This window comes from Cajanus cajan, chromosome 11, assembly GCF_000230855.2.
Source record: "Cajanus cajan strain Asha chromosome 11, NIPB_CcT2T_4, whole genome shotgun sequence".
Lineage (NCBI taxonomy): Eukaryota > Viridiplantae > Streptophyta > Magnoliopsida > Fabales > Fabaceae > Cajanus > Cajanus cajan.
Genome location: NC_138527.1, coordinates 32,204,146 through 32,348,324, shown reverse-complemented (window position 1 = coordinate 32,348,324; position 144,179 = coordinate 32,204,146). Strand labels below are relative to the sequence as shown.

The 144,179-nt window shown below is 31.4% G+C and overlaps 11 protein-coding genes and 1 pseudogene across 18 annotated transcripts; 7 read left to right on the top strand and 5 right to left on the bottom strand.

Moving 5' to 3' along the window:
- The first annotated feature begins 29,407 nt into the window (after positions 1-29,407).
- Positions 29,408-34,412, top strand: LOC109801275 (U-box domain-containing protein kinase family protein). 2 transcript variants are annotated; one of them, XM_020362302.3, is made up of 8 exons: positions 29,411-29,771; positions 29,862-29,974; positions 30,098-30,222; positions 30,320-30,740; positions 31,242-31,382; positions 31,890-32,420; positions 33,066-33,770; positions 34,097-34,412. In XM_020362302.3, exons 1-8 carry the CDS (start codon positions 29,606-29,608, stop codon positions 34,295-34,297), a joined length of 2,403 nt encoding a protein of 800 aa, XP_020217891.1. In that variant the 5' UTR covers positions 29,411-29,605; the 3' UTR covers positions 34,298-34,412. The 2 variants fall into 2 exon arrangements, with proteins under 2 accessions (XP_082922274.1, XP_020217891.1); XM_083066148.1 differs by lacking the exon at positions 31,242-31,382 and having other exon boundaries at positions 29,408-29,771.
- A 78-nt stretch (positions 34,413-34,490) lies between these two features.
- LOC109801276 (nucleobase-ascorbate transporter 11) lies at positions 34,491-44,908 on the bottom strand. Its single transcript, XM_020362304.3, has 10 exons — positions 43,891-44,908; positions 39,312-39,409; positions 39,037-39,207; positions 38,559-38,659; positions 38,288-38,423; positions 38,032-38,082; positions 37,592-37,879; positions 35,960-36,194; positions 35,213-35,493; positions 34,491-34,997 (listed from the first exon to the last, which is right to left on the bottom strand). The coding sequence occupies exons 1-10, from the start codon at positions 44,459-44,461 to the stop codon at positions 34,776-34,778; spliced, it is 2,154 nt and encodes a 717-aa protein (XP_020217893.1). The 5' UTR covers positions 44,462-44,908; the 3' UTR covers positions 34,491-34,775.
- Positions 44,909-45,267: 359 nt separating this feature from the next.
- LOC109801371 (suppressor-like protein) lies at positions 45,268-50,747 on the top strand. 3 transcript variants are annotated; one of them, XR_003804294.2, is made up of 5 exons: positions 45,268-46,481; positions 47,102-47,443; positions 48,017-48,141; positions 48,492-48,621; positions 48,744-48,883. XR_003804294.2 is itself a non-coding variant. In XM_020362426.3 (5 exons), the coding sequence occupies exons 1-5, from the start codon at positions 45,367-45,369 to the stop codon at positions 50,356-50,358; spliced, it is 1,929 nt and encodes a 642-aa protein (XP_020218015.2). In that variant the 5' UTR covers positions 45,278-45,366; the 3' UTR covers positions 50,359-50,747. The 3 variants fall into 3 exon arrangements, 1 of the variants encoding a protein (XP_020218015.2); XR_014430491.1 differs by having other exon boundaries at positions 48,492-48,671; XM_020362426.3 differs by lacking the exon at positions 48,492-48,621 and adding an exon at positions 50,176-50,747 and having other exon boundaries at positions 45,278-46,481; positions 48,744-48,907.
- Positions 50,748-50,935: 188 nt separating this feature from the next.
- LOC109799798 (protein NETWORKED 2D) lies at positions 50,936-55,475 on the bottom strand. Its single transcript, XM_020360430.3, has 2 exons — positions 54,870-55,475; positions 50,936-54,130 (listed from the first exon to the last, which is right to left on the bottom strand). The coding sequence occupies exons 1-2, from the start codon at positions 54,961-54,963 to the stop codon at positions 51,117-51,119; spliced, it is 3,108 nt and encodes a 1,035-aa protein (XP_020216019.1). The 5' UTR covers positions 54,964-55,475; the 3' UTR covers positions 50,936-51,116.
- Positions 55,476-63,634: 8,159 nt separating this feature from the next.
- LOC109801307 (uncharacterized) lies at positions 63,635-65,727 on the bottom strand. Of its 2 annotated transcripts, XM_083066519.1 has the most exons (3): positions 65,271-65,727; positions 65,121-65,202; positions 63,635-63,856 (listed from the first exon to the last, which is right to left on the bottom strand). In XM_083066519.1, the coding sequence occupies exons 1-2, from the start codon at positions 65,725-65,727 to the stop codon at positions 65,165-65,167; spliced, it is 495 nt and encodes a 164-aa protein (XP_082922645.1). In that variant the 3' UTR covers positions 63,635-63,856; positions 65,121-65,164. The 2 variants fall into 2 exon arrangements, with proteins under 2 accessions (XP_082922645.1, XP_020217935.1); XM_020362346.3 differs by lacking the exon at positions 65,121-65,202.
- LOC145953041 (uncharacterized) lies at positions 65,700-66,585 on the top strand (annotated as a pseudogene).
- A 12,269-nt stretch (positions 66,586-78,854) lies between these two features.
- Positions 78,855-83,096, top strand: LOC109800423 (uncharacterized protein At4g38062). The gene is made up of 2 exons (XM_020361207.3): positions 78,855-79,271; positions 79,939-83,096. The coding sequence occupies exon 2, from the start codon at positions 79,989-79,991 to the stop codon at positions 82,275-82,277; it is 2,289 nt and encodes a 762-aa protein (XP_020216796.1). The 5' UTR covers positions 78,855-79,271; positions 79,939-79,988; the 3' UTR covers positions 82,278-83,096.
- Positions 83,097-84,510: 1,414 nt separating this feature from the next.
- Positions 84,511-93,558, top strand: LOC109800136 (mechanosensitive ion channel protein 2, chloroplastic). 2 transcript variants are annotated; one of them, XM_020360849.3, is made up of 14 exons: positions 84,511-84,676; positions 85,318-85,433; positions 85,525-85,584; positions 86,727-86,890; positions 88,385-88,508; positions 88,598-88,695; positions 88,795-88,908; positions 89,200-89,260; positions 89,790-89,939; positions 90,041-90,151; positions 90,321-90,488; positions 90,593-90,706; positions 91,479-91,535; positions 92,493-93,558. In XM_020360849.3, exons 2-14 carry the CDS (start codon positions 85,359-85,361, stop codon positions 93,351-93,353), a joined length of 2,157 nt encoding a protein of 718 aa, XP_020216438.1. In that variant the 5' UTR covers positions 84,511-84,676; positions 85,318-85,358; the 3' UTR covers positions 93,354-93,558. The 2 variants fall into 2 exon arrangements, with proteins under 2 accessions (XP_020216438.1, XP_020216437.1); XM_020360848.3 differs by having other exon boundaries at positions 85,212-85,433.
- A 1,757-nt stretch (positions 93,559-95,315) lies between these two features.
- Positions 95,316-100,205, bottom strand: LOC109800169 (O-fucosyltransferase family protein). 2 transcript variants are annotated; one of them, XM_020360899.3, is made up of 10 exons: positions 99,859-100,205; positions 98,722-98,784; positions 98,540-98,615; positions 98,346-98,419; positions 98,160-98,248; positions 97,872-98,075; positions 97,373-97,643; positions 96,666-96,893; positions 96,352-96,549; positions 95,316-95,800 (listed from the first exon to the last, which is right to left on the bottom strand). In XM_020360899.3, exons 1-10 carry the CDS (start codon positions 99,964-99,966, stop codon positions 95,591-95,593), a joined length of 1,521 nt encoding a protein of 506 aa, XP_020216488.1. In that variant the 5' UTR covers positions 99,967-100,205; the 3' UTR covers positions 95,316-95,590. The 2 variants fall into 2 exon arrangements, with proteins under 2 accessions (XP_020216488.1, XP_020216489.1); XM_020360900.3 differs by having other exon boundaries at positions 98,346-98,416; positions 99,859-100,203.
- A 23,642-nt stretch (positions 100,206-123,847) lies between these two features.
- Positions 123,848-125,470, top strand: LOC145953512 (uncharacterized). Its single transcript, XM_083067481.1, has 3 exons — positions 123,848-124,465; positions 124,737-124,826; positions 125,318-125,470. The coding sequence occupies exons 1-3, from the start codon at positions 123,848-123,850 to the stop codon at positions 125,468-125,470; spliced, it is 861 nt and encodes a 286-aa protein (XP_082923607.1).
- Positions 125,471-126,181: 711 nt separating this feature from the next.
- LOC109801425 (very-long-chain (3R)-3-hydroxyacyl-CoA dehydratase PASTICCINO 2A) lies at positions 126,182-130,500 on the top strand. The gene is made up of 10 exons (XM_020362487.3): positions 126,182-126,461; positions 126,557-126,668; positions 126,829-126,847; positions 127,178-127,266; positions 127,377-127,430; positions 129,016-129,086; positions 129,187-129,268; positions 129,646-129,742; positions 129,838-129,955; positions 130,151-130,500. Exons 1-9 carry the CDS (start codon positions 126,391-126,393, stop codon positions 129,906-129,908), a joined length of 666 nt encoding a protein of 221 aa, XP_020218076.1. The 5' UTR covers positions 126,182-126,390; the 3' UTR covers positions 129,909-129,955; positions 130,151-130,500.
- Positions 130,501-133,539: 3,039 nt separating this feature from the next.
- SVP (K-box region and MADS-box transcription factor family protein) lies at positions 133,540-141,726 on the bottom strand. Of its 2 annotated transcripts, none has more exons than XM_029271689.2 (9): positions 141,272-141,726; positions 140,951-141,155; positions 137,317-137,395; positions 136,343-136,407; positions 136,159-136,258; positions 136,032-136,073; positions 135,897-135,938; positions 135,622-135,710; positions 133,540-133,731 (listed from the first exon to the last, which is right to left on the bottom strand). In XM_029271689.2, exons 2-9 carry the CDS (start codon positions 141,130-141,132, stop codon positions 133,713-133,715), a joined length of 618 nt encoding a protein of 205 aa, XP_029127522.1. In that variant the 5' UTR covers positions 141,133-141,155; positions 141,272-141,726; the 3' UTR covers positions 133,540-133,712. The 2 variants fall into 2 exon arrangements, with proteins under 2 accessions (XP_029127522.1, XP_020218071.1); XM_020362482.3 differs by having other exon boundaries at positions 135,622-135,782; positions 141,272-141,715.
- Between the last annotated feature and the right edge of the window lie 2,453 nt (positions 141,727-144,179).

The window sequence follows — 144,179 nt, the reverse complement described above, 5'->3', positions numbered from 1 at the left end:
ATCTCGACAGGCGGACATACGCGAAGGGTCACTTCCCCCTGGCGAGCTCAGTCTTAACTCCTCGACCTACGATCTTCGGAGCTCGGGGGGCTAGTGTACTGACCGTACCGCGAAGCCGAGCTCCAAGCTCGGCATCACAGTGCAAGATGATCCCGGGCACGCGTCGTGCGATGTCAGCTCGGCATTCAGGTGAATCGCAACTGATTCCCGAGGATCTCGCCCATACGAGATCCATTATCTAATAACTGATTACCGAGGATCTCGCCCCAGACGAGATCCGCTATCATATCTTATCTCAGGCCCAGAGCCCAAAGCAAACCTAATTCACTCCAAGGTACGTGCATTACTTATACGAGACTATTACTCTTACAAACCCTAACTTTGGCATCGGAGTCTTTTTTGCAGGTACCTCCCCCATCTTGGAGCACCAATACATCAAGCAAAGGAGGCTCACCGATCTTACTGGACGGATCACCCCTACGGTCAAATTCCGGTAAGAACAAAAGGTATAAAAGAAATTTAATCTTGAGTATTTTAAAAATTAATGATTGTTATTCGTAGTTAAGACAAAAAAAAAATCAATTTGTTATTTATATTCGGGACTAGAGATGATATATATTGTCTATAAACTCTTTAAAAAAATACATGGACTCTAATTCTGTCTCTTCATATAATGTGCTTTTAGAAACTACAAGAAGTATTAATTAGGAGTGAGATGTAGTATATGATAGTTTGAAGTTTTTTTTTATATATATAAAAATATGGTAATTTCTTATATATATATATATAGGAGGGTTATAATAATGTCGGTGTAACTTTTATTAAGTATTACACTACTCAATAGTTTTATGTTAAATGTGAATTTTGTAAATCCAACCGTTAGATTGAAAATTCATATCACTTTATATGTTTATATCAAATCTTGCTAAAATTGAATAACAACTTGAAGATAATCAAAATGTTCATATTTTAATATATTTTGAAATGTATATATTACGTCAATTTTGTTTTATAAAAATAAAATATTAAATTATCTTGATTAATATAAAATTTTGTATATATGATCTAAAAGTAAAGAATTTTCAATCTAACGGTTAGATTTATAAAATTGACATTTAATATAAAATTATTGAGTGATATAATATTTAGTAAAAGTTACACCGATATTATTATAAATCTCCTTTTATATATATATATATATATCTTTAGTAAATTAGGTGATTGAATTTTGTGTAAGGCATGTAGAAGTGTATTATTATATTTTTTTATTGGTGAGTCTCGTACTCTCTTTGGATTGTATTTTTATTTGTTAATTTATTTTATATTTTTGAATTTTTTATTTTAAAATGTTTGATATTTTGCATATTTCAAGGATTATTATGTAATTATATATATATATATATATATATATATATTTAACACTATCTCTATTCGGCTATTCCAATATAAGTATCATCTTAAATTATTTTGTGTTGACTAAGTAAAACAGATAAATAGATAAATAATAATAATAATAGTGATTTAACAAAATAAACTTTATAATTAATAATTGATAAAGGCTGATAAACTGGAAAGAAAAAAGCGTAGTAGGAATTGTAGGGTTGGCGGAGAGATTAATTTACACATACAGATTTTACAGAGTGATACGTCTCTTGGTGATTTGTTTGCGAGTTAAGATTGAGGTTTGGCACACAAGAAAAGATAATTACCGTTAAAACTTAAAAGCCTGAACTCCATTGTTAAAATTAAGGTTTATGCCATCACCACTCTCTCCGCTTTTGACCAAGAACCTAAGAAACACTCTTTTCAAGGAAATACTAGCTGTGACCGTACGTAATCGTCACCTACAAAATCATTAACGTCACCGCCACTATCATTTATCAACCACCGCTTCTTCTCCCTTCGATGATCCTGGGTTGTGTTACATGCAATGCAGCACTACTATTCTTTCTTTTATATATAAGGTAAATCACTATTCCATGACTTCTAAAATATATAAAATATCATTAATTTAATCATTATTTTTTTTTATTTTTTATTTTATATCTTGGGTCTATTACTCTACACATTTATATATGATTTTAAACCTGTGCGATAGTTAAAAGTTATTTTGCGCGATCGTAACTTGGTATAATTTGTAAACATTTAGTGACTTTAAAAATTAAGAATCTCAGTTTATGTCGCATATATAACAAGAACTTCAGGTTTATGCTTTTGTGTTTGCATTTTTCAAATTTTGAAACTATACATTTTATTGAAATAACTAAGTTTGAACTGGTTCCATGAGTTGTCGTAAATTTATAGTATCAAATTTATTTTCGACAGATAAAATAATAACTAATTTTGAAGGATAATTTATTGCTTTTCGGCGATAATGCCATATTTTTTAAAAATAAAATAAATCTATTATATAACGTATCATGGGATCGATTATATGTATTTAGTTTTAGTACTATAACAGAGTGGCTCGTCCTTATCAATTATAAGGTTTTAAAATAATGTACAGTAACACATTGAAATTTATATATAAGAAAAATATATATAATGTACAAGGCACAACTTACATCCACATCAACAATGTACCCTGTCGTTGGGGTAAAATATCAGTGTCGGGGTTATGGGATTCATAAATTGTCAAAATTAAACATGTATACATAAATTACGATATGTTGTGTTTTGGAAACAATCTATAGTCACTTTTTTAAGTGGAAAAATAATAATTCGTACCTTCTTAATTAACTTTAAGTAATTACATAATCATTCTTAGCAATGTTTATCCAAGTTGGAGATGCATGAGAGCATATTTCTGTTCAACGAAAGATACTTGACGTACCTTATCGCATAGAATATTTAGCATCATTACATTCAACTGAACTTATTGCAAATATGATGATGACCCCCAATCAATCAAACAAAAGCCAAAAATTCCAAACAGGAAACCTACATATCATATCATAGATCTTAAAAGCCACTAAAGCTTTTCCTTCCTTCTAATTTATTGTAATGATGAATCACGAGCATAATTAATTGATTTAAGATGTTTCCGACTTTAATAAAAAAATAAAGGTTAACTTACATATTTTTTTCTCCAATAACTTTCGATTTGTAATTTCGTCTTTCTTAATTACGTAATTTTGATATTAAATTATGAATTTTAATGAATTTTAACACAATATTAATGTTAGCATGAATTGATGATGTATCGTTTAATAGACATAACAATTAATATAAATTAATAATATAATATTCTAATAGTGATGTGATGTTGACAAAAAAAATTTAAAATTTATTTAAAAAGTAATAAAAAAAATAACCTAATAAAAATTAAAACTCATGACTTTCAATATAAAAATCACCATTTTATTAAAATCATCATTTGTATCGCTAATTACTTCACTTTTATAATTATATATAGCTTGAATGATATATAAAATATAACACTAATTCTCAAATTAATTATTATTTTTTAAATTTCTTACCTAATATTAATATGGTTTAAAATTAATAAAAATAAATTTATTTAATATAAAAATACCTTTGTAGTTGATTATTAAATATGTTTTTATATAATATTGTACCGTCCCGGTCAGAATCCGATCTGACCCCTGAATAGGTATTTTTCCGATTCTATGGCTAGTTGAGCCCCTACGCCTTACAGGCTCGGGGCTGGAAGGCAAGTGTATCTTCCTGGTCAGAATCCGATCTGACCCCTCTACATGGGTACACTCGGTCAGAATCCGACTTGTCTCCTCTACAGGGATAACTCAGCCAAAATCCGATCTGACCCTCCCACATAGACACTGATCCGATATTAAGGATAAAATCTCATCTTTAATAACAAAATATTTTCCAAATATTAACGTTTCCAAATATTAACGGAAATGAAAATCTCTGCGCTCACAGGGCCCATGAGGCCATGAACAAGAAAGTATAAGACCTAATTAAAATGCTAGAGCTAAGCGAACAAATTATACTCTTGAATGCTCTAGCTTGGAAAGTTTGACCTAGGAGAAGAACCCTAGACGTCCCCTTGACCAAACAAATATAAACAAGTTGTAACAGAAAAATATAATATTAGTGTATATTATTTGATATATTAATTTATTTTATATTGTATGTTTATATTTATTATATAAAAATATATTAAATAATAAATTATGTATATCCTTTCAATTTGTGTTTTTACTACACTTTTATCTAACAAATATAAATTTTATTCTTTAATATTTTTTACTATATATTTATATTTATTGTATAAAAAATATCAAAATAACAAATTATATAATTAACTTACTATAATAAATATTAATTTTTTGAGTAAATTTATTATTTATTAATTTTAAACTAGATTAATATTTGATAAAAAAACTAGATTAATATTGGATAAAAAAATTAACTTGAGTAGTAATGTTATACATAATATGTTATTCATGTTTAAATTATAAAAAGTTAGGTGGTTCAATAGTTTAAATTGTAAGTTGTAAGATGAAGGTCATAAATTCTAATTCTTATAAGCTAATTTTTTTTTATTATCATTTTTTAAGTAAATTTTAATTTTCTTGTTATGTCAATCTCATGTTACTAATTTGTATTATCACTAAAATGTAACATCATTAGTCTATGTGAGTAATCACATCACCACCAAAATGACACATTATCATATTCCATGTAAAAATAAATGTCATATTACGGTTTAATTGACAATGAGACTAAAATTGAAGAACTAAATTTACATGATTAAAAAGGAGAGACCAAAATTACAAATTAATAATTATAGAAGTACCGAAAATGCATTTTAGTAAAAAATAAGTAATCATATTCTTATTGTGTGTTTTTAATCATTATAAATTAAATTAGGTACCAATGAGTTACAACAACTTACACAACTACTAAGCTAACTGAGTTAAATGTGCTTAATATATCACGTGCCTTTAAATAATAGCTTAAAAGACATTTTTTTTTGACGATTTCATGCAATTAGTACTACGAAAGTTTGAAGGGGAAGGAAGGAAGAACTCAAATTCACAGCATTCACTATAGTATTATAACATTAATAAAGACTTAAAATACTTGTCTTGAAAATATATATCCAAAGACGTCTAAGTTATTTAATGATTACATAATCACTTAAAGAAGTCATAACATTGTGATTTAATATTAACTTTTATAATTTTATCTTATAACTAGGAGTCATTATTCTAACCACTCTCTCGTAATAAATATTCTCTTATTTTATGATAATAATCAAATATCCTTGAGACAACAAATATTGTTGTTATTGTTGTTTTTTCTTTTTTATTTCTTTTACAAATATATAAAATCTTGCAAATATTGGATGGAGTTCGAGTATTGAATCATAAGAAAGTATAACACAATATCCTATTACATGATTGTGTTTATCCATTAACCCTATTATAGTATAAAATGACTGGTTTGTATTGCGTAAATTAAATATAAATAAATAAAAACATATAAAGTAAAGTTTGATTTTTTAGCAAATGTATGGTGAACATATGTGATTGGCATTAGTACAAAAGGCATCAGGGTTAAATTTCACTAAATCATTACCTCATGCAATTAGCTAATTATTAATCTAAACCAAACGGACTTTATCATTATCCGTAGTTAATACCTTCCTTGAGTGAATTTGACCTATCCTATAATCAAATTCATCATTTAGGTATTATTTTCCAATTCTAAGTTTAACAATAATTATCGATATCTATTAATTTTCTAGAAATCAATTAGTAGAAGGTGATCAGTTTATACAAGCATAAGCATAGAAGAACAAAATAATATATGCTAGCAGAATAAATTTTAGATTCATTAGTACAAAAATTAGATTTAAAATCGGAATTTTAAGATCGGTTAAAAGGTGACCAATTTTAAAAGTGACGCGGGGATAATTTTGTAAATAATGTGAACACTTTTAAGATCGGTTAAATTTTAACCGATCCTAAAAGTACTTTTAAGATCGATTATTTTATGACTAATCTTAAATTTGTTACAAAAGAACCGATTTTAAAAGTTGTATTAGACATAACTTTTAAGATCAGTCATAAAATAACCGATCTTAAAAGTACTTTTAAGATCGGTTATTTTATGACCGATTTTAAAAGTGCTACTTTTAAAATCAGTTATTTCATAACTGATTTTGTATGTAGTATACAAAATCGGTTCTTAAATAACCGATTTTAAAAGTATCGTAAGAAACCTTTATCTTTTTCTCCATTCTCATTCTCTTTGATTTTTCCCTCCATTCATTTTTTTACTCTCTCGCGCTCTCATCTAAAGTCTCCAGCTTCTCATTCTCAAGGTAACATTCTCATGCTCTTCCCGTACGTGTCTTTAGTGTCGTTGTTGGTTTATTCTACAAGGAGAACAGGCTGTGCTGCAAGGAGAATGAGCCGTGCTACAAGGAGAACAGGTCGTGCTGCAAGCAGAACGGGTCGTGCTGCAGGGAGAACGGGCCGTTCTACAAGGAGAACGGGCCGTTCTGCAAGGAGAACGGGCCGTTCTGCAAGGAGAACGGCCTGTTCTAAACGACACTTTTAGGCTCAATTTTAATTTTTGCAAAGCCAAGACTTTTAAGATCGGTTATAAAACAACCAATCTTAAAAGTTAACTTTTAAAATCGGTTAAATAACCGATTTTAAAAGTCTAACTTTTAAAATCGACTCTTTTAAAATCAGTTAGAGAACCAATTTTAAAAGTTAAAAATAACCGATCTTAAAAGTTTTTTTTTTTCACTAGTGATTAAAAACTAAAAAGTTACATGAGTTAGGTCTAGCAACATTCAACCCTAACCGAAGGGGAGTAACCACTCATGGCTATGTAGAAAAATGGGATGAATTTCGAGGTCCATCTATGATAAGTGTTTTTACCTGTATCTTCCCCTCTAAAAATCGGAATTCTATTCCATACTAGCGTACCATAAAATTCTTCCTTAGCCCTTTTATATAGCTTCCATTTGTGGTCTGAATTGATTTCTTGTTTAAGCAGTTAGCTAGATGACTTGATTAACCGAGCCTTCGAAAAATCAATTTGGTTCTCTCCGAGTTGAGACTTCTCGAGGGTAGTTCTTTGTTGCCTCTTACTTGAGTGAGGCTTCTTCACTAAGAGACAAAAATTAAGTTTTCAAGAAAACTTGACTTGTTAGCTTCAACCAACATTTTTCTCAGACTCTTCCACTTATTGTAATTTCAAAAGAAAACATATATTAACATTGAAATCCTAAGAAACTAATCAATCAAAACCTAAATTTATTTATTGGAAATTAGCCACTACTTGTGATAAACAAAACTTCAAAACATAAAAAATGTTTAATAATTGTTTCATATGCATGTATGTATGGTGATTATAAATTATTTAAGATTTAGGGTTTATCTTGTATTATAATCTTGTTGTTATGAAACTCATGCATTGTTGCAATTCAACTAACTATTTTAATCTTTCTCAGTATTACGTCTGACAAAACACCTCTATATTTAACTTAGTTAAGTAATGAATTTTCTATAACTCTTAATTATGATTGTTTTTGTCATGGAGACCACTAATCTTTGAAACTAGCATTTTAACTATTTTAATAATCACATTGCAACACTAACAAATACTTGAAAACTTGTCTCAAAATATAATTCTAAACATAAATTCAAGGGTAATTAAGTTATTTAATGATTATTTAAAATAAAAAAAAAAACTCACAACTTCGTGTTTTAATTTTAACTTCTATAATTTAATCTTATGATTAAAATTCACTTCTTTCACCCTCTCATAATACACACTGTACAGGTAGGGGGGTTCGGCCACCACCCATCGGCCGCCGAATGGCGGAACCAGGAAGCTGAATGCCAATCGGCTACCAGGATCGGCCTACCATCATTTGGTAATCTTAATCAAAGATTAGAGGTTAATTAGTCGATTAAGGTGTATTACCTAATACGGTAAATATGTCGCAGGGCCCATGGGGTCCAGGGCCCATAAATGTCAGTATAAATAGCTCAGGACAAAAGGTAACGTCACTGTTCATTAATTATCCTAGATATTCGAGCTTGTCCTGACTTGAGTGTTGGAGTGCCTTTTGCAGGTACCAACCCCTTCACCAGCGCATTGGATCGGAGCTCTCGTTCGGCCTTTGGACTACTAGAAGACTTAGTGTGCCCATCAGACAGGTACATTTTGGCGCCCACCGTGGGGCCGAACTGAGACGCTTGTGAAGATTAATTGAGTAAGACAATGGCGATAACCATGAGAACAAACACGATAGATCAACAACCCGAGGAGGAACATGTCGACGTGGTGGACGAAACCGACCTTTCTGAAACCGTTCGTCTATTAAAACAAGAGATGGAGGCTATGAAACAGCAGCGAGAAAAAGATGTTAGGGAGCTTTCAGCCTTAAGAGCTGAGAATGAGGCGTTAAAGAATCAAGATACCTCGTGAAAACCTACTCAGGGCACCAATACACAAACTCAAGGGACGCACCAGTCCCATACGGTCCATACCTCGGTCCCTCACGCCTCGGCAGTAGCACCTGGAAAGCACCCTTCAGCCTTACCCACTGTCGGTCGGCCCGCAGATTTGACAACCGTTGGCTCGCACCGACAACCTTTTACTCCCTCCATAATGCAGCTTCCTCTGATGGACAATTGGAAATCTTTACCTATTGATAAGTATGATGGTACCACTGATCCTGATGAACATCTTGACGTTTTTCTTACGCAGGTAACCCTGAGTACTACGGATGATGCTGCATTGTGTCGCATCTTCCCTACATCCCTCAAGGGCAGGGCGTTGAGCTGGTTCACTCGGCTACCCCCTAATTCGATCGAATCATTCAATACACTGTCGTCTCAATTCATAGTTCAGTTTGCAACGAGTCGTCCCCATAGCCTGACATCTTTATCACTGATTAGTCTTCGGCAAAATAAAAAGGAGACGCTTCGAGCTTTCATGGATCGATTCAACAAGGCAGCCTTGGAAATCTGAGATCTCAACCCGCTGTAGCGCTTCATCATCTGACAACAGCTTTAAAACCAGGGCCATTCGTCAATAGCCTATGCAAGAAACCTCCTTCAGATATGAATGACCTACGCAAGAGAGCCGACAAGTACATGCAAATGGAAGAGCTAGCTGATTTCCGCAACCAAGCTCGAGCTGAAACTATTGGAGAGACAGAGAAGCTGATGTATGTTTGGAATGATGTATACACAAAGGTGCACTCTTTTCCTTGATCGGTCATTTCTACCCTTATAAATATGTGAAAAGGGATTTTGGCCGACAAGGTTTTTAACGAGACACCAATCAATGAAGTACAATTCACTCTCATTCAAGACTTTCTTCTTAACTGTTTGCTCGAATATTAACTTAGAAGACTTCCCTCCCGAGTCGTCACTCGGCCAAAGACGTGCCTTCTAATTTCTCTCACAAGGCTTCCCTCTCGAGTGACCCACTCGGCCAAGGACGTGCCTTCGAATTTCGCTCACAAGGTTTCCCTCCCGAGTTGTCACTCGACCAAGGATGTACCTTCGATTTTCCTGATAAGGTTTCCCTCCCGAGTCGTCACTCGGCCAAGGATGTACCTTTGGATTTCTTCAAAAGGTTTCCTTCCCGAGTCGTCACTCGGCCAAGGATGTACCTTCGGTTTTCCTGAAAAGGTTTCCCTCCCGAGTTGTCACTCGGCCAAGGATGTACCTTTGGATTTCTTCAAAAGGTTTCCCTCCCGAGTCGTCACTCGGCCAAGGATGTACCTTCGGTTTTCCTGAAAAGGTTTCCCTCCCGAGTTGTCACTCGGCCAAGGATGTACCTTTGGATTTCTTCAAAAGGTTTCCCTCCCGAGTCGTCACTCGGCCAAGGATGTACCTTCGATTTTTCTGATAAGGTTTCCCTCCCGAGTCGTCACTCGGCCAAGGATGTACCTTCGGCTTTCCTGAAAAGGTTTCCCTCCCGAGTCGTCACTCGGCCAAGGATGTACCTTCGATTTTCCTGATAAGGTTTCCCTCCCGAGTCGTCACTCGGCCAAGGATGTACCTTCGATTTTCCTGAAAAAGTTTCCCTCCCGAGTTGTCACTCGGCCAAGGATGTACCTTTAGATTTCTTCAAAAGGTTTCCCTCCCGAGTCGTCACTCGGCCAAGGATGTACCTTATAAAGTTTAAAAGGTTTCCCTCCCGAGTTAATCAACTCGGCTAAGGATGTACCTTATAAAGTATAAAAGGTTTCCCTCCCGAGTTAATCAACTCGGCTAAGGATGTACCTTATAAAGTATAAAAGGTTTCCCTCTCGAGTTGATCAACTCGGCCAAGGATGTACCTTATAAATCGTAAAGGTTTCCCTCCCGAGTTGATAAACTCGACCTTATAAATCATAAAGGTTTCCCTCTCGAGGTAATCAGCTCGGCCAATTCTCTATCGAATTGCTCAACTCGGCCAACGAGGAAATCAAAGCATTTCCGAGTAACCTCCACTCGATTTTGCTAAGAAATCAAGCATTTCCGAGTAACCTACACTCGGTTTTGCTAGAATGCCAAGCATTCCCGAGTGACCCCCACTCGGTTTTGCTACGAAATCAAGCATTTCCGAGTAACTTACACTCGGTTTTGCTAGAATGTCATGCATTCCCGAGTAACCCCCTCTCGGTCTTGCTAGGAAATCAAGCATTTCTGAGTAACCTCCACTCGGTTTTGCTAGAATGCCAAGCATTCCCGAATGACATCCACTCGGTTTTGCTAGGAAATCAAGATATTTCCGAACGGCATCCACTCGGTTTTGCTAGGAAATCAAGACATTTCCAAATGACATCCACTCGGCTTTGCTAGGAAATCAAGACATTTCAGAACGACGTCCACTCGGCTTTGCTAGGAAATCAAGACATTTCCGAATAACATCCACTCCGCTTTGCTAGGAAATCAAGACATTTTCGAACGACGTCCACTCGGCTTTGCTAGGAAATCAAGATATTTCCGAACGGCATCCACTCGGTTTTGCTAGGAAATCAAGACATTTCCGAATGACATCCACTCCGCTTTGCTAGGAAATCAAGACATTTCCAAACGACGTCCACTCGGCTTTGCTAGGAAATCAAGATATTTCCGAACGACATCCACTCGGTTTTGGTAGGAAATCAAGACATTTCCGAATGACATCCACTCGGCTTTGCTAGGAAATCAAGACATTTCCGAACGACGTCCACTCGGCTTTGCTAGGAAATCAAGACATTTCCGAATAACATCCATTCCGCTTTGCTAGGAAATCAAGACATTTCCGAACGACGTCCACTCCGCTTTGCTAGTCAAGACATTTCCGAACGACGTCCACTCGACCTTGCTAGGAAATCAAGACATTTCCGAACGACATCCACTCGGCGTTGCTAGGAAATCAAGATATTTTCGAACGACATCCGCTCGATTTTGCTAGGAAATCAAGACATTTTCGAATGACATCCACTCGGTTTTGCTAGGAAATCAAAGCATTTCCGAGTGACGTCCACTCGGTTTTCGGCCAACGAAGAAATCAAGGCATTTTCGAGTAACCTCCACTCGGTTTTCGACAACTCTTTCGGAATAGTTTATATAAAACATTCTTGGAATAAATTTGTTAAGTTTTTAAGTTAAGAGAGACGATCCGAATTAGCATTGATTCAAAAATACACCACATGATTCAATAGAAAGTGCCATTTCATTCAAAAGTGGAGGCTTTATCGGCCCCCTAGCTACAAAAATTAAAAAAATGGAGGCTCTATCGGCTCCCCTTGTTACAAAAAACCTTGTAAAATATCAACACTACTCCTCCGAATTTCTGACCGTGTCATCCTGAGCATGAGTCTCAGTTTCCCCTTCTGGCTCGGGATTGGCATGTTCTTCATCTTCCTCTTCACCAGACGAAGCGTCAGCATCTCCTTCTGGCTGGGGGGCAGCTCCCGGCTCCGAGTCATCAGGGTTCGCCCCCTCGGGCATCTCAGCAAAGGACATAAATAACCCTTGATAAAAATCCTGGGTCATGTCGAATTCAAAGTCCTTCGGGAATTGGCCAAAGTGTTTTGCCTGCCGAACAGCATGTTTAAATCCAGCCTCGTGCTGAGCGACGATCTTCTCCTTAGCCTGCTCTTTCAGGTGGTTGTATTCAGCTTGGGCGATCTCTGCTCGGCGGCGCTCTTCATTGATTGCCTTTTGTAGATCCAGGCGAAGAGTGTCATTCTCCCGCCTAACAGAATCCAACGAACGCGCTTGCATCTCGCAGAAAAGTCTCCACTTGGTTCTCGTCTCCAGGCCGGCCAAGAACTCCTGCCCGAACGACAAAACTGCATCGGATCGATTCAGGGTATCGGCCGATACATCATCACTCAGAAAAGCCCGAGACATTAGTTGGGGCGGCACCACAATCACAGTCCGATTGGGTGATGCCTCGGGCACCGATTTAGCCTTCTTCGGATTCCCTGATTGTTCCTCAGAACCCTTCCTCTTCGTTCGCTCTCGATCAACCTCTTTCACCTTCCTCCCCTTCTTCTTTTTCCGTTCGGGCGAAGGAAGCTCTCGGTTATCTTGCTCACGTTGGGGAGTGCGCGCAACAGTCGAAGTACCAACACCCCCGACTTGCTTAACCTGCTTCACTCGAGCGGCTAACAAGTTGCGGATGTTAAGTTCGTCAGCTCCACTGGACACCATAATTCCTGCAAAAAGATAAAGTAAACATCAATAGGAATTTATCCAATAGCCGAAATAGGAAGGATAACGTACCTATCAGGTTGTTCTTCCATAGGGGAGATTCAACCAAGTTAATTAGAGATCGGGTCGGCAAGCGCCGAGGAAGGCGGAGTAACAATTTTAAATCTTTCCGTTCTTCGGTCGAAAGAAGACTCTTCGGTACTACATCGTACGGCCGAGGGGCCCGTGTCCAGTATAGAGGAAACAAGCTTCTGTTATCCTCACCGAAAAAGAAACGTCTCCCATTCGGACGAATGGTGACTCGAAAAAATCCCGCCTTGAAATTCTTATAGGAAGATGTAAAGCTATCCAACAATTGTCGTTCCCCTACTCGGCTCAATGACAACCACTTGGCCAATATGGAGGGTCTGGACGAGTAGAAATAAAGAAAGAGTAGTGGGGAAGGCCTAATGAGAATACATCGGCACAAGTGCTTGAAACCCTGCAGTTGAGCCCAGCTGTTCGGATGTAATTGGGTTGGGGCAACATTGAGAACCCTCAACACTCCCATAGTAAACTCATCAAAAGGTAGTTTTACTTTGAGATCCCAAAGGAGACAATCATATATGTAGAACGATTCCATTTTCGCCCCACTTTGATCAAGACAAATGGTATCAGGGTTCGGAAAGGCATTGTTTCGGCACGACCGAATACCGATCGGGTACGGATTCTCCTTAGCATTAAAAGTTAAGCACTTTGTATAATCTAGAAGGTTGGTGATCATGCTTGTGTCTTGGTACCGTGAATAGTAGGAGGTCACCTCCCCGTTCACCCACTCGTAGCCAGGCACCTCGGACGGACCATACCGTTGCCGATTCGACACGCGTTTCGACTTCCCCTGTACCTCGGCAACCCCGCTAGTAGAAGTTTCCTCCAAAGTATTCTCATTCGGCCTTTCGGCATGATCTAAAGACCGAACCACACTAGAAAAGCTCGAACTACCGGACGAGGCCCCCTCAGACGACGATGACCGAGAGCTACTGGCCGAAGAACTTCCAGAAGTATTAACCATGGCGATAAAAACTTACCAATTTCTTCACAGAACCACAATCGTTAGTCGGATTGGCTTCAGACCTTCTGCTACCACAATTCGGTTCAGAGCAATACATGTGAATGGCCCTACCAACCAGCTATTTATAAGCTCAAAAAACGGGCGGGAAAAAATTTAAGTTTTGAAAAAATGTAACCGTTCGATCCCCGAAATCCAACGGTTAGAGGCATGCAACCGTTCACCTTACCCTAGAAACTGTCTCCATTTTACCCTTGAAGAAAGCTTCACCTTTCCTCAAGGCTGGGGGGCAGTGTACAGGTAGGGGGGTTCGGCCACCACCCCATCGGCCGCCGAATGGCGGAACCAGGAAGCCGAATGCCAATCGGCTACCAGGATCGGCCTACCATCATTTGGTACTTTTAATCAAAGATTAGAGGTTAATTAGTCGATTAAGGTGTATTACCTAATACGGTAAATATGTCGCAGGGCCCATGGGGTCCAGGGCCCATAAATGTCAATATAAATAGCTCAGGACAAAAGGTAACGTCACTGTTCATTAATTATCCTAGATATTCGAGCTTGTCCTGACTTGAGCGTCGGAGTGCCTTTTACAGGTACCAACCCCTTCACCAGCGCATTGGATCGGAGCTCTCGTTCGGCCTTTGGACTACTAGAAGACTTAGTGTGCCCATCAGACAGGTACACACACATTATAGTCTTAAGAAAAAATTATATTTTATTTTATTGCTTTTTTATTTTCAAACATTCTCATTCTATTCTTGATATTAAATTTTAATAAATGATGTTATGAGAAGATATTAACTAATTTTCTTAACCGATACTGATCTATACCTATATAAAAGTAAAAATGTTTATATTTTTTGGATTAAAATATAAGTAAACTTTAATCAATTGTCAATGTTATTTAATATTTTTGAAAAAAAATATCTCTATGATAATAATAAATGAGAGTATTATTTATTATATGGATAAGAATAGGTCATACAAGAATTTGAATATATATATAGATTGGATCTTTTATATAAAATTAAAGTTTAAATCTAAACTATTATCTTATCTATCATAAACTTTTTTTAAAGTTTGATAAGATTTTTTAAAAGTTTGATCTGAACTATTAGTCTATTTAAAAGTTTATTTTATATTAATAATATTAATTAGGCCAATAAACTTAATTTTTTAAAAGTCAACAAATTTATCTTTAAATATATATGTCATTGATAATTATTTTTAGGGATAATTTATGTATATGTATGTTGACGTACGCTCATGTATAAAATATAAGCCTATAAATCTATAATGAAAAAGGATAATCGTATATACTTTTTAAAAATATTTCCTATATTTAATTTGGTATATTTAATTCGGTATATTCTAACAAAATAAAAGTCTAAAATAGTTATGATAATAATTTACAAATTAAAAAAATATTTATTGTACATGAGGTAATCTCAAGTACTAAGTACATATACAATGTCACAAAGAAAGAATAAATACAATTATTTTCTATTAAAGGGACAATATATACATCTATGTACACTCACACATAAACTATGATGAAAAAGGCTAATCTTATTTGAATAATATAAGTATATTAATTTTTTTATTATATTATATAGATAAATAAGATAGTCTATCAAAGTTATTAGGCCTAGCATTTTTTTATAAGTCTAAGTACGTTTAGGTTTTTTTTTTTTAATAAAAATAAATTGATTTTTTTAAAAGTTTAAACCTCATATTTTTATTAAATAGGTCATATACGTACCAGACTTTAAAGAGAATAGGTTACATACTCCTATTAAAGGTTTGACCTATTTTCATTTCTATCTATTATAGGTGTAATTAAAGACATTTTAGTAAATATAATTTATATTTTATGTAAAATCATAAAAATTAAATGCATTTAGTTAACTTTCTTAATTTATGTAAAATTAGTCTTTTTTGCTTATATCTAAAGGTGTCAAATGGGTTGCGCATACCAAGTTCATCCTAATCTACACGAGCTAAATGTTATTTTAGGTTAGATTGGTTTGACTTATATATTTTTTTTGGATTTCTTTTTTTTTATCCAACTTAATCCATGTTAGACCATCGGGTCAAATTGAGCTTTTCAAAAAATTAAATATATATTTTTTACAATAAAAAAAATTATAATATGATCAATTGATATCTCACACACAAGTTATTTTTGTGTAGTCTGAAACACTTGATCACCACAAATTAATTACAAATGTTATACTAGCAATAATATTTGCATATAAATTATGTTGATTTCATTTTTCATTCTTTTTCTTTAAGGTGAAAGCTCAACCTAATTTTTTTTAAACCATATTGTAATGTGCACAATTTAATGCTAAAAAAAAACACGATAGTCCTTGACTCTAAACCTTATTTTAGACCATTTTAATCATTAGTTTAATAAGTCAGTTCGTAAATATGTAGGTTAGTCTAACTTGATTCTATTTAATCGGTAGAATTTAATAAATTACATCAAAATGACTTTGATTTTGTTTAAATCATTTTTTTAAAATTTAACTTAATCTTATTTGCGGGATGATTATATTAGACTCAAATTAATAATTTTACTTATATATTAGTATATGTAGGTTTAAAGGTAATATAATTAATTTCTTTATTTATATTTAAGATTGAAATAATAATATATCAACCTTTGTTAGTCAAACTTGAAGGTCATTAGTGGAGTAACCAATGAGATGAGGGGCAATACATTGCTCCCTTGGCACAACATCAAGCTCCCTTTCCGGGATAAATAATTAATAATTCAATAAGGTTACTCTCAAGTGACAAGACTTGATTACCAATGAGTCAATAATAATGTTGTTAATTCATTGTAACGACAGATGTAATTATTCATATGATATATTGGACTATTATTGTCAAAAACTAAAACAACTTTCTCCCTTTTTGGCTGGTGGTTCCTAAGAAATGGCAACATCAAGTTAGTGTGGACAAATGAAAAGGCAAAGTGGAAGGCAGAAGACGAGACCAGTGACCGAGAAAACGGGAAGCATGAGCAGTGAATTGATTGATTCATGAGCCTATAAGAGGAAGTATATATACGAATGTGTCACTTTTAAGATAAAAATGAATGGACTCGGTCCGGGAAACATGAGTGCATAAAGCAGTGCCGACGAATACGCATCATCCTCTGCCTTCTACCACATCTAGACCGGCAGCACCTACGCTTCCTCTTCCAAGCATCCAATGTTATTTACACTTTCTCTCTCTTCATACCCTTAATTACTTTATCATGCATAATGTAAAATACAATATCACAAGACATGTTCTTGCATATTTATAAATCTAAGATATACATCATACTCACACTCATCACAGATATCAGGAATGTTTATTCACTCCCAGTCATGAAGTGAGGTCCAACCTAGATTCATTGCACTTTTTGTCTCTTTAGTAGCTACCCATTTTTTTTCTTCCTACTCCTATAACTAACAATCATAATTCCATTGCTAATTTAAGAAAAAATTTGACTTCATATTTTTAAATAAAGATAAAATTTCATCTTTAATTAAGGAACTTAAATATGGAACTTCTTATATTAACAATTTTTTTGGTATGTTATCTTTTTTTTTTTTTTTTTTAATGTGATGCTTTTATTTTTTCAGCTAATTAATTATTTGATTGCATGTTAATTGTTATATTATTAGCAAACCATTTAACCAAATTGTTACTCGCTTCATCCTAAATAATTACAATTTATGTATTTAATTTTATCAAAATAATTAATGTTTTTAATTTTTAACATGATATTAATTTTTTCTTCTTCCAATTTTTCTTCCTATAAAAAGGATACATTTATTGATAAAGGGGTTGTATTTGCGATGGGTAAAAATAATTCAGAGATAATGAAGCGTACTACTTTAATAAAATTTATTAAAAAAATGATATATTTATTATTATTATATGTAAAAATCTTAAATAAACAGAAAGAGTGTTAAGATATCATTGTTTATGATTATTAACATAGTTAATTAAATCATTGAAACAATATGAATCAATTAATGATTTGATCTTATATGGTATAAATAAACTTTACACTTGTAATAGATTAAAAATGAACTTCAAGCGAAAATAAATTAGGTAAATTATGGATACTTGGAACTGGAAACCGTTTTTTTTTTTTTTTTTTTTAAAGATTATTAGATGATATTTTTAGGATACATTTATGTGTTGCTACACATGAGTAAATTAACTTTACTAGGGTTGATATAATTATCAATAAATTCAACCGCCCCCCTACTTTTTACGACCAGATCCATGCATACAGTCAACAAATTTATGTTATCGATGGCAGTGAATATATATTAAGCGTATGAATCGGTTCATTATAATATATAATTAACTGCTAGCATGGCTGTGTGCTTGATTAGAATATTAAAAAAGAATAATTATTGGTGTCATTGAGACTTGAGAGCTGTGATGCGTTCAAAACTCAAACCGGAAGTTTAGTTTCGTTTTTCTTTTTTTATTAATAAGGAAAAAAATGTGATTTAAAAGCGTGCATAAGTGCATAACTAATGGCACACGATGAATGTTTGAGAATTTTAAATTAGTATATATATTTTTTTATAAAAAGTTCTTTTTATTAACATACTCGTATATATTACTTCATTTACTTGTACTCAATGACGAAGCCAATTCAGTTAAATATAAAATGATGGATTTTTAATGAGTATCACAAGAGTATTGGTCAAGAAACAATATGTACTTTTTCTTAAATATTTTAATCATTTCAAAAGTATGAAGAAAAAAAAATATTTTCCAGGAAAAATTTCTTTTCCTTATCAAATAAGTACTTTTTTTTTGTTTTTTTTTTCTCATTCAACGTCATAGAATTAGTAGCTCATCTTTTTATGATTCATGAGAATCAAACTTGATAATGAGAGATCTATAATAGTCCAAAAGATATATCTCATTCAAATAATTGAACTAAATTCTATAGATCGAATTATTATTGTACCTAAAATGATAAATAGTTAACTATTGTTATTTGAATTAGAAAAATAATGATTTAAAGTGTTAAAGTCTTTTATGTTGGGATATAAATAAAATTTCACATAAAAAAAAGAAACAAAAGATTATAAAATATACATATATTCTATTAATTAGAAATCTTTTAGATGATAATTAAAAATAAAATCATGATGAATTAATTTCAAAATGAACAATATCTTACTATTTTGGAGTTGTGTATGCAAATATTTGATAAAAAAAATAAGATATAACCCCCCTCTTATAAATATATCTTCTCAAACAAGTACAAATAATCATAACGGTATCAAACTTGCACCGATTGATTTGGTGATAATTATTAAAAAAAATGATATAATGATAAACAAGAATATGATTATAGTGATATAATGGTAGGATACAAATAAAGTCTTATCGAGATTAATCTAAAAATAGATAAAATCATATCATTATAAAGTTGTGTTTGCGAATACTCTAATTAAAAAAACCAATAAGATATAACGCTCCCAGTTTCTCTTTTTAATTTCATGTAGTTCTCCAAGGTGGTTAATTGTAAAAAAAAAATTAAAAAATTTCATTTCTTGATATTTGATTAAAAATTGATTCCATGCATCAACAAGGAAAAGTACTCAATATGTTTAATAAGTGTTTAAATCATTTTTGTTTAATTACATATATATATATATATATATATATATATATATACACGATTTTCTGCTACAGTATTTTATACTTGACAGCATCAGTTGTTTTAAATTTTGTATATACCAACGGCACTAAAGAGGGAGGGGTAGACAGATACAATAGCAACCTAGTTCTATCAAAGGTGTGTGCATGTGAAACAAAACCAGTCGTAGTCAGAAACTTCAACTCCATCTATATACCAGCATTAATTAACATGCTTTTGCTTTTGAGCAATATTATTTATACATTATTTTTTTTATATAAAGCAATCACAATAGAAAAATAGAAAAAATTATAATAACATATAATAAAAAGTGTAATAAATATATAAATTGTTACAAAATATGTTGTATAAATAATAAATAATGTTGTGATCTTTAATTATTCATTGAACTTGCATGTCTTGGATATATCTTGTTGTTTTTTTCACGCAGAACTTGCCATCGAAATAAACCAGACCTATATGTCTGTTGCACTCTCTCTGTGGATTCTTTGAGGAAGCAATGCATGGGCACACGTAGTTCGATGAAGGGTGAAGAGATAGATATGCACGTATTAGTGGCTGATTTGTTGGGTCTTCGGTGCATCACCAACACAAGCAAAGTAGTTTTATTCTTTATTGTATACATGATGTGTTTGTATTGATACGCGATACTGCTAGTAGCTGCGTGAGACGTGGCCTCTTGTTTTTTTTGTTTGATGGAGACACCTGGTAGGCACAGTTTAATCTCCTACGCCACCTTCTCTTTGTGTTTTCTTCTTCCAATCAACTAGCTACTTGTCTGCATGCTACCTATGAACTTTTCGTGTTGGTCGTGTCTTTCATTTCCATGCCTAAGTAGTACGTAATAGTAATGGTAAGCTTCTAATTAGCATAATTGAAGTCCATGCTCATGTTCTTACCTGTTATCTCCTCTTCAATCATCATACGAACCGTGAATAACATTTTGTTTGAGTTAGTTCTGTATATGTACTCCAATGATGAAATTCATCCACAATAAAACATTTAGCCATCTAATGAAAAAATATTTTTAAACCCTTATAGAAAAAATAATTGGTTTTTTTTTTATTTTTTTTATTTTATGTCATATACGTTTAAAAATATTTTTTCAAATAAAAATCAGATTCATCAATTATAAATAGAGTGGGATAATCTTTACCTTCTTTTTCTTATATGAAAATAAAGAGGCTCGACGGAAATAAAATAACAAGAAAAGATATCAGATAAAAATGTTATTTTCAATAATTTTTTTAAGATAAAAAATAAATAAAAAAATATTTTTTTGTCTATGAGATCCTCCAGAGAAAATTCTCTTCTAAATATAATGAAATGGGAGGAAAAATTAATTTATATTTTTCATTTTATTTTTTAAATTAATTAAATTATTTGTATATATAAAAAAGATCATGTTAAGAAAAATAAAATTAAAGGATTGAAATTTTTTTTAAGACATAAATATACTCTTTTATCAAGATAGAAAGACGACATAGATCTACTCAAAGACTTAAGCGTGCATTTTCTTTCACCCGAAAGTTTTGGAGTGGTGATGAAATGTGATGGAGATGTAGCATATCTATTTGGACTTGTGGTATCAAGCCTCAAGGGTAGGAGAAGGCTCCAAGGACGAAATCGATTTGATGCTGACAAAGAGTAACAAAGCAATGTTGCAGTGAAAGATGCCTTAAAGTGTAACGGTTGGAGCGCCATACAACCGTTCATCAAGTTATATTGATCGATCAACATCAATCCTGAAATTTGTATAAAATATTCCATTTAACTTATGTTACATATATATCCTACGCAAGAGTGTTGGTTTGATTTTATCGGCAAGAATCAAAGACCAAACAAAATATTGTATGAAAAAAAATGTAGGTTTTTTTTAAAACATTTTTTTGAGATAATTTAAATGGTTTGAATATTTTTTATTTTTTAAAACTATCATTATTCTCTACATTCAACAATCTTAATTGAACCAATTAATAGACATATCTCTCTTTTTACATATTTAATATAATTATATATACCTAATAAGATCATTGATTAAATTGAAATAACTTATATCAATTGATTCATTTATAATTGATAAATGACTTGATTTAGTTTTGAACACTTAATATACATTTACAAGGAGAGTTAAAATGATACTAGTGTAATTTTTATCTACTATTATATTATTCAATAATTTTATATTAAATATGAATTTTTAAAATTTACTGCTAGATTGAAAATTTCTTACTCTAAAAACACACACACACACATATATATATATATATATACATATATATATATATATATATATATAATTTCATATTAGTTTAAGATAATTTGATATCTCATTCTTATAAATCAAAATTAATATAATATATTCATTTCAAAATATACAAAAATATAAATATTTTGATTATCTTCAAACTGTTATTCAATTTTAACAAAATTTAAAATAAATCTACAAAGTGATGATATGAAGTTATAATTCTATGGTTAAATTGACAAAATTCATATTTAATATAAAGTTATTGAGTTATGTAATAGTTAGTAAAAGTTATATTTATTTGAATCCTCCTCCTCCTCTCTCTCTTTCTCTCTCTATATATATTTGGGATGACATGCACAAAAACGCACCATCAAGAATGAAAATTGAATAGAGAATTTTTTTTTATTTTCACACTTGTGTATAATATATGATTACTCACCCTCTTATTAATGAACAATAATACAAAGACATGTTTATAGAATATATCAACAGATGAATACAAACATATAACACTAACGGACAAAGATATACATATGATGATACCTACAAACTATATTATCAAACGATCATCAGATTATACCATATGATACCATCATACTATATCATATTAGACGGTACATATATAGATTAGACCTTCAATATAATATATATATATATATATATATATATATATATATATTATTGTAAAATAGTATTTTTTAACAAAAATAAATTATGTGAGTTCATAAAATCAGCATATAATTATTTTAGTTATAGCAATGTAAGTACATGAAGGTAAATTTTGCCACATTTTTCATAGATTGAAGAACAAAATTCATGGAAATTTTTTTAAGGACAAATTTCACAAGATTATGTAATTTTGAGAAAAATTACAATTAAACTTATAATAAAATATAATTAAATTTTGACATAATTATTTAAAATTTATTTTAAATAATTCTTAATTAAAGAATAGTGTGAAAAAATTTATAATTATGAAAATTATTCTTATAGTTAAATTGTTTAAAATGATTATCATTTTGTAAGCATAAACTTACGATATTTATATTAATAATTTAATTTATGTTAAGGTTAAGCGAATACCAACAATAGTCTAATTATTAAAATGTTAAAATTGTTTAACGATGAAAGGTTCTAGAAATACATTGAAATAAATAAATAACTATTACTTTAACTGATTCAAGAAAAGAGATTTTTGTGTGTAGCTTAATTTAAACAAAACAACCGATAATTTGGAATTATATCAAGGCAAGAGCTGTCTATATGCCAGCTCAAAAACAAAAATGTTATAATTATACAAATGGACCTTGACTAAAACTTTGTCGTGTAGTGTATTAATTAATAATGCAAATGAGCGTCAATTATGCTTGTCATATTGCTGCCACACGAATGTAAACTTTTCATTCAACTACTGATAAAAAAAACTTTTCATTCAACTGGTAATAACAATTATTATTTCCTATTTTAAAAGAAAAAGAAAAAGAAAAACTAACTGAAAATAAAACAATTACATTTTGAAATATAAATTTATATCTATTAATTTCTTAAAATTACTTCTAAAATATAAAAGATTATATTCAAACCGTGGAACCAAATTTACTATATATATGATGATGCAAAACTTACTTCAGGTTTTAATTTTCGTTTCATCTAAGCAACAACGAAGTTGAAAGAGTCAAGTGGACTAGAAATTTTTTATGTCGCATGTTATATGAAACATTTTGAAAAAAATAAAATAGAATCTACCGTGTGAATATTGCTAGTTCACGTGATGATTTTTTAAAATTTAATATAACTCAAATTAAAAAAAAAAACTTTAAATAAAATACAGTGTATATTTGAGGAAGATTAGGAGACATGTGTTTCGACCCTCATGATTAATTTTTGAGATCAATTAAGTTGGTCGATTAGGAGATTAAAGATAATCATACTTGAGACAATAATACTAAAATACCGATGACCATAACTCTTAATATTTGATTTTCAAAGAATACTTCAACACTTTCGATCATCAAAAGTATTGAAATTAACATATAAAATCACATGAATAATGAATATTATTTTGGTAGCCTCGGCCAACGAATATGTTAAAGATACCTCTATCAAATCGCATAAATGTGGACAATGGTTTGATATCTTTGGTCGCCAAAGAAGCTAAAATTACCAAAAAGTCCTTAGGACATGTGACTAATAAAGGGAGTAAGATGAGATTAAAGTGCTACCTTATAATCAACAATTGTATTACCTAATCAATAATTAAGGAATAATGTTCATCAAACCCAAATTTAATATGGTCAGTATAAATAGTTACATAAATTGAGGTAAATTTATTGTTCATTATTATTCACCTGGATCTTTATGTAGTGATTTAAGCGTTTGAGTGTTTTAAGAGATATCTCACCCATAAATATTTTCAGTCGAATGAGAACTCAGTTTGGATTCAGATTCACTTGTGTATCCTTCAAACACGTATATTATATATATATATATATATATATATATATATATATATATATATATATATATATATATATATATATATATATATATATGCTTGTTCAACAAACCTAGCAAACTTTGTTACAATTTGTTGCTAAATCTACCTTGTTTGCATTTGTTGTTAGAGTAATCATTCATCTAATGAAGAATATCAGAACAACTTGCATACGAATTAACATGGTGTAAACTTATTTTGTTCGTCCCATTTAGAAGACAATACTCTTATATTAGAAGATACCTATGGTCTTAAACCAAAATAACTACAAATCATGATAAAAATTTATTGAACAATAATTAGACACAAATTTTTATAACCTTATAAATTTCAGTTGATAATAAAAATACAATAAAAAGTGTCATCTAACATATACCCATTTGTTTACATAGGAGAATATAAAGTTTGATTGAGCTGGGGTACCACTTGTGTACGTCCACAAATGAGAACCCATTTTGTAGCTTTGAGTAATGTCTAGCTAGCTTGATTCTCTTGACGCAGCAAGCAGCAAGTTGCAAATGAGGTCACTGTTACCTTTGCTTGTTCTTGTCTATCCCTTTCAAAACGCCATGTGATATCACACGTGGGAGCACCTAGACAACAAGAATGTGCAAACTGCCTCTCTGCTCTACAATTTGGACATCTTGCTCTCAATATTAAAATCAAAACGTGCATGCTTCTGTGTTTTACAACATCATATATATCGAATGCGATTTCTTCATATTTCACATCAATATCTTCTCTACATCATGTTCAATGTTTTTTATTTGAAGTAGAAGGATCAAATTTTCAAAGGACAGCCAAAGTTCCGGTTTTGTTTTAAACTTTAGAAGCATGCTTTTTTAACTTACAAGTACAAGTCTTTAAGCCAAACCAAATATAATATGCAAGGTTGCCTAACTATATAGTGCAACTTCAACTTCAACTTCGACCTTAGCTACTTACACGTTGGCAAACAAAAAGAACAAAACTTTAACATAAAAATGTAATGAACTAATTATTTAGAATCTTACAATTCATTAAAATTAAAATTATCTTTGACAAATGTTTGGTATATTAATCCCCGATATCGATGATCCTTCCCTTGGAACTTTTCATTATTAAAAGTGGTTATCATAATAGGGGTGTGATTAAAGTGATTGAACGGTGATGATGAGGAAGAAGATTTGTGATGAGGTAAGAGTGGGAGCAAGGGATCCTAATCTAATCATCGTTCTCATCTTCTTTCTGTAAAGATTAAGGGTTGGCTTTTGACCATTGACTGAGAGGCACGTGCAGCGCATCCTTCTTTTCGTTCAAAACGCAGAAACGATGATTTCGGCGACGCACGTGCACTCCCTTGTCCCGACATGTACTAACATAATCATGCCTTAACTCTCACCTTTCTATTATTTATTACTTTGAATATATCCCTTTACCCCTTAAATTAATCCCACGGTTAATTTTAATGCAAAGTCACGTTAATGATATCATATAAATTATAAATTGAAGTGGTACCCACCATGCACGTGACATGCCTAAACTCTAACTTCAATTTAAAGTTTTTTTTAACCTTAATGCCAGAACCAACTAGTACTTAGTTTATTATGACAACACAGTTGTTGCTTACTCGACACCGCCATTTAACACGCACCAATTAAAAAAACATAAACTATGGTTTTGGACTGCTCCATCAAGGTTTCATTTTACTCATTTTACATTCATTTTTTAAAAAAATTACTTGTTTTAGGCGTGTGCTTGTATTAATGTCTCCATTTGTATATAAAATTTATTTTGATATTAGTTTTTATAACGTGAGAATTAAATTGCTATTACGTGTTTCTAAAATTCAAAAATATTTCAACTTAATTATTTAAAGATTGAAATATATTTTATTTTTTGAAAAAATAATGCATATCAGGAAACAAAAACATGGGAAAAAACCAGCGTGAGTGCATATTAATGTATAGGTCACGTTTTAAATGGGAGAAGAAAGAGTGAGATATATGAAACTATTATTATTTATCTCATGATAAATATTTTTTATGAGCCTTATGATGTAGTCATTTTTAAAAAAGTTATTACAATTAGTATTTCCTTAATTTATTGTTTAGCAATGTCAATGGACTATGCAAGTATAATTAGGGGTGGGCAAAAAAAACTAAACTAAACTGAACTGAACTGAACTTGTGGTGAACTGTACTATAAAAAATTGAACTGTTTGTAAAAAAAACTGAACTGAACTGTTTAAAAAAAACTGAACTGAACTGAACTGTTGTAAAGTTGAACTATACTGAACTATAAAAACTGAACTGAATTATAAAAATTGAACTATTTTTATAAAAGAATAAAAATTAAATGTGTTTAACATGTTATGTCTTAATAGATTAGTTCGATAGTTTAATAACCAAAATTTTAGAAAAAAAGTGATTTGAAAAAAAATTGTATCAATTTTGTTGAACTTAACGGATCAATTGAGCTATGTTGAACTACTTATTTTTAGGCGTAAAATTCACTGAGTTTGTTTGACTTAATTTTATATTTTTTTCCTTTGAAAAATTTAAATAAAATGGAAAATAAAGTAAAGTTGACAAATGTGTCCTATTTTGATAGATCAATGAGTCAAAATTGTTCAATTCAAAATATCATAACAGTTTAGTGCAATTTAAATTGCAGTTCAATTCAAGTTTTTATAGTATAGTTCAGTTCAGTTCAATGACACAAAAGAATAGTTCAGTTCAGTTCGTCTGAACTAATATTTAGTTTAGTTCAGTTCATATGAACTACTTTTAAGTTCAGTATAGTTTTTATAAGTTCAGTTCAGTTCAGTTCGTTTTGCCCACCCCTAAGTATAATGCTACTTTAAAACAAATATAAAATCCACAAACACTAAAAGTATTCGACCATGTGAAAGTAAAACAGGTATGAAGTTAAGAATGGTAGGAAATTTCAAAAACGGCCCAAATAAAAAAAGAGAAAATGCAAAAGGAAAAAGGCTTTTGAAATTGTGATGCAGCATTGGTCCACTTCATTTGGACTTTAACAAATAGCCCTCTAATCGTAGGCCCAGTACCTCTCTCTGAAGTAACTGACATTTGTTGGACTCTTATGTTTTGGGTTATAGGCAAAGTCTATAGATGCCACATGCCTTGTTATAAAACGACACGAGTCTCTGATTTTCAGAGTATCTGTACTCCCACTCGACTACAAAAAAAATAAAAAAAAATCTAATTGTTTAAAATAAATATTAAGGTTTAAGTACATATTAAGGCTTGATTACTTATTAAAAAATGGTTGTATTTTTAAAACTTTTTCAGATTTTTTTTTATAATTGAATTTAATTACAAAATAATTGTTTTAATACTAGACCTAAAAACTAATGATGGGCTTAGATGAACTATTATTTGGAAAGTATAATTGTATAAGTAATGCCAAAAAGAAAAAAGACTACACTTCAATACATGTTTGGTTTTAATATCTCTAATACGTCATCTGTTTGAAAAATATGAACCAAACATTTAAATTTTTGAAAGTGTTCTAATTACATATTATCATGTGTGTGCGCATATTTCTAAAAGCAGATTGGAACAAGTTTTAGAGTATAGAGTGGTGTTTACTTTTTTAATCTGAATTTTAAATTTGTAACACAGAATGAATTGAAAAATAAAAAATTAAGCGATCTTATGCATTAAAATGTTGATGGTTTTGGTTTATTTTCAGAATTGAAGGTGTAAAAAGAAATGTTTCAAACATAAATTAATACCTTATAAAAATATTAAAAAAATTATCAAAAGACTATTTCTTTTCCAAATTAATGTATTACTTATTAAATTTATAGTATATTTTTATAATAACTATAATTATTGTCACTAATAAAATAAATTTTTTAATTAAAATTACTTAAATTATATTTGAAGCCAACTATTTTATAATATAAATTGAAAATTTTAACCATATTAACTTTTAAGAGTTGAAAAATAAAATTACTTCATTATAAAATTTTGATCAATAATTTTATAGAGAAAAATGATGAGATATATTAAGTTAGACACCTGTATAAATTCTTTACTCTTATTAAAAAAACAAAAATAAAAAGGGCACCGGTATAGTTGGCAACACTTTCAAATTTCTAAACATGACGCAGATGAAAGCTACTTGTAAAAATGAATACCTCACCGTGTTGAATAATTTATGCAAGTAAGAAATATGAGGTTACTTGATAAAACATGAAAATGGAGTATCTAGGACCGATAGTATTGACTAATCTCCTTGCTGGCCCCAAGATTAAACGCGGTAGTATACATAAGGCAAAATTTGAACTCCTGGCCTTGTTTAAGCGTGGATCAACCCTTACTGCTGAATCATACACTTGAGGTTTTTATAGAAATAAGTTAGTTTATAATTATGTACTTTTTTTATTTATTATTTTTATGTTCATTAATTTATTTGAAATTTATATTGTAGCTCAAATAATTAAATATATTTTTATGTCATTTTATATTCATTAGCTAATTTATTAGTTTTACTAAATATTTTTAACTCAATCAATTACAATTTTTAATTTTTCGATTCTTAATTTATAAATTATAAGTTTGAACAAGCTTAAACGCTAATACTACCGAACACAACTTATGTATTGTTTTAAATTAACAAATAACTTAAAAACAATAGAGATGCAAAAGAAGAGTTATTTGAATCTTACTAGTATATTGTACTAGACAATCACAATTATTTATGAAGATAATAATTTCAGTGGTTTATTATTGTAGTCTAGAAAAGAACAAAAGTACCAACAACGATGGATCAAGTTGTTAAGAATCAAATACAAGAGTGTGGATTTGAATGTTGATTGGTGAATAATATGTAATTAATTTTACAAGTGTTTTGTGAATTTTGATGTTAGTCCTAATCCTGATGAGCGTAGAGACTCAACTCTCAATTATTTTATGCCAAAATAGGAGAGAAAAACAAAAGTGAATTCTAGGTAAAGGTTGTTGAAATTACGGTTGAAATGAAAATGAAAAATAAGATGACATATACACGGAGATTGTGGGTGTATTTGAGCACCAATTAATTTAACTACAATTAAAAAAAATTATACTTACAAATTTATATATATTTTTTTATTAAAATATGAATTTTTTGCTGAACATAATTTTAGATTAGGATTAAACATGTACCTAAACCCAACACCATTTGATAATCATGACACGCCACACACAAAAGTCCAAACTTTGGAAATCCCGATTAAAGCACTAATACAATACCCTTTAAATCAAACACTTACGAAAACCACAAGAAAACTTTGAAAATTATCATACACAAACCTTTATTTTTTTCTTTTACGGTGTTAAAGTCTCTGTCAACACAATTCACCTATGTGTACTCTCATATGAGTTTCCCCGGAATTCGTCTTGCTTCCTCTTGTTCATTCTGAATCACCGGATAGATAACTTTTGTCGCTTGGAACACCCAAATGGATGCAATCCAAAGGCAGAAAATCTATGTTGCTGTTGGTAATGATGTGCAGGATGGATTCAAGACTTTGAATTGGGCTCTCAAGAAATGGAATTCTCATCCAATTTCCATTGTTATTCTCCATGTGACACATAATAGTCCAAATGATTATGTCCAAACACCATGTAAGTTGGACTTGTGTGTCACCCTTAATTTGTTCTTTCTTTGCAATCAAGTTCAATTGGGTTTTGCTTAGTTTTGTGATTCTCTTGTAGTTGGGAAACTTCCAGCAAGATCTGTGAGTGAAGAGAAGCTACAAATTCTAAGGAAAGATGAGCAAGAGAAAATCAACAAGCTGCTTTCTAAGTATGTTGCTTTCTGTGGCAAGGTTTGTACATTTTTTTACTTCAATAACAGTGTTCAATTACTTGGGTCATGTGAAATGAAATGAAGTTCTAGTGGTTATTGGTTAATTTACTCCAACTCTAGCTATACTCTATTTTCTTCTCAGGTGTCAGCAGAGATTGTTGAAGTTGAGAAATTTGATGAACCTATGCAAAAGCACATCATAGACTTGATCTTTGGTCTAGGAATAACAAAATTGGTCATGGGATTTTCATTCATGAAGCCCTCCATGTATTCTTTCATTTCATTCCTTGCTCTTTTCTTCAACAATTATTTTTTCAATCTATGCTAAATAGTAAATTTTCTTAATATTATGCTTCTGGGTTAGGAAATCAAAAGGTGCCATTAGTGGATTGTTCTATGTTCATCAGCACAAGCCTGGCTTCTGTGAATTGTTCATTATTTGTGGAGGGAAGCAAGTTTTCCTTAGAGGAAAAAATGATGAGAAAATCATGGAGGATGATCATGGGGTGATGGTTGGCAGAATGAGAGATAAGGTAACTTTCAAAGATTGGCTAGACAAATGGTTCAATGACAAAACCAACGATAGTAGAAGTGCATCACTTTCCTCATCCAATTTGGAGTCCCCTGTGAACGAAAACCAATGGGAATTTTACCTTCAGGAAATTGAAAATTATTATCAAGAATTGTTGTCTTCTAAGACAGAGGAAGGAAGCTGCGTGCTAGATAATGACGACTCACAGACTGGTCCAATTGAACCACATGTCACCGAAAACAACAATTCTAAGGTGGTAACTATAACAATGACAGATATTTTTCTCAAATATATGTGGTCTTCATTAATGCTTATATTTATCTTCTTTGTTCCCTTTCGTTTTGTTTCTTCTAGGGAGTAGTTAGATGATTGGTTTCACTTTTTTTTTTTTTAATGTACACATAATATAATTTGTTTTGATTGTCACAATTGAAAAAGGAGCCTGTTTGTGAAAGTCTAAAGTAGCCATCATTCTTAAATAACTCAATTTGACTCTTGTAAGCATTTGATGTGTGAAGTAATATAAATTGATGATGGGGTCCATTTCACAAGATATGGAAGCAATTTTCAAATCATGATCTTGCCCTAAAGCCGTGATTAGCTTTCTATGTTTACTTTCGGACCCGAAAAATTCTTCAATAGTAAACTTTTGAAAATATACTTGCATATTTTATTTTATATGTCTCTGTTTCCTTTTGTTATTTCACGCGGCAGTGATTTGTGAAAATATTGACCAAGTGATTCTCCTACTCAGAGTGCTGCGGAAAAAATTGAAATTCTGAAAAATAAGGTGAATGAAGCTCATGAGATAATCCAATTAAAGAAGAAAGAGGCCAAGGAAAGCATAGAGAGGCAGACAAAAGCTGAATGGGCAATTTGTTTATGCAACTGTAGGGTAATATTCTAAATTAGTTCATTTGGAGACACGTCAAAACCTATCCTCTATCTGCTTTACAAAAATTAGTTAAATTAACACATCAAAGATACAACATTGGCCACATAAATGATAAAAATTACATTTATGCTCTCTAAATAAGTAAATATGTACTTTGTCATGAACTCAAATGCTTATTTATTCATCAAACTAGTTCTTCAAATTAGTAACATAATACTAACTAAATGAAAAATGTTAATTAGTGCCTGACAATCTGACATTGGTTAAAGAATAAGAAATAAATCTTTTTTATTGTAACAATGAAAATTTTCTACTTATTAACTATTTAATCAATATCTTAAGAACTCTGTTTAGCAAGATCATAACTAATTTAATTAAAAAAAATTAGGCATGTTAATTTACATGTTTTTTTTTCCTCAAATATTAATTATACATTGAAAGATCATAAACATGTCTTTTGTTGTTTAGGGTTTAATTTACCTAAAAAAGTTGTTGCATAATTTTCAGGCTGAAGAAGTGGAAAATCGAATACGGGAAGAGGTGAGTGCGAGGGAGGAGCTAAAGAAGGAAATGGAAGCGGAGAGAGAGCAAAGAGAGGAGATGAGAATAGAGGTGGAAGAGAGAAAGAGAAGGCTTAGTTCGCTGACGGAGGTGCAGTCGGAGCTGTCGGACAGGCTCCGCATATGGACGGCGGCGGAGACGCGGGCGGAGACGCAGCTGGAGAAGGCGGTGGGAGAGAGGAGAGAGATGGTGAGGGAAATAGACGAGTTGCGGAGGCAGAGGGATGTGTTGAACAGAAGGATCGAGTTCTGCAAGCACAAGGACGCCATCGGAATGGCCGCTAGACTCGCCGACACGTGCTGCATGTTCAGGGAGTACACGGAGGAGGAGCTCCGCTTGGCCACCGATAACTTCTCCGACCGCCTCAGGTTGAAGTCCGGTGGCGATTGGACCAATGTGTACAGAGGACGCTTCAACCACTCCACCGTTGCGATCAAGATGCTCCCTTCTGTTTCCCTCCAACAGTTACAATCCAAGGTATTATAAATTATCATTCATTTTTTTTTAATCTAAATTTCACAATTTCTTGAAATTTACTGTTTAATTTTGTTAGTGATTAGGATGAGAAATAAATCCGTATTTATAAGTAATATTTGAAATCGAATCTGTCTTGACTTTAATAGAGAATACTTGGTTTGATTGAATACAGATACGAGTAAAATTTGATATATTAAATTAGGTACGGCTACGAGTACAAGTATCCGTTCCATACCCGTACCCGTACCCATCTCCATCCTTGGTTTAATATCTATAAAGAATTTTAATATTTTATTATGTATGATAGAAAAATAATTTAAAAATATTATGTATTTTTTTATAAAAATAATTGACAGGCACGAGTATAGCTATAGGTATACTTCGATGGGAATGGAAATGAGGACGAAAATAATATATTTGATGAATACGGGTATGAATACGAATGAGTTCAAGTTGTGGAGAGGGGAATAAATATCATAAAACTCGTATCCGATCCATTCTTATTAATGATCAATTAAATTCGTAAAATCATGACAAAATTTGTGATTAAGTTAAATATCAGACAAAAGATATATTTTATTCTTCAAAATTATAAACTTTCTTCTTCCGCAGCTTGAGTTAACTAATTTACACTTCATTTTTCAGGTAAGGCTTCTTGGTGACATTAGGCAACCTCATCTGGTTGCCATGGTGGGCTTTTGCTCTGAGCCCAAATGCGTAGTTTTGGAATACATGCGCAACGGGAGCTTGCGCGATATGCTCTTTTCTAGGAGAAAAAACCGGGCCATACGATGGCACGACCGAATACGAATAGCCGCAGAAGTTTGTTCGGGCCTGGGCTTTCTCAATAGAGCCGAGCCGAGGCCTGTTATTCATTGTCACTTGACCCCATCCAACATCCTCCTAGACCGCAATTTGGTTGCAAAAATCACGGGCTTTGGGCTTCATGAATGCCATGATGAGCAGTGTAACGTCGAGTCAGATTTGCGGGCCATAGCGGTTTTATTAATGCATCTTCTGACGGGAAGAAATTGGACCGGGCTCGTTGAGGAAGTGATGACAGTGGATATGGATGGGGAGGCATTGGCTAGTGTTCTTGATGAGATGGCTGGACAATGGCCATTGGATCTGGCAAAGGAACTTGCGGGCCTAGCTATGAGGTGCATGTCAATCAAAAGCAAGCCCAACTTAGAACTAAGCATTGCAACGGTCTTAGAGGAACTCAATGAGATAAGAAAAAAGGGAGATGAAATAATTGGAAGGGAAGGGCGAAAGGCAATCATTGGTGGATGTATAGATAGAGAGTGTTCCAATGATGTGCCTAGTGTTTTCCTTTGCCCCATACTTCAGGTTGGTCTTTTTATTTTTTAATCTTTTTGTAGGCTTAATACAATATACACCAGTATTCTAATAGTATTTCTATTAGAAGAGTTTTATGGTCTACAATGATCTCGTGGAGGGTACATGTGATTTATAAATATTTCTCCTAGCTAGCTAAATATGACTTTTTCTTTATTTCTTTGTAGTGTCTATGACATGTTGCAAAATTGTACGAGTTTCCTAGTGATATCAAGAATGATCATTTTGTGTCAATGATATGTAAATTGTTGAGTCATGCAATGTTATAGTTGACATTTTTAATTTGGTAATATTTCTTGAACTTGTGTCGGCTGCAGGAGGTAATGAAAAATCCACACGTGGCAGCAGATGGATTTTCTTATGAGCTGGAAGCAATAGAACATTGGCTGCAATCAGGGCGTGACACATCACCAATGACAAATTTGAGGCTGAAGCACACATTCCTCACACCTAATCACACTCTTCGTTCCCTAATTGTGGACTGGCAGACCAACAAATCACCTAGCGTTGCACATTGATACCCAATTCTTTTTAGTTCATTAGATCGTATGTACAGAGGGTTGTGACTTGTTTTTTATGCCCATTATCACTGATGAACCATTACCTCCAATTAAAAAGTTACCAATTCAATTAGCTAGTTGCTACAACTTTCTAATTCTTTTTTTCCTTTGCCAGTGACTTGCTACACAACTCAAGTATTAACTCAATGTGAAACTGCAAAAATGGAATATTTATTAATGAGAAATATAAATACATAAGTACACTACTTTTTTTTTCAGGGGACAATTTGACGTGTGAAAACAACTATGCAATTTTTCAAGCATAATATCACCAATTTAAAGTCACTATGGCTATCTTACATATAATTTACCTTTGTCTTCATGAGTTGTAATATCTTCCAAGTCCCACGGAAGAGAATAAGGAATAATAGACATATCCCAGGAGTGACCTTTTCTAGAAGGAATCTTGCCATTAAAATGAGACTGAACCAAGGTCTTAGGCTCCCAAACATTTGAACCAACAGCAACACCGGGCTACTTTCTTTGGCAGCGAATATTCGGATTGCAGCAAGGGATCAGTGGCAATGTCTTCAGCTCGCGACCATGTATACACTCCTCGCTCTTGCTGATTGCCAGGAACAGTGTTGTCCAGTAGGAATGCCACCAACAGTGTAACCACCATGTTCAAGGACATAAGAGCATTGATTGCAAAATCAAGCTTGAACGTAGAAAATGACAGATTAGCTAAGAGGAAATAAGTTATACAGTTACATTTGAATGCAAGAAAATCAAGCAATCAGTATAAATCAGTTAGGATGTTATAAGCTTGTGAATTAAGTCAAACTTGATTGACATAAGCTATTCAGCCGGCAGCTTTCTTTTATTTGTTCCTTTTCTTTTTCATTTGTTACATTGAAGGCAAAAGGTACTTACTTGTTTAATGCCTGAACGGAACGGCCCATTTGATGCTGCCGCATAAGGAACCAAATAACTGGGCAGTATCAGACTTGATTCAGCCTGGTATTGTTGAAAATAAGCAGGAATAGACATGCCAAGGAACAGTGAAACGCCAACTATTGTTATATTCCTGAAGCTGGCAGATTGACTATACTGTAAATTAGAGAGGCCCAATGCTGCAGTAAGAGCCCACATGAAACATAGTACAGAAGCAGCCAAAGCCTGTGGAATGGAAGCAAGAAGAGCACCCACTTTTCCTACAAAATGCAAGCAAGCAAAAGAGATTGGACAAGGCAATAAAATAGCCTGTGTTAGGCAATATCTAAACTTTAATTTAGGTGTATGGTATCAAAAATTTAATTATATATGATGCATCAATTATCTTAATAGTTTTCTGACATGTAATTGACCTCACCTAGTGGAATAGGGCTTTGTTGTTGTTGTATATGATATAAAAATTAATTTTGACAAGTGTTAGATGAGCATGTAAACACGAGTCATCTTGAACATTATGTTTAGATAACTCGCATCACTGATCGAGCTTCCACAAATACATACAATCTAATTAACATTCATATTTGAGACTCAAATGCATCAAAATGAAACCACTGCAAATCCTTAGATCCATCTCAGCCAGAATGCAGCAAAATGGACAGGAATGAAAAAGTTGGACAAGAATTTTGAATTCAAGTATGGATTTTGTCTCCAAGTGTAGTTATTTACCTACAAATGAGAACAGGATCAAGAAAGCTGCTCCAACTACCACTACTTTCCGACTTGCCACCTTTGTGATGTCAATTGTGTGCATGTTTTCTGTCAAGGTCGTTGCCCCAGTACCTGAACCCCAAAGACCAGCCAATATACTACAGAAACCCTCGAGTGCAATTCCCCGGCTCACAACTCCAGGAGTTGGGGGCCTTGAATTAACTTGCAGAGATGTAGTACGATAAGTTCCAACCTGAAAAAAGGATATGCCATTCGCATAGTTACAATTACAGTTTCATCTCCTATTTTTATTTGATCCTTGCTTTCGACATGAAAATTCATCTTAATAATTAAATATGAAAGGACGTCCTTGTTCTTGTTAATAATCATGCCTTTCAAGTCTAAGAAAATTGATCATATTCAGAGGATATATTATTTGTCTTTATAAATTTTTCAAAGTTTGGTTTTAGTCTCTAAAAAATATTATCTTATTTTGGTCTTTTTAATTTGGAGATGCAAGACTTTTAGTTTTCAAAATTATTAATATAACACTTTATAATAAACAATAATATAAAATTAAATTGAATGAAAAATATCCTACACATTATAAAGATTTGTTAACAATGTTTTTTAATGAAATAAAATGTCATTTTTAATTAAAGGTTTAATACATTATTTGAACTCTCAATTTTTTAAGAATGTTTAATTAGGCCCCTAAACTAAAAAAAATTGTAATTGAGTTCTTCAATTTCTTATATTTTTGTAATTTAGTCCATAGGACCATTTTGTTCACAAATCGTGAAATGACATAATATTTCTTATATCATCCATATAGAGTCATCAACTTACTATTTTATGTATCATCATCCATATGTAACATGTTTTAATCTGTCTGTAAAAATTATTATAATCTTCTAATCATAAAAATTCTGAAATAGTAGGAAATCTTAACATGTAAAGATTAAAACCTAATACACATGAATGATGATATGAAATAATAATACCATATAATTGTGTGAGAATATAAAAAATACTGTAAAAAATTTTACAGATAATAAAGAAATCTCTTATCTCAGAACTGAATTATAAAAATGTAAAAAGATGAAAGATTTGATTACAATTTATTTTTTAGTTTAGGGACTTGATTAAAATTTTCCAAAAAAATTCAAGAACCAAATGATATATTAAACTTTAATTATATCACACACATACACACGCACAAACACATATATTTCATGTTATAAATATTTATATCTAGAGGCTCAAATTTATTATTTTGTCTAGGACCCATGAAATGTTAGGATTATAGATAATAAACGAATCTCTAACCTCAGGACTAAATTATAAAAATATAAAAAGATGAAAAAACTGACTACAATTTTTTTAGTTTAGGAACCTAATTAAAATTTTTCAAAAAAATTCAAGAATCAAATGATATATTAAACTTTAATTAAATCACATGCACACGCACGTGGGATCACACACATACATATATATATATATATATATATATATATATATATATTATGTTATAAAAATTTATATATTGAGGCCTACATTTATAAAATGTCAGGACCAGCATTAGTTCTGTGTGTGGGTGCACGTGCAAATGATAATTTAAACTTGCAAGCACTTAAATATGATACTTACTGAATCCACAGAAGCAACCAGTGACACTATGACCATGATTATGGAAGTCCTAAAATGGAAAATAGGGATACCCCATTGTAAAGGGTAAGGGATTCTGACCCATGCAGCAGTAGACAATGCATTGGACACATCAGTCCTGCAATGCTTCATGGTGTATGCATGTTTTCTACATGCATCCAACAGAATGTTTGAACTTGGTATATCTGGATTGCATCCTTTGTAATTATATGCTCCCCCAGCAGTTAAAAAGGATGCATATATCCAAATAATTATCAAACTCAAGGGAACCTGAAAATATGAAAAAGTATATTATAAGAATTTATTATACACAACCATGCTAAAGGTCCTCAATTATTCAAAATAGAAAAATATAACGAAAGCATGACATAGCTCATCAATATGAAAAATGAACAAGTAACATCTTAATTTAAGAAACTTACAGCATAAATTCGAAACAAGTGGCGCCCAAAGATAGATATTCGTCGAAGATACTTCAAACAAGACAAAAAGAAGTAATAATGAGATTTTGAACACTGCTGAAATCATTAAATAAAAAACAAAAAGCCTGTGACCTGTTTTCAACAGAAAGCCTCTAACATGAAGTATCTTTACAACTTACAACAATTAGACAACATTTTCTGATACCAAATAATAATATTCTGTACCGGTACTGCTTGAAATGCATACACAACTCACCAGAGTGAATATTAGAACCAGTGCTATCTGTGGAATGGTAATTTCTGGGCAAGTGCCTGCTTGTGGAAAACCGTAGCTGAAGAATGCTAAACCTACAGCAGCAACAGTTGGGGCAACCACAATTGGGTTGATTAACCTAAAATTGTAAAGAATTTACCACATATCATAAATATTTAGCAAGCAGAAAAGCAACAAACTAACAAAAATTTACTAGATTAAACACAAGATGAAAGATATTTATGAACATAAGATATGGCATGTAACTGCTAACCTGAGTAGAACAGACATTAAACCACTAAATCCCAGTATACATTGGAATATTGAACCAACAATTATGGCTCCTTGGAGTTCCCTCATTATGTGCCTAAATTTCTGCAATTAAAATATGCAGGCTTTAATAAGTAAACTGAGAATATATCCAAAAGAACAGAATCAAAGCCAAAGTTTAGTGTGATTAGTGAATACTGACAATGCAGAAGTCTGACAAGAGTTAACAGATACATGATAGCAGAAAGGATAAAGGATAAATTATGCTGGTGATTCAAATATATATAGGTTTAAAAGGTAATAGAGTCATGTGAAAAATAACTCCTAATTATAGTTTATGATGTAATTGCACTTCAAAATGCATATAGTTTACAGATTTAGATTGGTTGATAAGTTTTGTGTGCCTAAACTGAAAGTGAAAGAGCCTAAGTGATGTGGTTAATGAATTAACGTTGTGTCTGTCAATTAAGAAATGAACTTACATGTTCAGTAAGATTCCGATATTCTTGAGCATTTATGATAACTAATGCTGGTGCTAAATACACAAATGAGCTCCCTTGAACTAAAGGCAATCGGGTACCGAAGTAGGAGTGCAGTATAGTTGTGATGCCAGAAAGAAACAGTATTGTAGAAATCACGGTAGAAGTATCCTTCTGTCATCAGCAATAAATGTAAAAATGAATAGATAAGAAAATGAAAAATTACCTACTTTCTTAGAGTAACAGGCAGTAAACAGTAAATAACAGCATTTGCTTACATCTGTTCCACCCATGACAGGTACCATGACTAATGGAATCAATACAAGAGAACCAGCCAACGATATATAGTGCTGCAGGCCATAGTAGATAAGTGGTACTGCAGTTAAAAATGTAAAGATGTAAGCAAAAACAAGGTAATAAATTTTTTGGCAAATTATAGCAACATGAGTATGCTAGTTAACCTTGCTAGTAATGAGATAATAATTAGTTAAGACAATGATTTGGAAATAAAAACTGGGAAAACAAGTTCTTTCACAAAGCCTTCTTTAATTTTGTGATTAGTTATCTTACCCGCGTTGAAGGAGATTGAGGATTGGCATTCTTAAATAAGATTCATCTAGATCTTTTTTCACTTCTTCCTGCCTTATTTGGAAAAGATTTAAGGGAGTTCATCTTGCAACTAGAATGGAACATGTTGGTTGCAGCCCGGCATCCAACCTTGACAAGGCCCAGGTAAGGGTTGGAGTCATTTTGAATTGGGGGTTTGATTCCTTAAAAAGGTGTGGATGGTGGCAACTTGGCAAGTGCTGAAAGGAGGATTGTTGGTTGTGCCAGTATTCTGCCTTGACAAGGCTCAGGTAGGGCTGGAGTCAGATTAAACCATGACAGTTATTGATGGGCTTAAGTAGAAAGAGTTGTGACCCATCTAACTGCTATAACTTTTGGCCTAGTTGTAAGCACTCAATCCAGCAGAACTGAAGACTGATATTCTGATAGGGTTAGTTAGCAGTTATCTTAGAAAAAAAAAGGGGTATCTTTTTTTCTTCTAACATAACTGCTAATTGATCCTATCATATTCTTATATCATATCTATCAGGGGAAGGCATGGAATTCAGCTTTCATAATTCATACTGGGTAACAGTTCCATTAATTCCTGTAAATTGTAGTAATCTCTTCTCTCTCCTACTTTTTCATATTTTCTCCTCTATGGAAACGATCCACAATCAGTCATGGAAAATAACAGTAGTAACAATAGATTAAAGCAGTTGATGGCATTCACACCAAAAATCCAAATTACATTCACAACATGAAGATATAGTTCAGAACACAAGTTGTATGAAAATGCTTGAATTGTTTAGCACACTCAAAGGATCTGTGTATATATATAAAATAACAGAGGCTGGAAAAGGCTACACCTTGGGACACCTTTTGTGTCGAATAGATACAATAAAAAACAGCTTTTACAAAAGCTATGAAAAAAAATACAAAAGATAATGTGAGATATTCTAACACTCTCCCTCAAGCTGGAACATATAAATTATATGCACCAAGCTTAGAACATATCAACAGAATTCTAGGGCCTCTCAAAAACTTGGTCAAAATAATTGCAAATTGATTATTGAAGCTGATAAATTCAATACTAATTTCCTTGGACAACAACTTCTCTTGAACAAAACAGCAATCAATTTATGTGTTTAGTTCTCTCATGGAATATTGGATTAGAGGAAATGTAAAGAGCTGCCTAATTATCACAGTACAACTTCATCTACAGGACTTGCATAAAACTTTAATTCTTGGAGGAGTTGTTTGATCCACGAGTCACAAGTGATTGAGTCCATTACCCTATATTCTGCTTTGGCACTAGATTGAGCAACTACACTTGGTTTCTTGCCCTTCCAAGAGATGATATTTCCACAAGTGGATACACACTTTCTAGTAAAATGTTTATCTACAAGAGGTCCTGCCTAGTCAGCATCACATACCTAGATAAGTCTGGTTGGACAAAATTGAAATCTTGCATAGAAGAAGAGAAGAAAGAGTCTCTTTGAAGGTTACATTAGCACACACATAGTATCGTCAAATGTCTTGAGAATAATAGCGGTACCCTTTCTAGAGACAAGAATAACCAAGAAAAAAACATTTAACGGCCCTTGCAAAAACCTTGTGAAAACCTAGAGACACATCATGAACAAAACAAACACAGCAAAAAATGTGGAGAGAAAAATGAAATAAAAAATCATTGGGAAAGAGAATTGAATGAGTAATTTTATTATCAAGTGATGAAGATGACATTCTATTTATTAGAAAACAAGCAATAAAAATATCATCACCCAAATGATGTATAGGAACATTGGCACCAAGCTATAAGGTACATGCAATTTCAACTAAATGCCTCTTTTTTCATTCTTCTATCCCGTTTTGTTGTGGTGTGAGGAAAAATTGATTGACGTAAAATGTCGTGTGCGGTTGGTAAAGAAGAAAGATCATAGGGAAAATATTCTTTGGCATTAGTACTTTCGAGAATTTTGATTATTTTACCAAAGTGATTATTAATATGACCGAAGAAAGACATAAAGATACACAAAAGTTTAGATCAACCTTTCATTAAATAAACCCATGTACATTGAGAACATTCATCAATGAATGTGAGAAAATATCTAAACCCAAAAGATGTGACATGACTTGGATCCCAAATATCTTAATGAGGGGTGGAAAAGGCAAGGTAATATCTTGTTTCAATTTTCTTTAGAAAATAAGATCTACCATGTTTCCCAAATTGACATGACTCACACTGTAAAACTTGAAGTTTGCAAGATCAAGAACCATTCTCTTCAATTTTGACATGTGAGGGTGACCCAAGCAATCATGCACAACTTTAGGAGATGGAGATGCAAAACAAGATACAAAGGAGTTGGTTTCAAGATAGTAGAGTCCTCTATATTCATGTCCTACGCCAATTAGTTGACTCGTATCACGCTTCTGTGTAACAAAAGAATTGGCATTACATGTTACGGAACAATTTAAGGACATAGTTAATTGACTAAGAGAAATTAAATTGAAAGGACAATTAAGAACAAAGAGGATAGCCTCCAAGTTTAAAATGATGCAAGAGATTTGTCCAACTCCTTAGGAAGAAACTTTGGAACCATTTGCTAGACTACTAGAGTAATTAAGTGAGGAAATTTTGGTGGAAACATAGAAGTGAATAGAGAATCATAACAAGATTGAAAAGCACCTAAATCAAGTATTCATGGCCTTGGATTATCCAAGGATTCAGAAATGCAAGTTGTTGAAATACCAAGGGCAAACGAGGATTGGACTTGACTATTGGACTTTAGTCTAAGATACTTTTGATATTCCTCCTTAGAAAATATGTGCTTAGATTTCTTTGTTTTTGAGACATTTGCTATCTTTTCAGGAAAGCCATGCAAGGAGTAACATGTCTCCTGAGTGTGACCCATCCTCTTACAATAGGAACATTGAGGACGACCACATCTTCCTCCTCGATTTCCATGACCTCCTCTTCCTTGATTGAACACCATTGATGAAGATTCAGCATGCTCAAGAGAATGTCCATCTTTTTTAAGTGTTGGAACACGAAGAAGTCGTGTTAGAAGACTTTCCATTGAAGGGACCTCCTTTTCAATCAGAATTTGATCACGAATATGATTAAAATCTGAATGCATACCCTGAAGGATTAGCACCATATACAACTTATCAAGTCTCTTCTTTATTTCTTCAAGGGAATCAGCTTCCAAGCACATTTTCAGCTCCTCTACTGCTGCTTGGGCTTGAGCAACATACGATATCATATCATGATTAACTTGCTTGAGAGAGGCCAGCTTTTGGGCTGAATCGTAAAGACATTGGATGTCATTAGCGAAAATATTTTTAGCTTTGCTCCAAAATGAACAGCATGTTTTATAGGTTCGAAGAGTCCCCAATATATTTGGCTCTACTGACTGCCACAAAAGGGCACACAATTGAAAATCAAGTTTCATCCATTGAGCACGAACTTCTGTTGGTACTTCATCACTTTCTTTTTCAAGGTGGTCATGGTATCCTTGACCAAGGAACCAAAGTTCTACGGAAGCCGACCACAACAAATAGTTTTTGCCATTCAGTTTCTCATTAGTAATTGTGGGATTCCCAGGAATGGAGAAAATGGGACCTGCAGAAGCCATTTTGAGAGCAACAATGTGACCCTTTTTTAAGAAAAGAATCCAACTTCAGGATCCACACTCCAAGTTAGGAAAAGCTAAGAAAGAAGGCCAGAAATGGGACCAGAGAGTGACAACAAATCTAATGATGTGTTCGTGGCAGACTGGCAGTGGACAGCCTGACTTGACTGATGAGACAGAGCGGGATCATTTCCCGCTCTGATACCAAGTTCAGAACACAAGTAGTATGAAAATGCTTGAGTTGCTTAGCACACTCAGCATATATGTGTACATAAAAACAGAGGCTTGAAAAGGCTACACCTTCGGAGTTAGGACACATTTTGGGTCATATAGACAAACAAAAAAAAACAGTTTTTACAAGTATACAGAAGATAATCTGAGATATTATAAGTTATAACAGATATAAATGAACATATTGACAAGCTTCAGAACATCCAAATATAGGAAGTTAGCAACATACCAACCCCGTTGCTGAACATACAGCATTATCCAATTCAAAAACTATAAAATTAAAAAACACACTCCCTAGAGACAAATTTCCCACACATATTCAAGCCCAACCAGAAAATTTCCAAACCATCCAAAACTGGCATCCTAAAACATAAACCGATAAAAAACAAACAAATCAAGGGTGAAAAAGAATCTACATTCTACAACCAACAGAAGATAAACTTACCTAACCCTGGATTTTCTTTGAGCCCACACTTCAATCCAAACGGTCCTTGCCACCCTCCATTAGCAGGCTCCTCCTCTTCTGGAAACACATTGACCTTAACATCATCCCCTTGTCCTTCCTCCCCCTCCTTTTCCTCATTCACAGGAGCAACTGTAGAGACGCCATGCCCATTCCCATTCCCATTCCCATTGAAACCAACTTTCCTCTCCCCATCCTGCTCCTTCTCCTTCCTCCCCCTACCATCATTCTCAACCCTCGTGGCACCTCCATGAGACTCTGGTTCGATCTCGTTTTGTCTGGTCCTCCCCACCACCGGATCTATCTCTATCTTCGGAGACGACCCTCCTCCTTTCCTCTGAAAAGCTTCAAACTTTTCACTCCCACTTGTCCCCGCTTCCCCAGAGTAATCAGACACAAAGCCCGTTCTTTTCGCCCATGAACGTAACTCTCTCGGGCTGTGCTCACTCCGCGACACAAAAGGTTCCACCTTGCCTGCAACACCACCACCTTGTCTCCTCCCAGTGCCGCCCCTCACACTCATTGCCACATTTCTGTTCGACCCAGCTTCCATTGACACTTGAACTGTACCCAAATCGGTACAAAGATGAAAAATGAGATCGCAAAGTGGAACGCTGGAACTCAAAATGGTGTGAAAATGTGGTTCGGTTTGGAACAGTTAACAGTGACTAGCGAACGAAGGAGGGAGTGGAATTACCAAAATGTCCCCGTGGAGTGACCGTTGAATTGATATAGGGAGTGTTGAGTGTTGAGTGTAGGAGCTGAGTGAGTGAAGTGAAGCGGGCATTGAATCAGACAAATTGCTTTTTTATTGAATGTGTATGTGCGTCATTTTTTATTCGGTGGGAATGATGAGATTTGTCTCTTTTCTTCTGTTTCAAGTAATCTTCTTATGTTGCGACCAATTGTTAGCTCAAGGAGTGGAGTGGTTCAGTTCAATTGATTTACACATGAACGCAATGACGATGGCATGATGGAAAAGACCAGAGAGCTAAATCGGTCCAATCACAAGTGGAGTGTGTAATTTTGGTTAATCAAAATATTTTACTTCTAAGTTTAGTCTTCATATTTTATAAAATTAAACAATATTGATAATTATTAAGAAGTCATTCAAAATTAAATAAAAAATATTGACGTGAGAAATAATAATTAACCGCATAGAAAACTAAAAAATATATAAATTATAAAGTTTAATAACATAGAAAGGAAATAAAAAGTATGCATAGGAACTAACTAATGTGATGGAGTAATGTCACATTTTTACATATATAATAAAGCTAAAGTTAAATGATATTTTTTAGTTAATAAATGATATTATTTAGTTAAAAAGTGGCAGCGTGTAATTTTGGAATTTCCATCCGCGCGACGTAAAACCTGGAAGGTTCAGTTGAAAGTTGAAAGGGGTTTAAGAGAGGTTGTTGCCGAACACTGTGGAAGATTGCAGAGTGAGCACAAGCAATGGCGTTTCCTTCTTCTTCTTCCTCGTTCTCCCCGCGCGCATCAGACGACACCGTTTTCTACGCCATATACACGGAGTCCCCCACCAGGACCAGCATCGCGACGCTCCACAGCCTCCACCTCCAAATCCTGGAAAGCATAACCCCCTTAACCGAAGGGTATATATGGCAGCACCAACCCTTCACTCTCTCAGTCTCCACTCCCCCCAACGCCTCCTGCCCCTGCCCCTCCTCCTCCCACCTCCCCCACCTCCACGGCCACCTCCGCTTCGCCGACAACCTCGAAGACGAGTGGTTCACCGTCTTCCTCCTCTTCCGCCTCTCCCTCCGCTTCCCCTCCCTCTCCCTCCGCCTCTGGGACTCCGACGGCGACTTCCTCCTCATCGAGGCCGCCTTCCACCTCCCCCGCTGGCTCAACCCCGACACCTCCCTCCACCGCCTCTTCCTCCGCAACGGAACCCTCCGCATCGTCCCCCAAACCCTCCCCAACCCCTCCCTCCTCGATTCCCTCGCCTTCGTCGCCGGTTCCCAATCCCTCGCCTCCGACTCAATCCAGCGCGCCATCCAGAACCGCATCAAGGACTACCCCGACCGCGCGCGGAAGAACATGCACAAAGTTAGGGTTAGGCTTCCGGTTTCCGTCGCGCACGTTCTCAAGCACGAGCCGCGGCTAATCTCCCTCGCGGTGGAGGGATTCTACGACAGGGACATTGACACCATGAAGTTCGCTAGCACGATGGAGAGGTTCCTGGAGAGGGGGAAAGCGGAGGAGTTGGTGCGCGTTTCGGTGATGATGTCGAGGGCGATGTACGCGCAGCTTGTGCAGCAGCGGTTTCAGGCTCCGAAGTGTTACCCTGAGATGCCGGGTCGGGCTGAGAGGGAGGGGTTTGTGGAGGCGGAGCTGGGGATGAAGGTAGCGTGTGGGATGGAGATGATGTACCAGCAGCGGAAGCGTGATGGGGTGGAAGGGAGAGGGAGCACTTGGGAGGTGTTTAGGAAGAGCTTGGAGGATAGTGGCTACTTCCAAGGGCTGCTTCCGGGTTCCTCTGAGTATCAGAGGTTGATGCAGAGTGCTCAAGAGTATTTTAGGAGCACTTCTCTGCACTCCAGGGAAAGGTTTGTGAACTGCTTGCTCCTTGTCTTTGGAATTGGAAGAAGGCTATTGGTCTTTTGTTTTTAATTAAGTCTTTAATCTGGTTGTGTTTAGATTTCTAGATTATCTAGTGGTGGGGGATTGGGATAGTACAGTGTCATATAGAGTTGAACCATGTTGCCATCATAGTAATTCCAATGGATAAAAAAAATATCCCTAGATTATCTTGGTTTTTTTTTCTTCCTTTTTTTGTTTTTACAGTTGAGATCCTACTACATTGATTATAGATATGACTAGTAGAATTTATGAAGGTTTGGGCAATTTAAACTTCATGAGTTAGCTATTGAGGTTTAATTGATTTCGACATTGATTATAGGTATGACTAGAACTTATATAGGCCTGGAAAATCTTCACCACGTGAGCTAGTTTTTGATGTTGAAATAGGCCTAGCTCAAATTCAAGAAGATATTGCAGCCTATCATTGATTATGTGACAGTTTTTGCTAGTTTATGTGACGTTAGATGGGGCATTCAGGAATTGGCTTACTTAGGTTGTGAGGCAGTGATGTTGTTTGAGTTTAGCACTCCGGGTTTTATATTGATTTTTGTTATTTTATCATTGCTAAGGTGAAAATTTGTTGCAGTGACTTGATGAATGCTCCTGTTAAACGCATAGATGAAATTCTTGCCTTGCCCCATTCAGTGGATGATTTTAAAGATCATGAGATTCCTCCATCTGATGATGATTCCTGGCTTTACGATGGAGAGGAAGAGCTGAACTCTGTTCTTATGGAAAGACAAAAGGAGATGGAACTATATGACTTAAAACACAAAAAGAAAGCAAAAGCAAAAGAAGATCAAAATACTGGTCCCTCAGCTGCATCAAATGCTGCTGATGAGTTTGATCCTAGTGATATAGCAAAGACCATGCAGGCATTTGTTCATAAGTTGTCAAGTTACAAGGGTGCTGAAGCTCCTGAAGACAGGTTTGTTTAGGGATATACACACTCATTTAACATACCTAATATGCATGCTGAAGACACTAATTATGTAGGTGTCTTTTTAGGGGAAAAATTGGATTTGGGGTTTATGAAATGATTTATTTTTCATGATGTTTGGCCATTGACATGGATTCAGTTCCATAGGTCCATACAGGTCTATGTCCAACACTCTTGCATGTTAATTAAAAGTGATATTCCCAGAACTCAACTGTGGTCCTGATTGGATAAGCTTATTAAATAGCTTTTGAAATCCAGATAAACTGTTTTGGGCTTATTATCATAATCTAAAAATCATGTTATAAAACTAGCTTTTGTGAAGCTGAAAACTGCTCAGATTTAACTACTTTTGATAATAATTTATTTCTAACTAAAATAACATGTTATATTTAGTACATGGTATAAATAGCTATTATTCCTGCTACTGATTCATTTTTCTGATGCTTGATAAATACAGTAGGAACGCACATTTAGGTGATACTCAATTGGATACCTTTCTGATTTTGCTATGTTACTTTATTATGTTAATATCTCTTTATTTTGGGCACTTGTCTTGTAAAGGAATAAGGAAGTGGACCTTGATGTGGACCAATTTATTAAAGACATGGAATCAGTAATGAAGCATTCAGGTGGTGAAGTTGCCAACAATAATACTGAAGAAGGATCATCGTCCGACCTGGACTTTGGTGAGATCTTATGTCTGTCTATGTTTACTTTGTAGGCATTAATTGTTTTGTTTGAATTAGGGTTTTCTAGATTTAAATAGATCTTCTCTTTAATTGTAATATGTTAAACTTGTTTTTGTATGCACTTATTTCCTGCTAATGGATTATTTCGTAAAAGAGTTATTTTTCACCATCACATTGATACATGTTTTTAGGTGTCATGCATGTAAGCACATTTCGATTCATGTCTTGTAGTTTTGAACTTACTTTTGGCTATCTGTTTTGCACATTCTCCAACTTCTTCCCCTCTCTATTTTGATGGAGGATGTGCAGCATCTGAAGTCATAAGTCTTTCTTTGTTATGACTGTAGCACGTATAGTTCTAGTAGAACGAAGGTTGAAGCTCTTCTAAGGAGAGAAAAATAAGACTGATGCTACTGCTACCCAATGGAAAATCGATCAATTCCCTTAGATGTTTGGGATACTAGTACCTGTGTTTAAGTATGTATAATGGATTAATTCCTGGAATTCAACCAATAGAAGATCACTTGGTCAGTCAATTTGTATGTCTTCCCTCTTAGTATCATTTGCAGGTTCTTATATGTTTATTAATGATCATGTAGATGATTCTGATGAGAGTGATATTGCTGAATTGGATGAGGATAATGAGGACAGAGAGGATAATTTCATGCGGTTCTATTCTGATGCCATGAATGAAGAACTAAAGGCAACCACCCTTCAGAAAAGTTTTGTTCGTGCTGATGAACAAATTCCAAAGAAGGACCAGGTATTTGTTTACATTTGCATGAGGAAAGAACGTGTTAAATTTTAATCTGTGATGATGTATAGTGTAGTGTTACCAAACCGCACAAGGTCATTTGAAAGGAAAGAAATAAAGTAAAAGCAGTGTCATTCAAAGATGTAATCTTGTTCTATTTTGGTATTTTGTTATGTCAGTAAAGTATGGATTCTCCTTATCCTCCTGCTGCTGCTTTATATATGATAATCTATATAGTATAATATAAAACTGTGTTTTATCATTGTGGCTAGGGTCCTTCCGCCCATATTCATATCAGTGTGTCTGCGTGTGATTGATATTAAATAATAATAAAATTATCCTGTTGAAAATAAAATTGCAAGTGTACAATATTATGAAAAGTTAATATGACTAATAAAATAATATTAAAAATAAATAATGAAAAATAATAACTTAATAAAAAATTAAATTAATGTTTAGACTTACTTTATTCAATAACTCATGTTTTATATTAAATTTCAATGATATAATCGTTAAATTTAAAATTCTTAATTCATATATCAAGTCTACAAATTTTTAATGAATTTGAAAATCACTTGATACTTCTTTTCATTATACTATATATATTTTAATATTAATTTTTATATCTCATTACAATATTATAATTAATATTATTATGTACACAGTAATAATAAAAGTGTTTAATAAAGTAATATTGCAAACAAATATTTGTTATTATTACATATCATATTTTAAAATAAATATCTCAATATTATTAAATAAAATATTATTTTATTGTTTTATAACCAGCTATTATGTTATGATATTGTTGCCATATTTGTTATTTCTGACATTGATTTGATCTTATAATTTTTTTAATAAATAATTTCCCTAAATATTAAGAGTAAAAATAATATTTTTTTCTTTAAAAGTTTTATTTCATATATTATAAATCTTTGAACCATAAATTTAATATCAAAAGTTTAAGAAACTAAATAAATAATTTAACTTTCTGCAAAATAAATTTAATGTTTTTAAACTATGTAATAATTTAAATAATATCAATCTTGAAATAACAAATTAATAAGCTTTAAATAATAATATCATAAGAATAGCATAATTCATGCCTGTTCCCAGCACTGCTACAAAATCTAGTCAATAAATTTTACGGCGGGGAAAAGCACGGACACTTGCATCATAGTTCAGTTTCTATTTTATTCAGCAATTTTTCATAAGTTCTGGAGTGCAGTTGACAGAATGATGATTTGTTCTGTTCTTGCTTTTGATTTCACTTTCAGGGAACGTCAAATGCATCAGAACATATTATGGACGAGGATTTTTCTCCTGTAGATGTGGATGTAAATTTAGTAAAAAGCTTTCTTGATTCTTTTTCTTCCCAACAAGGGCTTCCTGGTCCCGCTTCCAATTTGCTCGGCCTCATGGGGGTGCAGTTACCACAAGATGCCAAGAAGGGCAAATGAAGATACTGAAACATATATCCAGGTTTAAGTTTTGGGATTCTCCAACGGTTTAGTCTCTGGATGGCATGTCTCCCAACCTGTTTGCCTATAACCTTTTCCACCACGTTGGGTAGACATATGCTTAGAAGATGGCAGATGGGAATGCTTGCTAGTCATGATGTAATTGCACCAGGTTTTGGCACTCCAATTGAATAGAAGTGTCTTATTTCCTTGCCTCCAGAGAAAAGCAAGAGAACGATCATCTGTAGCATGCTTATTAATTATTGGCTGAAATACAAGTGGCAAGACAATTCTAGGAAATAGGGAATTGGATAACTATCTTATATAGCAAATCTATTTATACTATAACTGATTACCATTAAATAATTCCCAACAAGGGTTTATTTTTAGTTTGTGTCATCCCCAATTAAGAGTTGATGATTGTCCCTTTGGGTCACGTGAGACAGTTTTTTTTTTTTTTAGTTCACGTGAATACAGTTTAATAATGTTTCAATTACTGTTCTAAATCTGAATTACTACTTAGCTAGGCATAAAATCACCCTTCCCCATCCAAAAGCTCATAATACAAAGAGAAATGTAAAGCAAAATACTACATTATCACACTTCACCAACTTATGATTTATAAACAAGCAAAAAATGAAGAATGAATCTTCCCTTCATGTAAAAAAGGGTACTCAATACACTGCCTAATATAACTGATAAGAGAATTCTCACAGATGAAAAATTAAAGAAACACAATAGCAAACTAGGAAAGCATTTTACGTATGGCTGTGCTCCTTGGCAGCCCGGTATTTCCTATGCATTCCAGGGGTCATACAGGAGAAGATCGATTGTTTCTTTGGTTTGGCACCAAAGATAAATGACCTCAGAGGAACCTTGGCCCGATTTTCTGATTGTCTTAGTTGGCCATTTTGTTGTCTCTTTGAAGCTGAGAACCCAAATTCATCATTCAACTTCACCAGGGCCTTTTCTACGTCAAGTTGGAGGGACGATACAATATCTAAACCCGCTTGAAGTTCATCAGCAACCTTGTTGTTTTCCTGTTTCATGTTCAAAGTCTCACCTTGGAACTTGGCAGCCTGGTAGCTTGTGAACCTGAAGTCATCATCTTCAGCACTGGCTTTCAGTGCTGCTGTTATCTCTTCTTGGATATCACACAAAGATGAGAATCGACGTTGCAGTTCTTCTTTCAGCAAAGCACCTTTTTCCATCCAGATTGTTATTTGAGTTTGGATCTCTGTTAGGTGTCTGTAAATCGGTTTTGCATCTGATTTAATAGCATACTTTATGTTACTATTACTATCTGACGACTTCCCTCTTTCCTCTAGATTTGATAACTCGGTTTGCAAATCTTTGACGGTGGTTTCAAACTTCTGTATCTCAGAGAAATAAGCACTGAATTTTAACCAGAAAGTTAAGTTCTCCTCTAGAATTTCATCCATGTTTGACCGGAATTTCTCTTCAATGGGTGAAGAAGTAGATTCACGTGGTTCAATTTTTAGTAGTTTCTCAATGTCATGTCTTCCTGGTGGCAGTACTGGAGGTGACTCCGGCAAGTCCTCATTTCCTTCCAAGCTTCTCTGCAGGAGACCGAGTTTCTGACGCAGAAGTCTTATCTCTTCATCTTTCATGGCATTAGCTGTCTTCAGTTCTTTTAGCTGCAAAGATGAATCAAAGTTGCCGTCTTGATTTTTCTTCTCTATTTCAGCCAGCCTCTTCTTCACATCTTTATAACTCCGGAGAGTATTAGTATACTCGGTCAGCAGAACTTGTTCTCTATCCTGCATTCCATTTGTGAACAATTGCCGCCAATCAGGTTCATCTTCTTGTGCTGTTCCCTGCTTCTTGTGATTATCTTTGAGATTCTCTATCTCGCATGAACTTTGCTTAGCATCATTTTCTTGTGGTTTCTCAAAACTCTCCGAAGAACTATCTGCCTTGTTGCTTGGCCGGTGCTTACTGAATTCCTCATTTTCTGTAGTACTGCTCACAGCAACTATTGCCTTTTCATCACCATTGCTAGGATTTACTGTCTTCTCTTCTTCTTCTTCTAACTCTTCTGTAGATTGTTTTTCCACAAGTGTTGCCTCTTCCATTTCTGAGGAACTGGTGACCTTAACCTCATTTACTGACTTAACATCATTTTCCAATGAACCGGTGACATTGGGTTCATTACCAAATGGTGAGTCAGGGACCACAGGCTTCTTGTTTGATATTACATCATGTACTGACTTACCATCATTTTCCAATGAAGCGCTGATGTTGGGTTCATAAGAAAATGTTGAGTCAGTGACCTCAAGCTTCTTGTCTGATGTACCAGCAACCAAACCAGCTGTAAGCACCTTTTCAGAATTAATATCATTCAACAAGTCGTCTTGATTCAAAGGAACTTGTCCTTCAGACTTACATTTTGATTCAGCTTGATTTGATGAATCTTTTTGCGGGTTTGATAAATCTGTGGTCATAGCCTCCTCACCCAGCTGCACATTTTGGATTTCCTCTGAGAGATGATCAAGTTTACTATGTGCTTCAGTGAATTGGTTTTGGAGATTGCTATTCTGTTCCTCAACAATTTGGTTTAGATCCTGTACTCGATGCTGCTTTTCTTCCATCTCTCTCAGTTTGTTGTTCAATTTATTTTTATCCTTGATAAGACTTTCCTTATCGTTTTCTAGAGCCCGAATCTGCTCGTGAAGTTCATCAGTTTCTGTTCTCAATCTCTTTACCATAGCAGTCTGGGACGATACTGAAGTTTCCAAGCTAATCACTTTGTTCACTAGCTCATCAATCTTCTCTGCCATTTCTGCTACACTGAGTGAAGAATTGGAGCTAGTCTCAAAGTGCTCTTTAATGTTCTCCTTTAATAATTGCAACTCCTGTTTCTGCTGAGTCAATCCATCCGCATTTTCTTCCAAGTCCTTTGTTTCTGCTATTTCTTTTAAATCTCCTTGGACCTTTGGCTCTTTGGAATTGCTCTTATCATAATGGAACTCGTCCATGAGAGAACCCAACTTGGCCTTCACATCCTTTACCCTTTTGGCTTCAATTCTGGTTTCATCGAGTGATCTTTCCTGTTTCTCTTGCAATTGTGTCAATGCGTCTTGGCATGATTTAAGTGCAGTTTCTGCCATCAAATGGCGAGCTTCATCATCTTCAATAACCACACCTTCTCCAATTTCATCTTGCAGAGTGGAAACTCTCTCTTGCAATTCCTTGATTTGCTCCTCAGTTTCCCAGTACCTAGAAAAGGCATTATCATAAGAGTTCTTTACAAACTCTTTCACAGTTTGTAGAGCCAGAATCTCTTTCTGCAGCTTGTCAACCTCTTCACGTGCCTCTTTTCTGCTCAAACCAGATTTAGGAACTTTTGGAGCAGCAGAAGCTGCTGTGGCAGCTGGCTTCTTGGATTGAAATTTCTTTGTGGCTGCTGCTGTTGTTATGATAGTTTTTAAATCTTTAAGGGGAGGTTTTGGAATATTTTTCTTGGACCCTTCTGGTTTTTTTCTTCCAGGCCTTGGTGAACCATCATCATCATCTTCATCCATAAGTGGGACGCGATCTGGAAAGACAGAAGCAATAGTGTTGTTGGCATTTTGTAACTCTGTGGATATGTGATCATATCGTTCTGCTAAAGCTCGGTAAGCCTTGAATGATTCCTCCACAAAGCTTATCAGTTCCGGTCTCCTTTTGTAATACATTTCTGCTCTCTTAGCAAAAGAGTCTCCCTCTTCCTCTAAGAGCTTCATCACAGTTTGCACTTTTTCCTCCATATCTGCAGTTTTATTTATATATTTAGTTTGCCAGCTACATGCATGTATAGAAGCACATAAAAGTGGGTTGTGTTGATCTTACATATGGCATCTAGCCCTGATTCAAGCAAATTTTTAATTTAATATTCTAATTCACAAAGCGTCCATTGTAATATCCGCATGTAGGATTGTGGTGAGTATCTTAAAATCATAGGAAATTACTTCAATGACTTCAAGAAATGCAAACTATACCTAATTTCTCAAATAGTATATGTTAAATAAGAAAAATTACGCTGTACAACATAATCAGCGTCTGAAAGACATTCTATCGAGAAAAGTGGGAAAATAAAAATAGGATTTGGAAAAAGTGTATACTTTTTTATTAGTTGAGGCCCAGTTTTGGAAATAAAAGCACGTAGAGATTCTAGAGAAGCATTTTCAGAATCAATATAAAACAATTAAACCTTGAACAATAGTATCTCAAAGCTTTTCCTTAAACCTCTCTCTACTCACGCAATTGAATTTCCTGATTACGGATAAATATATTATAGATACCACTCTATTTTCATGTAAGGCAAGCATAATTTAAAGGTTTAATTCCATAGTGAAATGAAATTGGTCATCTACAATCTAACGTTGAAAGCAAGGCAAGGCTACGTTTGTTTACATATTTTGCCATGAACGTGTACAAAAAAAATGTTCATCAGAAAAAAGAGATAAATTGAAGTATGAAAAAGAAAATGAAGAAAAGGTCATGATCACCTTGAAGGTTTTGCTCCATCCATTTTGATTGCTTTGTTCTGATGTGACTAACCCACCACCATGAATAAGCATTGCTTGCCGCTCTCTGCAACATATTGGTTGTATCTACCTGTGTCTTATTATCTCTTATATTGTGATCTTAATAACGTGAGAGACTCAAAACCATGCACACCGTGTTTCCCCCATTACTCTATGTGTTTGAGATGGGGAAGAGAAGACATGGATTCCATGACAGCAAGGGACCAAGAGAAGAAAGTGGAAAAACAGATTAAGAAAAAAAAAGGAAACGTAATCAACAAAACAGAGAGAAAGAGATTCAGAGAGAGAAAAACGTGGGAACTAAGATGTTGTTGTGCTAATTATGGGATGGTGGAGGGGAGCAAAGTTCGCACGCATTTAATGTCCAAACCTTACTTTTGAAAAAGCAGTGCAATCAAATGATATAAAGAATGACATATGCATGCATTCAACGACCCACATGACTGAGCCATTGTCCAGCTTTGCTTTCTTTACACACTTTTCATCTTTCTCTCCATCTTGGTTGTCATATTAATACAAGAATCAACCATTAAATCTTCGAGGAGATTACTGTTAAAAAGATTTAGATATGTAAACTGACTCTTTCTCCATGTTAGGAAAACTTTCTAGTGGTAACATATCCAAATTGTTGAGACATGCATTGCTTGGTATTTATTATTCTTTTGGGTGAAATAATTATTTCTTTGAAATAAACTATGCAAACATACACTTTAGTTTAATAATTCAACGTGACCATTTTTTCATAATTAATTTTATATTTATATTTTTAAGTAATCATAAAATTAATACGAAATATTTATACCAGAAATTATAAATAGATATAAGGTAGATATTTTACTTTTCAACATGAGTCAATCCTAACATAGTCTAATAAATTTATATATTTTATTAGATTAAATTTGTTAGTTATCTTTAATACTTATAGTAACTAAATCTCCATTTAACTAGTTGCTTGTTTAAACTTTCCTTCGTTGCAACCATGCGTTTCGCAAACTGAGGTAACTTTTTTTTTTTCAAAGCAAATTGTTTCTCCTACCAAACTACTATGATGTTGAATTTTGAATCTAAATCTAATACATTACAAAAATTATCGTACAAAGAAAAATGCTTTGTCTAGTAGTTTCTAAATTTTATCGTACAAAAAGTTGCTTAGAAAAGGCATAACGTTAAAGGTGGCGGTGGCCGACTTTTGTCGCGGAAAGAAATATGACACTTTTGTATAACACAAAGTTTTACAAAGCTTGAGAGAGGCACCCCAATTAGAAAATTCGGAATTTCTGTTATTTTTGGAGGCACGTTCTGTTCACTACTTTGGCCTGCACTCACCTATAAATAGGAATATGTAAAACACAACATTTTCCTTTTTAAAATCTTTGACTATTTTTTCAGCAATTATGCTATTCTTTTCTTCTAACTGGAACAAGATTTGGAAAGAAAAGCAAAATCTTTTTGAAAGAGAAATCCTATCTATCGTCCAACAGTGTTACATATTCAAGTTGTTTGGGTTATTTAAAAAAAAAATCTATGTAGTAGATGTGTTAAAAAAAATGTTTATATAACATCATTCTTTAAAAATAAAAAAAAATAAAAAAATTCTGTAAACATTAGCCGCTAGGGTTATTTATGTTTGTAAAAAGTTGTCTGCGTAGTGAATTTTTCACTTATTGGAAATATTTTATTTTAAAAAATACAAACCACTCGTTAGTGAGAGCTTTTTCAAATTCTATGAAAATAGAACAAAATAAAATGAATAATTTGGAAGACAGAAAGTTAGAGGGGCAGATGGATTCCCGGGATTTTCATCGATAAGATAACATCGAAACAAATTAAGCAAAAGAAATATATAAACAATTTCATCTTATACATTAAATTAATATTCATTTATTAAGAGGCTAACTCTTTTATCATATTCCCTTTAAAAAAATGACATGATATTTTTAAAATTTAAAAGTCATATATTTTAAATTTTAATTGTTTAAAAATATATTTACACTGATCATTATTTTTTATTATCTAAATATTTTCTTTCATTTTATAGTGTTTATATTTTATTTAAATTTAGAAGTATCTATATAATGTGATATTTTTTTGGTAAGTATCTAGACAAAAATTAAAGATGATTTTTTTGAGATTTATTTAAATTTGTTTGTTAATAACAGTTTAGAGATCGAGTCCATATAATGAAATATTTGTTATCAATGTTAAATTTTTTGTTTCCTGCATTTAAAAAAAGTTTGATAATCATGTACTAATGATATAAAATAGGATTACATTGTTAACTAAACAAATAATTTCATTATTATGATTGCATACTTAATTTTTTTTAAATTATCCAATTATCATAAATGGTAATATCATTAAATGATAGTAATATTTCACTCATTTTTCTCTTTTAAAAATTAGGATTATATTATAAATATTAAATTATATTTTTGATTTTTGATTTTATTTTTAAATTTATTTTGATTTTTTATTTCCCAAATTTAGGTTAATTTAGTCATTTTGAATTCTTTTTTGATTGATTCAAAACTTGGAATTACTCTCATTAAATCCATTTATATCAAAATTATTGAATGAAATTCAAGTTTAAACAAAAAATGTGATGTATATAACACTTGTATATATATATATATATATATATATATATATATATATATTTATTTATTTATTTTATTATTTTTTTTTCTTGGTATATTAATGAATAGAAACAAACAAGGAGGACTACATGAAATCTAAAATAACTTCTTGCAAAATGAAATTTGGAGCACTCCTCCATTTAACAAACATCAAACTAAATTTAGCTCTTCATCCAACTAACCAATAAGCAACAACATTGCTTTCTTTAGAAATACTTTTATAATACACCTGCCAACCACGAGCCTAGAAAGTTTTTGACCTGCGATTGATAAGTGTATTCCAAAAATATTCATAGAGAGAATAATGTTTTTGCTCATTGATTAATCGGATGGGAGCCAAATTTAGTTCAACATTTATTAAATGGAAGCTAGTTTAGATTTCATATAGTTCTCTTTGTTTGTTTATATTCATTAATATACCAAAAAAATACCAAAAGTGTTATATACATGGTAAAAATTGAAAATTTAAAAAAAAATTAATTTCATACTATTTTTTAGTTGTTCGTAGGATATATTTTTCATTTAATAGTCCTTTTGAATTCGACATCAATTGCATTCCATGGTTTTTATCTGGTGAATCTAATGTTACAAGTTTTACATATTGAATCAATCAAAAATTAATTTAAAGTTGTGTCACAAAATTGAAAGTAATCATTGTTTTAAAAATAACAAATTGATTTAAATATAAAATATAAAGGAGCAAAATGAACATTTGTAGCATTGTATTTTGAATTGTTGTTTATTTTAAATTTTAATATTTAAATGATTTTGTTGATATGATGTTTTGATATTTTAGAACTTTGAAGATTAAGGAATTCTTAAGAATTTAGTTGTTTGGGGTTGTTTTATGTTGAGATCAAAGTTGATTAAGTTTGGGAGAAGGTGTGTAAAATTTTCTAAGGACTTGAACTTCATATATTCATTTCTTAAGAATTTTAGATAGAAGTTTTAGGAAAATAAGCTCTAAAGGCAAAAGAGTTCTTTTCTTATTTTGACTCCATAGGAGTGTCCCAGACATTCCCCTATAGTAGTATTGTGGTGATTGATTAGATATTTGAAACTAAGAAGCTGAGAATCAGATATTGAAGTTGATGTACGATGAACTCTCAATAAGTCTTGTTCTTTGTTGTTCTACATTCTTTTCCTTGTTTCTAGGGGATTTGAGATAAGTGAAGCTTATGATTTTATTTTCTAAGTTGAATATGTTGAATTGTTGTTTTAAATTCATACTTGAATGGTGATTTATGTTGAAATTTGAAGGGTTGAACCTTAAGGCTATGTTTTTGGGGTTTTCTTGGTGTTGGAAGGATGTTGACAATCTTGGATCATGTTGTGAATGCATGTTATGATGTATAAATGTTGATTTGAAGGTTGCATGTTGGGTTGGTATGGATTAATGGCTGAAATTGTTGAGGGAAGTTGAACTTTGTGGGTCAAAACCCTCTCCTTGCTCGATGAGAGTTTATGGCACTTAGCACTCATGCATGAATAGATGAACATTTGTCCAAAATCGCATTCTCACTTAGTGGTATATGTTTCACCCAATGAGAAAATTATTATATGTCCAAGTTCGTCCAGTGAGACATAACATGCCTAGTGGAAGGACCCCAAAGGATCCTGGTCGCTTAGCGTGATATGCCCACTCAACGAGAATTTACACATAAAAGATTGATTGCTTAGTGACAACTTAGGACTTTTATGTTTTGACTACCTGATATTTGTGTGTGTCTATGCGTACATGATCTCGTTGTAATCCTATTAAGGAGTTTTATGTTTTCAATTGATTATCCCTCTCTCTCTCTCTCTGTCTTTCACACACACACATCATTGTATGAATATCTAGGTATTGCTTGCATGAAAATCTTAGGTTAGTTGACTTTATGTTTTTCACTACTTCATTGATGTATTCTAATAAGTATAATTTTTTATAACATTTTGTGGAAAAAAGAAAAACACTAGAAGAGGGGTTGAATAATATTAATAAAAAAATCTAACATTTTTTTCTAAATAATGAAATAGTATTAAGAAACTTATGTGTGCAGACGGACAGTTAAAAAAAAAAAAGAACACAAAATATTTTATACTGATTCATCTCAACCGTTGAGATTGCATCCAATTCTTGATCAACTATATCAAGCTCTACTATCTTTTACAGAAATATAAATATTCTTTAACAAGTTACTTTTGGTTTAATCTAAGTGCTCTTTGATTTGTCTCTTCAAGCAATTATCTAAACATTCTTTGAACAACGAAACTTCTTTAGGTTTTAACAACCAATTATTCTTTTAACATCAAAGTCTCTATAGACTTCAACAATCAATTATTATTTTACAGTAAAGTATCTTTAGGCCTAAAGCAATAACACAAAGTTAAAGATGAAAAATCACTTGTTGTTTCATCTTACTGTTAAGACGTAATACAACCAATTTAAGTACAATGTTTTTACGGGAAGAATGAATATGAATTTTTACAATAGTTGCTTTATTCTTTTTAAATCTTCAAACTTCTTTATATAGGTACTTCATAAGGATGACTGTTACAAATTCTTGAGCATCTTTTGTGGACTTGTTTCGTCTTTCTACTTTATGAGAAGAAGTGTTTGTTAATGCATTAATTATGAGCATTAACACCATTTTATCAAATTGTCACTTTTTATATAATTAAGGAAACTATTTATCACCTTTTTGGTACCAAGCTGATGTGTCAGATAGGAATAAATTTTTCTAAGATTTCACATGTTTTGAGAGATTTGTTTGTCCTTTCTTTAATGTAAAACATGCTTTCATTTCTTATTGAAGTGCGAGTACCGAAAAAATTTATTCCTTTCGATTTATTAAGGAATGTAAAAGAAAAATATGATTTGGTTATCAGACATTATAAATATTATATATTAAATACATTTATCTTACAAAGAAAATGATTCAATTGATAGACTATATGTTATCATAACGAATCGTCTATGTCAATTTATCTTATAATATGATCTAGAAAATTTTTCTCTAAAATATATCTAAATTTATTACTATTAAAACTTATACCCTCAAACATCAAAGATCATTTTTTGATCTAACATATTTTAATAGATAAAGAATCAAAATAAATTTAAAAAATAAAATAAATAATCAAAAATATAATTTAACATATTATAAACTATAACAAAAATGTGACATCATCAACCCATGGTTTTGTCATCCAAACTCTTCTTGAGTAGGAAGATACTTGTCACGTACTTCTAAGAAAAATATATTTTAGTTTTATTAAATATAAAATTATGTTAAGTGTAAATTTGAAGCGATTCTTCTAGAAATTAATAAACTTATCGTATATACCACTTTATACTTCGTCAACTTCAAATTGATTGACTTTTAATGTTTTTTGTAACAATTTTTTTCATGGATAATATTATTATCTATTAGGAATCAATTTTACTAAAATGTTTTTATTCATTTTATAAGTTTTATAAATACGTAATAAGTATTTTAAGACAATAGTATTTATTAGGAAATAAAATTTTAATATTTCCTTGAATAATAAAAACATCAATCAATATTTTTTCTTTCTAATACCAAAGCTCACTAGCTCAATTTGAGATGGAGGAAATAGTATAATTAAATTAAATTATTTAGGCAAACAATAGATTATTTTTATTTTCATTTTTTTATCAGTAAAGAAAACATATATTCAAAAAGGGTACAAGGCTGCCTAAGCTCGTATACGAGAATACAATGTACTTTATGCAAAACTTTCAATACACAAGATTCATAAACCATCCAAAATTAAAAAAAAAATGAAAAATATTTTTCCTTATCAATTAATTATTATCAAGATTTAAATTTTATACCATGCACTGCACGTTGGACATTTACAAACTATCTTTTAAAAATAATATTATTTTTATGTAATTAGATAAATTATATTGAATTAATATTGATGGATATAAATGATTATAACTTATGTCTGAATTTTAATTTTGAATATGAAATGAATTATGTTGAAAAGAAAAGATTTATTTTATTGTGCACAAATGAATGTTAAAATTATTGTTAAGAGAAAAAAACCATAACGAAACAAATCACGCAACCTATCGTGTTTTTGTACATGTTTTTTTTCCTATGATAACATTAGATAATATGATTCCCGTTACCGCTGTGCATTCCTGTTAGATTGTAAAAGGAAAAGAAAAAAAATAATAATATATATATATAAACAAAAGAAGAAAAATTTTGGTCTTTTTGGTATATATCATATAAATATTCGCTGTCTAAATTGTCTTGATTCCCTTGTCTTATGGTCCTCTTTCCATGGCATGTTCTTCAGAGTGCCTTTAATTTCGAGGGCAAAGTCCTATGTTTCATTGTAACTTCATAACAACAATGATTTTATCATAGTTTATACCGTCATGCATAAGATATGGAGTGCGATTTCAAGTATCACTTTTATGGAATCTAATTCGTCTCTCACACACACGAAGATATATTAATAATACGAGTGATATCAACTAGACAACCTCATGTTCTAGAAAAGAAAAATATGAAGAAAATTTAAAATAAATTTATACATGAGTTAAAAATAAAATTTTAGAAAAATTAATAGAAAAAATATTTTACAAATTAACTTGTGCATAAGTTAAGAAAAACTTATTTTATTTTGCTTTCTATTTATTTTTCCATTAGAAGTGTTTATAAAGAAGTTTACTCAAATAAATCCTAAAACAAAATAATGTTTTTATAATTAAAAATAAAATTAAAACATTTTGTTGACCCAAATTTACCTCTTTTCTCAACATCAATAATGTAAACAGTTACACTTTTAGGAAATGTTTGATATATGACAAATTTTTTTATAACTAAAAATCATGATTCATAAGAATTGTGATTCTTAATAATTATGAAAATTTATTTGATTGATCATAAATATTTTTAAAAATAATTTTAAATTGTGAATCAAGATTGTTACTGTATTAAATAAAAAATAAAAGTATTACATTAAAATTTTATTTTTACCTTAAAAAAGTTAGTTTTTCAACTTCTCATAAGAATAAAGTGGGAAACAAATGCAAAAATAATTTTTAATAAATAATGTTTTTTAAGAATGTTATTTTTTAAATAATAAATCACATGCTAAAAATTAACATTCACAAAATTAGTTAAAAAAATAATTTTTTTTGTGTATCAAATATTCCCTTAAGGCAAATCTCAAAGTTAAGGAAGAAAGGACCATTTTCTCATCTAATTGAGAAAAGCTATGTGGCTCCCCTTTGCATCGCACCTTCATGTGGTCCATCACTTGATATGGCAATTTGGATCAAAAGGGAAAAGGGTTATTCAGCCAACATGATATAGGGAAGGGATGAGGGGGAATTGCAGAATTGGATTTAAGAAGAATCAATCAAAAATGAAAAGATGGCAAAAGAAAGGAGGAAAGAAGAAAGGAATGTAGTTAACTGGAAAAAGTGAATAATATATTCTGATAAATAAAAAACAAAAAAAAAAAAACAGAAGAGAATAATATATTACAAAAACTAAACATTCCAAAGAGAAGTGTTATCAACCAAAGCATATTGCTTCTCTAAATTAGTTATATTTTTGTTTTCCATGTACATAATCTAGATTTTGATTTTAATGACTATATATCAACCAATCACAAATTTATTACAGTACATTTAATCAATTTTCTTCATAAATTAACATATTATATAATAAAAATAATTACTGAATAAATGAATCATATAAATGTCTATTGCATTCTCCCTTTCATGTGTTCAGTTACCATGAGTTACCCAATCTCATCTTAAATTCAAAAGACGACTCATCCAATCCTCTATTATAACTCCATATCCACATTAAAATCCCCTTTTTATAGTTTCACTATAGTGATTGATAGCACATAAAATTTGAGTTTAATAGGTATGAAGTATAAATTATCAATTAATCAGAAATTATTAATATAATTTTATAATTATTTTTACACTATTAATCAATTAAAAATAATTATTAATATAATGTTTATAGTTGTTATTATAAAAGTTATCGTGATAATCTGTAACCGAATAACATTGTAGAACTAATTTACATTAGGTAGCCAGTAGTCTATTCACATAATCTTCTAGATTGAAGATTTTCATTTCAATTTAAGCTTTTACAATAAGAGGAGATGATTCTATGTACAAAAAATGCATTAGATGGATAAGGGATTATTTAGCTCCTCTACTTCTAGAAGGTTATCAGAAAGGTCCGTAGTAATAGATGTTTGTTTTCTACGCTTCAAAATTCTGAATAGAAGCCAGCCAGTGTTCCAAGTAATTCTTGCCAGCTGCAAATGCAGTCAGTAATCCAAAAATACAATGAGTACGGTTTTGTAGTCTCTTCAAAAGGCAGATACACAAATATAATGGTACACATGAATGTATCAACGGATCATAAGAATAAATAGTAGTGTAAATCAATGCTTTCACTCCACTGATTTCCAACAAAAAATTCAATGTAAAGTCCCTGCCATTATTAATTACAATTTCCCTAAATTTGATTAGTACAAACATCTCAATTAAAAATGGCCGGTTGTTATTTTAAACACGATAGTGCCTAACTTACAGTTTAGGATGTGCAACTGTTACAAGTTCAATCAACTTGATCCGTGTGTCTTTGGCTACAAGATGATTTAAGTCTAAACGTTCATTCAACCATAAAGATCAGAAAAACCATGATTCATTTTCCATGGACAAGAAAGAAACGGTTCCGAGATAGAAAGGAAAGAAGGTGTTCTGCTATCATATCTTATTAAGATATCATATAGTACACTATACGGTATCTTTTATTACTATTTATTACTGGGAAAAAAATTGCAGGGTCGAAGATGAAAGAAAAGTATGAAGTCACATGACCGTGGTAAAAAGGAAGTCAGTGATCAATTGGCAGTGGCTTGTGTAGGGTGGAATTTAGGGACTTGAATCAGATTGTGAAGGTAAAGCTACTTTAGTGCATGACTTTTTATCTCTTATGAAAACAACTTAGTAAAAGTGATTTACCCCCTTAGCAAAAATTTCAAGCTAAGACTTTATATACATATATATAATAAGAATTTGATTAAAGAAAAAAAAAATCGAAGTACATAACAGAAGCATCAGGAAACCTCCTGGAAAAGAAGATACAACCAAAATTAGCTCATATAATCAAAGCAGTTTCTTTGCAAATTAGGCATGGAAGCATCCAGAAAATATAAGTGAACCCAAAATCCAAAAACAAGCCATTATGGTATCTGGCTATCTGCGCACACACACCAAAATACAAAAATAAAATACATAAAAAACAAAGGCCTTTTAGATCGATGCATCTGTAGACAAATTACAATTATAAGAAAAAGATAAACTATGTGTTCTATATCATGCAGTACTATGTATTTGCCTATTTGGATTTAGCGAGTTAGAAGCCCCAATTACCATTTCACCTATAATTACTAAGCAGTGCATTAGCATCTGATAATGACAGACACATTTCTTCTTTAGCATCAGAATCATCAACAAGGCCAAATCAAGTCAAAAATTATAGATTATAGAATAACATAAAAACTTAAAAAACACCTGAACAAGGATTGTTTGACTTTAAATAACCAGCACAAAAAAGGTTAATCAACTCCGAAAAAGTTAAAACAGCGGTAGGAGTCTGAAAGAGAACAAAACAACTCAATGAAAACAAAGTTACACATTTCAAGAGCACGTTCAGAATCTTACCGGAAGAAAACTCATTTGGAAGGTTCTTGATGGCACTTAGAAGCTCCTTGTTTGAACTCTCCACCTCCTTCCTATAGCAAGGAACCAGCACAGCGAAACTATTATCCAAATCATCATCACTCTGAAGAAAATCAGAGCCATGAGGCTCCAACCACCCAATGGACCAATCAGAGTCATCAGTTTCAGAGCCAGACAAACAGCCATCACCATCAGATGGCACCAACACAACATCATACTCCCTATCAAGCCTCCTCTCTTCCCTGCTCTGCCATTTCCTCTTAACCTTCCTGTGAGAAGGAGCTATCTTTGTCCCCTTCACTGAAGGAAAAAACTTCACAGTCTCTCTCTCCTTAAAACCCCATTCAGAAGATGAATTCAGTGGAGAGCCACTAGAATTGGGCTCTTTCTCCTTGCCACCCCACAACCACCATGACAAACGTGTCAAAGAGACAGCCATACTTCGGATTGGGATTCAGAGCTAAAGAGTTGCAAAGATTGAAGCTCTTTTGGAGGCCAAAGATTTGTGAAAGAATGAGGCGAAAAAAATTGAGAAACGGAATGGCCAGTGGTTCCTGCCTGTTGCAGTGACCACTATATTAGGAAATAATCCATTTCATTAAACAAAAGGCAATCAATTGGAAACTGGGGCATAGTAATAAATTCAACCCAACAAACCTATTGATATCAATAGCAATCAATAAAAAAACACTTTTGATAAAAACGACACAAGCGGTGATCAAACAGAAGCAGTGAATTTACCAAGGTTTTCTCAAATATCAAACCCAATTCAGCAAGTTGAAGTACTTAGACTAGATCCATTTCCCAAAATTGAATGTCAGCCAAAATCATCTCACATATTACACTCCCAGAAAAGCACAAAAGAATATTTAAAGGTAAGATAATTATCAGAATCTCAAAAGAATAAATTTTATCTTGGTTTTTGTTTATCAAAAAGACATCAACCCCAAATCTCAAACACAATGACACACACTCAAGCTCGCTCTACTCAACGCAAAATCGAAAAGGACACGAAATCCAGTGAAAAATTTTGAGTAGAGACCTTAGCTTTAGGTCAAAATCAGGAATTCCCCCAAACTAAACCCACCTAAGAATCACCAAAAATTCCCATACTTCTCGCCGGAAAAACCGAACCTTTCGAACGGCTACGTTATCGGAAACAAAAGAAGGAGAGATCGGAGCTAGAGTTTTCTCCGGCGAAAGAAAAAAGCCGGCGACACAATGCAAAGACTCAGTAAGTTGAATTCGAAACCCTAACTCGCCAATCCTCCCTCCCTCTCTCTCTCTCACTCTCTAATCGTCTTCCTCCTTCTGCTTCTGTTTCTGGGTACACTGAGAAGCAAACCCAATCGCTCAAAACCTCGTCTTCATCTGAATTTATAGAGCTATTTTTTCACCTCTTCCATCTTTTCACATCCAACGGTTCAGATTGCACCGGTTATTCTGATGTACGCCGGCTTACCCTCTTACTCTGCACCCTCACTCATCTTATAATAATTCATTCTGGCCTATAGCATAAAGTAGTTAACAATTTAACAAAAAAGATATACGTTTCTTTAATCAGATAATATTGGACGTTGATTCGGTGATGAGAGATATAATAACCGTTCAAAGTTGCTGACGTGGGTGACCATTGCCCCAATCATGGGATGCATGTGCGGTTCAACTTGTTGACACGTGTCATAACATTTGCCTAAAATAATTCTATCATGAATAATTAACGATTAAGTTAAATTAAAGATGTCGTGTTTTCCTTTCTAAGTTTTTCCACTTGTTAAACATTTATTAGTTGGCAACAGTAAATGTTAGTAATATTTATATTTATAGTAAAAATTAGCATATTTAAATATTTTTAAATTGTCAAATATACTGAGAATAAAACAAAATATTGTAACATAGTTTATCTTCTACAAACTAGGAAACTAGGAATCTCTTTGACCATTTAACGACTACAATGTCAGCGTACATATTACCATTTTCACATAAAAATTGCACTGTATGTGTTGGAAAGTTCTACATCACCTGTACATAACAACTTTAGTAATCTTAATATCTAAAATAAATAACTACTAAATATATCATTAAATAAAAATCACGAATATTCATTGGTGATTCTTTCTGTATGAGTAATTTAAGATGTTGCATGGACAAATAATTAATTTTTCAGGTTAATTAAGAGGACACGAAACACCTTCGTAATTGATCCGCAAACTTCAACGAAATGGATTGAATTCATTCATCATTTTTTCTACGAGCAAACTGAAAGGTGGGTGTCCATGGAGTAATCAATACTCAAAGAATATAGAATATAGAATATAGAATATGAGAATTAAGTAATGTAAAAAAGATCGCAAAGCCAAAACGATGACAAGCATTGACGTACCAAAAAAAGAGTGTGTTTTCTCATTGGATTTTCTTAGAAAGAGCTCCTTCAATTGACTTTTGCCCCTTTGGCTCTCTTCTTTCAAAAGATTTTAGTCGTTACCGTTTGGTTAACGTTATTGCTATTGCTGATACATTATCTAATTTAAATCATTGAGTTGCAAGAATTGATGTTTGAATATAGTAATTAGGATAGTTGTATAAACGAAACAAAGTTTTCATGATATATAAAGTATATAGTAATAAGGGACGCTCACATATTTAATAAGATCCAATATAGTTAGAGTTATATATAGATAGTCATTGATCTAACGACATTTCTTTGATCGGATTTAGCCATCCATTTTCATTTTTTGTGGTGTCACCGATGACATACAATCCAATATGTTAAATATGCTATCCACATAGTACCAGCTGGTCTATATCCTCTTATATTTATAAATTCTTATTCTTATAATTTAATTTAAAACTAGTTTAAATTTATTTTTTACTCACTATTTTTATCACTTTATCTGGTGGAAAGTGGGGTGTTTCAAAGTAGGAGCACAAAGCATTGTTGATATATATTTTATGTAGTGATGTTGAACTTTTAATGATGTTTTTTTAAGGTATCTCACGAGATAAATTTTGGCCGAATCTAAGTGTGCTGAAAATGTTAGAAGAAAAAAAATATATCAAAACTACTCGAAGAGGAGAAGAAAGTTTTGATCATTGGTACTTTATTGCATTTAATAAAATTTTATATTACTTAATGAATTTAATTTGTTCACTAATAAAAAAATTATATCATCAACTAATTATAAATAAATATGGATATAAATTTTAAAATAATTATAGTAAAAAACCAACAATCTTATTATACATTCCAATTCTTTTCTTAAATATGATTTTAATTTTTGTAAAATCAACAAATTTTAATTTTGATTCCTATAAAAAAAATATTAATTTTCATCTTCTAAAATTTAGAAATTTTGTTTTTAATTCCTATTATTATATAATCATTTTTAATTATTTATTTATTAAAATGTTAAATAATATATCTCAAGTATTACCAACAACTATTAATGATATCATGTGTGTGATTCCTCTAAAAAAACATTTATTGGTATTAAAATAAATGCTATTTATTTACCTTAAAATTATCATTAGAGACTAAAAATAATATTTTATTTTTATTTTAGATGGATGAAAAGTAAAGAAAAATATTGTACAAGGATCAAAATATAAGTTTACTCATTTTACAAGAATAAAAAATATTTTATAAAAACCAAAACAATGTTTACAACTTTTTTAAGGATGATAAACAAAAAAAATTACAAAAATTAAAATGAACTCACTTATTTTGTAAGGATTAAAAATATATTTAGAATTTTTTTTATAGATAAATTTATACATGTTAATCTAATTAATGATTATATAAAAATTACTTATATATATATTTTTTATTTATTGACATGATTCACGTAGTATTACAAAATCAAATATTAATTTATGTTCTTAAGATGTAACTTATTCTAGTCAAATATTATCTTATTTAATTAGTTATGATTTTTTTTACAAGATAAGTCTAGTTAGTTGCCTCTCTCATGTTTTTTAACGAACCTGATTTTAAAAAAAATATATTTCCATTTTATTTTCTTTTCCTTTTACTTTTATATAATCTCTCTCCTCAAAAAAATTTAATAAGTCTTTATTTTTGTAATACCCTTTTTAATTTTTTCGTAATTTACTAAATCAATTTTTTGTCTTCAAGTAAATATAAAGTTGTCAAAGGATAAGCTGTTACCATATTATTAGTTTTATTATTCTATGTGGAGTTTGTTAACAACCAACGTTAAGTTAATATTTTAGTCGGTAACTTCGACATTTTGGCCTTCATCTTTTCTCTTTCACATCTCCTCTGCTCCTTCTTTCTTCATTCCGAGCTTATGCATGTTGTTGACCTCATCAATCATGGTTTGTGAAAGTTATCGCTTCATTATGCCCCTGCATTCATTGTTGTCTCTCCTTCTTCGTTGCTTCTCTGCTACATGCAACCTCCTAGCTAGGTTGTCTCTCTGTCACGATTATATGATTGGTTTGATTGGTTTTTGAAGTTTTTTGATGGCTAGTTGGGACTATTATATGAGCACTATATTACTAAGATTTGGTTCTTATTTTGTTGCACTAAGTGTTTGTATAATTATCTAAACTAGTTTTGGTTTAGTTTGGCTTCATTTTGGCACCACTATAAGCATGAAAATCTGCCTATAACTTGGTAATTTTGGTTTAGTTTGGACACCACAAAATATATATCGCAAGTGTAATTAGACTATAAAATATAGTAATTACTCATATAATTTACACTATAAACTTAGCCTTAATATTGGCACAACTATAATCTATAAACTTAACTTATACTAATTAAAATTAGTTAAATTAAATTAAATTAAATTAACTAAATTAAATTAACTCAACTAGTATTTAGTATTGTTAATTCGTAGTATAGTTAGTTTTGTTATATAGTAATTAAATCAGTATAGTTAATTAGCTATATCCTGTAAACTTAGTTTTTTTTATAATTTAAATTAGTCTAATAATTAATTTAAATTGACATATAAAAAATTAAATTAATTAAATTTAGTGTATATTAATTGTAATTAAAACTAATTGGGATCTACCTTATAAACTTAGCATATGGAAAATTTAATTAATTAATTAGACGTACTCAATAAGTTTAAACATAGTCTTTACTATAAGTTTAATTAATTTAATTAGATTTGCCTTATATAAAATATATTTAAATTAAATTAATGAAACTTACTTATATTAAGTTTAATTAGTTTAGTTATGTATATACTATATCAAATATATAGAGATTTGCAATAAATTGTTATTTGTAATTGAGACGTGTAATTTAATTTTGTAATTTCTATATTTACTTTCAATTTTCACTATATTTGATTTAATATATGTTTAAATTTGTTTTCCATTGATGTTTTTTTATTCACTGTGTGTGTGGGTGGTTTTTATTATTATTATTATTATTATTATTATTATTATTATTATTATATATATTTAGGTTATACATGCATTGAATGAACCTTAATTTTATGTCTAAGATTCAACAAAAATGATGATAGTGTTAATTATTTGTATTAAATATTGAATTGTTTGGTTAAATACTTTGAGAATATTATTTTTAAAGTTGGTTAATACATAAAAATTAAGTACCTCGCATTAAATTTTATGAAATTTTGGTTTGTTCTTTATATACATAGTTGATTATAGTTGATTTGGTGTTATCATTTTCATTTATATGTACTTAGAGATCGATTAATGTAAAATATTGATGAAATTTTGTCAAATTCAAAATATTAACCAAGTATGCAAAAAGTCTCCTTAAATGAGATAATACAACCTTACATTGAATTTTTTAAAAATGATATTAATATGCATGGTATCGATGTTAATAGACTTTTTTCAATGTAGTCATGGATCAAAGTTTGGATGCATGCAAGTCACCTTAATGAAGAGTATCAAAAATGAAATTGAGAGTTTTTAATAATTTTTTAGCGAAATGGAAAATATTTTAAGGAGAGATATTTTTATCCATGTGTTTATTGTTTAATTCGAAATGACATAAAGTTGAGAGGATATGCGAACACATTATTTGTGATAGAATCTTCAAGAGTAGTTATATATAAAACATGAATATGGTGTGGTATTAGACATGCCAACCATGTCACAAGTAAAGGATGTTGATATATGAATCGATGATCGTTTAGAGAATAGATTGATGATATTGGACAAAAGTTTTTCTAATGAGTATATGTGTACAATAATTGTAAGTGCGATGTATAGCATCTTTTGTATCCGAGTTGCACTAATTTTACATGATTGTTAGTGGTGTTAAGATTGTTCAATTAATATAAAAGTAATAAATGAGTGGATAAATTAAAGTTTCACTTAATAGTTGAAGTTGTTGAAGGAGATATTTCTAGATGATAACACATTAATTGACTATGAGATAAAGAATATTTTTGTGTCTGGGAAATATGGAGTACAAGAAAATTCATACATGTCATAATGATTGCATATTATACAAAAATGAATTTACATCGATGCATGAGTTTCTTGGGAGTGAAATATCATGTTTCAAAAAATAAAACATAATAAAAGTAGTAGTGATAGATGATGATAGCACAAAAGAGTGACATTGCTATAGTGTTATGAATATACAATAACTATTTTATATATTAACTATCTTATAAATTAAAAAAAAATTATAACATAAGATGATATATTTGGAGGAATTTTTAACATGAATGTTTCTAGGAGCTACATTTTATTTAACAATAATATTTATAAAAGTTATTTTTTTAATAATAATATCTTTAGAAAATTTTGTTCACTTCTTTTTCACATTTTTATTTAAAAATTAAATATCAATATTTTAAAGATATTTTAATAACTAAAAAAAGTTGTATCTTAATATAAATTTATATAATAAATCTAAAATATAGTTTATATGTTAAAAATATTCATCCATTATATATTTAACTAGGGTTAAATGACTAAACTTTGACTTGGGTTGAATGACTATACTTTGACTTTCTAAGTTTTATAAATTATCGTTTATATGACATGTTAGTTACAAAGAATATTAACATTTTATCTAACACTTTCTTTGAAATATATTTATTTAATTCATATATAAAAAAAGATGTAGTACTATTCGATCACAAATCATCATATATGTTAACTTTAAAAATAGTTGTCTCAAAAATCATTTCAATAGTTGACAAGGTAAGATTTTACATACTGATAATTCATATTCTTTTAAATTGAAACAGATGCTAATGATCAAAGTTTATTTTCAATATTTTTTTATATTAACATTGAATGTAATTATTCGCAGTTTTGTTTGTGAATGGTTAACTGGGAATTTATACAATCTGAAATTGGAAAAAAAAGAATGAGATATCAATCAATAAAATATTAAAATAATTCAGGCTGAGCTTTAAAGTTAAAGGTCCTATTGGATATTTTCGTTCTAGCATTTTTGGTAGTGGGGAATGTGAGCTTTGGTTTAGCACTAATAATAAAATTATATTGAGAAAGCCTTGACTAAACGCACCAAGAATCTTACGCTGCAATTCACTTTCTAATTTTATTATTTTAGAGCCATATCCAATCGATCGAACAAGCAAATTCAAAAAATAATTAAAGACTGACATGGGACCAGTATAAGTTGGAAATTTGACAATAATGCACATATTGTATAACATCTACAACCAAGGAGTTGATTGAATAGAAAAGGAACAACCTTATCAAATGAACTTAATCATGACGATCACTCTTTGGGAAAAGCAAAATCAAACTTTTTGTGATAGCATATTGTGGTTGCTTTCAGGTTTCATAGGAAAAAAGTATACCATTCGGTTACAAATAATTCATAGGCTAAAACTATATTTTGGTCTTTTATAATTTTTTTTGTTTTAATATAATTCTACTTTTATTTTTTGTCTCAATTTGATCCTAAATTAATTAATTGGTTTCATTTTAGTCTCAAATTAATTAATTAGTTTCAATGTGGGACTTCCGTCTAAATTATTTAAACGGAGTTAACTTTTGGGCACGTAGATGCATACGTGGATGTCACGTGGATGACATTTTTTTTGAAAATACCTGGACCCAGAACGGGTCGTTCTGGTTGCACTTTTCGTGTGTTAATTTTACAACTGAAACAGGACATTCCAGATGCGAAAATTAACACACCACCAGTGCAGCAGAACAGGCCGTTCCAAAACTGAGAATAGAATATTCTTTGCTTAATTGTGTTTTTGATCGCTCAAGTATTATAATTATGCAATTTTGATCCCTAAGATTTTAATTGAGTAATTTCAGTCCTTAAAAGATTTTAGTTGTGTAATTTTAGTCTTTCTCATTAAAAATTTAATAATTTTAAAATTTTAATATATATATATATATAATGTTTTAAAACTATATAATTGTTTGCTTATTTAAATTACCGTATATTATAATTTTTTTTAATGTATCAAATGATATATATTTATTATTAATTTTTAATGGGAGAAACTAAAATCGTACTATTATGATATTCGATGAACTAAAATTGTTCAATTAAAAATTAAAGGACCAAAATCGCGAATTGCAATTCTTAAAGGACTAAAATTACCCAATTAAAATCTTGTGGATCAAAATTGCACAATTATAATACTTGAGGGATAAAAAATACAATAAACCAATATTCTTTATTAATTTTATTAAAAAATATAATAATTTTGAAAAATATTTTTTTATAGTAAAAATTTTAAAATTACTTATTTTTATAAAATACAATTATCTTACAAATAGAGTAATAATTTTTCTTTTTCTTTTTCTGTTTGAAGAAATATTTAAGTATCACTTTATAATTTTTTGCAACTTATTTAAAATTAGAGGAATAAAATGATAAAAATTAATAAGATAAACATAATATAATAAAATATAAAAAAATATTAATATATTTATTTTATTAGATATAATATAACAACATAATTAAAATATAATTAATAATATATATTTTATAAAATTATTAATATTTTATATATAAAATATTGATTTAATTTTGCACCTGGAACGGGTCGTTCCGGATGCAAAATTAACACACCAAAAGTGCAACCAGAACGGCCCGTTCCGGTTTCAGAACGGGCCGTTCTGGGTCCAAGTGTTTTAAAAAATTGTGATCCACGTGGCATCCACGTATGCATCTACGTGCCCAAAAGTTAACTCCGTTTAAATAATTTGGACAAAAAGTCCCACATTGAAATCAATTAATTAATTTGGGACTAAATTGAAACCAATTAATTAGTTTGGGATCAAATTGAGACCAAAAATAAAAATAGAACTATATTAAAAAAAAAAAATTATAAAGGACCAAAATAGGTATTTAACCTAAATCATATTATGGTTTCTATGAGAAACATACTAATCTTTTTCCACTAATAAAAATCGGTTGAGTTGTATGGCTTATCTTTAATTAACAAAGTTCTCTCTATTAGAAGGTTTAGTTTTGAAAATAATAACAATAATAGGATTAAATTTAAAATAATGTATATTCTGGCTGACTCTAATAATTAATGAAAATGTTGATTAATTGGTGGATAGGAAAAGGAAGTTACATGGCCACAATTTCCAAGTCATCATAAAGACTTAACATAGTCAATTTGGATGCAATGCAAGGTACAATTGTTAAAATAAAACCAAATTGTGGCCACTTGCTCTGTGTCAAAAAGATCGATGGTGGGACATATCCACCCACTTGTACCTGAGCCTGACTTCAAGTTAATTAAGTTACAGCCAACCCTTTTCCTTCTCCACTGGGTCACTCCATGTGCCCTAGACACCAAACGACAACACAAGATATTTTCTTTTTTCTATTTCCTTGCTACTTCAACAAACTGTTAAAAAAATTTATTTCATTTTCTATGTAAGTTCCTTTAGGCTTCAGCATTGTGATAGTGCTGAATATATATATTTTTTTGAAAGATCCTGCCAATTAAAATACTATATGGGTTATTTCGCCATACAAAATTAAACGTCAAGACAAAGCCACAATCAGATGTTTGTTTTGTCAAAAACCCTGTGATGTTCACCAATGCAATCATTGGTGGGATGAATTCATAAGAATTTATGTATAATGAATGTATGATCTACAGAATTGATCAATTCATGATCTACAGAATTTAAATTGTTGATTAAACAAAACAAACTATTCTCCTCAGTGATTAAAGGGTCCATAATTAATTATAGGATATGATATGAAGTTTATAGAATGATTTGAAGGTGGACATTAGAAGATGGTCATCATGGACCCTGTCGCTCGCGGATGTTTTAGGAATATACTGAATATTTCTGGCCTCATTTGCATCATGATGCTTTTTTCTTTAATGTTGGAGCACTGAATTTTGTACTATGTAACACGATATTTTTGGTTTCTCTATGCTTGCAACTTGCATTGAGCAACTTACAAGATTGGTTAAATTGTCTAGCTAAATGCTCTTGTCTTATTCGGCTATCCTCTTATATATTCACCGGTTTATTAGTACATAAACTACAATGTGCCATGAATTGAGTAAATTAAGGAGATAGGGTAAGCCTCTCTCTCCAATTATTTATGTGGATGATGTGAAAAGAAAGCTTCTGAGTTATCTTCTATGAAGAATATTATATAGGGGAAATGGCTATAGCATAGATGGTAGATTTTGTAGTAGTTGAAGGACACACCAACAGTTAGAAAAGTCAGAAAAAGTGAGCGTGCGCGTAATTTTTTTTTTTTAATCAAACAGATTATTTTTATAAAAATGGATAAATTAACCCCACTGTTTTTATAAAACTTATCAATTTGATATTTTTAAAAAAATTAATCATTTTTTTTTTAATTTGAATCAACTCAATACATTTTACTTATTAATTTTATATTTATATTAGAGAGGGAGAGACACCTCTAATAATTACACAAAGATAAATATTATAAGGTGATATAAGAAAATTATTTTTTTCTTTCTTTTTTTTTACATTCAAGGGTATAAAAATTTACTAAAAAATAAAAATCAAAAGGATAGTTATTAAAATATATTCTCTTTATAATAGGTATAGATATAATATTTTTTTTTTATAAAATCAAACTAATCTATTTAAAAAAAAATACTTTATTTATATTTGTCAGCTATTCAATTCATTTAAACATGTGTGTATCACAAGGGTTGAATTTTTCAAAAGTTTAAATTAAATTAAACGACTCATTTTTATAAAAATGGAAAAAAAAAATAATTTAGATCAATCCGATTATTCATTATATATTTATATATAATTCAATTTTTTCATAAAATCAAACTCAACCAAATCCATTATTTTTTATATTAAAAACAAATCAATTTAGATGGATTCATTTTATTCGATTTGGTTTGAATTTTTGGTAGTCACTTTTCATTGTAATTTGGGTTAGTGAATGACTCACATCAAGACAACTATATATGTAATAGTAATTAGACATATAGATGCTACATGTAGCTGTGGATGCATTTGAAGGGGTGGACTATGCTATGAGTGCCTTGTGCCTACACATATATGCTTTCTTCGTATTGGCACCATCATCCACCTATTGTACTTTCTACATCATTTTGTTTTATTAATTATCGATTTGATATAAAAGGCAAATGTTGAATTTTCAATCTTGCACCGTGTTTGGTAGCTAAAAATGGTAAAAATAAAATAAAATTCAGCGTTAATAGTAAAAATAGAGATGATGATAAAAATTAGTGTTGTTTTAGTGTAAGTGAAATAGAGATGAGAGAATTTTGAAGTTAACAAGGCTCACGTAAAACATTTATAATGTCAATGAAATTATGTTCAACAAGGTACACACTTTCTCCAACTTTATAAAAATAACCTGTGATATTTTTCACTTTCTCTTTGTTACTTGTATCACCTTTCACATTTCGCTACATAATACTAGCGTGTTGTATGGTAAAATTAAATTTAAAATAACTAAAAATATAAAGTATGTTAAATAATATATATTTTTAGAATTAATGAAGAAGAAATTATCATGAGAAAAAACTTAACGAAGCACAAGATAAATTGATATTTGTAAATTTATCAAAAAAAATATACTTAATTTACACACTTGATGTATAAAATAATAAAAGAAAATGTTATACGTGAAGTGTGTAAATTAAGTAAATAAAATATATTTTTATTAAAAAAATATTTATCATATTTTAAAATACTTAATATTTTTCAAGTAATTAAAATTATTTAAAAGTATGTATTCAACACTCTTTATTAAAGAGTACGCATTAAATAATATTAATTATATTTTATCAGAATCTATACCTATTATAAAGAATATATATATATATATATATATATATATATATATATATATAATTTCTTTTGGTCTCCACTATTTAATAGACTATTCTATTTTTTAATATAAAAAAAAATCTTATAATTTTTCTAAATAATTATACACAATCTTTTAATATTCTACTTATATATAATTATTGGAGGTACAAAGTGTCTCAACCTCTCTAATATCTTATAAGCACATTTCTCATTTCATGTATTTAATTATTAATGATATTTAAAAGCATACATGCATAGTTAAAAAAATATTTTTCTAATATTTTTATCTCATTAATCTATTTATACTTATTATAATAAAGATGTATAATGAATAATTATTTTTTATCTCCACTTTTAGTGGACCAACATACTCTCATTTATTAAAAACAAATAAATAAATAATTATTTTTCTAAGTAATCACTCATTTAACTTATCTCTTTTATTTATTTATAATTTTTAAAACTTAGGCACATGTCTCTTTTTTCTACTAATTTTTATAATGTAATATTTATACATAATTTTCAATTTAAATAAATTAATTAAATATGATTTATGATTTTATTTCACAATTTGTGTCTTGCTTACACGTCTAGTGATATCATGGATACAATGTATTAAAACTTGGAATATAAAAAAAAAAAAAAAATCCGTATTCATATCTGCAGATAAAATTCATTATAAGTAAAAAAAATAAAATTGTAAATGGGTATATGCAAGTAATGAGTATGAGTATTTTCAAAACTTGCATATTAACCGGAAAGATATATGTATTACGGTATTTATACTCGTAAATATCTGTTAATATTTAATTATATAATTAAATATTAAATTTACTTAAACTTATAAAAATGAACTTTGACAATTAAATTTGATTTTTAAATTGAAATTTTTTTATTAATAAAATTATATATAATATATTTGAATAATTTAAGTTTTGACTTTTAAACTATTATTTTAAAAAATTATTAAAATAATAAAAATTATTATTAAAATATATTTTAAAAATTATTTATTTTTAAAAAATAAATATTCACATGTATATGTAAATATTGGAAAAAAATGCAAATATCTACTTAACATATATCCGCACAAATATAAAGACAAATATGAAAATTCTTAATAGTACTTGTTGGATGACATTACTAATTAAACTATTAATAGTTCAACTAATATTTATAGATTTTACGATGCAATTAACTTTTAATATTCAATTCCTGTAAAAAAAAAATTAAAATTTCAACATTTTTAATCTATTTTATTAAAAAATAATTTTCATCGAGTAAGTGGAAAATACCAAGCACATTGACCTTCTTTGTTATGATAAAGTTGCCCATTCTATCTTTTCTATGTCTAATACCCTTTTCTCTGTTGAGGACAAATGGTGGGCAACGAATGAGGAAGGATGAAGGGGTGCTTGTGCTTCTGTAATTGCGAGGAAGGTGTGTGAAAAGTAAGGCCCAACATTAATTGGTCATGCAGATATTTTGGGCCCTTAACAGTAGACACTTTTGGGCTGAGCCCAGGAGAAACTTATACCAACACAATCCAACGGCTAGCTCAAGTTAAACATTTGTGATTAAAAAAGCGGTTACGTCTATTTATGGTTATGAAACTTACTGTAATATGGATTAACGACCTTCCATTTCTCTCTTCATTCCAATTTTCTTTCATCTTTTTCACCCAACACTTTGCTCCTCCAAACTCAGGTCAGTTTCTAGGTTTCACTTCTTTATTTGTATTTTCTTTTTAAAGTGTTTCGTTAACATGTTCAAACGGTTAGCCCATGTTATTGCATTGTAAGCATTGTTTAATGTTCAATATATGGTTCAGTGTCATGTAAAATGTAATGTAATCAATCAATTTTAATTGAAAAAGGAAACCTCTTATTTTTTGTTTCTATTAAGAGGGTAGGGTACCATGTCATTTATCTAACAGATAAATTCGATATAGGAAACAATAGAAAATGAGGTTGGCACTGTGTTAAGGCTGAATCAATCAAAACTGAATGGGAATTGGATTTGATATTGTATTAGCTTCTATTGACGAATTGTATGTAGCATTGATGATATCGTAATGCTTTTTGATAAACATAGGGATTGTGTTCATTTGACTCCTATGATTGATCATATGTAGTTTTCTAGTACTCTCGAATGATCAAAACTGAGTAATATGTTCCTCAAGTTCAAATTATGTTTTATAACCCCCAATATTTTACGTTAACGTGATCTAAAGGAAAAAATAACCTACGTCAACTGAAATATCAACTTGTGTTCCTACTCCAAATTCTCTTTATCTGCAAAGTGGAATGTTTTTCCGTTGTCTCGGTACTTTCTTTATTGTCATGTATCTTTTCTTGTTTTTTTCGGTATTCAGTGCTGCTGCAAATAGGTTTTTTGAATGTCATATGAGTAAAATACCAACCAATGGATGTTTATGAAGAAGTGGAAAAAGCTAAAGCTGAAATTGAGAAACTCAGGGCAGAATTAAGAGACAAGACAAATTCAATTCAGAACTTGAAGAAATCCTATAATGCACAGGCCAATAAGATACAGAAAGCTATTTTGAAAGTTGAGAAGCTGAATCAAGAATTTCTTCAAAAGGCAGATGAAATCAATGATGCTGAGCAGATAAATGAAGATAAAGAGTCCATCATCAAACATCTCAGTGCTGCAAATGATGAACTTGGTGCAGTTGGTGATGAGAAGTTTAGAAAATGGGAAGATGAAAAAAGAGGGTTTGTATTGGCATTGGAGGAGGCAAATGAGAAAGTGCTGGACCAAGAACAGCAGATGCATGAGTACAGACAAGAGATCGAAAGCCTGAAAGGTTCCCTTTCAGTTTCAAACAAGTGTATGGAAAAAGTGAAAAAAGTTGAAGCATCAAAAGAACTAGGAGAAACATATGACATGTTCCAGAAGTTAGAGGAGGAAAACATGAAGGTGGAAGAACAATTAAAATGGAAGAAGGGACAGATTAAACATCTGGAAGAGGCGCATGGAAAACTTTTAGACCTGTTTAAGGCAAGTAAGGAGGAGTGGGAGTTGGAAAAATCTTCATTGCTTGATGAGATTTCCTCACTGCAGTCCTTGTTAGACTATTATATAAGAAAATCACATGATCTGCGACACCAGTTACAGATCTGCAACCAAGCCCTTGCTAATGAAGAAAGCCTGAGAAAGCGTCTGGAAGACCAAGTCTCAAATTTGAACAAAGAGAAGGAAGAAAAGTGTTTTCAACTCATGAAGCAGTTGGAGTTGAAAGATGCTGTTTTGATCGGTGCCCAGAAAGATATTAATGAAGAGGGTGAAAAGGCAGCATGTTTGATGAGGCAGGTTGAGTCCATAATCGCCAATAAACTGCAGCATTCGCCACACAATGAACATGATAGGCACAAGGAAATGCTAGAAGAGTCAACTAAATGTCAACTCCTCAAAGAGAAGGATTTACATATGGAAGGTTTAAAAGAACAACTTAAGGAAGTTTATGATGCTTTAGACAGGGCAAACATTGAATTGGATGAGAGAATATGTGAAAGAAGTGAAATGGAGCTTGAATTGCGAATATGGAAGTCATTTGTTGAACGTTTGAGGAGTGATCTTGAAGAAAATCTTGCCATGCGTAAAGAACTGGAAAATTCACTACTTGCACAAGTAGATTTTAGTGAAAGCCTCAAGCAAGAGAAAGATAGCTTGGTTTATAAGCTGGAAGATAAAGAGAATATAATACATTGTCTGCAGCAACATGTTTTCCTATTTGAACAAGAACCAAAAATAAAGGAAACCGAAGCTTCTGTTCCAGCAAGTGGGGAAACAGCTAAGTCCTCTGAAAGTGCTGAAATGAGATATCTCCGGATAATTGAGGAGAAGGAAAAGATTTTAGAAGAGTTTCAAAGAGAGATTTTTAGGCTTGAACAAGAATCATTTAAAAGAGAATTTGGAAGTGCTATGATTGAAAAAAGCAATATGGAAAGAACCAATGATCTTGAGAAAGAGGAGAAAGAGAATTCTATCCAGAATATGAAGGGAAAGAATATGAGAACAGATGAACTCATGCAGCAGGTGACTTCAATTGAACAGAAGTTCACTGGCTTCTTGACCTCCATTTCTTCACAGCTTGCTGAGAAACAGGCTGAAATTATTCATGTCAAAGAAGCTTGTGATAAGATCACAGCAGCTGAGATTCTAGCTGCACTTGAAATTGAAGAGAAAAAGTTGATGATAGTGGAACTTGAGGATGATATTCATGACATGGAGCAGAATTTAAATTTTCAGGAGGAAAATTGGAGGCAAACAGAGCAGCTTGCATTGGATGTTGAAGAGGAAATGGATGCAAAACAATTAAAAGTAAAGGAGGTGATTGATCAAATGGAGAACAAGTTAAGAGGCTCAGAAGTTTTTCTTCAAAATCTCAAGACACAGAATAGAAGTTTGCTCGAAAATGCTACAAGATTGTCATCAGAAAGGCAGAACTTGTTAGGTTCTGTTCTAGGATTGGGCGATAAAATGTGTGAGTGCACTACTGCAGACACTCAACTAATGGATAGGTTGAAAAGCATAGTGCAGTGTTTTGAGAATGATTGTCTAGAAACGAATTTTAACGAGGATGATGATTTGCTTGTAAAAAATAATATGATAATGCATTCTCCCACAGGGATAAAGAAACATGAAACCTTTTCTGATATAAGGTCTCCATTTAAGGAGCTCAACAGTTAGTTGCAATAGGAAAAGATTTGATAGAGGAATGAGATGTGCATCTCTTAGATTTTTAGCAAAAATGTCTTTCAGCTTGAAGCACGAAAATTTCTAGATTATATATGAATTTCATTTGTTTTACCTTGTATTCTTTTAGTTGGGTTTCAATGCACTGGTTCCATAAATTACACCTAGTTATTTTCTATAAGCCAATATTTATCCTCATGAGTGATCTTCCATAAGCTTACAATGTATATTTTCACCGGCTTTTAAACCTTCTGCTTTCTCATAAAATTTCACAGTATGCAAAATATTTTTGTAATTTTTAACTTCAAATCAATGTTTTAAACTCTCCGCTAAGAAGTTCATTATAATTTCAAAACTTACAAAATCCATTTTTATACTTCCTGTTGAAAGAAAATTCTTATTCTTATTTAAGTGTTTTTAAAAAAGTTTCATGTAACATTAATTATTATGTTGTAGTTATGTCCTTGTTTGAATTAGTTATTTTTAAATTTTATTCACTTATTATAAATGAATGAGAAATGGTAATTAGTTATATTAAGAAAATAAAATTGTGCATTTTTTTTATTCGGTCACAGATATTCCAGTTCATTAGAATAGAAACTAATATCGTTTGCAATATTTATGATTATCACTAGTTCGAGAGATTTATACACATAGAAGAGATCAAATATAAAATGTTTCTTATTGTATCATGTGAGTAACATAGTCTCAATTGTACTACACTATTAAATTGAATCTTTTAATAATAGAGAATCAAATTAAATAAATTCAAGAACTAAAAGATTAATTTAATCTATTAATAAAAATAAAAGTTATGATTTTAACAAAATAAATACTTTTAGTACTGTTTTAATTAAAATTAAAATTAAAATTTAACAATCTATACTAAATTTTAACATAAATCTTTGTTACATGAAACACCAATTAGAGAAAAGATAAATTATATTTGAATGGAAATAAGATTGAACATATTTTTGACTTGGTCATGATTAGAAATACATGATGTGAGCTTCACTTGTTTACCTGATATAAATTGTTTTTAAAGATATGAACTGATTATAAAACTTTGTTTTAACCTACACACGTTTTAGAATCTAATCTAATTTGTAATAATTTTGTACCTTCGGAAAAATGGGTATCCACCAATGTGGTCCTCTAAAAAGACAATTACTTCCTCTATTGTTCTCTCGATCCTTCCTATCAGCATGTAATATCTACAAATACAAATTTTGGCACTAAGTTAAAGATAGTTGGATGATTCATGATAATGTAAAATGAGATGAGAAAAAAATACCTAACGAACGGATTAGAAGGCTTAACTAAGATACATTACTATGCATTTATTAATGTATTAAATGTTAAGGAATCGTTACTGTTTATTTATTAATTAATTATTAAATGTATTTTAAGGTCTTTTAATGATAATGATGAATAGTAACAACGTTTACAAAGTTCTCTCTATAGCAAAATATTTGTGGGAATAAAATTTGATCGAATATTTAAACATTACTTGACTGACTGTTGTAGGACACTTGGTAATTTAATTTTAATAGGATGATAATTTGAATGAAAATGTGTTAAATTTTATAAGAATAAATATGACTTATTTATAATATCACTTATTTATATCATATAAACATATTTTTAAGATATTTCAGATAATAAATTTGTTTGATTAAACATAAAAAGAAATGTTTTTAAATAAATATTTTTAAGAAAAATGATTCTTTAAAAAATAAATAGGAGTTATTGTTTTTTAAGAAACAAACTGCTTATTTTTTTTTAAAATAATTAGATAAACACATTAATAAATTAAAAATTGCTTATTTTATTTTTAAAAATGCCTTTATAATAACTTTTTTTTTTTTAAAAGAAAAAACAAACCCAATAAGTTATTTAAAATTATATCGTATAATAAAATTTCTAATTAGGACATAAATTTATTTTTTAATAAACTTGTAAACTTTAAAATTTATTTAAATCAACATGCTTTTCATTTAAAAAGATTTAAATAAATATATAATTTTAATATATTATGAATAAATATTTATCCTAGAGCATTACCTATTTTGAATTTCATCCTATTGTTAATTTTATCCGAATAAGGTAGCCAAAAAAATGTGCAGTGGTGTGCGGATGCAGCGCATAGGACACGTGGAAATGAAAACCGTGGCTGACATGACAACATCCCAATTTCTGGTGCACATATGCGAAGGCGACCCATTCACACAAATCAAACTTCAATGTTCTTTTTTTCTTTTAAATAAAAACAAAAAAAAAAAAAATGAGCGTGTTTCTATGTTCTGTTCCTTTGCCTTGCGCCTCGTAAGAGCGGTCTGACAAAAAACCATTGGTGACGGAGGCTTTGAGAGAAAGAAGCTTCTCCTTCTGAGGTAGGCAACCCATTTTCTAAATTTCATTTCAAGTTTTTTATTATTATTTTTTTTTTATTTTTATGCGTATATCTTAATTTCCCAATTTGCACTGTTTTATTTGTTTAATCACCACCCCTCCCAAGTCTCAATTATTGTTTCTCAAAATTTTGATGCGAGCACCAAATTCAGGCTATTTTTATGAAAGGGTTTTTTTGGGGGTTAATTTTAGTTTTATGGTGATGAAACAGTTCTAGTTGGAGGTTTAGGATTCAGAGATGACTTTAAATTTCAACGTGTTAGGGGTTTTAATGCTAGGTTAGATGATGGTGCAAGGGAAATGATTTAAGCTGTCCCAAACTTGTGCACTTAAACCTCCCCAGATGTTAGAGATGATTAGAGATGTTGGTCTCTATTCTATTTTTTGTGATGCCTTCCATGGAGAGCTAGTTTCAGCCATTCTGGAGCTTTGCTAGAATTCATTTTTAGAAGTAGGTACATAGTGGATATTCTTTACCTTTTGATGATCATACAACTAATACCAGTTTAACTGCAGGTAGCTCAGTTTAAAGATTATTAAAGTCTATCAGCATCACTTGATCGGCCCAAAAGGTGTTGAATTGTGTCAAAAGCCTGAAATACTATACTTTTACATTTTTCAGCTGCTAGTGAGACCTTCTTGGATATCCATTTCGATACAGTAATGGCTCTTCCTGGTTCCCTGCAGTTGTCCCATGGATTGGTACTTTGCAGGAACCTGGGCTGCAATAAAAATTCGGTACAGAAATTCTCTATAGTTCTGTATTTTTTGTGCAAAGTTTGTTAATTTTTCATTATTTCTCACTTTCATATCACTTAATGATTTACAGAGGGCAACAGGACGTAGCAAGTTGCATTTATTTAGTACAGGTCCTTCATGTCCGATTTCGGTATGTTCTTAAAATATAGTGATATTGTCTTCTTGCTTGCTGCTAACTCATTCTTTAATTGGTGTGCCAAAGTATTTTCATGGCAATGTTGTAAAACTTTAGCTGACACAGTTCTGTGTTTTTTTCTTTAAATTATAGACTTTTTGGTATTGTTGAGTTTTGGTTCTAAGCAATTTCTTGTCATTTATTATGCTTTTGTCTTTGGAAATCCTTTTTTAGTTTTGATCTATAATAAGAGAAAACAGTCAGAATAGTAAAATGAGAATGTTACAATGGATGTGTGGCCACACAAGATTGGATAGGATATAAATGATTGTATACAAGGAGATATCACTGTGACACCAATTGAGGATAAAATGACAGAAAAACATTTAGGTGATTTGGACACATAGAGAAGGTCACTAGAAGTACCATGGGGAAAGTAGATTACAATGATTTTAAGTCCTGTGAAAGGGGGAAATGTGGACCAAAAGGAACATTGAAGGAAGTTGTTGAGACTAAGAGGGATCTTATGGTGAACAATCTTTAAGCATTGGCCTTTAATCAAGCCCAATGAGGCTGTATCATCCATGTAGCCGACCTCACTTAGTGGCACAAGGTTTTTGTTGTTGTTGAGGATCTATAATACCCCTAACAGCAAGGTTTTTTGGTGTAGCCTAAAATCTTGGGTTTTCTTTTTACTTCAACAAATGACTTGAGTCTAGTTTGGATTAGCTTCTGGTTTTTGAGAGCTTTTCAATACTAAAGTCCTATTCTTAAGGCCTTTTTCAGGTAAAGAATATCAAGCTTTGTTAAGTTTGCAGGTGCTTATAAAGAAGTTAGATGAGAGAGCTTTTGAAAAAGTTGAGTTACACAAGTTAATTTCAACTTATATGAGAAATTTGATTCATTTTAATTTTTTTTCATCTCTTATAAATGTTGAGAAGCTTATCTAAACCGGCTCTTATTCATTAGCATTCTACCAGTTTCTTCAATATTGTCAGGCAATATTATTAAGGTGTTCCTCTTGTGCCTGGATTCATTGATGATTGAATGTTTACTTTGTAATACTAAGGATTACCTTATAACATCTTTTCAAAATTAAGAAATTGCAATCATTTTCTTTTTGTTAGAATATATTGTAAGCCAATCTTCTATTGCAGTTCATAAAACAGGAGTCCAGGTGTTTTCAACATCTTCGTCTTATAAACAGGCCAACACATACATTATCTTCCAAATCCCGCACTTTTAAGTGTCATTGTTTTTTAGTGCCAGGCCAACCCAATGAACTTCCTGCGGTTAAAGTGGTTGCTACAGTGTTGGCAAGGTAAATTTTGTGTTTTTACTGCCAATAAGTACAAATTTAAGCAATCTACATGTTTTTTGTTGGTTTATGTTAAAATTTTGGTGTTTTAGATATAGAAGGGGGAAGAGAGATAAAAGAGAATGAAATCATAATTGATATTAACTGAGATGTAATACAATGTATTGCTGTGTTTGATATGTTCATGATAAAACAAAGAGTACTAAACCTTATTTATGCTAATCATGATCCTAGCTAATTAAGGGAAAAAATCATGATAAGGAAATATGGTAATCAATCCTAAGAAATAATGAGGAAATATGGAAATTAATCTCAGATAATCTATGATATGATGAGATATTTTATTATTTTTGTATATTTCCATATATTCAAACACTCTCCCTCAAGCTAAAGCCTACTAATCTTTAAGCTTGTTACAAATAAACCCTTTAAATAAAAAGAAATCAGACAAATTAAGTAGTGATTCTGGAATGAAGGGACTGATAGATTCTTTGGAACTATCATGGGGCCAACTGATACTTCTGGTAAAGCCATAAGATCAGATTATTTTTTTCTAGGAAAGCCGCAGGGCTAAACTCGTATCTCTAGGAAAGCCACAAGAGTAGATTGATGTCTTTAGGAAGTTGTGTGGTTAGTTAGGCTCATATCTCTGGGAAAAACTGTGGGGCCAAACTGATGTCTCTAATATCACTTTTCACGTTTTAAACCCCAAAAGGTAAATGAGTAGGAAGGTCATTGGTCAATAAGAAGAGAGAGAAAACAAACCAAACTCTGATAAAGAATGTTGGGAAAGTCACAAATAGACAAACAAAGGTCTAAACTTGCTAGAATGATGACACGATGTTGAGGGATCACTGGATCAGTGACAGTGGGCAAAGACTAAAAAGATGTACAGTGTAGGAGATAAGAACTCAGACAAATTTGAAACACTAAAAAGATGTACAGCATAGACATACACAAGTGTTGAGGCATGTTGGAATGTCACATTGATTGAACAAATCAATGAAGGAAACAGCAAAAATACATTAAACAACTTAAAACTGCCAGAAGGAGGACATGACAGCCAGAAAACTGTTTGGAACAAGCCAAGGCTTAGATGGGGAAGGAACTGGCTGGAATGAAGAACACAACATTACTATTGACCGGAAGAGAGTTGAACTTGCCAAAAGGAACAACATAATGGAAGGGAGCAAAAATGTTGAAAGATGCTAGAGAGTTGACAGAACAGAACAGAAGAGACAATTAATTTAACAGAAAAATCATAAAATTAAAAGTACAACTACAAATTTTAGGGAGCTTGACAATGGAGTAATGATGGGAAAGGTTACAGAGAATGGTACCATTCTCTTAGCACGTTGAAATTATGGGATTTTAGACATAGAGGGAGGGAGAGAGATAAAATAGAATGGAATGTTAATTGATATTAACTAATATGCATTATATATTTTGGGGTATTTCCATATATTCTAAAGTGTACACTTATATGTTTTTATGCAGGTCTTGTAATGTGTTACAAAATAGTCCCATAGTAGTAAAGTTGATTCCTCCAGTTGGCATTATCATTTTTGCAATATGGGGTGTTGGTCCATTATTGTTTCAGACAAGGAAATTATTTTTTCAGGTTATATTATATTGTATTTGTAGTTATTCTATTTTTCATCCTTGTATTAACTGATTCAATGTAATTAATACCTAAGTCTGATATTGCAGAGGAGTGATAATAGTTGGAAGAAAAGTACCACTCACTATATAGTAACTTCTTACCTTCGGCCATTATTGTTATGGACTGGAGCAATACTTATTTGCAGGTTTCTCTGTTATGATAATAACTTTATCAGATTGTGAATACGTTATATCTTTATCAGATGTACCTATTCTTCCCATGCTGAATTGTTAATTAATTGCAGAGCATTGGAGCCATTAATTCTACCTTCAGAAAGTGGCCAGGTTGTTAAGGAACGGCTTTTGAATTTTGTAAGATCATTGTCAACAGTACTGGCCTTTGCCTATTGCCTGTCAAGGTGTGCCTATTTCCTTAACTTAAGCACCTAAGTTCTTTGGGCTTTTATTCATCTTTTAAGAGATAAATTGTCTGGTTTTCTTTTATTATGACAAATTGTAATACCTTACATATTTATTGTCACAGTTTTTTATTTGCTATTCTGCTTTATTGTTGGACAATCAACTATAATTATTTCCAAGATTATCATTGTTATAGCCAGCTTGAGTACTTCAGTCTTATTTGTGTTTCCAATTTATAATGCTTGCTAAGTTTTTCTTCTATTAACTAATAGTGCAATACTCTTGTGCAGTGTAATTCAACAAGCGCAGAAATTCTTAGCAGAGGGTACTGATGCAAGTGAGGCGAGAAATGTATGTATCTTTTCTTTTTGTATAGACAACTGGCATTAAAGTTGTATGAAGTTTAAACATGATAAATTTATATTATCAATTCCATTTATTTTATTTCTTGTGGACTGTCATAAATTAATTGCTATTATTATGACTCTAATGAAACTTGATTTCTCAATCAGTCAGCCAGTGACATTAGTTGGCCATTACAGCTGCCCAGCTATATAATTTTTCAGCTTGTGGATTTAACATTTCTCCCTGTCAATTTGTTTTACACATAGTAGAGATTATCAATCTGCTAAATTAACTTTTATCTACAGAAAAACATGTAGAACTGAGCACTTGAATATATGATGGCTGTATCTTTTCTAATTCTATGTACATGGGTTAAAAGAACTCATTATGGCTATGTATGTATTTAGATGATATATCATTTATGGAAGACTGGTAGCTTGGCAACGGCAATGCCAATTGAAGATAATAATTGTAAAAATCTGGATTTTGGTGTGATTCAATTTCGATGACTTAAGAAATTGTCTGTTTATGTTAGATGGGATTCCAATTTGCTGGCAAAGCTGTTTATTCAGCAGTATGGGTTGCTGCCTTTTCATTGTTCATGGAGTTGCTGGGCTTCTCTACCCAAAAATGGGTTACTGCAGGAGGTCTTGGGACAGTTTTGTTGACCCTCGCTGGCCGTGAGGTGTGGGACTTATCATTGCTTCTAACCATCCCAATTCTCTTGTATTTTAGTGGCCAGAATGATATTGTGGCACTTGTTGACGTTAAATTTTATCTGTTCAGATATTTACAAACTTCCTTTCAAGTGTGATGATTCATGCAACTCGACCTTTTGTGGTTAATGAATGGATCCAAACAAAGATTGAAGGATATGAGGTTTCTGGTACTGTTGAGGTGTGTTGAACTGCACCTTGTAACTTTTGAATGTGGGAATTACTTGCATTAAATATGTACTGTATTTTTTTTTTTATATGCAATAACTTAACAGAAGATAATTACAAAATATGATGTAGTGATTGAGACCCTTGATTCTTTTGGGCATTGATGTTTTCATGCTATGCAGCATGTTGGCTGGTGGTCACCGACAATTATTAGAGGTGAAGATCGTGAAGCTGTTCACATTCCAAACCACAAATTTACAGTGAATGTCGTGCGGAACCTTAGTCAAAAAACACATTGGCGAATCAAAACCCATTTAGCCATTAGTCATTTGGATGTAAATAAGATTAATGTAAGAAATAGTTTTCTTATTTATAGTTAATTGTTTTTCACCAATTTTGAGAATTTTATGATAATTTTCCCTGTGACATGACAAATGGTTTAATGCTTCTGCAGAACATTGTTGCTGACATGCGAAAAGTATTAGCCAAAAATCCTCAAGTTGAGCAGCAGAGGTTGCACAGGAGAGTGTTTTTGGACAACATAAATCCTGAAAATCAAGCTCTTTTGGTTAGTATGTAGTTAATCTTGCAAATCAATGATTGTATGCTAATTTACAGGGATCTTAAATACAATTTTCTTCTTTATTCCTCTTTTCTATAAATAGTTAGCTACAGTATATCACTGTGTCATAAACAATTTATTTAGGAAAAAATCATTCTGTACTTTGTTTCTTGTAGATCGACTTAACTTTCAGTTCCAGTAGGACAAAATCATGTGTATTCTGTGATCTAACTTCGAGTGCTTTATATAGTCACGACTCATGACTCATGCTTTAAGCCCGACCCCTGGACTACATTCATACATTGTGATTCAGTTATTTGAAAAATTACAAGAGAGCAGCAATCAGTTCCTCCTGTTATAATTTATATTTAGATCAATTTTAATTTACAGAGGTTTCATGGTAAATATCATGATTAAATACTTTGGCATGTTTTTGTTAAATCTGTATTCACTGTCCTATATAGGATAGATAAAACATTTTCATCCCTAAATCTTAAAATAGGTTAATGAATACTTAAACCAAATAAGTTGATAGTCTACATAGATCAGTGTCTAAACCTTATAAAAGTACTGTAAAGGACTCATGGTACACATATGAACAGTACACACCTGCTTTTGTCATGTGCATCGATCATGTTCAATTAGATTTCCATGCATGCATTTAACAGATTAGAACTTTCATCAATCATGATCAAACCAGACTATTGTCCATGTTTCATTTATATAATATCTAGTAGTATTATATATTTATTACATCTCTTTTCTATGATTTTCACAGATTCTAGTGTCTTGTTTTGTTAAGACCTCACATTTTGAAGAGTATCTGTGTGTTAAGGTAAGAAAACTTCCTTATTTATATATGCCACTTCATGTGATACTGCCCTCACACAATCATGACTCAATTTGCAAATGAGAATTAAGGATCTGTTTCTGTTGTATATGATTGATAGATGCCAATAATTAAATAAAACAAGAACTTCACTAGCAAATCTCTTTCAAAAGCATGAGAATTCCTGATAATGGATTTGAATAGAAACTCATGAATAATAGGTGTCAAGATCCATTCCACGTGCCACTATGTTCAGCATGCGATCAACTCTTCTCAATGTCAAGTTCAATCTTGTTAAGTCTATGTTTTTAGTTTGTAGTATTTCAGCAGCAGTAGATCAAATATTATGAGAGATGACTGATTTCAGTAGTCATTCTTTAGTAGTTTGTTGTGAACTGCAGTAGTCATATTGGTAGCTTGTGATTTTATAGAAAAAATGTTTATCCCTTCTCCCCTTTCAATGGTTACTGGAAAGATAGGCTAAAAATATCTAATGTATCTTGAACACCCAATGAAAACCTGTGCCAAATATTAAAATTCTATTGTTATGAACCTAGAAACTGAATGTGATTTTAGAGAGAGCTGAAAAAATTAAAATGGAAGAAACTTCCACGATGGTAAACCCTCTAAAACTGAGAAAAGGTGAGAGTACTCCTTCCATGGGTTTTCCCTTTTACAACAAGGCTAATGCTTGGTTCTCCAATGCTAGCAATTTAGAATGTATGTATGTACATTTTCCCTTTTACATAGTATTGGTGCATTTTCTATAAACAATTGTGCTGATGTATCTGATTGATCCCGGTTCTGGTTAGTAGTTCATATTGTTCTAGATACCCATCTGCTTGTGCATTTAACTGGGAGATAAATATCTCAAACTATTTCTTGCTCTATAGAATCTTTCTATTTAGTATAACTGTTCAAGGATTTAGCTGATTTTTCTTCCATTAAAATTTTTAAAAATAGGAAGCTATACTGTTGGATCTTCTTAGAGTTATCGGCCATCACCGAGCACGACTTGCAACACCAGTCCGTACCCTGCAGAAAGTATACAGTGATGCTGACTTGGACAACATACCATTTGCAGATTCCACATTTGGTCGTGGTGCTGGAACAGTACCTAACCGTCCATTATTAGTGATTGAACCGTCGTACAAGATCAATGGAGATGATAAGATGAAAAAATCGGCAAAAGCAGCTGTTGATCAAGATAACAAGACAGCTACACGAACCAAACCTGACACCAAGACAGACACCATGGTTAGAGGAACTCAAGATGACACTGAGGTGGATCCCAAAGTTGTGACATCTATCTCCGATGCAAATGGAAACTCTAAGACTGTTGTGACACCTAAACCTGATCTTGAAGTGGGTGAAAACAAGCCACTGAAATCAGATTCAAACAAGGAAAGCATGGAGGTGCTAGAATCTTCTTCTAAATCCAAACTAACTGGTTTGGTAGTAGATAATTCGGGCCAGAAGGACATAGATGCCAAACAATCCAAGGGTCAGACCACTAGAAACATAAAGCCAAATATTGACCCTGACAATGTAGTGTCCTCAACTACCAACGGTGACAAAACTGGTGGACTTAATATGAATGTGCCAACAAAACAGCAAGGGGAAAAGAAACCTGCTGCACAGCCTCATGCATCCAGGCCTGTTCTTGAAGAGAATATAGTACTTGGTGTTGCATTGGAGGGATCAAAGAGGACACTTCCCATTGATGAGGAGATTGACAATGTAACACCAAGAGAAGCAAAAGAAATGGCTGCATTCCAGGGTGGAAATGGATCTCCAAAGACTCCAGATGGAAGTGACAAGTAGTTGTTCTAATTCTTAGCAGTGAGTTAAACTAGTTCTTTGAAGTTTCAATTTTGCAAGTCTAGTGGTACACTGCTTTGAACCCACACCCTAGGAAGTTGTACATATTATCACTTCATGTGTCATACACCCCTTTTTCAAAGGACTCGAGCTGTATTGTCATATCATTTCATTATTTTTGCAATATATGGAAAAGGGTTTTCTTCAATGATTCGATTATTAGTTGTTTGTGTTCTCACCTTAATTATCCCATGTGTGTGTATATATATATATATATATATATGAGGAGGGTTATAATAACATTAATATAATTTTTACTAAGTATTACGTTGCTCAATAATTTTATATTAGATGTGAATTTTGTAAATTCAACTATTAGATTGAAAGTTCATATCATTTTATATTTATATAAAATTTTGTTAAGATTGAACAACTTGAAGATAATCAAAATATTCATATTTTAATATATTTTGAAATATATATATTACATCAATTTTATTTTTATAAAAATGAAGTATCAAATTATCTTGGATTAATATAAAATTTTATATATATACTATAAGAGTAAAGAATTTTCAATTTAACAGTTAGATTTACAAAATTCACATTTAATATAAAGTTGTTGAGTGGTGTAATATTTATTAAAAAATACACCGGTGTTATTATAACTCTCTTCTACATATATATATATATATATATATATATATATAGAGAGAGAGAGAGAGAGGAGAGGAGAGTTCAAACGACACCGATGTAACTTTTACTAAGTGTTATACTGCTCAATAATTTTATATTAAATGTAAATTTTATAAATTCAACCGTTAAATTGAAGTTCTTTACTCTTAGATCATATATACAAAATTTTATATACAAAATTTTATATTAATCCAAGATGATTTGATACCTTATTTTTATAAAACAAAATTGACGTAATATATTTATTTCAAAATATTTATATTACACGGCTTATATAGAGATAATTAATTACACATAATTACAAAGAATACACAGTTGTTCTAATAAGCATAATTACACAAAATAATTTGATTTTTTTTATACCATTAACGTAATTATGTTATTTTTTTATCACCATTACATTTGTTCATGTACGACTAAACTAAAATCATTTCAACAATGTTTTAAATTCAAATCTTTTAAATAATGTTTTAAGTTCGAAGCTTGTAAATGAAATAAAAAATCGACAATACTTTCACATTCCTTGAAAAAAAAAAGTATTTTTAACAATATCATTAAATGTAAAATTTAGTTTTAAAATAATGGAACGTATATTCATGTTAAGGTTCGTTAATAAAGTTAATCATAAATAATTACAAGAATATCCATTTCTCCTACATAATTACATAACGTAAAATCTGCTTTTGTTTATACTATTAATAATTACATTATTTTAAGCAACATTATTAAATTATTTTTGGCAATATTATTAAATGGAAGATTTGGTCATAGAAATTCAAATGATTAAGAGTGAAAACTAGATAAAAATTTGAGGGAGGGTTACTGCCTCAAGACTAAGTGGCGCAATATCATTTATGGTCTATAATATTAATAGCTATTTAAAGTTACTCGTGCTTTGTTTTTTAACTAATTGGCTGAATACCTTGGACAAATCGACTAATTAAAAAGTTGCTAAAAAAACTGTTATAGGAGTTGGCCAGTAGGAAAAAATTGAGATCCAAATTGAACACTTTAGATAAGGCTTCACATCAAATGCTCCCATCCACAAACAGTTGAAAATTGAACCACATAAACAAGTGGCACAATTTCACTCGCCACCAACGAAAAAGAAATCATTTCATCCATTTTGGAACGTCCAAATTCGTTGACCCGACAATAGCCATCACAGACAAGAAGAGTGATTAAGAAATCACGGTTCATGCAACATGAACATAGTAACACCACTCGTGAAAACTACGCTACAATCTAATTCATGATAAAATTATTAGATGATAAACAACAATATGGCTCCTGTCATTGAATTATATAAATAACATGGCTGGCTCCTGCTAAGAATGCCATCATCTGATAAATACATCTCCCACACAATACAAGTAACTCTCAAGCACTCTTATCAAGAACATCATAGCAAACCCCATAAGACTAGGAGAGTGGAAATGCTTTTTATTTTCATCAAATATGATGTTAAATAATAAGACACTGAACTATAAAATACACAAGCTACATCCGTGAATAATAATTTAAGTATACTACTAGTACTAGTACTAAGCTTGACACATGCAATCAGGAGCCGGATATGTATATATGGATTGTTTAGGCTTCCTCAGCCTTAGTTGCCCTTGTCTATTTTGGTGACCTTCAACCACTGCATCCTGAAAGTCTGACCACTCAATGGTTTTATTCAGGAATAGCTGACCCATCAATGCCATATTTGGCCTTATAGTCTTTAAGTTCAAGTAAGTCCGGTGTCCAACCTATCACCATCATAACATTAATTATTGTTAGCATTATTTCATGAAAATAAAATTATTGGGATGATTTTTATCTAAATTTTCAACACAAGAAGCTTTGTTAATGTAAAGAGTTGAACGGTTTCGACTACAGGTTTCTTCTTTGTTGACATGAGCCTGATGGCACCGGATAATTAATTCAACATTTATTTTGGGGTCAGATGAAATAAATGGAATGGATTAGTCCAAAGTCCTTCATAATTACTGCCTCCGTCTTATATATAAGAAATTTTCCACTTTTTTTTTACACCGTTCTAATTCTCAGTTGTATTAATTATTTTTTCTTGAAAATACTCTTATTTAATTAACAATTTTTTAAGACAAAAATAATAAATGCTTGAAATTTGTGAGATAAAAGCTATCTCTTGATAGGATTGGAGAAGATGAATGGATACATCATATCCAATTTTCTTAAAGAGTATATTGTTATTTAGTTGAAAGGGTCAAAGGACAGAGGTAGTATTGCAGTAGACTAATTAATTAGAGTTATCTAAGAAGTATCTAGCATAACTCACCAATGCATTGTGCATGTTTCCTGGGGAAGCAGAGATGAAGATGTCACTATGCAAGCCAACATAGTAATCAAGTGCAGCTAGTAGAGAAGCTTTTCCCTTTATCAGAGAACGCTCTTCAGATGAAGCAAGGCTCTTTTTATCTTCCATCAGAGGAAATAATTCCCTCAAAGTTGAAATCCTTGCTTCTCCACCATAGACCTGGAAAATACAACCAACTATACTTAAAAACGGGAAAAAATAATCATTTTCCTAATTTTAGAAAATGACAAACACTAATTGAGATGAATAAGTTTCTACTTGTCAAACCAAGCAACCTTGTGAGAGGCAAGATATAAACGAGTGCTATTGTCAAATCCCAGAGCTGCTAGCAACAATCCAACCTCTTCGGGAGTCATCGGGCATCGGCCTTGACTCCTCAACTCTTCATCAGTGAATTGGGAATTAAGAACCCTCCCCTGCCAAATTACTTGCCTATACTTTGCAAGGGCCCATTTTTCAGCTTTTCCACCTCCAAAATCACAGGCTGAATGGGCTGCCATATCCTGACATAAGAAAATACGCCTAAATTTAAAATTTACAGATAAATGCATGTAACAATAGAGTGACAATGTTCCACAAATAAAAGGATATGTGAAGATGTTAATTGATCCCACATTCATATCCTCTATCCTATATAATTCTGATTCACAAATGTACCAATTTACACGAGTAAATAGTCTATGCATTGACAATATAGAAGGTTTCTACCCTGCATTGAATCACAAACCACTATATATAATAAGTTTGCTAACTTTTGCAATAAACCTTAAAAGTCCTATCAATGATAATTTCTAATCGGTTAGTGGACCGATAGCGCATAGAAATTGATCGCTTTACTTGTGACATACATATAAGGTCTGCCTCATAAGTACTCAATATACAATTTGTTGCATTACCAAAATAAAAGGAACAAGAAAAAGACAAACAAATATACAACCCTGAATAGATGGCTAATTATCAATAAATGATACAAGAATGATACCTTATCAAATCGGAGGTGTAGAACAACAAATTTCCCTGCATTTTTACTATCAACTGCACTGGTGACCTCTTGAAGGTAGTTGGAGCCCATTTCTCTAGCTGAGCCTCGAGGATAGCGAAGGCGGCTGATAAGGGCATCCCCAAGTGTTCTGATATGAGGAACAAAAGTTAAAGCTTGGAAGTTGACTTTACAGCGTAGGTGTTGAATATCCATAGGCAAGTTGTCAAAACTCAGTCGGTGAGAAAATGGAGAGATTGCAGCAATACCATAACTGCACCAAATAAAACATAAAATGATATTAGAAGTTCATGACTCAGAATACCATTATGGTATCAGATCAGCACAATCATATCCTCATAAATATACAAAGTGCAGTAGTTGCAACTACAAGTTAAATTGTCCAGCATGATCATTGAATCAACAATTGTTATAATAACTGGACCTAGACTTTCAAGTCATGCAGTAGCATTTAAAGTAACAGATTCAGGTAGATACCAACCTCTGTAGGACAGGCAAAACATTCTCCAGATACCAGTGGGCTGATGCATGCACAGGTGCAGCCTTGATTCTGGTTTCACGGATAGCCATGGCATAGTACTCCCTTGTGCTCCAGGAGTATTCTTCAGGCAGCTCTTTAACTATAGAAATATCATCCTTCAATACATCAATGAAATGATCCACATCAAATATATCCAGGAAGGAGCTGCAGAGAAACACAAGCAACCTCAATATTACATTGCACACAATCCATCATGCACATAATTGCAATGATAGTTTCAGTAATTACCTTGAATCTCGCCATACAGGATTTAGCTCAAGGTATGGAATCACCAAAGTAGCATTCAGAATCTTTGCAACAGCAACTGCATCACATATCTACACAAAATAATCAAACACTAAGATCATATGATACATCTTCAACACATACACATTAGGAAACTTTTGATCTAACTGAAAGGCTTTAAATACCTACCCCCATTCTTTGTTGGTTCAAACCACCATCAAGAAAGACCTGGATATATCCCTCGGACTTCTCTGGTAATGCTGCTTTAATTCAATTGTCAGTCACGGAAAGATCAAATGAACCCATAGATATACCAAAATGTCACATGTTCTCAAAGATAGAATAGAATAGCATAAAAAGTAAATGATATTAATGCCCCTTACATGGCTTATTTTCAACATAAGGTTTCCATCCTTGGCTTTCCAGAGGTGACCATATTTCAGAAAGCTGTGATGTAGGCTAAACAAGGAGAATAAAATAAAAATAATATAAAATGAACATCCACCCATAAACACAAGCCAATAAAAGTCACATGAAATGTATTCACTGCTCAATTAATTCTTACAGTTTCACGTTGCACGGCACTCCTGAGAAGACGTGAGTGCCTAGGTTTTACATGATTCAATTCCTGCATAAAGTTAGTTGCAAGTTATAAGGCACAAGAAGCCAATAAACTAAAATATAATGACAAGTGCATGCAGGTAACAAATAAAATCTAGGAACTAGGCGCCATGAACGTCCTAGTGGCACAACAAATCATGGATCATATGAATAAAGGGACTCTCACAAGGCTAGTAATAAACCTGCCCATGAGAATAAAATGCAATAAATCGACCCTAATAACAACTTCATTGTGAAAAAAACTTTCCTAAAGCCAAAATACATGTTAAGTCACTCACAAGGCCCAACCGAGCATTATGACATTTAATTAGTGGTGGATGAAAACCAGTAAAGCCTTCCATTACACATGGTGACGGTAAGCAAAATTTTATATTTTTCACTCAAATAATAATTTACTTTTTATATTTATTTTGGATTCCCCAAATTTCTAACAAGTAAATACAAAAAAAATCCTCACTCGGCGACCCAAAATGAAAAAAATACAGTAAAAAATAAAAAAAGCGGTCCCGAAACCTGCGATCTACATTTAATAGCCTCTTAATTAGGTCCATAAAGTTTAACCAACCAAACAAAGTCAATTGAATCCATTAGCTAGCGCATTGAACCTTCTCCCTTCTAATTCATTTCAACCTGCCAAACCGTCCACCGAAGAAGAAAATCTCAACGCCAGCAGCTTCAATTTTTTTTTTCTTATCTCTTCTTATACACCAAAAATCAAACCTCAACACAAGAGTTTCTTAACCACTACCCAAAAGAAAAAAAAGCATAAATAAGTTATCAAACTCCAATTTCTAAAATAAACCTCAGCGTGCAACTCAGAAGCACAACTTAAAATCAGCAAATAACTAAAATTAAGAAAAAATACACCAACATCTTCCACATGAACAGTGATTAAAACACAGATGAAGAAAGTTCAAGGGAGATAAAAAATAAAAGAAGTAAGCATTACTGAAAAAGAAGAAAGTAGCCAGGAAAAAAAACATTCCTGTTCCACCAAAATTAGAAACGGGAAAAACAAAACTTTTCAAGACCCCCAAAAAATAAATAATGCAAAGAAAAAAAAAAAAAAAACTTAACTTACCGGGTACGCAGCAGAAGAGAAGGCATGCGTGAAAGTAGAGAAGAAAAGTAGTGCAAATGAAAGAGTAACAAGTGTTGCTCCTCCACAAGGATGAGCTTGCTCCATCATGGGAGCTGAAGGTGGGATCTGGAAAGCGAGACTCAGAAGTGGGAGTATGAATGAATGAAAACTAATGCAGAAGAAGAGGAAGAGGAAGAAGGAGAATAAAAGAGAAGAGAGTAAACCCCATGTTCATAATGATGGTATTATATATAGATAAATATTGTTTGGAGGGTTGTGAAGTGCAGATATGTGTGTGCTTGAAAGGAAAAGAGAGAGAGAGAGAGAGAGAGTAAAGGGGTTCACATGGACACCTGGCCTGGTTCACCGAATTGAATAATGATGAGGGGTGGCGTCTTTTTCAAGGGGACCCCAATAGATAAAGGGAACAAAGTTGGGATTTTTACGTTAACAAAGGTGAGGATCACGAAGGAGAGTCACAGGTGTTGAATGCTGATGCAGTGAGTGGTAGATGAGACCGTTGTTCTTGTTCAATGCCTTTCTCTTTTTTCTTTTCTTTTTTGTTTTTTATGTGACCACCGACAATCTCAAAGGTAAATTAACATAAACATGGTTGTTGGATCCTCTTACCTCTATCTTTCTACCTTCACCAACGGAGGGAGAATCTACCTTTTACTCCCACTAATCACTCAAAATAATACTAGCCAAATTGGTTTCTGTTCCTTTTTCCCCTGTAAAAATTCTTTATAAAAATAATCCACCATTTTTTTCGTTTCTTAAAAGTGGAAAAGCATCTCTAATCAGTGAGCCGATAATACTAATTTTATGTGATTTTTTTCATTATCAAATAGAGTTTCCAGAGTGAACATAGAACTAATCTCTTCAACAAATTTTGAATGTATTAAATAGGCAAATGTTTTTTCTTAATTTCAATTTTAAGAGTCAGAATTTCTTTTTTTTTTATCCCTGTAATATCCACCACCGATAACAGTGACTAATCTCCTCGCTACGTGAGATAGCTAGCCTCAAGATTTAACACGGCTGCATATACAAGATAGGATTCGAATCCTTGACCTTGTTTAAGTGTAGATCAATCCCTACCACTAAACTACACGCTTAGAGTTATATTTTAATTCACTAAAATTAGTCAGAATTTAAACATTAATTACTATTTAATTTTATTTCGAGATTCGAAAAGATGTATGAAAACTTAAATTCAATTTTTATTTTTTTTAAAAAGTTAAGTAGCCTAAGAGTCAAGATTTTTCTTAAATATGAGGGATGGAATTTTTTTTAAGTGAAAAAATTATTATAAACTTAAATATTTGCATATTGACTTTAACTCTTGATTATTAAATTAATATTATTTTTATTTTCAAAAAATATTATTTATCAAATATAAAAAAAAAATTTAAAATTTAACAAATATCAAATAAATAACCATCCTCTTCATTTGAGTTAGTTTGAGAATTAGAATTTAATTTTTTATGGATGATATATTTTTAATAAAATATATGATAATAAATAAATTAATATGTAATAATATATTTTTAAAATTAAAAAAAAAACTGCAATAAAACATAAGGCTCATACTTTAATTATAAATAAAAATAAAATAAAAAAAAATAATATATTGTGCTTGTTATTCCATATATTCTATTGTCAGAATCGTATACCCTAAATAACAATAGAATATATGCTTTGTTTTCTAAAATAAATTATTCTTACACTGTTTTGGTTATTGCTGGTTGATTTTTATTTTCTTTTCATTTTAGCATTACTATGTTTTGAATCCAGACACTTGATTTCCTCTTATATGCTACTTTAGTTATGAGTTTCTTAATTCAATTAATAGCATGTCCAGATACACGTTGTTAATAGTAAAAATCAATAACGTGTAAACTATACCGAATAGCTTCTTAACCGACGCTAAAATAAAACAACTTCACAACGCGATATCAATTATGCATGTTTGAATGAACGTTTTAAGTAAGAATCGCATTAATTTTAATGAAAAAATCAACTAATAATTATTTTTTTAATTCTCGTACGAGATGTATTACTAAACACACTATTTCTTAGACATGTTATTGTGTTGGTAATTATCTAATAAATTAACTAACAAAACATACCATATTTTACGTTATACACATATTCCATCATTTTTTTTTATGTTATTTTAATTAACTATGTGATTCCGTGGTGTCTGTTTATATGAATTTAGAAACGCCATTGTTTATATAAATTTAGAAACACAGTGCCCTTGGAAATTAAGTTCATTTTTCTCTCTTTCAAGAAATTTGAGGTGGTTTTGAATTTTTAGTTTTTACATGTAATTTTAAAAATGAAATACCCTTGGATAAAATGAAATTGAAATGACTTTTAACTTAATTTTGCATCATAAGTATTAATTTTGACTAGCTTAACATCTCCATAATTTATGAAGTGCTATTAAATGATCTAATTAACGAAGAAATTAATGAAGTAGATATATTTTAGCAGAGTAAATTGAAATTTTTTTGAGCTAAAGAAATTAAATTGGAACTAAAAAATAAAAATAAAGAATCAAAGTTATATTTTAATCAAACAACTATTACTTGTGCAAAATAACAAGTCATATAATTATGATTATTATAATGTAAAAAATTTGCTTCCCTTGAATACATTTTAAATCTTGAAATAAAATATCATACCTTTTCAATGATTTATCAAATTATCATTTTTTCAATATATACAACATATTAAAGTTAAAATATATTATGACTAAATAAATTTAAAATAATTTTGTTGATGTGCGAGTCTAAATTTATGAATGTATTTAGTGTAAAACTAGATTATAAGATAGGTAGCTGAATATTTATCTTATCTAGTTTTCCTTTTAAGAACATAAATTAATTATACGAGAAGATTTGAGTTTAACTTTAATGCACTAATGTAAAAAATATATATATATATTGTCAAATGGCAACTAATTTAAAATTTTCTTAATGTAAATTCTAAAGCAATTGTTGTAAAAATTAATTATATTACTTTACATGATAATCTATCAAATTCTACTTAGATCTAATGGATTACCTATCATAAAAGTAAAAAAAAATTAAAATTATGTATTACATTAAAAAAATAAATTCTAATTAATTACTAGTATACCATTACATCAACCTTAGTATTAATTAATGCTAACAAATCGTTTTCTCCCAAGTTTAGCAATTACTCGTCATATTTTTTATCGGATGTGGACACGAGAAAGACTGGAGGTGGACAAGAAAAGAAATACAACTACAATAAACAGAACTTTCTACATTTTTCATTGGATGATTTGGGTCCACACAACACTAACAATTCAGAGTACAAAAATATACGAAAAATATGTGATTCGAAAAATCCAATGCATATATTTTCTTTTTATTTCTTTTGCAATTTGACCGTATTCCATACGGTCACCGAAATTATCTTTATTGGAACACAATAAAATAATAATAATAATACATACATACATACATGTCGGCGTGATGTACAACAAGCAAAGAATTAGCAAAGAATTCTTGGAATTCCAAAATAAAATTCTCAAATAATTAAATCCTAATGAAAATTTCAATTATATAAAATATAAATTTCTAATAAAAATAACTTGTTGAGAATGTAATCTCTAAGAAAAAGGAAAATTACCGAAACAAAGAAAAATGATAATAGTAAATGGTTACGATAAACTAATTACTACATCCTTAATTATTTGCCTCTCCCTTTGTTTTCTTGGACCACAGTTGCATTCATGAGCTTTATTAGATATATCTTTTGAGCGTTAATACATGATGTTGATGTGTCCAGTAACAGCATGCGAAAATTGGAAAATAAAATTATCAAATTAATAAATAGGATTTGAATTTACTCGTCCATAAAAGATGATTAAAAATCAAATTTGCATCATCTCATATATAACTTGATACTGGCTTGTCGAGAAGGACTTGATATTTATAATGACATGTATCAAGACATTAGCTGACCCTAACCCTATAAACCCAATTAACTTGACCTCATAGAGTATCTCGGCATGAAGTAGATTTGAATCTCAAATTTGACACCAAATCTTATTTTTATCGGTCAAATATCACAAACTCAAATAATAAATAATTATTTTATCAAATTTTAAAGTTTTTAGAGTCATAATTCATAAATAATCAATTATAAATACTGTAATCCTATAATAAGGATGAATAAATTATACTTTTGAATATTTTAACCAGGTTATTAGACTTAAAATGCAGGCACAGGTACACTGAAGTCCACAAATATTGTCAACGCATGCAGTGAATTGTATAGAGTGTTCATAAGTTGGCACATTTAAGGCTCCATAGTTTATGGCTAGCTGGAGTAAAAGCAAATCAGATCTGCTTTGATCAGTTAGTTGACAGTTGCCTGATGAGGATTCTGCATGCAATACTATATACTTATACTAATTATTAACATCATAGTCAACATCTTAGTCATTATTTTTCATAACAACTTCATTTATAAATTCAACATATATATTACATGTATGTATGCGTTTATATATACTGTTAAAACTCAATTGCTTTTTAATACTTCCTCACATAATTAAAGATCGATCTGGATTTTAAATTTTATCTAGATATGTTATTATGAGATATTTTTGGTTGTTTAAGTTATCTTTTGTTTCAGATTACCAAAATAAAAGGAGATATTTTAAGTTACTTACTAATCATAAGGTGAATTTTGTAAAATTATTATTCTTTTACATTTATTTATTATTATTTAATAAGTTTCTTTTTACAAATTATTTTTTTAAGTCAAATTTTGTTTCTATTTATTTATCTTTTCAAAATTTTAAAATAACATTAATTATTGTGTTATTAATATATTCTTAATTTTTCACTTAACTTTTAATTAATTTATATATGATAATTAATATGTATTTATTATAAAAAATAAAAATGAAAAAAATGTATAATAGATCAAAACATTAAAATTGTTTTATGAAAAATAGAAAAGTTTATTATATTTATTATTTTTTTGTAAAATAACCTTAAATAACTATTATAAAATAACAAAAATAATATTATTTTTTCTTGATTTGTATAAAACTATGTAAAATGATACTTATTATAGAATAGACAAAGTACTATGTAGATAATATACTATTACTCTCACATTTAGTATCACATATTATGTTGGTATTCTGTTTCCCATAATTACGTGTATTTTGTTTATCACATTACTAATTTAATATCATTTTTTAGTTTGAGCATTATAAATGTTTATTATATATAATTAAATTTTATAATGAATCATATATAAATAAATGTTATATTCAAAATTATAAATTATGTTTAAAATTTGTATAAGTAAATATTTTTAAATATAAATTATATTTTAAATTTATGATAAATAATTTATATTTTGACAAAAAAATATTTTTAATTATTGATAATTTAATTTAAAATTAAGAACTAATTTATAACTAAATATGATAACTACAAATCAAATTAGAAAAGAAGTTAAAAAAAAATTATTAAAAAATGTATAAAAACATTCTTGTTAATTGTCTTTTAAAATACTTTCAACACACAAGATAATTAATTATGTTTAATATATATACATGAATTACTTGAATAATTTGATTAAAATGTATTTTTTTAGTGTGAATTTCCTTTCTTATGTTATTGTTACATATTTTAGACTTATGGCATTCCATCACACGATGTGTGTTTTAAAATTATTAAACTTTTAATTTTATGCATTTTAATATTATAAATATAAATATCATACCTATATCTTGATTAACTTGTTATTATAAATACCAACATTTTGAGAATAAAAAAGGAAAATTTCAAACATCAATTAATTAAAAAATGCATATTAATGTACTTTACATGAAATCGTCATAATTTATAAAGATAAATATTATGAAAAACTATTTATAATGTAGATATAATATTTATTTTATTCTATAAAGATGTAAATTATATAATACTTTGTATAATAATTTAAATTTGATATAAATAAATATGTATGATTAACTTTTGGAATAATAACATTTTAATAATATACATATATTTCTAGGAAAATATTGTGAACCAAACACATATTTTAATTATTTTTAAAATATAAAATATTTTCATTAATAATCAAACATATTTAAAATTCATACATATATACATATATTATTCTCAAGCATATTATTCTTAAGAATATTATTTTCAATAATAAAAATAGATAACTAAAACAAATACACCAGAGAAAATAAAAATGAATGTGTAGAATCCAGAAATGGAAGTTTTATTTTAACAGAAACTAAAAAAGGAAGTTAGTTGAGGGTATTTGTAATCTTGTATCCTTTAGGATAAATTGACACAATGGCACTCTTTATTCGCTTTTTCTCCAAAACGGACGGAAACAAATTTTCGCATGAAACTCATCATTTTATTCCAATGTACAAACCAATCGATGAAAATTATATATAACCCATTCCTTCTTCTTCTTCTTCTTTTTTTACTGCAGCCAAATAATGTGCTAGAGTGACATTATATAAGAAATATCATTACTCTATATGTATAAATATTTATATGTAACTGTGTGTGTAATTTTTTGTATGAGAGGAGAAAGAAGTCACGAGTCATCCCATCGTTACAAGAGACTCTGCGCGTGGATAGAGATATGATGTATTGATGTGTAACTTTGTAATAATATTGAAAAATAACATTCATTTTTTTAATTTACTGAAACTGAATATTATTATAACTGATAAATTATTGTCTATTTGTACGAATATTTGTAAAGTAAACGTAAGAAAATATAATTTTGGGAAATATTGTTTTAATTGTAAAAAATATATAATGAATTTTAAAATACATATGTTTGAAAATTTTAATTTTAAAATATTAAAAATTAGTTTAATTGGTAGAACTGTCAAGTAAGAACATAATTGTTTAATTGTTAAAATACCTTTATTTTTTCTTGTAGTTTCACTTTATCTTTTAAATCTTGTAGTTTAAAATACATTTTTTTTTAGTTTTTATATTTACATTTTTAATTATTTTTATTTTTTAGTCCTATAATTAATTTGTGTGTAATATTATCTCTTTTGTGTTAGTGATAGAGGTCTTAAACTTTATGTTTTTTACATGAAATTTATTTTACTGGAGTTATCATAAATTAAGTTACTTAACACTTCATATCTATTTTCTATTCTCGTCTACGATGTTCATTGCTTGGTTTTTTGATAGTGACATCATCAGAGTTAATTAATTAACATGAATGCGAGTCAACTTTTTTTTAAAGGAGGATGAAACTAGTTCAATGAGTAGGAGATCATCTTCAAGAGTTACTTATTATGCATGCGAAGGAAGGTGAGACTTTATATTATAACAAGGTTTGTAACACTATTTTTTATGTTTTTAATTTAAATATATGATTTAAATGTTGTTGTGTTGATATGAAGCTTGTTTTAGAGCTATGAGGGTTTAGAGACTCTAAGAGTTAGGTTGTCTCGGGAATGCCTTGGGTTTAGTTAAGTTGATTTAGCTAAGGAAGAATATATAAAATTTTTCTTAAGACATAAATCTCATAAGTTTATATTTTAATAAATTTTAGAGAGAAGTTTTATGGAATTTATAACCTTCGTCTCTCCCTTTTTATTGAAAATCATTTCCATCCTACCTTCTTATAGTTGAATCCACTTGACTAAGCTAGTAGATCCAATCCCGTGGAGCTGGGGATCTTGAGTCGAAGGTTGTGCAATTTTTCTTCCTTCTCTTCTCCTTTTTTCGATTTGATCGACTAAAATTAAAGGAAGCTTTGTGTTTTGAATAATTGTTGATGCATGATGATTGTTGTTGTCCATAATCACTTAATTTATAATTGATATTGATTGAATCCATGAGATGATAATTGATGAAGTGGTGGTTCGTAGAACATGTGATTCGTGTGTTTTGATAGATGCATGTTGTTTTTTTATGATGAAATTGTGTTTTTCATGTTGCTTATATGTCATAAGTTGCAATGCATGTTGGTTGTTACTGGATTTCAAGTAGATTGGGTGAAAATGAGCTTATGCCAAGTGTATAACTCGTTATCACGTCGAGTATGTCTTTGGAGCATTGGGCGTGACTTAAGGTAAAGGGTTATCATTCTCATGACGTTGGGTGGGTGATTCGTAACGTCAAGTGTAAGGAGAAAGAATTGTCTCTGCTTAAATTGACATCAAGAGCCAATGAAGTGGCATTTGGTGTGAGTCAGGTAGAGACTTTCTACTTGATTGGGGGTTGGGCATGAATTTGTCACGTCAGGCAAGAGAGAATAGGAGACTCTCTACCTTAGCCACATCAAACATAGATAAATTAGTGTTAAGCGTGGGCGAGATAGGAAACCCCCTACCTCAATGATGTCGGGTGCCCACAGGATGGCACTACGCATGAGTTGTGTGATTTCTACTTGATGTTCTAAGTTTTCTAATAGTTGAAGAATGATGATTAAGTTGTATAATGAAAGTTGATGATAACTCAATATGTGTTTAAGTTTATATACTATATAATAATGTTTGTATTACTAAGTTGTGAATTGATAGATGATTTAGTTGTAAAGTTGAATAATGTTATAGTTGATCAAGTTGTTAAGCTGTTAGATATGTGGTGTAGATACATGTCCTTGTTGATATACATAAAAACTAGAGAGAAAAAATTGTTTTAGAAATTAAAATATTTTATTATGTGGATTTAAATTGTAGTGCTCTAAGAGTCCAAGTTGAGAATCCTTCAATAAGTAAGTTGGTTTTTGAATGAGTAGTTGTTTTAAGTTGTCTCCTTTAGGTTTTATGTGAAATCCATATGTGGCAAAGCCTAAGCATACACGTATAAAGTGACAAACTGAGTAAGGTACAATGTTAGGGACTTAGTCCCCAACCAAGTATTGGAAGGGCATACTATTTTGAGGGTAGTTGGTAAGCTAATCTCATAGGAGATTTAGTATTGCAAACTAATATCGTAGTAGACTCATACCCAAGTTATTCTACCTTAACAAGAATACTACACTTTATAGTCTAAGTGGCGAAACTTGAGAAATACAATTAAGTTGTATACTTGGTGCTCTTTGAAGCCTAACATTGTTTATACATGACATGGGTGTGATAGGTCAAACGTTGTGGTTTGATAAGGTCTAATCACTTAAACTGCTCACCTCTGTTGTAGAAGATCTCCATAGTTGGTATGCATAACGACATATTAGTTGTTTAAAGTTATTATGATGATATTGTTGTGGCGTTGTAAATTGTTAAGATGTTGGCATGATGATGTTGTTTATAAGTTGAAAGTTTATATGTAGAGTTGCATTAAAAGTTAATTAAGTTGTTTATGTCGCAATGTTGTAAGTTGATGTTTTGAATGTATGTTGATTTGTTTTCATAAGTTTATCCTTTCTTTTCCTTGTGGTTGGAACTGCAATAATCATATTTTGTATGAAAATATGATAAGATGTGCAAGATGGCTTGGTTAGTTGGTGGAGGATCTTGCTAGTGATGATTTGATAATGCTACTCTAATGTAGTATTTTGTTTTATAGACGCATGATCGACGATTAGGGTCATTTTATGTATAGTTGTGTAGGTGATACAGATTATATATGTATATACGATATATATGTAACCCTACAAGGGGATTTATGATTTTAGTTATTTTATTTACTACCCTATACATGTATGGATTGCATAAATGACCATATAACTATTACAGGATAATCTTAAGTTAGTTGTTTGTTGTTTATTAATTTCGCCATGTAATAGATGAACTATATTAAATGTAATAATTTATTGGATTGTTATAAGATTTATCTTTGCTTATTTCATGAACACGTTGACAAAAATATAAACAAACCTTATATCAATTAAATGAACAAATCATTGCTCACTAAACTAAACACATTAGAGTCACATAAATTAAATAAACTCACATCATTCACACAAAATAACAATATACACAATTAATAACTGAAATTAAGAGATATTAAAAAATACGTATAAAAGTTTTAATTTTTTTAACTATAGTTAAGGATTAAAAAATAAAATAAGTGAAATTATAGAAGAATTTTTTTTAATCTCATTAGATTTTTTACTTTCTAATATTTTTTAAATTTATATCAATTACTAAATACACAACATTGAGGAGCATACAACGAGTAAATCAGTGATCTCACAGATAAGAATGCAAAAAAAAGCTAGTGAAATAATAAAAAATAATAAATTATGATTGAAGTGACTTTGAATTTTATTGGTGCATGGCTAGTATTATCGTAGTAGAGGTAATGGTGTGGTACGGAAATTTGATTATATATATAAGAAATGGAATGTTGTGTGTTTTCTTTTTGTTTGTGGAAGATCTCGATGACATGATATCGTCCCTATGCACAAGACTACAACGTTAATGGCTCCTCATTGGATCATTGGAGGTTCATCGGTCTATTTCTTGCAAGCTGGCTACACTTTATATCACCTTCACTTTATTCTCAAAAACCGCGTTTGTGGTACACTACTACCAGATTATTATTAATATTTACACTTTTTTTTGCATTAAATTAATTTAAAGAAGAAAAAAAAACAAAACTAAGTAATCAGAATTTAATTATATTTCACATTACTGTTTTTTTAGAAACAAAAATAATAAATATCCAACTTTAAATCTTTATGCATCTATTTTAATCTTATGAGTAGCTCAATCCTAATATTATCGTAATTATTGCATCATTTGTTTGATTTAGTTTAAAATATATTACTTGTTTTAACCCAGTTTAAATTAAACCAGTTTTTAATTATATTAGAAAATTTCAAATGATTAAACTCACAAAATGGAGAAATGTATTTTATCAAAAGAAATCTCTTCATCCAATTTGTAAGACTATAGATATGGGAAGTCGAACTAATGTTCTCTTAATCGATTTATTAATATTGAATAATGTTTAATTAGTAAAATTTATATTTCATAGACACAAAATAGTTTTTATTATTAATTACGAGACACTATGTGAATTATATGTCCATAAAAAATGTAATTTTATAAAAAAATGTTAAAAAAGCTATAAATTAATTCATAAGAATATATACTATATAATAAATACAAACTTAAACAAATATATCAAATTGTAAATTGAAATTTAAGATGTATGTATAAATTAATCATTAATGTTACTGTTCTATCAATATGTTTTCATATAGATAAAAAAGAAACATTATAATTAAGTTTTGTTAGTTATAACCCGAAATAAGAAGTTTTGTTTTGTCGGTGGTATGACAGAGGTTTTCCAGAAAGTTTATATATGGACAGGATTTCACTTCTCTTAATTGTGGATGAGCAGTGGTGATGACTCCCCCCAAACTTTTCTTTTATATATATATATATATATATATATATATATATATATATATATATATATATATATATATTATATTTATATATTATTAATTATAATAAAACTAAAAAAATTGAGTAAAAAAATAGAATTTTTATTACTATTTTTATTTAATAAAAAGTTTAATTTATAGAAGAAAAAAATTTTAATTTAGTATCTTAAATTTTTTATCCAAGTTCTCTCATCGTGGATGAGCTCTTTAGAAAATAAAATATAGTCACAATGATTGATTAAGAAAACAGTTATTGACAATTAAGATAAAATAAATTACATATATAACAAAATTTAAAGTTAATTACAATTTTATCCATTGATTATCTATTTCATCAATTTCTTAAGTAAAATATTACTTTGAAATTTAAATCCTTATATTTATTATTTCAATTAGATTTTGACTTTAATTTGATAGTTTTAAATTTTGAGTTTAAAAATCGATTACAATATTTTTTATGATAGTTTTGTAAGTTTAAACTCGTTTAATCATAATCCCTTACATAGACTTTTTATTATTTTTTTTTTATCAATACATAGACTGTTTATGATTGATTGACTGTTGTGAAATTTCTTTTTTTGGTAATAGTAAATGAAAATCGAATCCTTGTAATCTTTGAAATCATTGAAAACTAAAAAAAAAAATGTTTTGGTATAATTTTATTTTATTTGAAAATCAATTTTCTTGTGTAGAACTCATTGCAAAAATTAGAATATGGATTAACTCGAAAATCAATTTTTAAATCATTGAAATTTATTGAGCGAAATTCAATAAATTTCGTGTCAATAAATTACTGTATTATTCTTATATATACAACAAAAAAATGTTATTTTGAACAATTAAAATTAAATAAAATTAAATTTAGAGTATTTGCAGTTTAGTTCAGTTCAATTTTTAATTAAAAAGTCATTTGAATCGAATAACAAAAATACGTAGGATTTAGTTTAATTTGATTTTTGTTTTTTATAATATCTAAATCGAATCAAATCAATAGTCTAATTCAGTTTATTTTTGCAGTTTTTTCATATTTTTTGTATATATACAATTATAATTACATAATACTACACAAGATAAAAAATTATTAAATAATATTACATTGTATCAAATGTCATAATTATGTCTTAACTATTATAATATTATATAATTAAATAATATTATTCATGTACATAACTATGTACCTCTAGTGCATTTCTTGATATATATTGTCGTCTTTTGTTGGTTGATAAAAGAAAATTATACATTCTAAATAGAATAAAATTATCTTTCAAATAACAACAAATTAATGTTCTACGTAAAAAAATAAAATGATACATTGTATCAAATGTCATAACTATGTCTCAATAGTTACAATATTATACTTTTAAAATCAAATAAAACTATCTTTTACATAATAACAAATTAATGTTCCACGTAGAAAATTAAATAATAACAATAAAAATAACATATTTCAATAAATCATATAGGAACTTCTAATTCATGATAAATCCTGCGAAATTAAAAAAATTTATTTAATTTATAATTTAACTATAAATTTCAAACATATAGAAATAAAATAGTTAATTAAGTGATGAATCATACCATAAGTCCAAATTTTCAACTCCAAGTGTAAAATCTAATCAGATTCAATATCATAATTCTCTTCATCAATTGCTGGAATTGGTCCAATTTCTAAAAGTATATAATATATAATAGTCAACATAAAAAAAAGGTTAGAACTATTAAACAATAAGATATTAAAATATAACATATTACCCATCAAGTCTTTCAATGTCTACAACATGGTCTTCAATGTCCATTGACCATGAAAGAGATTGACACCAATTTTGTATACAAACCAATGCTTCAATTGTCTTAGGAGTAAGAGAACTCCTATAAGAATTAAATACTCTCCTTCTTGTGATGAAAATAGACTTTGATGCAGCAATAAACATAGACATGGATAACAAATCTCTAGTAATTTGACTAAGAATATGATATTTACTAGAATTCATTCTTCACGACATCAAGATGTCAAGAGTATCACTTTTCTTTTCTAAACTCTCCATGAGATACAAGTCTACTTCATTCTTCCCAAGATTGCTATTAAGATTCATGTCTCTTTCAAATTCAATAGCAAATGAAAGGTCAGGTGAATCAAAATCATCAATTCCCACATCAAAAGAAAGTTGTGTAGAAGTTTCAATTAACTGCCCATTACTAGTAGAAAGCAAATACACATTAAACATATCATGCAATGCCACCTTATTACACAAAAATTCAACATCCTTCTCATAAAATTTGTGTAAGCCCCATTGAACAAACTTAAACTTACTATAAGGATCAAACACAACAACAACAAAAATCAAAATATTCATATTTTTAACATTTCCCCAATACTTATCATACTTAGCTTTCATTTTCTGAACCATACTTCCAAATAATGGATCAGAAGTCTCTTTCCATTTATGAAATTTCACACATCTACTACAAGGGACATAATAAACACATGAAAAGAATAGGAACTAAAAAATTGCTTTCATATATAGATAACATTATTGTGAACTTGTGATTATAAAGAAAGTGATAATTACCTCCATAGTGATGCCAATATTGTGAACTTGTGATTATCTCCAATACCCACACAGTGGAACCAACTGCTATCAGTTATGTGCTATTCTCCAATACCCACATAGTAGAAAGAAATAGTTTTAAAGAAAAGAAAAAGATAAAGAAAAGACTCAAAAGAGAGAGACTCTCACTCTCGGAGGAGAACGTTGGAGGAGAAGCAAATAGAGAGGCGATAGTGCGACATAGTCACGCGAAGGTGCAGAGGTAAAGAATGACAAAGTCGCAAAGAAGGGCACTCAGGTGAGAGAGAAGCGAACAAAGAGGTAGTGGCAGACAAAGATGTAGAGGCCAAAGGGAGAGAACGGTGGAGGAGACTTAGGTGAGAGGGAGCGAATGGTGGAGGAGACTCAGGTTAGAGGGAGAGAGGCGACATTGGTAAAGAAGACTTTTAATTTGGGAATGAGAGTGAGAGACCTAGAGTTTAACCTACACTCACATATGCAAACATAATCACGGGCAACACTATGATTTGATCGGTTTCATTCGATTCCATCTAGGCATGGCAACGGGACGGGGCGGGGGCGGGTTTTACGTTCCCCGCCCCCGCCCCCGCAAATTTAAACCGCCCCCGCCCCCGCCCCCGATACTCGCCGGGGATAAAATCTAGGTCCCCATCCCCACCCCCGGCGGGGTTCAGGTTTCCCCGCCCCGCCCCCGCCCCCGCTTTTATTTTTTTTCTTCTTTTTTTCTTTTAAATAAATAAGAACAATTTAAAAAAAATAAAAGAAAAATAAAATAATATAAATTTTTACATATAAATATTTATAATTTTGGTTTATATATATAAAAATAATTTTTTAATTATATTATTAAGCGGGGCGGGGGCGGGGGGCGGGTATGAGGACGGGGGCGGGGTGGGTATTAACATCCCCGCCCCCGCCCCCGCCCCCGATTTTATCAATCGGGGAAAACCTGAACCCGAACCCGATAAACACGAGTTTTCCCCATCTAAATCGGGACGGGTTCGGGCGAGTACCCACAGGAGCGGGTTAGATTGTCATGCCTAATTCCATCTGACTGAACCGAAAATTGAACTGAATCGATTGATTATTTGAAAAACACATTCAAAAAAATCAAAACTTTATTGATTTTTTTTATTTTCAATTTTTTTAATCAATTTTTATTTTCTTTTCGGTCCAATTCGATTTTGAACACCCTTAATTAAACCCACTTAATTCCAATCAATTTCACATGGATAAAAAGACTCGTGGAATAAGAATTTTTTCATGAATAGTAGTTATTTTCCTTTTTGAAGAAATATGCGGTGTTTACTTAATTTACCTCATAATATAAGCATCGAATACATCGCCCATAAAGGCATAAACCATATATTTAATTATTACTATAATTGATTTGACTATTACTATAATTGGCATCGTAAATTTCCCTTACGATCTATAATGTGTCATATGAATTAATTTGAAATTGGAAAAACATTTTCTCTCAATTAAATCAATCACACTTTTTATATCTAATTCAATTTTATCTATTATAATTATTTATAAATTAAATTTTAATATTTTAAAATAAATTACTAATAAATAAAAATAATTTCATCTTACAATATATTTTTACTTATTATAAATTTAAAATATAATTTATATATTTAAATATAATTTATATATTCAAACATAATATTTATTTATAATTTTAAATATAATTTTAATTTCTGTAATTTTTTTTTCATTTTTAGTCTTTATATTTTTTTTATCCTTAATCTTTTATAAAATTTCAAAAATGATTTTTACCATCAACTCTCTTTAAAAAAAATCCTACGTATCAAACATAATACATATTATATTTATTATATTTAACTTCATTATTGTCACATAAATAAATTAATTTTAATTTTTTTAGACAAAATTTTAAAATACACTTCACTATTCCCAACAACAGCCAGGACATGTTGTTCCACAAATCGGAGAAGGTTTCATGAAAAGTATGATGAAGTGGCAATAGTTAAATGCATTTTGAAATTTTGTTTTAAAAAATAAAAATCAACTTACCTATGTGACAAAAGTGAAGTGAAATATAATGAATATAATATGTATTATATTTGTCATATAGGATATTTTTTAAGGAAGTTAACGACAAAGACTATTTTTGAAACATTATAAAAAAATTAAGGATAAAACAACAAAAAAAGTTACAAGAACTAAAAGTTAAATGATGATAAATTACTGACACAAAAGGTAACAACTTGATAGGTCCTTACACTTTACAATTCAGTTACTAGCAACAAAAACATAAATTCTAAATACCTAACTAGGATTAACATGCAAACAATCCTAAATATACATGATGTGAGACCTTGAGAGTTTAGAGAGATAGATTCTAGAGAGAGGGACTCTGGTCCGTTAGCTCTCCTCTCTCAATCTTCTTCTATTTTCTTCTCCATCACTCTTCTAAGTCATGTTGTTTGTGATTCAGGTGGTGGAGAACCTTGAATCAACCTTTGGAGTTGCACAAAACCGATTTTCTTCTTCTTCCTCGGATTGGCTTGGGTTTGGTGTTGTTCCGTTCCAAGTTAAGGGGAGCTAGAATTTCCATTGTTGAATGTTGAATGAAGTATGTGTTTGGTGTTGATTGAATTGTTGGCTGTTTGTGAAGTAATTTGAGTGGGTTTGGTTGAAAAGTTGGGTTTTTGAGTTATTTGTAGAATGTGGTGATTTGTGAGATTTCATGGATGCATGTTGTTTTCTTGATGTTTTTGTGTTGCATGTGGTTGGTAGTGATGTACATGTGGAGTTACATGTGCTAGATTTTCTTTGATTGCAAGTTTTTGATGAAATTTTTGAAATGGGTGTGCTGATTTATGAATTCGCACCAGGTGCGCCTTCATGGCGTCAAGTGGGCATTCATCAGATGCCTAAGTTTCACATTCACATTGGGCGCAAGATTGGTTGTGTTGGGTGCGAGATTGGTTGCGTTAGGTGTGAAGTGTGATTAAGGTCTCTAGGTGAATGATGTTGGGCGTGGAGGAGGTGGCGTTGGGAGTGATATTAGTAAATGGAGTGTTGGAACCTCTACTGATATGGCACGGGGCGTGGCACTTATTACACCGGGCGTAATTACCCTTGTAGGTCTCTACCTGACCTACACCAGGTGTGACACTTACCACACTAGGCAAGATTGCTTTGGGAGTCTCTGCCAAACCAATGCTGGGCAGAATTTTCTCTGCCCCGGTAACTTAGTTCATAATCAAGTATTGGAGAGTTATAGTATTTGGAGGATAGTCGATAGGCTAATCCTATAGGTGGTTTAGTTAAGCTAGTTAATGTCGTGGTAGGCCTAGATCTAACTATTCTATCCTCACATAATGTTATATTTCCTTGTTTAAGTGGCAAAATCTGAGAGACCGTTATCATGTTGTGGATTCATATCCAATTTGTTGTTGATTTAACAAGCCCAAAAATATCACTGTGTTGTCGGTTTACTAGGATCTAACCACTTAAACTACTCACACTGTGTTGTAGGAAATCTCCAAGTTGAAATGTGTGACGACGCATATAGATGATGTGTTGAATTGTGATGACATGTGTTGTTGTGATGAATTCCGTGTTGAAATATAATGAGTTGTGTTGTATGTTGTGATGCTTTGCTGATTGATTTGGATGAAATGATGATGATTTTAATGTATTCAGTGTTGTAATTATATATATATGAGTTATTTATTTTACCTAGCTAACCCTTATACCGCATTAACTAAGGTCTTAGAGGAAACTCAACACTCTATCTTAAAAGTCAACTTCTTAAGAAAGGTCTTCAATAAATTGGGCTAAAGCATCACAACACCATATCCTCACAATGGGATATTTAACTTTTAAAATAATCTCTCCTTTAGTCCTAAGTTAACCAATACACCTCAACACCATGCCTTAAGCATTCTCAACACAACTACTAAAACATACAACTTTCTCTACATTTCAACTTTCATTCACCTTACAACTTTAAACAACTTAAGAAAACCACATATATCATTCTAGATCCATATACAATGCATTAGAATCATATAGCTCCATTCACACCAAGCGTAGGTTGAGTGGTGTCAGGCGTAGGCGAGTTCGAGAGCTATTTGTCTCAATGACGTTGGGTGTGGGTTGTTTTATGAAATTATGTTGTTTGGTTGATGAAATGGTGAACATTTAGATGGTAGATGCATATCTCATATGTTGTATATTGATATATGTCGATAGTTCTTTATACATTAATTTGAGATTATGTATATTGATGATTATATTGTTGCAATGTTGAAGCGATGGTGTTGAGAATGCTTAAGGCATTAGGGTGTGTTATGTTGATCAAATTAGGACTAAAGGAGAGGTATTTTAAAAATTTAGATATCCTATTGCGAGGATATTGTTATGGTGCTCTACAAGTCCAATTGTTGAAAATCATTCTTAAGTAGTTGACTCTTGAAATGGATAGTTGAGTCTCCTCTAAGACCTTATTTGATACGATATATGAGCAAGGTCGAGGCATACTATCTATAAGTGACCACAATATAGGGGTCATATTGAGTTATATTGATTATAACTGACCAATGTTGATTCGTATGAGGGGCAAATCGAGTTATACATGTATAAAATGACCAAATGAGTAAGATATAAGGTCAAAGGCCAAAATTCCTAACTAAGTACCAGAAGGAGTGTGGTGTTTGAAGGGTATTCAACGGACTAATCTCATAAGAGGCTTAGTTATGCATGTTAATGTCGTGGTAGACTCATACCTAAGTTATTCTACCCTGAAAAAGATACTAGAGTTTCATAGTTTAAGTGGCGAATTTTGAGAAATCATGTTGTTGTTAATTTTTATCCAATTTGGTCATTGATCTAGCAGGTGTAAAAAAATCGTATTGTTGTTACTTCGGTAGGGTCAAGTCATTTAAACTGCTCACATTTATTGTGAAAGATCTCTGTAATTGAATGTGTGGCGACACATGTAGTTGATGTAATATGCATATGATGTGTTGATTGTGGTGTTGTTCATATGCGATGTGGATTTTTTGTTAAATGACATGGTTGTGGTGTAAGTTGAAACTATTGTGATGTGATTAAGTTGTTTACCTTTTTAAGGTTGTTGAATGTCATGTTGAGGTGTTATTATTGTGTCACTAGGTTGTAAACCATGAAGTGTTGTGTTGTGTTGTGTGGTTTACATGATAATGTTGGTAATATAGATGCATTTACTTCTTTACACTACAAGAAAATTGCCATATAGTGACACACATTCTATAGTGACACAATATGTGTCACTAAAAACTACTTTTACCTACATAATAAATATAATATATGTTGGTATATTGTTAAAAAGTGTGAGTATAAGCTATAGTGATACACAAAATATGTTGTTAAATCTCATTCAAAATCAACACTAAAATTGTGTGTAGTTATATGCCAAATAGATATATACCTACATATATTATACTTATAGTGACACTTTTTGTATGTCACTCTATGTAACATTTATTGTAGTGTTATTTATATGGTTATTCTTTTGAATACTATTTAACTTACCCTTGCATGTTTCTTAGTGGTTAGATTACGGTGATCATATTTATGTGAGCAGAGTAAAGATAGGCCAAAGACAAAGGTTGAATTGAGGATGATGTTAGGATAATAGAGGATGATATTCGTGATATGTTAGTTCACCATCCATTGCCAATTGCATGACAATGTTGATTCTAAGTCTCCTCCCTTTTTATGTTAAAGAATATATAATCTCATCTTTTGATAGATTTTAATATATGATATTTTAACCATTTTTTTTTATTTCCTTTAGGGTTTTGTGACAAAAAAAAAACTATAAAAACATCTTTTGCACTCACATTCTCTTAAAGATATAAACCCTTCTTTTATGTTAAAATAAATACTTTTATCCCTTAATAAATAAAAATATATTACATTTTACCAATTAATTTTTTGATTTACATATTTAATTATAACTAAACTACATATTTAGTTATAACTAAACTTTATAATAAATTATATATACAAATAAATACTATATTTAGATATATAAATTATATTTAATATTGATTAAAAAAAGACTTGAGTGCTAAAGATGTATTAAAAAGAAGTTACAAGTCCCTCAAAACCTAAAGTAACGAATGTCGTGAATGTTTCTCAGCCAAAGGAATTTGACCACTAAAATGTAGTTTTAATTAACTTAATGGTTAACACCAGGAGTTTGCTCAAGTGGCTTATGAAGAAGGGTTCTTAGGTGTCAATGGAGGATTGTTCCTCTATGATGAGGTTTGTACTAGTGAGACCATTCGGCCACCAGGTGATCGACACCCGATCAGCACCTGGATGGCCGAACCAGGTAGCCGACAACTGATCGGCCACCGAATGCTCCATAAATACATATCACCCCTAATCGAGGATTAAGGATTACCTTTAATCAAGGGTTAAGAGTTAATCACACCAATAAGCCGATTAGAGGCGTATGACCTAATATGGTAATCCTGTTTCAAGGCCCAGGGAAGTCAGGGCCCATAAATGTCAGTATAAATAATTCATGTCACGAGGTAACGTCACTGTTCATTAATTACTATTGATATTTGTGCTTATCCTGACTTGAGCGTCGGAGTGCCTTTTGCAGGTACCTCCCCTTCACCGGAATATTCGATCGGAGCTCCCGTTCGGCCCTCAGATTACGAGAAGATTACTAGTGTGCCCTTCAGATAGGTACATTTTGGCGCCCACCGTGGGGCCGAACCAAGACAGTTGTAAAGATTAACTGAACAAAGAAATGGCGATAACGAGAAGAACGAATACGGAAGATCACCAAACCGCAGAAGAAGAACGTGTTGAAGTTGTAGACGAAACCGATCTCTCCGAGACCATTTGTCTACTGAAGCAAGAGATGGCAGTAATGAAGCAACAGCGGGAGAAGGATGCAAAAGAGCTTTCGGCCTTGAGAGTCGAAAACGAGGCATTGAAAAATCAAGATCCTTCATGGAAACCTACTCAAACCACCAACACGCAAACCCAAGGGTCATATCAATCCCATCAGATCCACATCTCAGCCCCTCATGCCTCGGCGATAACACCAGAAAAGTTCCCCTCGACCAGCCCACAGTTGGTCGTCCTACGGACTTGGCAACCATTGGATCGCACCGACACCCCTTCACCCCTTCCATTATGCAACTCCCTCTGATGGATAACTGGAAATCTCTACCTATCGATAAGTATGATGGTACAACAGATCCTGATGAACATCTTGATGTTTTTATGACGCAGGTAATGTTGAGTACCACAAATGATGCTGCTTTGTGCCAGATTTTTCCAACATATCTCAAAGGCAGGGCCTTGAGTTGGTTCACTCGACTCCCTCCCAACTCTATCGACTCGTTCAGCACTTTGTCGTCTCAGTTCACTATTCAGTTCGCCACAAGTCGTCCTCACAGCTTGACGTCTCTATCGCTGGTCAGCCTTCGGTAGGACAAGAAGGAGTCGCTTCGGACTTTCATGGATCAGTTCAACAAGGTAGCCTTGGAGATCCGAGACCTCAATCCAGCTGTAGCACTCCATCATCTCACAACGGCCTTGAAGCCCGGACCGTTTGTCAATAGCATTTGCAAGAAACCTCTTTCGGACATGAACAACCTACGAAGGAGGATTGATAAGTATATGCAAATGGAACAGCTGGCTGAATATCGCAATCAGGCTCGAGCTGAACTAGTGGGCAAACCCGAAAAGCAAATAGAACAACCATACAGGGGGCGAGGAAAGGAGTTAACTCTTCGAGACCGACCCACACGGGGTTCGAAATACTCTCATTATACTCTCCTCAATGCAAGCCGAGCCACGGTGCTTGAGCAAGCTCTGGTACCGAAAGTGCTGGCAGTTCCGAAGAGAGCTTCTACTCCACCACGCGCTGATACTAGTAAATCTTGCAGGTATCATCGCAATCCTAGACATTCTACCGAGGAGTGTGCGGCTCTCAAAGACAAAATTGAAGATTTGATCAAACAGGGACAACTTCATAATTTCGTTGATCGGCCCGACTCGTCTCGATCTCGCCCATATCAACCTCGACACCCCGACCGGCATAGGCAAGACCTTTTTGATAGACCTCGTCGCGAACGAAGCCGATCACGAGATAGGAAAGATGAGCCTACAACTTCACATAGGCGAGTCATTAACACAATCGCAGGAGGATTTACTTGAGGAGGCCCAACCTCTTCGGCCCAAAAGAGGAATTTGCGCACCGTCCGATCGGTCCACGCTGTTGACAGACAGCCGACTCAGAGGTTACCAGCTATAACTTTCACCGATGCCAATTTCCAGGGCTTTGACCCTATGCAGGATGATCCAATGGTGATTAGCGTCGAGATTCACAATTGCATAGTCAAGAAGACATTGGTGGATCAGGGCAGTTTGAAGGATATCTTATATTAGAATACCTTCAAACAGTTGGGTATCTCTGAGAAGGAGCTCATTCCATATGATGATCCCCTAGTCGGCTTCTCAGGAGAAAGGGTAAGCACTAGGGGATACGTTAAGCTTTTTACTCGTTTCTATTTTGATGAGCAGGAGTATAAGGAAATCCAGGTGAAGTATATAGTAGTGCACGCCAATACGTCCTACAATATTCTTCTGGGTCGACCATCATTAACTTGTTGGGCGCTATCGTATCCACACCACATTTGGCAATGAAATTTCCATCTGACAACGAAAAAATCCTCACAATTCATGCCGATCAGAAGGCGGCTCGAGAATGTTACTTCGCTAGCTTGCGGGTAACTCCTGTTGAAGAAAAATAATCAAAGTCCAAGAGAGTTCATGTAGTAAACCCTTCGGCATCAGATAAGTCCTCAACTTGGGATCTGGATCCAAGAATGATTGAAGATGAACGAATAGAGTCAACCGATGAGAAAGTTGCATTCCAAATCGGCCCAGAGACGTTTCAAGTCACATACTTTGGGGCCAGATTGTCTGAATCGGATCGCCACGTATGAGGCAAAGTCATTCAGAAAAACAAGGATCTTTTCGCTTGGGTACCTTCGGATATGCCAGACATAGATCCAAATGTCATGTGTCACAAGTTGTCCGTCTGCCGAGAAGCTAGACCAATAGCTCAACAGAAAAGGAAGATGGGAACCGAAAGAAAACTGGTTGTTGAGAAGGAAGTTGCCAAGTTGCTTGAGGCAAAGTTTATTCGGAAAATACAATACACAACATGGCTCGCGAATGTGGTTATGGTCAAGAAGGCGAACGGGAAATGGCGGATGTGCACGGATTATACTAACTTGAACAAAGCTTGCCCAAAAGATGCCTACCCGTTGCCCAATATTGATCGTTTAGTCGATGGTGCCTCTGGACATAATATGTTGACTTTTCTCGACGCCTATTCAGGGTATAATCAGATTCAAATGCATCCATAGGATGAAGAGAAGAATGCTTTCATCACAAACTCGGCTAACTATTGTTATCGGGTAATGTCGTTTGGCTTAAAGAATGTCGGCGCTACATATCAACGACTCATGAACAAGATATTCAAATGTCAAATCGGCAGGAATATGGAAGTCTATGTAGACGATATGGTCGTCAAGTCAAAGGACTTTCACAACCATATCACGGACTTGGTCGAGGTGTTTCAGTAGCTTCGACGTTATGATATGAGACTCAATCCCGAAAAGTGCACATTCGGAATCGTTGGTGGCAAGTTTCTTGGTTTCATGCTTTCAGCCAGATGTATCGAAGCAAATCCCGATAAGTGTCGAGTGGTGGTCGAAATGAGAAGTCCACAAAATGTAAAAGAGGTACAATGGCTGGCCGGTCGGCTCACAGCGTTGTCGAGATTTCTTCCATGCCTCACAGAAATAGCCAAACCAATCTTGAGTCTTATGAGAAAAGCAAACAAGTTCACATGGCCGGAAGAATGTGAAGCGGCTTTTCAAGCACTGAAATAGTGTCTCGGAACACCTCCAATCTTTTCAAAACCCGATCCTCAGTCGGACCTCATTGTTTACATGTGCGTTTCACATGAGGTCATCAGTGCGGTATTGATACAAGAGAAGGAGACTCAAGTGCCTATCTACTTTATCAGTCGAATGTTACAAGAATCGGAAAGTAGGTATCAACTACTCGAAAAAGTGGCACTCAGAATTGTTCACACAGCTCGTAGGCTTCGGCAATACTTCCAGGGGCACAAGATCGTTGTACGCACCGATTGCCCAATCGCTAAGGTTCTGAGGAAGCCTGAACTGGCAGGTCGTATGATGGTGTGGTCTATTGAATTGTCAGAATTTGACATATTGTTCGAACCAAGAGGCCCGATCAAGTCACAATGCTTGGTCAATTTCATCAATGAGTTACAGCCAGCCGGACTCTTTGAGAGTGATCAATGGATGATCCGTGTTGATGGTTCGTTTAACAATCAAGGCAGTGGAGCTGGAATAATTCTCGAAAGATCGACAGGCTTGGCGCTTGAGCAATCACTCCGTTTTGCATTCAAAGCCTCCAATAACCAAGCCGAGTACGAAGTACTGTTGGCGGGGTTAAGACTAGCCCGAGAAGTGGGCGTTCGGAAGCTTATCTGTTGGACTGATTTGAAAGTCGTCTCGGAACAAGTAAATGAGAACTTTCAGGTTAAGGACGCCCACTTGTTGAAGTATTATCATACTTTCTGAAATATGTGTCAATATTTCGATGATGCAATCGTGAAGCACACCCCCCATGAAAACAATGAAAGAGCCGATCAGTTAGCTCGGTTGGCAACTAGCAGTTGCAAACCTGGATAACTCCGAACCACCCTTCATTTTGAGCTCTCCTCACCAAGTATTGATACCATTGATTGTTTAGCAATTTTCGAACAACCAACAACATGGATGACTGACATCATACGCTTTATCACTGAAGGCACCAAACCAACATGCCCTTCGGCAACCAAAAAGCTTAGAACTCAAGCTGCGAGATATTCAGTGGTGGGAGGAGAACTCTACTGAAGAGGTTTTTCATCTCCACTACTCAAATGTCTCGACTCCAAACAAGCCAATTATGTATTGAGGGAAGTTCATGAAGGGATCTGTGGTTCTCACCCGGGGGGCAGAACATTAGCAGCAAATGTACTTCGGGCCGGCTATTATTGGCCGACACTCAAAACCGATTGCATGGAGTTTGTCAAAAAGTGCATTCAGTGCCAAAGACATGGCAACTTAATACATGCGTCAACTGAGCAGTTACACAGCATCAGTTCGCCTTGGCCGTTTGCCCTATGGGGAATGGATATACTAGGCCCTTTTCCTATCGCCAAAGGGCAGTGCAAGTTCTTGTTGGTAGCGATTGATTGTTTTACCAAATGGATTGAGGCCGAGCCATTAGCCACCATCACGCATTTGGCTAGGTAATAATGAACATTGTGAATTTTGAAGCAACAAGGATATTTAGTGAGACAATAAAAAACTGTCTTGGAAATTGAGGGTTTTGAATTTCTTTTGAAGGGTAAGAATGGAGATCTCGTTGTTACGATAATAGAGAATGATGTTCTTAATCTGACTGTTCACCATCCGTCGTGCACAACAATGTTGATTTTAACTCTCATTCCTTCTTCTAGATCTGTACTCGAAGCAGGGGCGGATCCATGTTTATACTAGTTATTGTTCATTCTTTTATTATTATTTTTTTATCTTTTTATTTATTTATAAATATTAATTTTTTTATAAAATATATATTATTAATATTAATTATATTTTAATTATCCTATTATATTTAATATGATAAAATATATTAATATTTTATTTTATTGTTTAATTATTTTTACTTTGTGAGAATAATTAATGCTCAATAAATTCTACTAAATAACTAATGGTCTATATTAAATTTTTAAAAATTCAACTGTTAAATTAAAAGTTCTTAATGTATTATACTCAATAATTAATGCTATACATTAAATTTTTGTAAATTCAACTGTTAAATTAAAAAAATTTAATGTATAAATCAAGTTTACAAATTTATAAAAAAATTGAAAATCATATGATATTTTATTAGATGGATTCAAAATGACATATAAATTATTTTTTTTATTATCTATCAATTTAAATTAATGAAATAGACTATCAAATAATTTTTATTTTTTTTAAGTTTTATAAAATTCATATTTATATATTAAAATTATTGAGCGATATAATACTTAATAAAAATTATACTAATATTATCAAGAAGAATAGATTCACAATGTATGAGTAAAACCATCTCAACCCTTCACTTATTTTGAATTTTTTTAACAATTTTTAATGTTTATTCATGATAAACCACGATTGCATGCCATGAGCACCCGACCCCCCATAAAATAAAAGTATCATTTTCTTGTTTGGATTTTGAGGTCGCCCAACAAGAAACAACAACTCCTTTTTCCTATATTACTCGGCAAAGACAAAAAGTAGTTCGAGGTTGAGGAGTTGAACTACCCAAGTGGATCAAATGTCATTTCAATTCATAAACACATCTTTCTTCCCTACCATTTAACATTCATCTCTCCATTCTTGATCTACACTCTCCTCATTCACATCTCTCAATGGCCGGTTTCTTCTCCCTTCTCAGACGCCTCTACCTCACCGCCTACAACTTCACCCTGCTCGTTGGATGGTACTCGCTCCCAGTTTCTCTCTTCAGATTTTTCTCTTTCACCACCAACCTCCTTGTTTCTGAATGTAACTGTTCAAGTTTGTGGATCTGCACAGGTTTCAGGTTCTGTATATTGTTCTGAGGACGCTGAAGGAATCGGGCCATGAAAACATATACCGTGCAGCCGAAAAGCCTTTGCTTTTTGCCCAAACCGCAGCTGTGCTTGAGGTATTTTTCTCCAAAAAAGAACTGATTTTTGTTGACTGTGGAGATACCCTTCTGTTTGCTTGATTGGATAATGTCCAAGTTTTATTGTGGGGATTAACTTAAGTTTCAACTTTTGTTTCATATGGTTGTTGGTGTGGTGTTGGATTGCATGGCGTGCTAGATTCTTCATGGTTTGGTAGGTGAGTAAACCTTTGTTCATTGTCATTAAGTCATTAGTTAGGGTTGCTAAAAATGGGAATCAAGTATAGACCAAGTTGGTATCCATTTCCTTATCATTGTTACGAATTTCTCGAATCAAATAATGACAATTGTTTATTATTATTATTATTTTTGTAAAAATTCCGGGGCAAGATATTCTTAGTCTATTTAGTGCAGGAAAAAAAAAAAAGCATTCATATGTTTGAATTTGATGGTAATAATATAAGGAACTTGATCTTTGTCCACAAATAAATTATTTTTTATATCTGTGATTTATGAGTTTGCTCTCTTTTTCAAACCCAATGATGAAGGGCTGGTGCGGTCTCCAGTAACAGCAACCTTGCCACAGATAGGTTCAAGGTTGTTCCTGGTTTGGGGCATCTTATGGAGTTTTCCTGAGGTTAAGACAAACCTGAACTTTTTATTTTTATTTTGCTTCCTTCAGTTAAATTAATTAAATTTTCAACCATATTGTTTTATTGAAAAGCTATCTATATCTATGAATGACAGACTCGGACTCATGTGCTCGTTACCTCCCTATTAATCAGCTGGTCTATCACCGAGGCAAGTTTTTTTGTGATTATTTGCTTGCATACTTGTTGTGTTTGTTCTTAATAACGTCTTTTTCCATTCCCACCTGTCTGTTTAAGTATTTTAAATTCAACTATCATAGATTCATAATGGAAAACAAAACTGCAAAAACAACTGTAGATTTATTACTTTGCAATAATGACGAGTGTAGTATGGTTGGTGGATTCCATGGCATAGAAGTTATTGGGGGGATAAATATCTTTGAAAGAGTTGGCTGGCTATTAAAGTCAAGGAATGTACTTGGGTATGTGTGGTGGAAAATCATTTGGTCTTTAAGTCACCAATCCAGCCAGAAAAGAGAAACATTGTCACCTTCAAAACAGCATTAGTTACAGCATTTGGTAGTCAGTTTTTTTGAAAAGATCTCCTAGTTTGATGAGTAATAGTTCAAATATGCTATATGATTTAAACTTCCTGTAAGTTGATGGATTTTAAACTGTTTGTCTACAATAATCTTTGGGATTCAAATAATGTAATTTCTGAACATCTGCTTGTGCCGTACATATAGAGGATTAGAGGCAATCTAATAGAACATATACAAGAGGCAATGAAAAACTAAGAAACAAGGAAACAAACCCCAACAGAAACAAATCCTATCTAGCACAGTTGTCAATCCCAAGTAGCAGCGTGGCCCAGCTGACACTAAAAATTGCTATAGTAGGATAGCAGGTAGCAGGATGCCTAATATTTAATCAATTAGAATATAAAAATTAGAGGGTAAAACTTAGAAGAGAGCACAAGATAGTGAGGTCAAAGACCTGCTTTGAAATATTAAAAAACAGAACAAAGCAAGCACAAAGCAAGAAAGGGTGTGCTTGTTCAACCCATCCACCATGACCATGATTTATTAGACACCGGTAAACCTTACTTGATGGGGAATGGGAAGTGTCTATAGTATACCTGCAAGAGAGAGTGTCGAGGCCTTGTTACATTGGCAGATCACAAATCCTATATAATTATCCCAATCATCCTATCTAAATATTGAAGCCATTGCTTCAGTTTTTGCATGCTCTGAATCTGTATGCTTCAGCCAGGACCTCCTCGAATATGTGCAGTGCTCAAGGGGTCTATCATAGTCCTGGGTTGTCATTGATATGGAACAAACAAAAGTAGCAAAATAGAGATTCATGATGGTAGTATCATTTAGAAGCATTTAGATAAAGTGTTAATTTATAGATTTAGGCTCTCTTTTGATTAACTTCTCTCTTAGCAAAAGAAAATATAGGAAAAATGAAATAAGTTTTACCATAAGTTAAAAATTTAACTAAGCCATAAGTTATAAAATATGTTTTGGAGAAGCTAATCGGAGAGAAATTTATTCAAATAGACCCTTATTGTTTATAAGAACCTCTAGTTGGTTATGTTAGGCAATGGGTTCAGTGACTGCAAAGCAAACTCTTAGGCTTGGTGCCCCATCTTCCCATACAATTCTTCTTTTTCTCTTGATAAAGATTAAACACATCTCTTTGTATTCCATGGAAAAGTAATTGATTGAAAAGGGAAGGGGACTATTAACAAAGATCAATATTGATTATCCCCTTTGTTGTTACAATTGTAGATCATTCGCTATTTTTTCTTTGGATTGAAAGAGGCATTTGGATATACCCCATCATGGCTTTTGTGGCTCAGGTATGAAGTTTGAAACTTTGAATTTTGAGCTTGCTCTATGTTATATTGTAATTGTCAATTCTTATATTCATGTTATATTGACTGCAATTTTCTCTCGCAGATATAGCACCTTTTTAGTGCTATATCCAACAGGCATCAGCAGCGAAGTTGGTCTAATATACATTGCCTTGCCATTCATTAAGGTAAAGAATTAAAACAGCAAGTGTCCACAATGCTTTTAGAATCCTGTAGTGCAGGTTGGTTCGGTTATTTGTTCGTCATTTTCATGAATGTATATTTTCTCTTTTGCCCTTATGTTTACTAATCTTCAAGCAAGTCCAGTAAGAGGCTTCCTATAGACAAAGAGTGACTTATATGAAGTTTGGTCTAGTCAAGAAGGAAATTACATTCTCCACTTTTGTGAAAATTTTCACCCTGCATTGCCCTCAAGTTTCATGTTAGTTGATGTTTTGTAACCTTGACCACCTGCAATTTCTTGGGACTCCTAAAGTGGTAATAGAAAAATGGGAAGATACTTGATAAATTGTCACTAATGATTGACTGATATGGTATTTTTCAGGCATCTGAGAAGTACTGCCTAAGGATGCCTAACAAATGGAACTTCTCCTTTGATTACTTTTATGCTGCTATTGTTGTACTGGGAATCTATGTTCCAGGCATGAACTCAACATCTTTCTCACCTCTATTGTGCTTTAATTAACATTCCTGTTATCGACCTTGTTAACTCATTGGATTGCATAACACTATGCAGGTAGCCCTCACTTGTATAGTTACATGCTTGCACAGAGGAAGAAAGCCCTATCAAAATCAAAGAAAGAGTAGAGTAGCATCTGTATTGTAGACTTTGTAGTGTTTACTTTTGTCCTAAGGTAGGATATGGACATGTCTTGGTTTGGATTCATATGCGTAATCCTAGAAATTCTTGCTCATGTATGCTCAAGTCAAAACAGTGGAGTAAAAGAAATTAAATTTTATGGTCTATTTTTACTTTAATAATATATTTTATATGATTGTGTCAAATTGTATGACAATAATTAATATTGTGCATTGATTGTGTTTGCTAGGTTCACGTGCGTACTAGCTGGAAATAGAAAGATTTGGCATATAAGAAAAGCATAATACTAAGTAATGGATCAATATTTAATGAGAAATGCGATGATTGCTTTTGGGAATCGGTTTCTGGGAATTCAACAGAGTTAAAGTGAAAAGCTAGGTGGTCGACAATCGGCATACTATATTTTCCATCCTTGTTGTAGCCATCATTGGCCCGCGCATTATTAATATTATTTTCTCACTACCACCAAAATATTGAAAAAGAAATTCCTAATTAGTCGTAGAATAGCATTAGACTATTATTAGGAGTAATTATTTTTCTTCTAAAAAAAATTCATATAACACGGTCATATTTTTTTTATATATTTGCATTATTTTATTTTATTATTTAAAAAAAATGACTAATTAGATTAACTACCTTATTTATATATAATTATTTAAATTCATGATTAATTGAAAAAAAATGATAAACAAAATTATGATAATTAAACTTGTATATTAAATTCTCATTTGATAAATTACTCTCATTCTCAATACCTTTTATATATTTTATGTTTCTTAAACGTTAAAATTCAAACTTAATCAATCATAATTTTTTTTTTGATTTTTCAATGTAAAAAATTTCCATAATTATAAATTTAGAGTTCAAATTCGAACTTTTAACTTTTGACATGTATATCAAATCAATAAATTCAATAATAGTATATTTTAATTCACGTAATTCATTTTCATAAAGTTTCATCTTCGTAATTTTAATAATCTCCTCGATCACCGCATGGGTCTCAAAATGCACAAGGTGAAATAAATAGCTCCACAACACGAGAGAGGCTTTCAAATTAAATGTTGTCAATGACCATGAAACAAATATGAAATACCATCCTTGTATTTTGAGACCAGTTGGCTTTATAATGGTGGCTATAGTTAGAGTATTTAGTGTGATACTCATTTAACAGCTATTCATGATTTTTTAATACATATGTGAACATTTATTGGTATTCATTGATATTTAATAAAAATAAATAAAATAAAATAAAACTAAAACTAAATAACTTAAAAATATTTATTTATATTAAAGAATAATTTTGTAACATATTTATTCTAAAAATAAATAATTATGACACATTTAGTTTAAAAATAAATTAAGTCAAATTAATTTATATACAATGGAGCCACTAATACTAAAACTACAATAGCTTTAGGAAGGGGACTTGGCTTGGAATTAGCAAAGATATTTTGCCTTTTGAAAGTTGAAGGCTGAAAAAGATTGCTTGGAACTTATAGCTTGCATACAGGTATAAGAACACACATAAGAAAATGTATACCTTTACAAAATTCTTTAACGCATCAATCATTTTAAAAAATAAATAAATAAACTTTGGGCGTTGACACTCTTTAATCCCACATGCAAGAATGATTTTTTTTCTCTATAAAATGGTATAATAAATAGAAGATGCAACAACTTTTTTATTCCAATCCCTTTTAATCCAAATCATTCACCCTCTTCAATCACACAAGCAATCACCAAGATACAATCATTCATTGATCAAAACCCCTCTAAAACCGAGTCTTAAATCCTTGAAAATTCAGGACCATTTATTTAACTTGAAATTTACTACTACGATAAATTCTCGAGAGAATAAAAGACATTCTCCCCTTGCCTCAGATTATCCGATCAACAGGGAAGATTGCTCAGCCCCATACCTTGAACAGTACATAAATTATTGCTAGTTAAAAAAGTTCAGTTTGGAATTGGAAGGGAAACATAATTGATAACTGATATATAATTTATCAACAACCAAATATATTTAGTCAATCATTGCATGCATGTTCTCCTCAAGCACCTTATTTCAACATATCATAAATAATTATAAAATTGTGAACGGTGATACTTTGCCAAAATCACAACTTCTAATTTGTTATAAAAAGTCCCAACCAAGCAAATGCACCACGCTCAACTCATTTTGAATTAGGACCAAATTTTTTGACTCAGGAAACTACATTCAATATAACATTCTATAACCGGAACTGTCCTGTTTAGGGTAGTGATTTGTGAAGCTCAAGGTATGCAGATGTCAAGTTTCTCCATAGAAGTAGAAATTTACATTGTATTAAGCTATTTCAATGTCAATCTAAAACTGGGAATGATTCCTAAATCTCCTAGGGATGAGAATTTTCCATGTTAAAGTGGATAGCTAAGCTTTCTAACAAACTTGAGATTTCTTGAATTTGAAATTCCTAGCCAAAAATATGATCAGTCAAAGTAGACTGATTCAAAATTAGAACATGGGATAGATCAGATATGGTTTTCGATGCATTGTGACATTTTGTATGCTCCAAAACTATGAAATTTAACTGTTAGAAGTCATCACATATTAGCTTTCAATCCTCTATAGTTCCATTCAAAAACAAATTTTCTAGTTCAAGCTATGCAGATTCTAAGTCAACTGGCTCATGCAAGGACTTATGACAACACAACCACCTTTGTGGGTGGGATAATTAATATGCAAAAGAACCATGATGTTGTTAGCTATCTCAGATGCTATAAGTTAACCTGACTGAAATTAGTAATCTTGTTTTACTGGATTCTCTTTTAATCAGTTATAATTGGAAGGGGGGAAAGGTTAAAATGATGATGCCCATTTTAACACAGGGAAAAAAGTGGATTTGGCTCATTTTCTGTTATTTGTTTAAGAGGAAAGTTCATTGTATGAAGAGAATAAAGAAGCCTTTATTAGATCTTCAACAGAAGCAATGCAATTAAAATGGACTTGCACATATAAAACATTATAACACAAGAAAATAAAAATCTAGTATTTCACACATACAAGGAAATTACAGAACTAAATGGCATTAATATTTAGTGACGAATTAAAATAACTGTCATTTTCCCCTATATTTTGTTTAAAACTTTTGGTTATCAACACAAGAATAACATATTTGAGAGAATCAAGTTCCTTTTTGGAAGATCTTGACTTTACTAGCTTATATTATAAAATATAAATTAAAATAAATTCATTCAATCCAAAGAAATTCTCCCATTTACAATAGCCAATTGAATCGTTCAACAAGATAATATACTAAGTAGACACAAAATTAGTCAGACTCGATACTGTTCATACATAGTGTTTGGAACAGCTTCACTATGAGAAAAAATCAATTAATTTTCATGTTCAAGCTAAAGCAATAAATAGTTGCTTCTACTTTTTCATGGTATCACCATTATTTTGGGAATAGAAGTAATTCTCATGGTATCTAAACACTATAAATGGCAGGGTTCAGAAACCACTTAATAATTTAATCTAAGCAAATGATGGGTTGCTTAACTTCAATATGGTAAAACCAAACTTTCGAACATAATCATACAAGACATATGATGAGCATTCGCCCAACACACCACGGCTAAAGACTCGAGTCATAATCATTAATGAAATTTAACCATAATCGTGTTCATATGTGCTTGATAGTACATCTTTCCACACACTTAGTGCGTGTTTGTTGTTCATGCATTCTAAAGCACACTTAATGTAATTTTTCTCTTAGAACTTGATGATAATACAAACACGCCTTTTCCCATCAGCCGGAGTACGGTAGCCTGCAAGTAATTTACAAAAGATTAAATTAAGTTAGGATGAATAAACGGAGTAAAATAGTTAGCAAGAGAGTTTTTAACTACTATAAAATAAATAAACAAAAAAGTATTCAACTTATTAAATTTACGGGATCTTTGCCTTATGTGAAATTTCATTTTCGTCTTTTAGTTTTTTAAAAAATATTTCAAACCTTCAACTTATAAAATTCAATTAGCGCTCCAAAACAATTTTTTTTTTCTTTCAAATTTCATATGTAATTTTCAACTCTTTATATTAGGGAAAAACTTAAAAGGGGAACAAAATTCTTTTCATGTAAGAATGTGTTATTTTCATGTCAAAATTAAATTTTCACCTAAATAATTAATATTTCACCTTAGTAATAAATGTAATAGATTTCATTAAATGTATTACCTAAATAAAACTTTATGTATGATTTCAGAAGACCAATTAATTTAAGACAAATTTATTTTATTAAATAAGATTTGACTCCTTTAAAATGAGAAGATTTTACAATAAAAAATTAAGTTCAATAATAGTTATTGATTAAAAAAATTAATAATAAATATTATAGTTAATTCTAAATTTTATTAGACAAATATTTGATTATATCACAATTTTTTATCATTAATTTGTTAACCAACGATTATTAATCTATTTTATCCTCTAAAAAAATACCTTTCACTTTAAAAGAGTCAAATCTCATTAAATACACTTATGTAAAAATTATAAAACCAATTAATATTCAAATAAAAACGGCCATTAACATTATAAAAAAGTGTGAAATGAGTCTCAAGTAACTATAAAAGTAAAAATCTAATATTAGATTATTATCTAACTATTTGTGAGATTCACTTTTTCATACTTTTCATAATGTTTACGACTCTTTGATTCATGAACAGTAAAATTCAATGCGATTTTTTTTATAATATTACTACAAAGTATTTTACCCAATAATATTCTCTATTAAAAAAATCTAGTTGATCACATATATAGAAAATTTAATAAGATAATTTTCACGTATTGGATTAGTAAATAAAATAATTAAAAATTGAGTCCCAAAATCTTTTTTAAAAAAATTTATCATTGTTTCGAAATGGACTAATCAATCATTGTAAAATTATTTTTAATATTAATTTTGTAAATATGACTATTTTAGAACTATTTACACCTTTAAAATTATTTATCATAGAGTCGTTATGTCTCATAATGACTTTAGTACCACATATCAAAAATAAAATTCAAGAAACCATGAGTCATGTAGCAAAAGTCGCTAAAACAGATAGCGACCCAACTAAAATCGTTACTAAATGTAGTGATAAACAACAACTTAATTTTTTTGTATGAAATCGTTACGGCCTCATTTATGTAATTAATTTTAAAAATAAAACCAAGTAAAAAACAAAACAAATTTTTGCAATAAAATAAAAGATGAAAGATATATATATAACTAATTTATAAATTAAAAAGGATGTTCAAGTGTTTGTTATTCAAATTAACTTGCACTACATAATTCTTTGAGTTAATCATCCATACACTGCCGGTGTAAAGTTTTTTACACTGACAATCAATCATATTTTTTAAATTATTTTATTTTACTTTTATTTAATTAAATGAACAAATGACTTGGTATTATTAAAAAATATGATTGATTGTCAGTGTAAAAAAACTTTACACTGACCATATATAGGTGATTAACTCTAATTCTTTTCTTCCACGAAACTCATACACAATGTAGAATAAAAACCTATTTAAATACAAGTTTATAAGTAATTTCAAGAATTTCCCTACTAAAAATAATAATTTATTTCCAGTAGAAAAGTTCTTCAACTTGTATCTAAACAAGCCATAAATCCACAAGCAAATTGTGTTAAGTAAATGAATAGAAGACTCACCCCAATTTGAGTGATGTATCTGAGCTTTCATAGTCCTGAGGAGGTCCGGTGGTGGTGGAGTTGCAGACGTAAGTAACAGACTCCGAAGACTGACCTTCATCCATAACAAAGTTCTCAGAATCGGCACCACCAACCCTTTGCCCACTAATTATGCCCGCCACCTTTGGTGCAACACATACATATATTCAACTTTATTTTATGTTTTCATTTGCACAAGTTTACGTGAGAGAATAAAACATCAACACCCAAAAAATAATATAAAGGATATATCATACATGACGTTTTAGTCGTTCGTTCTCTTCCATCAATGCCATCCCCTGAAAGTTCAATTGGAGTTGTTACTTGTTAGTCTATGAGAGAGAATCATATAAGACGTAGAAATAATTGATTGCAAATCCCCACTTTCTAACCTTTCTTTGGAGATCAGTGATCTCATTCATAATCCTCTCTCCCTGAAAACCAAAAATATCAAGTTATGAAACAAATTATTGTGCTGGTGGGGCACTAGAGAAAAAATATAATAGAATTATTGAAGACCTTCTTTTCTATAACACGGCCCAATCCAGTTTCAAGAGAGCTTTCCAGTTGTTGCAATTCTTCTATGTTTAAACCTTGAAGATCCTCTCCTCTCAGCTGCCTGAATTTTTCTTCATTGATATATATGCCTTTACAATTCTAACGAAACAAATTAATCATTTATTTATCAAATTCAGACTTGTACCTTAGTTGATGGCTCTTCTCAGCAACTTCCTTGCTCAATCTCGTGTAGTTGCTGTTTTCAACTAGCTGCAGTAAACATTTAAGAAAATAATGATAGCCATTACATTTTCAACATATTGTTCCTCTCAAATATGGAGTATAAAAAACTTCATTTTCATCTACAAAAGCCATAACTCAAGTTCTTTTTCTTTCATGAACATGGTTCATTTTTAAAAATTGATAATTAAAAATTAACTTGTGCTTGTAAAACATTCTTAATATTACTTTTATACTAAAAATATAAAATATTTTAAAAGTATTTTAGTATGATTTTTATACTAAAATAATTGAAAACGTAGTGTATGCTAATTCTCCTCTTTTATTATTATCCCACGTAGCTCCGTTGAATCCTAGTTCACTCCTATTTTAGAAAGAAAAAAAAAAAAAAAAAAAAAAAAACTCATTTTTACTATTGTTACTAAAAGAAATATAAGATTTACATTAAAATTTTATATTTATCTCTTTCTTTCCATAGTCATTGATCTATCATCCGAGTACGGGAAAAAGGATTTATTAATTTCATCCAAATTTATCTTTTTCTCTTTGTTTTATCTAATTAGTCATTAATTTCCCTATAAAACTACTCTCTTTTACTTCAAAAATGCCTCTAAAACCCTTTTACACATGTGAGTATGAGTTAATAAGTTGGAATCACTACAATTGGCCTAATATAAGGAGTTAAATGTATGAGTTCATAGGTTTTAACCTCGGTAAAAATTATTGTAAAAAAAGGTTAATATGTTATGTCATTACAATTGAGATATTCAGATCAAATATGGCTTCAGATCAGTTAAGTGGTAATGCATGTGACATCAAATTTCTTTCTCATGAAATTGTCATGAATTCTATTAATAGGAATTCAATATATTAACTGCGATTTTCTGATGTACCAAAGGAGTAAATAAACACCAAATACCAAATGTAAGTACCACCAACCTGCAACTCGAGAGATGGTTGTTCCATCCTTGCTAGGTTCTTTGAGTGCAAATGATGCCTTTCAAGTATTTCCTTCATGCTTCATAATACAAAATTAAAGTCATATCATGAAGAAAAGCCCTAAGAAAAACTTAAGTACATACACATACAAGATTGGTGTATACATAACACCATCAAATATCTTTAAGTAGGAGATATATTTTGATTTCGCTCATCTTGGACCTCATGAAGTTAGATATTGGGTATGATTCTCATTTTAAAATGATGGATAAAGTTAAATGACTATCATTTTTCAGATTGTAGTTAGGTCATATTCATTCGTGCGTACATCATGATTAAAAATTATACTCAAATCAGTACTAGGTCAATCCTAATAGATTTGCCTTTCCTGATTAAAAATATATACATCATGGTTTTGAAAAAATAATTAAACTCTACTCAACCTTAAACTGCTAATATTCCATATGTAGGCATTATATGCGATTGTGCAAGAACAAACCAAATATTTTTGTATTTATTGGTAATGTATGTGGATAAATAAAAAATAATTCGAAAGAGAGATTTTATAAAAAGTAATCAATTAGGTTCTCTGATAAAAATTATAATCATCAATAAATAATTTGAACTAATAAAATGACTAAAACAAACTATCAAACAATTTCTACTATATTTTAAAGTTATTATTATGAATTTTAAAATAAATTTGAACTAAAAAAAGTGTAAATATAATGTATTTGACCAATTCATTTTGAATCCAACGAAACGGTTGAGTTTTCATCTATTCTTCTCACATATTCTCAAGTTATAACACCAAAGATGATCATTTAGAAGATGTGTATTTAGCATGCGAGCTAGGAAATAAAAAGAAGAAAATGAAATGACTAATTTATGTTGCATTTAAATCAATTATCACTCATTTACCATTTCACCTTTCAACCTTACACGCACACGAAATTTTTTTTCACAAGTATAATAAGTAGCTGCACACATAATTAATTAATTAATAGACTTTTGAACTTCTATAATTATTAAAATAAAATTTATTAACTATAATAATTTTCACAATCTTATATATATTAATTATTAAAATAAAATTTATTAACTATAATAATTTATTTTCCATACACGGTCACAAGTCTAGTTCATACAATAATAACTCACTCAAAACACAACAATATACATTAGGACCCGATCTAAGGTACATCAAAACATAACAAATTAAGGAAAATGAATCAGATCTCTTAACCCATAATAGAATTTCTTATTAAGGCAAATGAATACGATCTAACTATAACAGTAATCTACTCTTATATTATAAAATAAAATACATACATTAAAATTGAAACTCTCCATTTTTTGAACTAAAAATCCACAATATTTATTTTTTTGTCTCTTTTAACTTGCATTTCTTATCTTTCAACCATATCAAACTACCCTTATATTATCTTATATGAATGCTAGACCATCTTTATTATCTATCCCTTTCAATCTACCTTTTTTTATTTTAAATTAGATTCCAATTATTTTTTAAAGAATTATCAATAGTTTAGAACAATCATATCCTCGTAATTTAAGTGATTCATTAAAAGCCTAAAATTGATTTATATTTTTAAAATATTTGTTTAGTATGAATTTTAATTATAATATAATTTACATATTAAAAATATTTATTATAAACTTTACATTAAAAAAAATAAAGATTTACCTGCTAGTACTTACAGAATTACCATCAGACAATAAACTAAAAAAAGCAATATGTAATCTCCCCAACCCCACCAAAAAAAAAATAGAAAAGAAAAATATAGTCCAATCCAGTTCCACAAATACAATTTGGCATGTGCGTTGTAACTGTATTCTGTCAAACTATCCAAGTAACATCGATTAAGGTTCCTCTGAAATTATAACAGACCTTTTTCCCTGTTTTCAAATTTGTGTACTATACAACTTAAAGAAAATCAAAGAAAAGCCATTATTAATATAATTTTTGCTTAGATTTTCTACAAGTAATACACAATCCTATTACTTGCGGCCTAACACCTTTTGAAAGCAAGAAGCCTCTAAATCATGAACGAAGATATGGTGGTGAAATGAAATACTGCTTATATATTGAAAAATAACTACCTATTCTCGTCATTATAAATCTCATAATTAAACCAAGGTTGATAGTGATTCGCACTGCTTCATCAAATTTCCATGGCTTTTATAGCTTGATTCTTTCATGGTTAGAACCTGAATTGTTAATGGTGACGAATTCTTTGTCAAAAAGTTAATCCCTTCTGACCTCAATTATGATATATATGATTGAAAACCAAGTAGAAGGGAGAATATTGCACAACATATATATGTAGCACTATATATAGCTGCTTTTGTCTTTCCAAAGAGCAAAACAACACAAGAATCATCAGATGAAACTGGTTCTATATATGTGCTGTTAATTTATATAGGTTGATATATTTATTCCACAAATTTTTGCATATATAGAACAACAGATATGAACTGAAACGGTTCAAATTATTTTATATATTGGAATTATATATGTTGGAATAATACAAGTTTAGACTAGTTAATTATCTGATCGGAGATAGGGCTGGGTCGTTCTAAACAAGAATTTTCCCTATGAGACTGATCCAGTGACTGATTTTCTCTCTTTTACAATTCTGACGTTTAATAATTATGCATCGAAGTAGCAACTTAGCAAATAAATGATACTTTGTATAACAATTACTGATATAGAAATAAATAAAACTTATTTGTACAACAATTTATATAATTAAGAGAGAAAAATTATTTATAATGTAATAAATCATATTTTGCAAAATAATATATTTACTTTAAAGCGAAATGGGCTAAAGCTACATATCATTCATATATAGTATGTTCATACTTCCATGGAATATAGACCAAAGCAAGCATTTATTATCTAACTCTGCGTTTCTAGACTTTGCGTATTTAGATACAAACTTATAAACTCTTTTGACAACATTTTTACCGAGAAAAAAAAAGTCCTTTATTTCTCATAAGTAAGCAATCAGAAACACTTCTAACTTTTTAGAGTCTTATTCATTATTTTATTTCCTTATCTAATACCTACCTCCCGAACCTCGCTAGACTTCGGAAACAGCAAGCAAATGATGAAACTATAAAACTACTAGATGCGTGTTTGGAACTATGGTGGAAAATCATAAAATTACTCTATAATGTGGTGGAAAATCACGAAAAGACTCCGTAGCTTCTGAGTCCTCATCGACAATCTAAACACACGGTAGAACCAGGAAAGAAAGAAGAAATCTTAAACAGTAAACAGAAAGAAACAATATAAGTGGCGAGTTGGTAACCGTGCTTCAAGTTAACCACGAAGACACGAACTATCTCCGATGTCGGAACTCTCGTAACCCAGCTTCCAAAACATAGCCTTTTTTTTTCTGGTTAACCAGACAAAAATGAAAACTGACAAACAATCTTAAGCATATAGCACCATAACCCTAGTAAACTACAACGGTTTCATGGTTTGTTTTAATTAATTATCATTACGCAAAGCATAAAGATAAACAGATCTTATCTTAACCACAAAGAGTAAAATCCAAAAAACACAACCACGGAAACCCCATCAACATAAAGAGTGAGAGAAAAAGACCTTGAGCTGGAGAACTCAAAGAGCTTCCCAGTGGAAGAGAAGATTATGAGAGCAACATCAGCATCACACAGAACCGAAAGCTCCTCAGCTTTCTTGAAGAGCCCTCTGCGACGCTTGGAGAACGTGACCTGCCTCGCCGTGGTGTTGTCGATCTTCTTAATCTGAATCTTCTCCCTCGCCATGTGCGTGTACCCTTCACCTTAACCTATCCTCATTCGGATAAACAAGGAAAGAGAAAAAGGAAAGTAAACAGCTTTAGCCTCTTTAATCACTTGCTCATACATACGGGGAATGAACCAGCATACAATCGAAGAAACCCACCGAAAAAAGCTGAGTCGTTGACTATTTATGGAGTGTTTTATGAAAAGCAAAAAAAAGCAAAGGGTGGTGGATTTTTAGTTTAGTGTGAGATTGAGAGGGACATGTGATAGAAAAATTAATGTGCAGGTGTTTAACTAAATTTAGCTTTTGTGAAATCCTAGCTCGCTCGGAGATCCAGGGAGAAGACCCGCGTGTGAATTTTTTTTTTTTTGCTTGTTGGAGGTGAGAATATGATGAGATGATGGAGTTGTGTGGGGTGAGGGTGTAGAGAGAGAGAGAGAGAGAGAGAACTTGTCACTGGACGTACTCGTGGATTTAACTTTCCTTATTGGGGGGGAAAGTTTTGATATTAGGAAATGTTGGTTTTGGTGCTGTTTGGCTTGGCTTGAGAGATGGTTCCAGATTTGATGAAAGCCACCAATGGGAAGAAGAGAGAGAGTGAGAGGGAATGTGAAAGTGTGGAAAAAGTATACCCTTTTATGGCGAAGCAGTGTTCCCTGCTCATCTCCCAAAGGTTGTAGGGGTGTCACCAATAGTTAATCAATGAATAAGTATAAATTAATGGAGTGAGATATAATATATAACCCTTATTTTCTGTTCTCGCTAACCAGAGTTACAGTAACACAGCGTATATTACATTTTTTTATTTATTAATCAGTTCTTTAACTATGATATATTTTTTTATAATTATATATATCATTAATGTAAAATATTTATGAACTTTAATGATGATTAATCTTAATTGCTTTGTCAGAAGATTGATTCACTATTTTTAGTGTGTTTGAGAGAAATTATATCTGTGACCTGTCTTTCTTAAAAAAAAAAAGATGTTTGCAATAATTAAGTTTTTAAATAGCTTTTTTATATGAAAATTTTGAAATTTATGATTATTTTTTTAACAAGTTGTTTTTAAGTTGATTTTTTTATATACAAATTTATATTAGAGTAAAACACGATTATATATAATGTTAAGGCCAACAACTAATTTTTTATTGAAAATTTGAATAAAATTATGGATCGCTTATTTATCTCCGACACAAGTTCATATAATCATATAAAAAGTTAGATTCGATTTCCTAATTAATAAAAAAAAACTTAATTTAATATATCATTATTGCATGATTTCTTTTAAAACTATTGTTTTTTTGTTATATTCAAACCAAATTAAAGATTTTAAAATTACCTTTCAACCAATTTATTCAAACAAAATTTTACTTTAATTATAATGGATTATTTTCTTTTTAAAAGATTTCAATATCAGACATTGTTTCCAAGAATAAACGAGTTGTAGAGCTGTGTCCTAAGGATATGAAACCCTGATTACTATTTTCCTTGTTTTTTAGGATGTATATTTTTTTTATTAATATCAGTAATTTCTGAAAATTCGATTTCCTATAAATACAGTGCGATATCTTGAAATAAACGATCTTTATGTTTGTGTTAAGGATACACGTAAAATGAAAAGTTTTTCTCTTCTTATAAATTTTTATATGAAAAATTATTGATAATGAATGGTGAAAAAGTTCTTAAAAAGACAGCAGGCAAACATGTATAGGTTTGATTATTATTTATTTATACTCTTAATATTTTAATCAAATGTTAAATTTACAATGATAAATTATTTAGAATAAAATACTACGTATTTAGTTTAATTATTATATTGTCTGATTTAATTTCTAATAAAAAAAACCCGTACTTTCTTTACACACAAAAAAATTCGATACTTAATCAGCTGAAGTTTAAGGTTTTTAATAACAATATAAAAGGCCAGAACTTCAATGTTAATTTGTGCGATGGAACTGGCTAAAATAACAATGAAAACAAGACAACATAATTTTTATTTTGTCCTTATTCTTTTTTTTTTAAATGTGTATAATTATTATTAAAGAATAGGCATTATTGAGGCTCATGTATATATATGTGGCTATTTTTTAAAAAATAGGAATCATAATCAATTATGACAATTATATCATAACAAATATAATTTTATTCTTATTTAAATAAATAAACAAATATATTTTTATAAATAATTTTATTTAAACATAATAAATATTTTATTATAGTTATATTATTTAAAAATAAATAAATACAATACTCACAAATAAATTTATTTAAAATATAAATAAAAATGGCTTATTATTATTATATTTATTTATATATTGTTATTATTGTTTTACTTTATTACATATATATATATATATATATATATTACATAATCACTCATTTTATTTTAAATAATATAATAAATAAAAATTATATTATTATTATTATTATTATTTATTTCACTAACTTCTCAAACCTTCACTTATTTTAGAGAGAGAAAAAAATTGGGTGGAACCCAGAATTTTTTACCCAAATATTATTTTTTTTTTTTTAAAATACAAGATTAACAACTGTGCAAGTTTATTTACCAAGTTAGAACAATTTACTGTGCAAGCTCAGAATTCGGTTCCCGGAGAACCGAATTCTGAGCATCAAAGTGTTATTTTTTTTTGTTTTTTCAACTCAGAATTCGGTTCTCGGGGAACCGAATTCTGAGTTGGTTATATATATTTTTTTTTTTCGTGTTTGTGGGGAAATGTGGGCAGTTGTTGGAAGTGGAACGGCCCGTTCTGAAAGCAGAACGGGTCGTTCTACTTAAAGCCACAGAGTGAAATTTCTGAAATTGAAACGGGCCAAGAACGGGTCGTTCTAGAGTTAAGAATTAACGTTGAAATAGACCCATGAAACGGCCCGTTTTAAAGAATTTTTTTAGTCATTTTTTTTAACCTGGAACGGGCCGCTCTTGTTTTAGAACAGCCCGTTCCAAAATAGAAATGTACACATTTTTTTGCAAGTGGAACGGCCTTGAAACGGTCCGTTCCAGGAGCTGTTTTAACGAAAGGGAACGTGATTTGGAACGGGCCGT

Bases quoted from the DNA above. Each gene is read 5' to 3' on its own strand.
- LOC109801275 (XM_020362302.3), top strand. From the start codon at position 29,606: ATGGATGCAATCCAAAGGCAGAAAATCTATGTTGCTGTTGGTAATGAT. The intron at 29,975-30,097 runs GTTTGTACATTT...TTTTCTTCTCAG, and splicing joins ATGTTGCTTTCTGTGGCAAG to GTGTCAGCAGAGATTGTTGA. The intron at 30,741-31,241 runs GTGGTAACTATA...TCTCCTACTCAG, and splicing joins CCGAAAACAACAATTCTAAG to AGTGCTGCGGAAAAAATTGA.
- LOC109801276 (XM_020362304.3), bottom strand. From the start codon at position 44,461: ATGGAAGCTGGGTCGAACAGAAATGTGGCAATGAGTGTGAGGGGCGGC. The intron at 38,083-38,287 runs GTGAGTTGTGTA...TCTTGTTTGAAG, and splicing joins TGGTTCTAATATTCACTCTG to TATCTTCGACGAATATCTAT. The intron at 34,998-35,212 runs GTAAGTACCTTT...TCTACGTTCAAG, and splicing joins TCCGTTCAGGCATTAAACAA to CTTGATTTTGCAATCAATGC.
- LOC109801371 (XM_020362426.3), top strand. From the start codon at position 45,367: ATGGCGTTTCCTTCTTCTTCTTCCTCGTTCTCCCCGCGCGCATCAGAC. The intron at 48,142-48,743 runs GTGAGATCTTAT...ATGATCATGTAG, and splicing joins ATCGTCCGACCTGGACTTTG to ATGATTCTGATGAGAGTGAT. The intron at 48,908-50,175 runs GTATTTGTTTAC...TTTCACTTTCAG, and splicing joins AAATTCCAAAGAAGGACCAG to GGAACGTCAAATGCATCAGA.
- LOC109799798 (XM_020360430.3), bottom strand. From the start codon at position 54,963: ATGTTGCAGAGAGCGGCAAGCAATGCTTATTCATGGTGGTGGGTTAGT. The intron at 54,131-54,869 runs GTGATCATGACC...ATAAAACTGCAG, and splicing joins GATGGAGCAAAACCTTCAAG to ATATGGAGGAAAAAGTGCAA.
- LOC109801307 (XM_020362346.3), bottom strand. From the start codon at position 65,727: ATGGCTGTCTCTTTGACACGTTTGTCATGGTGGTTGTGGGGTGGCAAG. The intron at 63,857-65,270 runs GTAAGATTCTGA...CTGCATTTGCAG, and splicing joins TCCAAATGAGTTTTCTTCCG to CTGGCAAGAATTACTTGGAA.
- LOC109800423 (XM_020361207.3), top strand. From the start codon at position 79,989: ATGGATGTTTATGAAGAAGTGGAAAAAGCTAAAGCTGAAATTGAGAAA.
- LOC109800136 (XM_020360849.3), top strand. From the start codon at position 85,359: ATGGCTCTTCCTGGTTCCCTGCAGTTGTCCCATGGATTGGTACTTTGC. The intron at 85,434-85,524 runs GTACAGAAATTC...AATGATTTACAG, and splicing joins TGGGCTGCAATAAAAATTCG to AGGGCAACAGGACGTAGCAA. The intron at 90,489-90,592 runs GTAAGAAATAGT...ATGCTTCTGCAG, and splicing joins TGGATGTAAATAAGATTAAT to AACATTGTTGCTGACATGCG.
- LOC109800169 (XM_020360899.3), bottom strand. From the start codon at position 99,966: ATGATGGAGCAAGCTCATCCTTGTGGAGGAGCAACACTTGTTACTCTT. The intron at 98,616-98,721 runs GTAAGAATTAAT...CTCCTTGTTTAG, and splicing joins GTGCCGTGCAACGTGAAACT to CCTACATCACAGCTTTCTGA. The intron at 97,644-97,871 runs GTTGGTATCTAC...TATTTGGTGCAG, and splicing joins GTTTTGCCTGTCCTACAGAG to TTATGGTATTGCTGCAATCT.
- LOC145953512 (XM_083067481.1), top strand. From the start codon at position 123,848: ATGTGCGTTTCACATGAGGTCATCAGTGCGGTATTGATACAAGAGAAG. The intron at 124,466-124,736 runs GTTAAGGACGCC...TTATCACTGAAG, and splicing joins AAGTAAATGAGAACTTTCAG to GCACCAAACCAACATGCCCT. The intron at 124,827-125,317 runs GTTTTTCATCTC...TTTCTTTTGAAG, and splicing joins AGGAGAACTCTACTGAAGAG to GGTAAGAATGGAGATCTCGT.
- LOC109801425 (XM_020362487.3), top strand. From the start codon at position 126,391: ATGGCCGGTTTCTTCTCCCTTCTCAGACGCCTCTACCTCACCGCCTAC. The intron at 129,087-129,186 runs GTATGAAGTTTG...TTTCTCTCGCAG, and splicing joins TCATGGCTTTTGTGGCTCAG to ATATAGCACCTTTTTAGTGC. The intron at 129,743-129,837 runs GCATGAACTCAA...AACACTATGCAG, and splicing joins ACTGGGAATCTATGTTCCAG to GTAGCCCTCACTTGTATAGT.
- SVP (XM_020362482.3), bottom strand. From the start codon at position 141,132: ATGGCGAGGGAGAAGATTCAGATTAAGAAGATCGACAACACCACGGCG. The intron at 136,408-137,316 runs GTTGGTGGTACT...TGTTTACTGCAG, and splicing joins AACCATCTCTCGAGTTGCAG to CTAGTTGAAAACAGCAACTA. The intron at 136,074-136,158 runs GTCTTCAATAAT...TTTGGTTTTCAG, and splicing joins GCCGTGTTATAGAAAAGAAG to GGAGAGAGGATTATGAATGA.